This window comes from Zalophus californianus, chromosome 1 (assembly GCF_009762305.2).
Source record: "Zalophus californianus isolate mZalCal1 chromosome 1, mZalCal1.pri.v2, whole genome shotgun sequence".
Classification (NCBI taxonomy): domain Eukaryota; kingdom Metazoa; phylum Chordata; class Mammalia; order Carnivora; family Otariidae; genus Zalophus; species Zalophus californianus.
Window position 1 is genome coordinate 132,828,651 of NC_045595.1, and position 144,179 is coordinate 132,972,829.

At 40.0% G+C, this 144,179-nt stretch overlaps 2 long non-coding RNA genes and 1 pseudogene across 4 annotated transcripts; 2 read left to right on the forward strand and 1 right to left on the reverse strand.

Annotated features, from left to right (window-relative positions):
- The first annotated feature begins 23,065 nt into the window (after window positions 1–23,065).
- LOC118357320 lies at window positions 23,066–85,524 on the forward strand. 3 transcript variants are annotated; one of them, XR_004820275.1, is made up of 6 exons: window positions 23,066–23,147; window positions 23,876–24,087; window positions 24,691–24,877; window positions 25,153–25,226; window positions 42,107–42,247; window positions 85,188–85,524. It is a non-coding gene; the product is annotated as an uncharacterized LOC118357320 (long non-coding RNA). The 3 variants fall into 3 exon arrangements; XR_004820273.1 differs by lacking the exon at window positions 24,691–24,877; XR_004820274.1 differs by lacking the exon at window positions 24,691–24,877 and having other exon boundaries at window positions 23,082–23,147; window positions 23,961–24,087.
- LOC118357321 lies at window positions 70,219–74,064 on the forward strand. Its single transcript, XR_004820276.1, has 3 exons — window positions 70,219–70,419; window positions 71,820–72,017; window positions 73,937–74,064. It is a non-coding gene; the product is annotated as an uncharacterized LOC118357321 (long non-coding RNA).
- LOC113915934 lies at window positions 71,747–72,964 on the reverse strand (annotated as a pseudogene).
- Window positions 85,525–144,179: the final 58,655 nt, after the last annotated feature.

Consider the following 144,179-nt stretch of genomic DNA (forward strand, 5'->3'; position numbering starts at 1 on the left):
TTAATTAAGTTTGGGACATCCTAGGTAAAGAAGCTGGTGAAAGAATTTTTTTCTGTTTAAAACAGACATCTTTTTCCTATAGGAAAGCTTTCATATTCTAAGTCATTTATGTAATAAAACCGCTTATTTACAACTTCACTGTTAGACATTGACAGGGTAGTAAAGGAGACAAAATAAAACATTATCAAATAAAAGCACATGGTGACTCTTAAATACTGTGTAGGAATTTTGGAAGTTTAATCTTTCTGAGAAGGGAGTCTTTTAGCTACTTTGCAGAAACCACTCTCATTTGTAAATTAACTACTTAATACATTTTGTCTTTGCAGTGTGATTTACTAGTTCCTTTCTTGATCAACCGCCCTTGAACATCACTGGGAGTTATGTCTAAATAACTCCTTTGGAACTGGGCCCGACCCAGATCCTGGGTGGGCAAATTCTAGAGAATGTGTGAAATGTTGGTGTCTGTGTGTCAGGTCGGGGTGGGAGAAGTGAAACCTCCTCGCTTCAGATACTCATACACATTTTATTTCTGTCTCCCATTCAGTGGGACTTCCACAGAATACAAGGGAACCATTCTGCGGACACAGGGAGAAGAAGTGAGACTTTGACATTTGTGAAACCCTGAGAATTATCCTGAAAATCTCTTTTCAGAAAAAACAACCCTCATTCAACTGCCCTTCCCATACAGGTGGTCTCCCAGACAGCTTTTTCTGTGTGAACAAATGAATAAGTGGAGGAATCCGACTGTTCCATTAGTGAAGAAGCTGCTTTTGCGGAAAAATGCCAACTGGATTAAGGCCGGATTTTCTAAGAAAGAGGATAGGATCTCAGACCTGGAGACTGGTATTTGCTTTTGACGTACACAATACCCTTTTAGCGATTGGTTCAATGGCTGGCAGTAGATCTGGAAAGGAAGTATAGCCAACTCTCATCCACTTGAGAGGAGAAACTTGGGCCATGGGAGCCAGGATAGGCTGGAGGGGCAAGGGGTGGGCAGGGCTAGCCCAGGGCAAAGTTGTGAAGAAGGGAAAGCTTGATTTGCGGATGCATTCCCACTCCCAACTCAGGCATCCAGTAAATTCCAAAGCGGGGGCCCTAACTGTCATTTCCTACCTAAGCCTAGATTGTTTGGTTGGGATCCAGATTGCAAAAGAAGCAAGAAAATAATAAAACCAAAACAAAAGCCAACAATGTATGCAGTTGTGGTTACAAAGAGTGTAGATACTAATTGCAGAAAACCTGGAATATTCAGTAAAGAATAAAGACAATGATTACTCTCCACCCATTCCTCAGAGGTAATTGACATTAGCTTTTCTGATTATTCTATTATACGTCATACACATTTTCAGTAGGAGTGAGGGTATCACAGTTGACCCTTAAGATTATTTTTTACCCTTCTTTCCACCAAGATTCATATATTCTGTTAACTCCTTTTAAGATCCTGCTGAATGCTAGAGGTACAGTCAGTTCTGTTGTAACGTGATATTGCACTTCTGAGAATATACATGTTCCACAAAACTGCACAATAGAAACCATAGTCCTTATGAGAAAATGAGATTGACGGGACAACACTCAAGAACTTTGTTGGCGACACATAGACAGAAGCCTAGTAGAGTGGCAGCGCAGTTGTACCCGTGCCAAGTGGTTATGAAATATACAAATACTACAATACATAAGGTGTTGTGTCTGAGAAAAGAGCTGACGTTTACATGGAGAAGTATGCCTTGGGAGGGTTGGCTCTTGTGAGTTATTTTGAAGTGCTGCAAGAAAGGTTGTCTGAAATTTTTTTTGGTAACTCAGCTTAGGTAAAACTTGCTCCAGTTGAGGTTCATTTGTCACCACTTGGTTTGGACTGACGTGAGGCTCTTGATTTCACATAGTGTGAATATTTATACACTTTGCTGTGAAAATACTTTTGCATTTGATAATTAGATGGCATCTCTGACCCTGCTGGAGGCTTAAACAATATATGGTATAAGCAACCTTCTAATATCCCCCAAATTATGAATTCTGAAACACATATGGCCCCGAGGGTTTTAGATAAGAGACTGGATCTGTAAGGGCCAAAAATGGGTGACTCATTTTGGGTAACGATACATTTCCATTTTGACAGGGGCCTTCGGTGCTGTAACATTTAGGGGTGACCACCTTGGGAAGGCTAGTGGAGCGAATGATGTGGCTGACTGCTCTTCCCTTGTGGAAGCTGTCTTCTTTGTCACCAGCACCCCATACTCTAGTTGTACTCTTTCTACTCTAGCTGCTCTTTCTTAGATTACATTGTGTTTCTTTTCCCCTGCCCATCTGCAACATAAGTGTTTCTAAAGGTGTGGTCCACATCAGAAGTATCAAGCAAAAGGCAAACTCTCAGGTCTCAGGGCAGAAACTCATAGAATGGAGCCCTGTATTTTTAACAATTTGCCCCATGATTCAGATGCACATTAGAAGTTGGAGTCTACTACATTAAATAATAGTATACGTCAATATCCTTCCTTATGTTGGCTTCCTAGTTTTACTTTGGTCTCACTTGATCAATGACTGACTACTTTATCGGTTATGGCACGTCAGCATGTAGCATCTTTATCTTTACTCCTGGGCTTCAGACTCCTATGAACAACTGCTAACTTGGATGTCCCACAGGCATTGCAAGTTTAGCATATTCAAACTGGCCTCATCTTCTTTTTACATCTCGATGAATGGAGCCACAATCATCGCATTGTCCCCAGCCAAAACTCTCGGCTCATCTTTGTTCTCTCTCTCTCTCTCTCTCTCTCTCTCTCGACTTCCATACACTTCTCCCACTTTCCAAATATATCTCTAATCTTTCCACTTTTCTCCTTCCCCTAACCTAGGCCACCACTATCTCTTGCCTCAACTACTGCAGCAGCACGATTTTCTCCTTCCGGACTGTTCTTGTCCAATCCATTCTCTATTCTCCATAATGGAGCCCGATTGATCTTTTAAAAATGTGAGTTAGAACATGTCACTCTCCAGCTTAAAAACTTTTAAGAGCATACAAAGCACTACCGATCGTCACTTACAAGAGTCCAAACTCTTTATCAAGACGTGAAGGCCCTGGTTGGCCCTCCAGCCTCATCTCTGTGGGCCCCGTACCCTGTGACACGCTGCCACCAGAAGATGCCATGCCCACCGCCCACTTTATTTAGGTCTCCCTGCCGTGTGTTCCTGTGGCCCCTTGTGCTTCCCTCGCACAACACTCATTGAACTGTACGTAATTGCTTGCTTAATTATCCATTTCCTCCATCACCAGACTCCAAGCTCCATGATAGCAGGACCCTGTCTGTCTTGCTTATTATCGAATATTCCAATGGTAAGCAGTCAATTAATATCTGATGAACAAATGAATAAATGAATTATTTTGGCATGTGTGGATGTGAGGGCAGGGGTGGGGCCTTTTATGCTTCTTAAGCAATACAAGTGAGGATGGCTGGCCAATTCAATTTAGTTCAAGACAACTCAATTTAACAAACAGTTATTATTGAGTATTTATTATGCTCTATTGGGCATGTCACAAAGTTGGAGAAGACAAGGCCTCTGCCCTCAAAGACTACTGCCTTAACCTGACTTGTCACTTGCTGGCATCCCGCTGTTTATGGACAGATGGCTCAGAATCACAATGCCACCGATGCCCTGACTTCAGGAACTGCTTGATGCCTCTAATCCCCCACTTGGGGTCCTGCCTGCCCCCACTTCAGGTGTCTGCCCAAACTGTGCCCGAATTTGCCATTCATTTTACCATGGGAAAAGCACTGTGTAATGACTGAATTCTCTCGAGGACGTTCCCACCGGCTCCTCACTGCTATGTGCCCTTGGCCTTTGGGAGATAAGAGATTTCCATATAAGATTACCTTTATAGCAGAAGTGACAGCAGAAGCAGGAGTGAGGCAGAAATCTCAATTCCATCTTTTAGTAGCTGGTTGGCCTTGGGCAAGTCTTGATTTTCCCATGTATAAATAGAGATAGTAATAGCCAACTCATGGAGTTTTGTGGCTCTTAATGCTATTAACCAAAAATAATAATGGCAAAGATTTCTAGAGGGCTTATTACATGCTGGGCATTGCCCTAAGGGCTTACTTTAGTTAATCTTCCACAGTCTTAAGCGGTAGATACCAATATAATATTCATGTTACAGGTGAGGATGGTGAGGCTTAAGTAACTTTCCCATGCTAATAGTGAGCAAGCGGAAGGGTTAGAATTTCTTCCAGGCAGCTTAGCACCAGAGTCCATGTCCTCCATCACTATGCTGTTTCCTTGGCGTAAGGTTAATTGAAGATATGGATAAAATTTCTATTCTAGGGGTGCCCGGGTGGTTCAATTTGTTAAGCATCTAACTTTCGCTCAGGTCATGATCCCAGGGTCCTGGGATGGAGCCCTGCGCATTGGGCTCCCTGCTCCATGGGGAGCCTGCTTCTCCCTCTCCCTTTGCTCCCCCAACCCACTCATTTTCTCTCTCTCAAATAAATAAATAAAATCTTAAAAAAACCACAAAACTTCTATTCTGGGATTGGGGAAAATTAGCAAAACATTTCTAAAGAGATTTATTCCATTTTACATGAATTCTCTTGTTTCCAGGGTCTAGAGAGAATGTGCTGTGAAGTTTTCTTATTCTACAGAATAAATGGGCGCTATTAAAAATATTAAAAATGTTATTTTTTACTTAGCATTTTCCCCCTGTATTACTGATATGTTATCTCTTAGGTGTAGTTAGATCACATGTGGCCTGGTCTTAGAGATGTTCAGCCCCTTGGAAGTTGAATGGATAACTGAGCATACTGGAAGGAGTAGGGGAAGAACATACATCTTTTAGTTATTTATTAAAGGAGCTGGCCAGCTTAGCAATCGAGATAATTCTTGAGTCTAGTGGCTGTCTTCAGTCCAGATTTTTGCTTTGTTTAATATATTATCTTGATTACATGATATAACTGAAGCAATTTTATATCATGATAAGAGTTTTTGTTTAAGTGCTTGCAGGCAAATAGTGACTATAAAGCAACATTATAGTTTACAATATGGTAAAAGGGGAATTAGACTAGTGTTTTTTAAATTTATTGTTTATTTATTTATTTATTAAAAGATTTTATTTATTTGAGAGAGAGCAAGAGGAAGCGCACAAGCAGGAGGAGCACCAGGCAGAGGGAGAGGGATGAAGCAGACTCTCCACTGAGCAGGGAGCCCGACACAGGGTTCCATCCCAGGACCCTGAGATCATGGCCTGAGCTGAAGGCAGATGCTTAATGACTGAGCCACCCAGGCGCCCCACTAGTGTTTTTTTTAAACCACTTTATTCATTCACAAACTTACAAGTATCTACTATGTGCTAACGATTTCTAGATTCTAAGAATTTTAGGACACAGAAGGTATATTAATGACTGAATGTGGCTAACATCCTTTACCCTAAGATATTCCTATAGTCTTACTTCTATGGGCTTTGAGCCTTTTTTGGGGTATAATGTAGTGTTTTATTGTGATGCTGCACATTTAAAGGAGATAAATAGTTGGGTTGAAAGTCCAGTCCATGGCATATAATTGATCTCACTGGGAGTTCAGTTACCAAATTTCCTTGGTGACATCTGGCTCAGGATAACAAAAGCCATCTACCTACATATTCATATTGAATTCTTTCTAAGAAAGATTGGGTATAGTGGCAGGAATAAAAATAAATATGCTGTAATTTCATAAATTTGTGTATGTTGACATATTTATGTTCATTAAAGTTCAGAGTAAAATCTGAGTTAACTCAGTAAATAGATCCATCAACAAAGGGTACCTTTTATGAGATAGCTGCAGCATTTAAAGAGGTTAAATATATTTAGGCTTCTATCCATTTGAAGGCAGCTTCTAAAGTATTGATATAAGGCCCTAAAAAAAGATCTGAAAAGACATGTGCACTAAATAAATAAGATCGCAGATTTAGTGAGATTTAACACAAGCATTTACAGAAACTGATACTGAAGGAGAAGAGGTGATCTATCACTGAGAATAGAGAGAGAAAGTCTCTTCAGTGGTATGATGGGCTGAACTGTGTTCCCCCCAAATTCATGTGTTGTAGCCCTAACCCCCAGAATGAGTGTATTTGAAGAGGTAAAATTTGAAAAGATAATTAAGTTAAAATGAGGTCATTGGGGGGGGGCTAATCCAATATGGCTGATGTCCTTATAAAAATAGGAGATTATGGTACAGATATGTACAAAGGGAAGACCATGTGAAGACAAAGAAAGAAGACCATCTCCATTTACAAGTCAAGGAGAAAGGCTTCCAAGGAAACCAGTCCAGCCAACACTTTGATCTCAGGCTTCTAGCCTCCCAGAATAGTGAGAAAATAATTTTCTGTTTTTTTTTTAAGAATTTATTTTGTTTTGTTTTTCAAGCTGTCCAGTCTGTAGCACTTCGTTATGGCAGCCCAAGGAAACTAATATAAGTGGTTTTATCACTTCCCACCCGTTGACCCTCTTGCCTTTGTTTTTGAAGACATAAGCATTGTTTCACTTCTTCTATTCGATTTGGCTCTGAATATGATGTGGCTCTCAGAATAGCTGACGAGTCACAAGAATTTCATTTCTGTATTGCAGTGTTAGCTGAGTCAAGTTTGATGCTGAGAGACCCTGTAAATATCTTCAAGTTTATCCTTGAATGGGAACAAAGAAAGGATACTTTTTATATTTGTAGATGACAAGAAACCAGAGGGCACAGACAACCCAAATCATCTTGATTGGTTGAGCAAGGAGCCGAACTGAAGTAGAGGAAAAGTCAAAAGAGATACATATAAGTTCTTGAACTTGGATTTAAAAATGTCGGTTGCATAAGTACAAGGTAGGAGAGAAATTGTTAAACAGAAGCATGTATTGAAAGCTTATTATGAGTCAACTGAATCATGAGAAGGCCTTCATATCCGGCGTTCTTATAAGCTATCATTTATGGATTCCATGTTTTCGGGGGTGCCTGGTAAGAAAATGAGCTGCCTTAGGAAGTAGGAATATGAATTTCACATGGCTGGAGGTGTCCAAGCAGTAACTGGGCAACCACAGGGACATGGCAGAGGATACCTAGTTAACTTGAAGACACACTGCTGGTTGAAGTTAAACTCACACTAATTGCTGCCTGAGGAATTCAAGACCACCTGCCCCCACATAATTTGGAGTTTTTGCTATTGCCATCTTTTAAATATTAGTACTTAGGGAAATGGGGGGAAGGAAATAGAAATAGATCTGAAAGCCAATGATACCAATGTTAATATATTTTATCTCCATTTATTTACATCTCCCTTTGACATAAATCATTTACTTAAATGGGGATTTGGAAACAGTGGTCTTTGGCTGTATTGAGGGTCTGTCCATCTGGACAACTCCAGATATTGGTTGAATTTGATTTATTCTGAGGTTAGTATCTTAAATGGTGATACGTTGATCTTGGTTTCACCTCTACCCTCTGCTGCTTTTAAGATAACCAGAAACAGATTGATCCATAAAACATGTGTTTACCTGTATACACTAGTGAAATCTTATGCTGGGAAAAGTCCCCATTTTAATAAGCTTTAAACAAAAAATTCTACCTTAGGTGCTAATTAGAATCTAAATTCAGGTGTTAACCTCTTTGACTGAAAGTGCATGTTGAGTAATTGCAGGAAAGGGGCCAATTTCAGGCACAGCAGTAATTACTGAATTAGTAGAAAAGTTCAAGTAGGGCTTCGGATTTCAGATCATTACTGAGTTTTCTGAGGAACAGCTAATCCTGGAGTGATTGGGCTTCTCACACCTGTGTGTGCGCGCTTGTTTGTGTGTGTGTGCGAGCGTGAGTGAGTGTGAAGGGAGCTCCACTTAAATTTCAAAGAAATAACCTTACAAATGACCACAGAATTGGATCCTAATATTTCCTATTATTTAAATAGATCATTTTAAAGACCTCTGGATTGACCTTTAATGCTTTTACCCTTTACTTCAAAAGTAGGGGAAAAAAGCAGAATCTGTCTTATCTGATAGATTGGTTTTATTCTTAAAATTTAGTCTGTTGCATTATTTACTTCCCTGATGTCCTGGGAATTAGCCTTTAATGTGCCAGGGAGTATCCACCTCTGATATAGGCTCCACATCCGGGGCTTCATTGAATTTGGTCGTTGTCGAGGCTCGACTAAGCCCTTAAGCTGACTGTAATGATGCTTTCCAATGATGTATAAGAGGAAAGCATGGGAGACTACAGTCACCTTGTTGTTGTTGGTACACAGTGTGCTGTTCAATCACGATGTTATCTTCCACCTTCAAACACAGTCTAATGGCCCTAAGGAGAAACAAGATCCATAGGGACAAAATCAACCCAAATCTTCAGGGCACAAAGTAGCTTATGCCCTCCTTCACTATGGTGACTGTTTCTTCACCTCTGAGTGTAATTTTAAGTGTTAGCCCAATTTATGAAGTGTTAAATGGTCTATAGTCTTGTAAAAAGCTCCTCGCTTACCCTAGGAACAATGGTGAATTATTAGCATCTATTCACTGACCTCAAAAGTAAAACTGTGGAAATTTGTCGTACCCAACTGGTTATGGGCATTTCTCAAGGAGCCTTTGCACACATTTGTTTCTAGTGCTTATAGTGTGTGATGCAGAGAGACATGACATAGGCTTCATGCCTGGATGAAGAGTTCATAATCAAATCAACTATAAATAGAGTTAGATAGTAATACCAAGTAGATAGAATAAAACTGGAATAAGGCTAGCTATTCATCAATGTGGAAATAGGTAAATAAATTATGGGACATCCTTATAATGACTGGGATGCTGTGGACACATTAAAAAAATTAGGTAGCTCTGCATGTATTGGTATATAAAGAACCTCAGGATATATTTTTGGGATTAAATAAAAGCAGAATAATAGATCTAGAATTAGCTTATTTGTGCTTTTTTTTTTAAAGAAAAGGATGTCTATAAATGTGTATGCTTAGATAAGCATACTTTTTCTTAATGTTCTATAAGAAATATGATGATAGTTACTTTTTGGGCAGTTGGGGATAATTATGGGAGGTTAGGAATGTATGAATAAGGAAAGAATTACTTTTATTTATACCTTTTGGCTTGTTTTGATTTTTTTTTACCATATGTATATATTGATTCTATTTTTAAAATATAAGTCATTTCTAAGAGGCTTGCAAAGTCAGACTATATTGAAAATAGAATAAGGTGGCATGTTATTCATTATCAAATGAGTGTTATAATCAATGGGCATTACAGAAGTTCAAGAGAGAGAGATATCAGTAAATGAGCTTCTGAGTAATTGCTCTAATAATTACTCCATTTATGGAACTGTGCTAATACCATATTTGACATATTTCCATCCATTGCAGTTATTATCTCTATTGATGCTCAAATGATCTCTTCTTCAGCTGGTGAAGTTGAGTTGGCTCCCATGTCCTTTCAATATAACCTCAGTAATCTTTGATAGTTTCTTTGTTTTCTGGTATCCAAGACGTTCTGGGATCATCTTGTACGTTTCCCACCCCACACCTGGAATTGGACGTCTCTCCAAAGAGCACTGGTCCATTTTATTGGGAAATGGTGTTTAGCGAGTATGTCTGGACACTCGTGGTGCTTATTGCTACAGGGTTGGTCGCTTTTTCTAGGCCTTTTCAACAAACAGATTCAGGAAATGTGTGTGTGTGTGTGTGTGTGTGAGCATGTGTATAAACATTTATTTACATGGTAAAATACACATGAGTTCATACTGATATTTTCTACCAATAATTACTTTAAACATGAATGGTCTAAATGCTCTAATCCAAAAACATAGGGCAGCAGAAAGGATAAAAAAACAAGACCCATTTATATGCTGCCCACAAGGGACTTACTTCAGACCGAAAGACACAGACAGAATGAAAGGGAAAAGATATTCCATGCAAATGGAAAAATGCACTGATATTTTCTTTTCTTTCTCTTTTTCTTTCTTTTCTTTCTTTCTTTCTTTCTTTCTTTCTTCTTTCTTTCTTTCTTTCTTTCTTTCTTTCTTTCTTTCTTTCTTTCTTTCTTTCTTTTTCTTTTTTTAGATATATTTATTTATTTTAGAGAGAGAGAGAGCGAGTGTGCGCGAGCACACATGAGTGGGGGAGGGGAGGGGCAGAGGGAGAGGGAAGGAGAGAATCTCCAGGAGACTCCCCGCTGAATGTGGAGCCTGAGGTGGGGGTCCATCCCAGGTCCCTGAGGTCACGACTTGAGCCAAAACCAAGAGTCAGCCCCTTAACTGTCTGAGCCACCCAGGCGCCCCAAAAAGCGCTAATCTTTTCAATTCATATTCAGAGGTTTTTCTGAACCTCATTGAGCTTATGTATTTATCTCTTTTTATTCACACTGAAAATTCCAGTTCTCAAATAGACCAACATAATTATATAACATTCTCAGAATACCAATACCAATACCATTACTACTAATATAATTACTGAAAACAGTTATAGTTAGAGAACACCGTTATCTTTAGAGTGTTTCCTACTAAGAACATATGGTCAAATGGCTGTTGTAAAAGTCATTTGGAACAGTTCCTCTCTGTCAGGTTATGCCATCAGGTGGCCACACAGTGAGGTTCATTTGTTTCACCTTACTTTTGATTTTTCAGGGATTGCATTTTAAAATTTCATTTTATTTAGTAATTATGTAAAATATTAACTGGGTTCCAAAGTCAAACCTATAAAACAATATATATTCAAAAATGTAGTTATTATGTCCCCTGCTCTATAGGTAACCCTTAAAAATTTTTTAATTTTATGATTCGTTTATCCCTTGTTTCATTTTTGATTTTTAAATTTTTGCTGCCCACCACCCACCTGCCCCTCCCCTTGTTTTATTTCTAGTATAATCAAATGAGTATTTTAGGAAAACAGAAGCATTTAACTTAACAACATAACATGGAGATCACACCACCCTAGGAGGTAAAGATATCCCTTATTTCTTTTTATAGCATCTTTCATAGCTTTTTGTTTTCTTTGAAGCTTTTAGTTCTCGTTATTTCATTTTCCTTTTGTTTTCTTTTTAATTTGCTTACCTTTTCTAGGTATTTAACACCAAGTGTTATTCACGCCCTCCCCATCTCAATCTTTTCTCAGTGTATTTAAGCACATCCAGTATTCCATCAAGTCCAGCTCTGACTCTTTCTTCCAGAGTCTGCTGCCTGCTGTCATCTGGACAGGTAAGTCCCCTGGCCTCCGGCCCAGCTGTCATCCCGCCCTTTACCACCTCCCTTCACCACAGTCCTGGGGATTTCCTCCTTTTTCGTGTGTGAAGTCACCTTCTTGTGGGTTCCCCTCTCACATTCCTTCTTGTTTTCCTCCCTCATTTTGATAAAACATAGTTAATGCCTTTGGCTTGATATTGTGATGAGGTTCGTAACTGCTGTTCGCTCTCCTTCATCCCCCATCACCCAAAAATCGAGATATCACTGGAGCATTATCCCAGTGAGTTGTCATTACTCTAAGGGTCCCATGATGTACTTTCATACAGCACTTAAATCATATAACGCGTAAATGTTTCACAAACTGATTCCGATTCTCCCCTTCCTCAAGAAGGCCATGACTCAAGGCGGTATCCAGGACAATTAATCGGGGAGTCATTTGCTCTAAGTCAGATAGCTCCTTTGCCTACTGCTGAGCAGTTTCTGAAAAAATTGACGCAAGCCTTGTAACAGACTGAAAAGACTTGAAAGTTGTTTTATGTACATGGTCGAAGTATGTGACACAGCCTAAACAAAGCGCTGAGTAAGTCCAAAGATCTCAGAGTGTGATTGTTTGCATCAGATTATCGATGCATTTGTGGGGATGATGAGAATCTATGACAGGTATGATATCTTCATGCCCATAGAGCATGATTCTCTCCTACAAGTACAATAAAATTCCCAGGTTGAGTTTAAAAAATAATGAGGGGTTTAAGCTACTTGTGTCTAAAGCAAGCAAGTAAGCAAACAAACAGACGAATAACACTGACACAATTATTTTAAAATGAGAGATGCATGCATGTATGGATGCAGCAGAAAAAAGAGAGAAAACATTCACCTGTTGGCTTTTGGTTATGTGTTTCAATAATGTACAGGGTTTGTGGTTTATAACATCATCAGAGTTGTACAATAGCATTATATCCCTGAGAGTTGTGCAGTTATCTCTCCCTTTCTCTTTCTTTTCTTTGTGTATAATGGGGGATCTAAGCCTGGATCCATGCCCTACCCAGGACATTTCCTCTTTGTGGCATGTGAGCCGTTACCAATGCTAAGATTTACTGCTTTGGGGATTGGTTCAGAACAAATGTTCCAAACAGCCGTCTGCCTCAGGCAAGGTAATTTTGGACAAATTCAACAAGACTTCAAAGGAAGCCACCTACTACAATGCCTAAGGAGGATAAAGACCTGATTTAAATGAATGTATTGCAATTAGTGGGTATTTACTTTATATGTTGCCAAGTTCTGATAGCTTTCTCTAACCCTCAGGGAAATAATATATATGTCTACTTCTGGTGAGCTGAAGAAACGGGATATGTGCTTCCCAGAGAGACAGGTGTTGTGAACATGCACAGATCTAAAGGAGAGAAAAGACAAAAAGTCCATGAAAGCTGGAGACAAAGAATAAATGCAATGTTTGTTTTGAACCGAAGAGGAAAAAAGGTGAGTGTAAGTGCCGTGCTGCCAACATGCCCCTCCCTGAGAAAGGGATAAGCCCCTCCTCTGCAAAATTCTGTCTCCTTTGAAAATAGCTTGTATTAACTAAAGAAAGTAAGGACGAGGCAACATTTAATATCGATACATCCATCAATTAAAGGAGACGGGGACCACCACGCTGACGTAGGTACATCCCCAAGTGCTAGAGTTTAATCCAGTCATTCAGCATGAAGCATTCCAGCAGTAGAGGAAATTAAGGATTAAACTGTGGTGGAAGAATGAGAAAGTAAGACATTGCATGTATAGGCTGAGTGGACTTTAATCAAATCAAGCCAGAAACAGACCGAAATGGAAATCTAATAGCCCAATGTTCTCAGATTCACATTCCCGGTTTCATTCCAGATCTTACACTTAAAAGGGAGGTTTAGTGTAGGAATTGTTACAGAAAAAGGCCAGCGTGTTCTCTTAGCATTTGTCACAGAAAGAACGTTCAGAGAGTTGGCCCCAAATTTTGTCAAGAGGGACCGTATAGAGATTTCCATTTGGGAGTGAGGGGAGAGCAGATGCCAACCAGTCCCCCAAATCTGACTTCTCTTTGCTCTGAAAAAATTCCCAAGAGAGGAAAAGCAAAATACACTCTGTCTCCTCTGTGCTCCTGTTTATTTCAGACAGTACACAATGGAGCAAATAATCTCTCACTGAGCAATCTAATCCAAGACACAGATTTAAAAGCAGGTCTAGAGTTAGAAGTCTGTTAATCAGTAAGGCTGCCTCACTCAGATTTTCAAACCTGATTTATCTAGATAATTGCCAATCTTCTCTTGCACTGGAGAGACATAGCCACATATCTCCATTGTGTATATCACTAACCTCTTCCTGAATTTTGGACTCAAACTCCTATTTCAATGTTTAGAACTTATCTGACAGATGAAAATGCTTTGTAAAACTAACCTCTACCAAAAACGGCTCAAACATCCTTCTGAAAGTGTTACTGTCTCTTGGTATCTGGAACACATTTCCTGATCTTTATCATTCGCGATTCTGTGAACCAACTGGATGTTTTTTGGTTGGTGGCGTATTTCCTCCTGGATGTCCTGCACTATTCCTAGTCTGGGAATTTTGCTGTGGCCCCTGAATTTTTGAGATCTCTGAGACTGTTGATGTCTGATTACTAGTGTTTTTGAGGAAGCGGAAAAGGAGAGAAACCCGTTTAGGAATGGGAGTGGGACTTCTGATGGCCCGGGACTATTTATTTCTGTCCATCTTCAACCATCTGACGTGTGTTCATGGTTGAAATGTAGGTGTCTTTTAGGTGTGTGGCCCGGTGTGGCTCTCGCCTCCTGTTTACCTTAGCAGCTTGTCTGTCTGAAAGTTATGATACTGCAAAGCCTCTTTAGGGTCTCAGAGCATGATGTGGCATGCTGACTCAGAGAAACAGCCCCCGGGGGGCTCGCTCTCTAAGGTGCTGCTGGTAAACTGCTGAGGTGTGGGCAGGTGAGTGTTCAAGGGAACAAGGAAAAGGAGTACAGGGGAACGTAGCCTGGCTTCACCTGGGTGTCCTGAGACAATTAGGCAACTTCCGTCCTGAAAGGCTCTCCTTTGGAAAGATGAAGGAAAATCTGTTCAGTGACTACTGTCGTGTTCTGAAATGCCATGTGATGCTAATTTTTCACTTCCTGGGCCTGCCATCCCACCCAAATCAGATTTTGCTCAGCACATTTGTTAACAAAGTCAGTCCCGTTGATTGGTGCCTTTTAAGTAAGGAAACTTTCTAATTTTTAAAAACACATTAGCAAAGGAATTTACTCTCAGATAAGGCAGAGTGAAGTGGCAGTGTAAACATAATGACCTGAAGGAAAGCAACCTTTAAACCACACACACACACACACACACACACACACACACACACACACACGCACACACACGGGGCGGGGGTTTGCTGGGGAGGAAAGAGAGAGGCGAATAAGAGATTTGAAATAATCAGTTTCTTTGATCTGGTGGCCAGACTTTGGCAAATATTTTTTTGCCTGCATCATTTCTAGAACAATTACTTCTAACAAAATTTAAATTTTTGATCTCCCCTTTGACAGTCTGGTTTTGTCTTTTTTATGATATAGGTAATACACAAATACAGTATTACTGTAAAAGAGTCGAGGAATACTTCTATCCCGACCCCTTCCAGCCCTCCCCTGCCAGGCACAGTCATGCACTGTCCTTCCCCTCTTAGAGGTTAAGTGACTACAGTCAGAAGTGCGCTCTGTATCTTTTGAATTTCCTTTCACCACTTTTACATACAAATGTAACTTATTTGGAGGTTTAAAAAATAAACATAAAAAGAAATAAGCCCACTTTTTTTGAAATTTGCTTTTTTTTTTTTTAACTTTAAACTATGTCTTGGAAGGGGCGTCTGGGTGGCTCAGTTGTTACGCGTCTGCCTTTGGCTCAGGTCATGATCCCAGGGTCCTGGGATCGAGCCCCGTTTCGGGCGCCCTGCTCAGCGGGAAGCCTGCTTCTCCCTTTCCCACTCCCCCTGCTTGTGTTCCCTCTCTTGCTGTGTCTTTCTCTGTCAAATAAATAAATTTAAAAAAATATGTCTTGGAGAGTTTTCCAAGGCAGTGTGTATTTGAGTGTCTGCATTTTTTAAATGGCTGTTTGGTGTGGAGTTACCATAACTCATTTACTCATTCCTTTGTTGATGCATGTTGAGGCTGTCTTTTTTCTATTATAGTGAAACTTTCAATTCCCCCCCTCATAAGTGTGAATGTATTCTTAGCTGAAATTTCTAAACAAATACAATTATTGGATTAAAGATGTCGATTTTGCTATCCTTTTCCAATAAAACTCATCTTTTAATTGATAAATCAATTACTAGCATATATTGTATATTTACTATGTGCATGGACCTTTAGGCAAGACATAAACATATATGTCTTAGCAGGGGATACGAATGACTCCCATATGAGACCAAGGCTTTTTCAGACAGAAATCATTTTTAAATTAATTTTGCTTTCTTTGGTCAAGACTGTCCTCTAATGTAATTAAAGCCTGTAGGCCTTTGTTGTACTGCAGACTGAGGCTGTTTTATTATAACATAACAGTTTTCGATTTAGGACCTTGCACTGCAAGTTTGTGATTGACGTTTGACTACAAGATTTCAAAGGCCTTGTGGCTGTTTTTGATTGGGGATTCCCAGGCTCTGAATATCTAACTATCCCTAATATATCTGGGCAATGCAATCCCTAAAATACCTTGTGACCTACAGCAGGGCTCGGGGACTAGACTCAGACAGCCCAGCCACAATATCCAGCAGATGCAGGTGGGGGTAGTAGGAATGAGTCTGATGGTGTTTCTCCAGGACAGCCTGATGAGGTGGGACACCAACTCTGGGCGAGGTAGTTTGCCTGTAGCTAGTAAATAGTAGAGCAGAGAATTGAATTCAGGTATTTTGGCACCAGAGCCTGAACATTTAACTACTAGTTTATTCTGCAATTATCAGTACCAAATGGAATTGCTATCAGTACAAAAAAGGTTCAGAGAAGGGAATGTTTGCTGTGGGCTAGGACTGCCGTAGGACTTTCAGGAAGGATCTGGAATTTGAATGGTTAGATTGAAGTTACGAGGAGGAAGAAGAGGAAGAAGATAAAAGGCAATTCGGAAAGGAACAAAGTACAACTAAAGATATGGGAGGAGAAAATAAAAAAACCAAAGGATTCACAATAATAACAACCATAATAGTAGCAATAGATTTAACATCACAGATCACTTTAATTTGGGGCTTTACTAAGTGCTCACTGGCAAGCATTTTATTTATCTCTTAATAGATTCTGATGAAATAATATTATTCTCCTTATATACATGTGGAAATGGAGCCTACTATTAAGTCAGCTGCCCAAAGCCATGGAGCCAACACAGACGTGTAGCCCAGTAAGTGGACGGGTTGAAGTGCAAGGCGCGCAGCGAGAGCAAGGGCATGGCGGGAAGGGTAGAGAGGAAGGAAACCTGGCACCCGTCATGCAGGGCCTTGAATGACCATGTCAGTAGGCAGTGGGGGAATGCTTGAAAAGTTTCTGAAACTGGAGTGACGTGATGACGCAATCCTATTGTTTTTGCTCCTAAGCTCTCCTCTACTCTCTAATGAGAGGTGGAGATCCACTGTCACTCTTGATTTGTAAACGTGCAGTGATGGCATGGAGGGATTGCAAAGATAAGCTGAAGATGAGAGAACCTCAACAGTGTGGCTGCATCCTTCTCTGCCTGCCTGGGGGGCTCCCCCTGTGCTAGACCGGAGGTTGTCTAGTCTACCTTGCACACGTAGCTGGGAAGAACAGTGCTCCCGCAAAAACGAGTCTGAATTTGAAGCCAGAAGGACCTGGATTCACAGTCTGGCTCTGCCACTTTCTAGCTGTGGCGAATTCCTGAATGACGAATCCCTGGTCCTTGGGATTCCGGTGGGGAGAGGCTGAGACCTGGTCACACTTGAATGCCTGGCTAATGGGCTTTGTAAGAATTTTTTGATTAACAAGCGAATGGAGCTTTCTGAGCCTTTATCTCTTCATCTGTAAAATGAGGATCATCAAACTTATTTCATGACATCCTGCCTCCCAGAAGCCAAGGGACTGTGGATATTCTAGGCCCACAATGGAGACAGAGGCCTGTATTTCTGCCGCCACAGTCTTCTGTTTTTTGTGTTTGGTGATTCAGAAAGAATGATAATTCCTGGCTGGTGGTTATTTCAAGAGGTGATTTTTCTTTTTTTTGTGATTATTAGAGCAATACACATTTTATAGAGAACTCAGAAAAACTCAGAGAAGTTAAAAATAGAAGATAGAAAATAAAAATGTCACTATAAGATAATAGATATTGGTGTTCTTGTTTTGGCCAATTTTCTTCCAATCTTTTATTTTTTCCCCCTCTCTGTATATATTTTATGTAATATAAATGAATGAATAAAGGAATATAATGAATAAAAAACTTTCTTGTTTTTTTTCCAAGTATCATTTCATTATGAGAATTCCCCCAGACTTTAAAGAGTAATTGAAAATAGGACTTTGAATGTCTGTGTAAATATTATTATATGAACTATCCTGACATCATTAAAACTTTTTCTTATTATTGAACCATTACTTAATTTACAGTTTTTCAGGATTGTAAAGAAATGGCAACAAACCGCCTCACTAGTGGTACTCTGAGGTTAGTTCCAAGCTGACAACTTTAGAATCACCTGGGTAACTTTTATTTATTTATTTTTGGTTAGTTTGTAATACAATTTTAATTTCGGAATCATGTCAGATTTGCACAGAAGTTGCAAAGATAGAACAGAGGGCTTTCATATACTATTCACTCAGTTTCCTCTAATATTAACATCTTAACTCACCACGTACATTTGACATAATGAAGAAATCAATGTTGGTATATTCCTGGTAACTCAGCTCCAGACTGTTTTTCCCACTAACATCCTTTTTCTGTCTCAGATTCAAATCCAGGATAGCACATTGCATTTAGTAGTTAGTTGATTTTAAAGAGTAGGAGTTAACTCAGTGATATTCCTCTTGATACAAGTTTTGCAAGAAGAGTTTAAACTTTTCAAGCTAGTCAACTGAACCGGTCTGAAAAGCTTAAACTCTGTATTTCTTTTATTACATTAGTGTGCAAATCAAACACACACACACACCCCTACATATACCCAAACGCATACATTCTAACTACGGTTTGTTCATAAAGCTTTAGGATAGAAATCATAAAATATGTTTATTATATTTGTCCGTTACAACAGCATGGTTGCTTCTCTATAAATTCTCCTTAGTACGGAAAATAAATCTGTTTGGAGCCAGTACATTTGGATCTGCTCACACGCCCCCTTAGGTTAAGCATGGGGAGAAAGTTTTGCATGTATGGCTGCCCACTGTGAAGCTAAGCTGGAGAAGGTAGAAACAAAGAGGTGATGTCATCTGTCTAGTCGGCAGTGTGCACTTCCTAATGATTTTTTTTACTTCTGTTTTTTTTTAATTATTTTTTTGAAGATTGACTTGTTTTGGGGGGAGGGGCAGAGGAAGAGCAAGAATTCTGAAGTAGACTGCCCTCTGGGCATGGAGCCCCATGTGGGGCTGGATCCCAGGACCTTAGGATTATGACCTGAGCTAAAACTGAGAGCCCACCACTTAACTGACTGAGCCACCCAGGTACCCCTGGATATTTCTACTTAAAAAAAAAAAAAGTCAATACAAGTTAAGCAAGAGTTAAATGCTCCCGTTTTGTCACCTGAGTATTTTTTAAACTGGAGGTTTTTGCCTTCCACCCTGGGGATCCTGAGCAGTAGGCTTACCTGCGGGGAGGGAGATGGCTTTTAAGGGGGTTAAAAAAAAAGGCTGGTCTCTCTAGGTCCTCCTGTTGGAGCTAAGGGATCACTGATGTTGAGCTTCCCACAGACTGGCCTTGTGCACTGTTGGAATCCCCATGCCCCATGCAGTACCTGGCACATAGTTGGTGTTCACTAAATCCATGTTGACCACATGTTTCTTTCTTTTTTCTTTTTCTTTCTTTCTTTCTTTCTTTCTTTCTTTCTTTCTTTCTTTCTTTCTTTCTAAGATTTTATTTATTTATCTGTCAGAGAGAGAACACAAGCAAGGGAATGGCAGGCAGAGGGAGAAGCAGGCTCCCCGCGGAGCAAGGAATCTGATGTGGGACTTGATCCCAGGACCCTGGGATCATGACCTGAGCCGGAGGCAGACGCTTAACGACTGAGCCACCCAAGCATCCCTTGACCATGTCTTTCAACAAGTTTTAATCTTGGTTCTATTTGCTTAGCACAGAGACTTGAAAGAGAAATTTGTCAGTTAAAATTTTAATTAAAAAAAATCTTGATATTTTATACTGCCTTCTTAAAAAATCAACACATACTTCTTTTTCTTTTAAAATAAATAATTTTAAGAGCAATATAGTTTCACCATAGAAAAATTATAAAATGCAGGTAAGTAAAAAGAAAAAAAACTTTTCCATAATTCTACCTCTTGGGATATATATATTCTCCATCCAATTCTTTTCCTCCATATATATGTGTGTAGAATATTACATGAAAAATACATATTAGACATATCTAAACATAGTGTTTTAAAGATTTTATTTTTATTTATTTGTCAGAGAGAGAGAGAGAGCACAAGTAGGGGGAGTAGCAGGCAGAGGGAGAAGCTGGCTCCCTTCTGAGCAAGGAGCCCTTTGTGGGACTCGATCCCAGGACCCTGGGATCATGACCTGAGCTGAAAGCAGACGCTTAATGACTGAGCCATCCAGGTGTCCCTAAACATAGTGTTTTATAATTTGCTTTGTTTTTCTTTTTTGCAGGTACTATACTCAGTGTTTAAAATCTTGGTTTGCACTTTTTCTTTCTAACCTGATAATAATTAATTCCTAGGCTATCATATCTGCATTCAACAAGGATCTACTTTCATGGTTGAATTTAAATATTTCCAAAAACAATTAGCAAACACATTCCAAAATAATCAGCAAAACGTTTTGTTTGGCACGGTATAGACTGAAAGTTCTCATACTTTTCCTATTTTTTGTACTTAAAGAACTGGTAAAATATCTTTTTGGGACCAGTATAGAATTGACATATGAGTAAAAGGCATTTAAGTAACCTAACTACTATCTACTACTGTATCACCAAGGGAGTGACATGTCAATGTAAAAAAAAAAAAAAAAATACATTTACTTTTATGAAAATTAAGACACACTCTCTAGTAAGTGTCACCCTCAAATTTCAGGCTTATGCAGTAAGAGGGCATGCAGCAATTGCAAAGGATGAGGTGAGAGGATGAAGGATAAAGTTGAGGTTTGCTTATTTTGCCCCAGGCCAGTAAAAACATCGCCATTAACCAGCGCTGGCCCCTCAGTATCGTCAAAGTAAACCCGTGTCTTACTTTTCAGCCATTTTATTTTTGTTCACTGATTGATGGGCTCCTAGAAGGGAAAGACCATATCGAATTCATCTTTTTCACCTCAGTGCTTAGGATCGTGCAGATGGAATAAATGAAACAGCGGCTGAGGGGATCTGCTAAATAGTGGATTCCAATGAGAAAACATCACTTGTTTCGGGAAGTGCTTTCTCTTCACCTTATTCACGTTTGCCAAAATTGCTCTTTAAATTGGTGTTCATGGTTTGAGCAAAAGACTTAGGAAGTAGAGTTGGGGAACAGGCAGTTTTGATACAGTACAAACTTGATTTTTAAGCCCTGGCTGAATCAGGGAAAGATGTTTAACATGTGTTAATTTTATAACAACTGAAACCATTAAAGAAAGGGACATCTTCGAGAAAGCACTGAACGCATTGCTGTTGGGCACGTTGGGTTGAAAGTGCTTTGCCAAGTTGGTCTCTGTTACTTACACACTTTCACATCTCGTTGCTATTTGGTTATGTTTCTTCTGTCAAAGGGTCCAGCCTTTACCTGCCAAACTTCCTCCTCTTTGAAAGTACAGCTCAAATGAACCTTCCTCCACGGAGCCTTTACCTCCCTGCCCTTCCATGTCTCCAAACTGGCCAGAATTATTCACTCTCGTCTTTGTGCTCCCACAATGCTTTGTTCATATTTCTGTTTTAACACATCATAGTGCTTTTTTGGTTAGGTGGATGTTTTAGTCTGTTTAAGCTGCTAGAACAAAATACCACAGACTGGGTGGCCTATAAACAGCAAACATTTATTTCTCACAGTTTTGGGAGCTGGAAGTTCAAGATCAGGTTGCCAGCATGGTCCAGGGAGGGTTGCAGACTTCTCATTGTATCCTCATAAGGTGGAAGGGTGCTCTCTGAGTCATCCCCTTTTTTTCTGTAAGTTTTTATTTTGATTCCTGCTAGTTAATATCCAGTGTTGTATTAGTTTCAGGTGTACAATATAGTGATTCAACACTTCCATCAATCACCCAGGGGCTCATCACAACAAGTGGACTCCTTAATTCTGGGGCTTCTTTTATAAGGGCACTAATCCCATTCATAAGGGTTCTGCCCTTACGACCTCATCAGCTTCCAAATATTCTACCTCTTAATACCATCACACTAGAGGTTGGGATTTAATATATGAATTTTGGAGGACGCAAACATTCAATCTCTAGCAGTGTATATGGGTCTATCTTTGCTGCAAGGTGGAATTCCCTGAGGGCTGGGAAGGTTATTATTTATCTTAGTGTCCTTGCTATCTGGTACAATACCTGATGTAGAGTAGGGACTCCTGAACTTTGACATTTTCAGGGCCCTTCTATTCAGCATCACCAGCTGTAAATACACTCGCTTTTTTTGTTCTCAGTGGCTGCTGAGCGGAATCTGTGATGATACACAGCAAACTCAGGATGTCCTTTGTGAATGGGTTATGTTGGCTGGGTGGCTTCCCAGTCATCTCCAGCCCATTGTTAAACCGCATGAGAAGGCACTGTGGGTGGGGTGGGATGAGACTCTTGAAGCAGATGCAATATTCAAAGTCTCTCTCTCCCCACACTGTTACCAAGCAGAGAGGCTTGCTTCTCACCCCACTGGTCTTCCAAACCCAAATGTGTTTAATCACCTACAAGTACCACTCATTAACTGCCCCTAAAAACAATAATTAGGTACCACTTTTTAATGTGAAGTGATCCATGTTACTATTGTTTCCTCCACATAGTGACTCTCCCACTGCTGGTATTGTGACAGCTAAATAAAAAGGCCAGTAATATGTGGGATTCTGTTTTTTGTTGTTGTTGTTTTCTTTTTACCTTGAGGAAACAAAGACTACCCTGACGTAATGAGATACTAGGAATCGCAAAAGAGCCAAACAGAACAATACAGATTCTTTTAAAAATGTTATTAGAAAGCCACCAAGAAGGAATTATTCAGCAATAATATATGGGAGACTGGTTATTGTTAGAACTTACAGTCCATGGGGAGAGGCAGGGTCTTAGGGAGAGAAACCAAGCTGTTCAAGACAACCTGTGAGGGGCGGGTGACCACATATGCACATATGTTGTTAGAGTTGACACTGTCTCCCAAGGACAGAAATTAAAAAGCAGCTAAAATGCTAATGGGAGTTGGCCAACGTACGTTTTCAACAAAGCTTTCTAGTACTAAACCGAAATTTTTAAAAGAAGCAAAACTTTTTATTAAAAAAGTGTTCTTCCAAGTGCTGCTCTGGACAACATGAGTTTCAGAGTCCTCACTGAAAAGCCTTACCCTAATTTCCCAGGAATTTCTCCATTTCTTGGCTGGAAGGTTTGGACTATGTCAGCACCAAGATTCTAACTCCTTGGCCTGAGGAGTACGCCCCTCCCCGCCCAAGGTTCCTCCCTGTGCTCTAGATGGAAACCCTCCTAACTGCCATAGAATGCTCAAGTGACAAAACTGACATCCCACCATCTGATTGGCCTGGTGCCCAGGAGCACCCTGGGAAAAAATTTGAACATTCTTGGCAGTTGAGATCCAGACCTTGACGGTTGTAACTGATAGACTGGGTTGGGCACTGCTGATGAAACTCACATTCCTGAGAGAAAAATCATCCAAAGTAAGGTGTATTACATGATAGACTAGACTCAGCAGTGGGGCTTTTCACTGGAAAGATGCGGTATTTCCAAGGACAAGCATTTGAACCCACCCGGACACCATACCCGAGCCTTGTGAATGAGAAGATTACGAAATAAAACCGAAAAACCAAACAAATGAATATCATTTGTGGTTCCAGCCACTTGAGAGGGTTGGGCATTAGGAAGGACGATGTTTCCATGTGGGATGGAGAGAGGTGTTGGGACTTGAGATTAGGAGGCAGGGATGAGGAAATACAGGCAGGGGTGAGAACAGAGAAGCAGGGTCATTGGAAGTGAGGAGTGGGTCAGTAGTCCCTCATGGGGCATTGAGTAGGTATCAAGCATCCCATTATCAGCCACTACTCTGAGGACCTGTGGGGATTTTTTGGAATTAAGAGAAAGTTCTTAATTTTAAAGGGGGAGAAAGACCTATGTGAAATGATGGGACATTAATGACCAGCATTACAGGGCAGTGACATTTTAAAATGGTACCAATAGTAAGAGCACTAATGGTCCAAAGGAAGAAGGGATTCCTGGGAAGATAATTAGAGGGGGATTAGAGAAACCTTAATAGAAAACCAGAGACAGCATTTAGGTAGTTGGAGGTAGAAACATTGGAAGCTGAGATGTACCTTGATTCAGTTAGCACTTTTTGGCACCTTCAATATCCCACCTATTATAACCATTGTGCTTATTTTGGGTTTTTTAGTGTCTTCCCCAGCTTTCTAGAAGTCACTATGAGGGGCCCCGACTAACTGAGGAGACTCATACAGAAACCCCTGTCCCCATCACAGCTACCTCATTACCGTGTTCCTCCAAGATGGTCACCTCTGAGGAGGACTATCAGAGAAGAAAGGAAACCAAAGGCCCATCAACAACAAATTGAAAATTGAAGTTGAAAGGCAAATCTAAAGATTTGGAGTAAGAGTTGTATCTAGTATGAAGTTACATCCTTAAAGGGAATAAACTATATCTGCGGTAGTAGGACACTGGTTAGTTAATGGGTTTTTGTCAATGTGGCTATTTGAATAATTCATGTGAGTGCACAGTCTACTACCTGAGATGAAAACCTTTACCTTAGTTTACTTTTGGTTCTATCTTAGTATGCAAGACTGCTATAAAATGGAAGATGTAAAAATAATTACAAGTTTAAGAGACTTTTCAAATAGGGGCTTATCCCTGCACTGACCCTACTGGAAAATGAGGATCAATACAACATGCATTAGAGAATTAATATGCTAGGAAGTCTGATTCTCATTTTTTTCTTAACCCTGGAGAAAAGAGAATAAAAGGGAAATAATAAAAATAATTTTCTCTTAATGCCATCATTGCACTTTGGGCAAATATAGTAAGCACTAAGTGAAGGAGTGAGATCTAAGGGGTCGGGTATATGGCTCGACAGTCTGTTCCCAGGCAGCCTGCATAGGTGGCCACACTGTCCTGCACTGGAAGTTTTTCTCCTTGAATTATCCAGGTTGTCTCTCAGTGCAACATGAACTCACTGATTCTTTGCCAACGCTTCAGTTCCCTTGAAGTGGCAGGTGCATAAAAGCCTACCTCCTACTGCAAACCTCTGAATTCCAACAACACCCCCTTCTTGGCTACGCGTCTCCATCTGGAGTTTTAGCAACCAAATATCAGAGCCTGGCAGATGGGTAGTTTTGAATTTTGACTTCATGTTTGGACCAAGATGTCATATTTGAAAGGAAAGGTGATTCTTTGGTATTATTATTTTTTTAAAATAAAAATAGCCCAACCACCATCCTAACTATATCATTCCTGACTAAAGATTAGTCCCAAACAGGTTTCTGAGGTTTCCACCCACAGGTTTATCAAAGATACTGCCAATATTAAACTTTAAATTACATTAATTTATTTCATATTCTGCTTTAAGATAGTTTAATCCTTCCTCCCTCCCCATCTCCCTCTCTCCCTCCCTTCCTTCTTTCCCTTATCTCTCTCTCTCTTTTTTTTTATAATCCACAGAAACCTCCCAACTACATTCTCCTGTGATCACCCAGCCTGAGGGGTGTGCCTTTATGAGGTCAAGGCTTTCAGAGGTACGTATGTATGGCCTGTCACCTGGACCACCAGGGAGTGTTGTTAAATAGGGCCCTGACTCATTTCAGAAGGAGTGGACAGAAGGTACTGGGAGGAGAATCTTTGCTTTTCTGTTCCAGCTGCTCCATGGACATAACTTCCCATCCCCACTTAACACCCATTGAGCCTTTTATGCCCATTGCCTGAAGTTCTGATGCAGAATCCCAGGGGTCTGAGAGGAATTAAGGACTTTTCCCCTCTTATGCCTCCCTCCCTCCCCTAGGGAGGTCATTAAGAGCTAAAGGAGAACTGTGTCTTGGGAATAACCTTGGACTCTGAAAAATCATGGGGTTCAAGTAATTTAAGAGGGGTGACTACTGATTTCTCTGGAATTCTTTTCCCTCAAAGCTTTTAGGAGACTGGCTGAGCAAAATGTGTATCTGCTGGTGCATGGAGCCTAGAGCCACAAGCTTCAAGCTTGGCCACTGGCCGGGGGGGCCGGTTGTTGTTAAAATGTTAAGTAAAATAGGCAGTTTGACATGCAATGATGAGTTCACTTACCTAAAGAGGAATATGTATAGATAAAAGATCTGAAGTAAACCGAGGTATTTACAGCTGCATGTGAGATTATAACGGATAGCTTCCTCCTTTGGTTTTTTGCTCTTCCCACCCCACAAAGAACATGTGTTATTTTTATCAATGGAGGGTTAAAAAAAAAACCTTTAAGAAAAATGTAGGGGGTAGGAACTGTACTTCTTTCATTTCATTGTTGCCGTTAATGACTTCTGCAGTGGCCACCTGCCCTAACACCTGGATGGTGATTCAGTAAGGAGGCAATCCGGGGTCTGCCCTAGCGCTCCGTGGGCTTCAGGAACAGTGGTGTCTCGGAGACCTGGAGATGGTCCCAGGATAAATCGCCGAAATGAATTCCTTACCTATGGAGTCCTGTGGGCTTGTCATGATAATCAAGTTATGCTGCCGGCTTGCTAATTGCAATCACAGAATCACAGAGTGTTAGACCTAGAGGGATCCTGAAGAATCATCTACTTTTTTTTCCTCATTTTTGTGGCAGAACCAGAATAAGACTTTGATAGTAATGTTACCTTTTAGTAAGGGCCACTATGTGCTGGGAATGGTACTAGGGACTTTATGTAGGTTACCTTTAATCATACCATAAACATAGGTATGTATTCTCCCTATCTTGATTTTATAGAGGAAGTTGAATGATTAAGGGTTCTCTGCCCCTCTACTTCTTCACCTATAAAATAGCTTCTTTCAAATCCTCCAGCTGGAGTCCAAGGTGGGCTACCTGTTTGTCTGGTTGCAAAATGGGCTCTTATTATATACACTTCTGCCTCTTTATTTTCAGCATGGGCTACTTGATCCCCAGTCTTAGAGCTTTATCTCTTGTTGCCACATTTAAATCCCAGGTCTGTTTTAACCTGTGTTAGCTGAGCAGATCAACCCCCAAATTACAGTCTCTTGTTGGGGTAGTCTGGCCTTGCCATGAAGACGCCTGCTTCCAAGTTCGAAGGCCCACATTTGCTCCTCAAAGCAATATGGCTACAGGGCTTCAGCCTGACCTCAGACATGCTTTCATTTACTCACCCACTTCCTTTTCATTGTGAGTGTTCCTATTTATAGGCTGTGGGAATGCCCAGCTAGAGTGAGGGTGTGGTGGCCAGGAGATTGTCACCAGAGCCCAGTTGTAGGAGGGGAGCTGGGAGGGGAGCCTCTAGGCCGTAGCACCCTGAGGCCTCTGCTGGTGGTGGCTCAGAGTGCCTCCTTCTGATCCTCTGCCCTCCCACTGTGGGAAGTTTAGGCTGAAGGCTTTCTGAGGTAAAGTTGGAGGGGAGGTAGGGCAGAGAGGTATCTTCTCTTTCAGAGGAAAGTTGAAGCTTAAATCATGAAGGGAATCAACTTGGAATACATTCTCCATGTTTCAGTCTTGCCAGAGGCATTTGGGTTAATCAACTATTCTGAACAAGGGTGATGGTGTGTGCTTTATGTGGCTGAATACTTTTCCAGGGATTATAACACAATAAAGTATGGGTAAAACCCAAACTACACTAAATATAATTAAACCTTTCTTTGATGATTCATAAGTCCTTTAGGATCCTGTAGTGCCTCAGGGTCACCATTATGTAGATCATCATCCTTGATGAGGCAGGCCGCTGAATAAAAACACGATTTTAAGTTATAGGCCTCACTCCTACTTTGCCTACCTGGGTGGTCTTCGGCAAGTGTCTTGACCTCTTGAGCATCCAAAATAGGGGTGGCGACATTACATCATAGGGCTGTCATTGTAGAAAACTATGTGCATCAAGACTATTGTAATCATTATACTATTAAGCTAACAGTATATCAAACTGCTGGCTGATAGAGAATTCTATTATATGTTGTTTTCCTAACACGATTCAAAGTAATTCACTCTTTTCTCCTTTTAAGGAAAACATGGCTTCCCCAGCAGCAGGTATTGCTGAGAAGTGATACTTAGTCAAGGGCCAGCAAAAGCATTTAAACAGTTTTTAAACCGTAAAAGTGGAGTACGGTTTTTGTGAAAAAATTTAGAATGTTACAGAAGAACATATTAAAAAAATAGTCCTCTTCTGCCCTCATCGTCTCAGTCTTCCCCAGAGGGAAGCTTTATGTAGTTTACTGTCTATGTGCATGTGTGTGTGTGTGTGTGTGTATCAGATATACATTATCCCGTTTATTATTGTCCTATGACTTTGCTTTTTTTTCCCCCCTTAATAGAATATCTTGGGGATCTTTTCATTCTTTTTTTTACAGCAGCATCTGCCTGGTCTTTCATAATATGGATGAGTTTTATCTCGTTTAACCATTGCTCTGTTGATAAACATTAGGTTATTTCTAGCTCTTCTATAGCAAACAATGCTGCAGTGAGCCCAGAATGATATTTATGTACCAACTCAGTCACAGCCACTCGGTAATTTATTACCACTTCAGGGCACCTCAAGCCGTAGGTCCTAAAATACATTCTTGGCGTATCTGCCTTCTGAAAGCGAGAGCATCAAATAGGAACAAAGCAGGTGACGTTAGCAGTCCGGGAATTTCTAATACATGGATCCACTCGTAAAGTTCTAGGGCATTTCCATTACCCTCCCAAGTTCCCTTTGTACCTCTTTGACTTTAATGACCACACCTACCCCAGCTCTAGGCAACCACTGATAATGATTTTTATCTCTCAAGTTTCGCCTTATCTAGAAATTTCATATAAATGGAACGACAATATGTAGTCTTTGGTGTCTTCTTATCCTTACCAGCATGTTTCTTGAGGTTCAGCCATGTTGTTGGGTGCATTAATTATTAATTATTGCTGAGTAGTACAGAGATCAACATTTTATTTATTCACTGGGATTGTTTCCAGCTCGGGGCTATTTTCAGTTTTTGCCTATGACGCAGAACGATACTATGAACATTTGGGTACAAGTTTTTGCGTGGACATATATTTTTATTTCTCATGGGTAAATACGTAGGAGTGGAATTCCTGGGTCTTATGATGAAGTGTATGTTTAACTTTTTTTAAAAAAAGGCCAAATTATTTTCTAAAGCGATCATTTCATTTTATATTCCTACAAGCGATGTGTGAAGTTTCCAGTTTGTTCACATCCTCGCTAACACTTTGTATTGCCAGTCATTTTTATTGTAGTTCTACTGGTCTGGTGGTGCTATCTCATTGTCACTTGAATGTGCATTTTCCTATTAATGATGATTTTGGGCACCTTTTCATGTGTTTATTAGCCATTCATGTATATTCTATGGCAAAGTGTTTCATCAAATCTTGTGTTCATTTTGGCCTGTTTGCCTTTTACTATTGCAAGAGTTCTTTATATATTCTGAATTCAAACCATATATATATATTTATACATATGATTTATATATAGATACATGATTTATAAATATTTTTTTCTTAATCTATGCCTTGTCTTTTCATTTCCTTAGTGGTGATTTTTGAAGAAATATTTAATTTGGATGAGTCTACATTTGTTAGTCTTTTCTATTATGGATGATGCTTTGGGTGTTGTACCTAAGAAATCTTTGCTTACCTCAAGATCACTAAGATTTTCTCTTATGTTTTCTTCTAGAAGTTTTATACAAAAAAGGTGATTGTATAAGTTATTTCAAAGTCTGGATGAAACTAATGTTTTCCATAGGTTTTCCATTCCCTTCCTTGACTGAAATCAATGGGTCCATGGAGTTAAATCTACAGAACAAGTCTTTCCTACTTTTTCACAGTAGTTTTTACAGTTTGGCTTGATTGTGTACCTACAGAATCACGACAGTGATCTTTGTTACTGACTCCTTAAAATTTTTTCCAAAGATAAAATGTAAGATCATATTGTTTTAGAAGGATCAGAAAAGGTTTCCTTTGAGGCAATCATATTGATTTCCTATACCATAAATAGAATATTCTCTGTGTTACATCATTTAGCAAATGTAGGGCACTATCTCCCAATACCAAAGCAGTAAAGTTATTTCCTATTACCAGCTGTTTTGATATGGCATATTTCTACTTGTTTCTTTTTATTCCTAGTAACTCATTTTATTTCTCTGGATAATGAGGCTATGATCTATTAGGTCTCAACAAGTTTCTGTGTGTGTGTGTGTGTGTGTGTGTGTGTGTGTTTCAAGAGCTATATTACTCTTAATTATTGGAGAGAGCTTCAATCTCATTTCTTTCAAAGTTTCACTGATCAGAGCGTATATAGGTCCTCATTCCTTATTTGAAACTCTTAGGGCCAGATATATTTTTAAAGGCATGTTCTTTAAAAAAAATTTTTTTTAGAAAGATAGTATATGGAATATTCTGAATGAATAAAATGTCTCCTGGGAGTCAGGATGATGACTACGTCATTATATGGATATACTAATATTTTTATTTTTATTTTTATTTATTTTATTTATTTTAAGATTTTATTTATTTATTTGAGAGAGAGAGCACATGAGAGGGGGGAGGGTCAGAGGGAGAAGCAGACTCCCCGCTGAGCAAGGAACCTGATGTGGGACTCGATCCCAGGACTCCAGGTTCATGACCTGAGCCGAAGGCACTCGCTTAACCAACTGAGCCACCCAGGCGCCCCCTAATATTTTTAAACATACTCAATATTTACAATATGTGACATAAAGACTATAAATAGCTTCTATCAGTTGGGATCAGGCTTTCTACCATTTGAATTCAGGTCTGGTTCATTTTGGGGGCAAATGAGTTATAAAAAAAGTTTCCATTTCAGAGCCTTTCTGGATTTCAAAATTGAGAGTAAAGACTAGTGGATTCGTATTGCCTGCGAACACACTACACCAGTGGTTTATGGTGCTGTGTCAGGTTCCTTAGTAGTTGACCACTGCTGGTTGTGCATTTGGAGCCATGGTAAGCAGGTGTCACATTTCTGGAGACATGGACAGACTTCTGCAGGCCTTGGCCAGGCTTTCAGCTCGAGTTTTCTGAATGAACATTGTAAAGAGAGAGAATTTCCACTGTGTACAATGCTATGGTTTAGATGATTTTCGAGAGGGAGGTATTTTGTCATTCAAAATCAATATATGCTTGAAAAAATACTTTCTCATCTCCCACTAATTCCAGTGCATTAATTCCATCTGCCTCATGGCACAGCTTCTCAGAGGCAGATGCCCAATAGAGATCTGTTACCTAGGGGGCCTGGATTCCTGGCTTGGGGTGAAATTATATCCTATAAAATGGAATTGAGTCAAGCTGTGATATATTTGAATCCCATTGAGAGCTAGATTATATGGTCAATGGCGGCTCAGAAGCATGTTTTAATCACCAAGCACTGTGATGCTGACCTGACGGCACTTGTAGAAATCTCTGGCCTATGTCCCTAGGGAAAACGGGAGCATCCTTGGTACCCACAACTTCTTTCCGTGTATATGAGGTGTCTTAGAGACTCCTCTAATGGCACTTTATTGAATAATTACAGAAGCAGTACCTACTTGTCATGAAAGATTTATACAAATATACAAAAGCTTACATAAATATATGGAGGTAAAGGGTAAAGGAAAAGCCCCTCCATGCCAATGTTCCACTCCATTCCTGCTACTCTCCTCAAGGAGGAGGGGTGAAACCTCTGGTAGTAATTTTGTGTGTGTCATGCTAGGCATGTGCACACACAAACACACACAGTCATACTTACAACCAAATGGGTCACCCTCTTTAGATTGTCCTGTCACTTGCTTTCCTTAACAATCTATCAGAGACATCTTTCTTGGACACTACTATCCTTTTGATGGCTGCAGAACATTGCTAAGAATGTATTTAATCAGTCCCTGAGTGAAAAACCTGTAGGTGATTTTGGGGTATCACAAGCTCGGCTTCAGTGACCTCCTTTATTCATTTATTTTGGGGCATATGGGTATTTTTATAAAGTAGACAGCAAAATTGTCATGGTTTTTGGTTTATCTCTAAGGTCTTACTCCCAACAATTGCTTTTAGTAAGTCTAAATGTCCACATTCTCCACTGTCCTTCTACTGTTTATGTAGAAAGCCATCTGGGGCATTGGTCATGCTTGCTGGACACACGGGTGTCTCTGGCTGTGAGGATGGGGACGGACAAAGAGGAGAGATGTTTGTGTTTATAACTTTGATACTTTTGATTTTGTCTGCTAGCTACTAACTTAATGTTGTGTTCTCTTATTTCCCCATATAGGACAGGTCAGATAAAATAAGAGCTTGCTTTCAGTTGTGTAAATCGTTACAACCTTTTTGGAGACCTCCCCACAATATCTCCTAACATTTAAAATGTTCATACCGTTGTGATTCTGCAGTTCTGCTGCTACATAGTACTATGGGAATCATGTTATTTTGAAACCTGAAAGATTTTGTTCAGGTATGACTCTCACAAGCTTTTAGGAATCTTTTTATTTACATAGTTCCTGCAATGGAGTGAATGTTTGTGTCCCCCCTAAGTTCATATGTTGAAATCCTAACACCCAATGCGATGGTATTGGAAGGTGGGGCCTTTGGGAGCTGATTAGATCATGAGGGTCAAACACCCATGAATGGTATTAGTGCCCTTTACAAAGCCACCCCAGAGAGCCGTGTCTCTCTTCTGCCGTGTGGGGACACAATGAGAAGTCAGCTGTCTGCAATGTGGAAGAGGGTCTACCCTGGAACTCACCGTGTCGGCACCTTGATCTTGGACTTCCAGCCTCTTAAACTATGAGAAAAAAAAAAAAAACTTGTTTATAAGCCACCCCATTTCTGTAACAGCAGCCTGAGATGACTAAGACAGTTCCTTTCACACAGATGCTGCAAGACCTTTATAGAAATCAATCTTTTAACGTACAGACTTATAAAGTTTCAGAGCTCTAGAGTTTAAAGCTGAAGACATTTGGACACTGTAAGATGAGAGAATTGGCTAAGATGAAGGCAAATTACCCATCTGTGATCCTCTGGTCTAGGCAAAGGCTGGTGGTAAAGGCAGGATGGCGGTGATGGGTGTAGTACTTACTAATGGGGGAATCTTTACATTTAGGACAGGACCCTTTGTTGCTTTCATTCCTATAGCAGACTTTTTCTCACTCTGTTCTTTACTACTGTATGGTCTTTGTGTATGTCAATATTCCCATTAGCTTTAAAAATCCTGTGATCTGGGCTTATTTTCATAATTTTTACTAATAAAAGTCAATTAATAGACATGTAACCAAACTAAGAAACAGGTTATCCTTTGGAATATGAAAAATGGCTGGTGTTAACTTTTAGGTGTAAATCTGTAGTATTTTCCCATGGAGTTGATGCTCCTGGATATTGTTTAAGACAATTCAGCACTTGAACACAGGCTTTATAGTGGGAACTATGGATCTGGAGAGAAATGAGATAGAATGCTTGTCCTCGAGGAGATTATATTTGAGTAGATCACATTTTGGCTATTTTAAAAAAAGTCCGGTAATGCTAGGGACAGATACAGGGTCAAAGGGTGAAACTCCATGGAGGAAGCTTTGAGCACAATTTATATCTCACCCAAATGGACCCAAACTCGGTCCACCTTTGAGTATAAATGAAGACTTATTAAGATTATGGACCAAATTGTGATGACCCCTTTGATGACTGCAGGACTCCAGCTCCCCTCAATATCTTCCAGTTTGCAGAATGGGAACCTGTTCATGCATATTTTCCTAGTCTGGCAACCTGTCATGTCACTTGTCCTTGGCCCAGCTGCAGGTCCCTGTGACAATAGGCTTCATTGGCAAAGGGCTCCTCCGATGAGATTTTAGAGTTCCACAGAGGCAGAGAGTCTGGGGCAGTGTTTCGGGGAGGAACCACGTTCTCCCCAGCTCTCTGAGCACTTTGTTCCCTGGGCCCCACAGGTGCCCTGCCTGTGCCTCGAGTGTTCCAATGAGTGACTCTCATGAGAAATGTTCTTCAAATTCTCACTCCAAAATTCACCTCATCATGATGGATCTCAACCAGTGCCTGTGTGTTGGGGGGATGGGGTAGGGTGGGGTAATGGACTGTAATCAAGCTGACTTTTCATGTCCTTGCCAGTCTTCCCCCATTTTTCCTCTCCAGTCCTTGGTAGTTACTACTACTCTCTCTTTCAGAGAAAAACACATTGTGTATGCACATCTCCTCAGGCAAATGGGTACCCAGGGATGTAACCAGTCTACCAGTTCCCCCAAACAACCTGACTCTGACATGGACCATGTCTTGTTTGACTTTGTATCTCTAGTGTCAGCCCAGTGCTAGCCACAAAAGTGGACCTTCAATCTTTGTGGAATTAATGAATCCATGTTAAAGGGGAGGATTTAAACATAACCTATGGATATCAAACAGAGGGTCCCTCAACTTCATGGTCATGCCCAGGGGAGAGGCTGGTATATGTTTGTTAACTAAGTGAACAATTGGTATCTCATGATTTGTGCTGCCCTGTTTCTATATTCTTACACTGCTAGCTTTGTGGCCAAAGAGGTCTATTTATAAGACATCTGGCCAGGATTAAAGGTATAGATTGTCTGGATCTGTAAAATGATTTAAGAAGATTAATAAGCATTTAGGAAGAAAAACGTGCAATTCAAATGCAAAACAACTCTTCTAGGCAGTAGGGACTTATCATATTATGGAAAGCAGCAGACACATGGGTGAAAGGAATCAGGGAGGCTGGGGGGAGGGGAGCAGGAAAGGAGGGAAGAAAGAGAGAGGGTGGGAGGCAGAGCCAATGGTGACCAAGGAATCATATTGGAACTCCTGGTCATCTAGGTTCCAAGTTCTAACACTAGCAAAGAGATGAGCATGTTCACTTTTATTTTTTATTTTTTAAAATGGATTTTTTTGAGGAATAAGTAATAGATTCATATGGTTTGATGATTAGAAGATCTCAAAGTAAAAAAAATCCACCCATTTTTCTCTAGTCACCTGGCTCTTAAAGGGACATTTTATCTCTCAATGCAAATTTACCTCAGATTGAAGTCAAAGAGAAGATATAGGGAAACTTAAAAAAATTTTTGGTCCCTTAGGCAAAGTCAGAGCTGACTGACTTGTTTAGGAAAAATCTGTGATCTTGGTCTCATTAGTTTTATGTTCTAACATACCAAGCTTATTAGCCTGGATGGGAGCCCCCGATTGTTCACAAACCAGCCAAACCTCAGAGGTCTTGCCCTCTGTTTTAAAATGTTTCAGCAACATTTGAATCTGGGTGTAGTGTTGGGAGGAGGCTGTGACGGTGATCCGGACTTCCCCAGAGTGGTCCTTCCCTGCTGCAGAGCCAAAGGCCGGGAGGGAGAGGGGAGACTCACTCACTTGAAGACCAAGCATAAGTTGTCTGTGCAGAGGGCCCCAGGCAGGTAAGTGGACAAATGTGCATGTCCAGAATCAGCTTAAAGGGTCAGAGGTCAGTGAGGAAAATATATGTCCAATATCCAACTCAGCCAGTGAAAGAGCTAAGAGAGCTTAAGTCACTGCTAAGCAATAGAGCACCTGGGTATTTTGGTGTGACCAAAAAAATCTTTTGAGCTTCAATAAACCTTTTAGCTAATTTTATGTAGTAATGTAGAAAAATGATTGATTAGAAGGATTGCCACCATTGGGCAAAAAGTGAGTGACAGTCATGATTTTCTTCTAGTGAATATTTTGTTTTATATCTTTCTATGTGACATATTTTATTAATTGTTGTTTGCCCTGGATTATTTTCTGAAATACAAATTTATTTCGACATATAGTAATAACCTGCTTACATTTTAATTTCTCAATTAAATGTTTAAAATTTTAAAGTTCCAATTCAATTAAAAAAAATCACTATGTTCCAGCCTTCAAGTAGCTTACAGGATTACCCTGTGCCTTCTCTTCCTGGCACTTACTGCATCTGTGAGTAGCTAATTTTTGGTTTCATTTGTATTTCCCTCACTGAGAGTATAAGCATCCTCAGGACAGAACCATATCGATCTTGCTCATTTAAAAAAAAAATTCTAGCACCTTGCACAATTTCTGACTCACAACAGACATTTAATATTTGCCAAAGGACAGAATGAAAGAGCTCGGATGAGGTAAAGTGGTTAAACCAATGAGGAACAGCTCATTAGAGGAGGCCCTGCTGTTACTGGTGTGCAGAACAGAGGCCGCTGACCCTGGCCGTCCGGGAGGCAAGCAGGGAAAAGTTCTGAGAGGGGCGGTGTCTGACCGAACCTTTGCGAGGTGAGGAAGAGCGTGCCAGCGTCCAAAGAAAAGAATGGGAACATTAGGTCTGCCGCTCCTTTGACACTGGCTGGAAGAGCGAAGCTCTGTGGTAAGCCGGGAGAGGCAGTGGGCACGGTGAGCAACGCTGTGGTGTGAAGGGACCTGTGTGTCAAGGAGCGTGGAGTTGGAGCCCAGAGAACACAGTGGCCACAGGAAGGTCAGCCCGAGGAGAGGGCGAGACTACAGGGACACTACTTAGGAAACCAGAGCCATACCTGACACCCTTTCTAACTTCTGAGTCTCTCCCTGTCACCTCCTTGCCTCTCACCAGCGCTTCTCAGCTGTCTCCACAATCTCTTTTCTCCTCCCATTCGCTCCTTCACCTGCTGCAGGGAGCTCCCTGTCCTCCCATTCCAGGCCCTGTGGCCCCTCTCTCCCCACAACGCCCCCCACTCTGCTGTCCTCACAGTCACCAGTGACCTCCTTATCCAGTTGTAGTCTTCAGTCTCTGTTTTGTGGGACTTCTTGACCACTGTCTTCCCCTTGAGGTATCTTTTGAATCAGTAATTGATTTATGCTTCAAACCCAGAAAGCATGAGTGAGCAGTGTCTTTCCCATCCTTGTCTTTCATCTCTCCACAGGCAGCCACTGCTCTTCGTTTCTTTACGTATCCTTCCATTTCTTTATGCGTATATTAGCAAATACAAATTTATTTGTATGTAGTGACAAATAAGAATATAAGTTCTTTTTTTTCCCCTTTCCTAACATAAACAGAATATAATGCATACTGTTTGGTTCTGTGTTTTTTTCATTTAACAAGTGAAAAAAATACACATGCATAGATGCTGGGTTTCTTATGGGCATCTGATGCTTACCTTGCTCCAACTACTCATTACTTCCCACACTTGCTTCTCCTCGTACGTTCTTTGACCCAGTTGGTGGTGGTGGCAGTAGGGAGGGGTTATGGCCCTTTAGTCACTGAAGCCAGAAACCTGAGAGTCAGCACTGACCACTCCCACAACATCATCCAAAATATCCACAGGCTCATCATTTCCTTTTCTTCATTCCTACCACCACTGTCACTAAACGGTGGGCCCTTGAGGGCAGAGATGTATTTAATTCAAGCTTTACCTATAGGAACATAACAGATGCTAAATGAACACATGAGAAAACAGGAGATGCCCAGAAAAAAGTTCACTTGGTGAACAGTTTAGTGACTGTTTATACATATTACAGCACTGAGGGAGACTGATGCATCTTCAAGGATCCCGGATCTTTGGATTGGATGCAATGAACAGAGACCCAGGTTCTAGGCAAAAGAGCAGGTTTTCATTTTTTGGATCTGGCAATTTGTGAGATACATATTCAACAGCTATATGTATGCACTTGTGGGCCATATACTCAGATATAGATCAGTTAAAGCTCAGAATAGTGTGGAGAAGTAAGTTCAGAGAGTTATAAGCACACAGAGTGGCTGAAGTCAGGGTGTGAGGACATGACCTAAAGGTAATCTATAGTGAGAAGATGGGTAAAGAGAGAATCTCGGATGACATGACCATCACCCGGAGCTTGAGAGAGAGGGAAAAAGAGCAAGTGGCAAGTGAAGGATAAAAGATCGAGGAGTGGTGTCCTGGACTCCCAAGAGAAAAGGGTTTCAAGCAGATGGGGCAGGGGCCGGCAGTGTTAATTGAGGCCAAAATTGTTCAGCAAGATGAAGACAGAAAAGTAACCATGGGATTGAACACCTCTGAGCTCTCTGATGATGAGAGCAATGCCAATTTTAGTGCAGTGGCAGGTCAAGAGGTGACTCTCAGGGGGAGCAAAGGAAGGCCTGGGATTTGGAGGATGTTTCTAAGAGGCGTGCTTGTAAGGAGAAGAGGCCCATAGCTACAGAGCGAGGTAGAGTCAATGCAGGGTTTTATTTTGAAACTTTCTTTCAAATTATAGGCAGAGTCCATGTTCTTTACTGAATATTAGGACAGTACACAAGGGTATTAAAAAGCCAGAAAGATCATCCATAATCTTACCACTCGCAACACTGCTGCTATTTTTAACCATTCCCTTCCAGTCTTTTCCATGCTTGTTAACCAAATTGAGAAGAGACCATGTTAGTGATTACACGTTCTGCTTTTGCACATAACAGAAGACTGGCTTTAGCATCTGTCCCTGCATTAATGACCGGGGTGGATTTGACAGATCTAATTGGTTAGACCCTTTTCCTCCCTCACTGCTCCCTGAGTATTTCTCCATATGGAGTTATTTAATTAGACAGAGATAAAACCTCTCATTCATTCAACAAATATTGGTTAGCGGTCCACCTTGTGCACTGCGTTAGTTGCTGAGGGATGGGGCAGTAAAGCAGACAGACACTTATCTCATGATGCTCCAATAGTGTCACTTGCAGAGGGATGATCTCTATTTCATCTATGGTATACATGTATTGCACTCCCTGGCTCGGTCTTACAAAGCGTCAATTTCATCTATATAACTTTCCCCCTTGATATTTCCCCTATCATTAGAAACTCTTCAGAAATCTTCCTCTTACTATTAAGTATTTAGTTTCTCTTTTCATACTTTTCTTCATAATGACACTGCCAGAAATATCTCTGAGATTAAGCTTGGTCCATATTTTCTAGAACTGATTTCTAGAAGAGGAATTTATCTGGTCAAAAGATCTGAAATTTTTAAGGCACTCGGATACCTATTGTCAGATTGCTCTCCAAAGAGGTTCTACTAATTTAAACTCTTAACAGTGGTGGACAAAGGTACCTTTTTCACCTCAGAGAGGGTTCATTTGTTTATATGTTAGGTTGACTCAACCAATATAAAGGGAAAGGTTGAAGATAAAGAAGATGGACCAAGCTCCCTGAGAAGTAGTATTGATGAGATCTGGAGAAGGTGCTAGGAGGTAGTTTTGTAAAAGAAAACTCTCCTGCGGAGACATGAGTTAAGGAGGGTGCTGCTACAGAGACTGTCCATATACGTGTTGAGAAATGGGGAGCTGAGGGAGTTTCTAGCTGATGGCCTCCATTTTCTTTGTATGCTAGGAACTAGCGAGAGCATCTGTGCAAGAAGCAGTAGGATAAGGGAATTAGGCTGTTAGCTGGGGAGAATAAAGATGATTTGGAAGGGCTCTGTAGAAAAGGGGACACCATCTAAAAGGTGCAGTTGCCCAGATAATGGCGCATTTTGTTTATAATTATAAGTGAAAACTTAATCATTGATGCTAGGACTCTGTTTACAGGGTATAGTGAAACTGAGAATTGGTGATTATTTGATTAATTTGATGAATGTTCCAAATTAGGAATACCAGGTCAGGGTATGTTTCCGACCTAAATTATACAATGCAGTTGTCTGCAGTGATCAAATTAACCAGCTGATTGCCAAATCTCTATTTCTCTCTGTCCCCTGTGGACATAGCCTAAAGGACTAATAAGTGAACTGGACTCTGCCCCAATCTATTTTGGGATAATTGATGTCTTTGTACTTGTATCCCGGCAGCTTGGTATTAAACACTGAAGCTTTGTGGAGAATATGTCAGTAGGCGATTTACTACCTCAAAAAGCAGTCTTTCTCTTACAAAGCTTATCAATCAGAACTTTGGAGGGAATTTTCCAAACTCCCTAAGGAAAATTATATTTACTGCTATGGAAAAATATTTGATTCCATGCATTTTGTTACACAAAATAAATTTGTTTCAGGTTCTGAATGCTAATTTATGATTTTTATTTCTGTCTTCACGAATCACTTCAAAGCAATTTGTTTTACATTTAAGTGGTTTTTATTCTTAAAAATATTTATATTCACTGAAAGTTGGACTTTTTTTTCACTAAATGAAAAGTATCAGGGATTTTAACCTCTTAAAGGATAAGAAAAATCAATTACTCTTTAAATATTTCTTTCCTAAATTGGTGGTTGATGTAACACAGGCTATGAAATGCATGGAGCCAGTTACTAAGGTAACTTGGCCTCTGAGACCCATTTTGTGAAATAGCAATGTAATTTGAATATTTTAGGAATTGACCTCAATATTTGAGTTTCCTTTGTATGTTCTTTTTTTTAAAAGATTTTATTTATTGATATGAGAGAGAGAGAAAGCGAGCAGGAGCAGGAGGAGGGGCAGAGGGAGAGGGACAAGCAGACTCCCCACTGAGCTGGGGGGTGGGGGGCTGACTCGGGGCCGTTGCTGGGCTTGAACCCAGAACCCTGAGATGATGACCCGAGACAAAGTCAGACGCTTAGCCGACAGAGCCACCCAGGTGCCCCCCTTTGTATGTTCTTAAACAATGTAGTGACATGCCTTTTACTTATGCGTGAAAGCCAAGGTAACAAGTAGTTACTCCAACTCTTCCCTTCAGAGCTACTCAGCCCACCTCCCCTTCTCCCAGGTATTCATCACCCCACAGGGCTGCAGTGGTGTGGGTGGATGGGGAGAGAGGGCCTGGTGGAAGATTTCCCTCCTCTCAAAGAACTTGCAACCTGTTGAGGTTTGCTAGCAGACTGAACTCTAACAAACAATAATTCTGCTTCAGTTTGAATGTTGTGCTGATTAAAATGGGGCCATCTATGCTGAGAACAGCTTTTGGCATTAGAGATTTGTCATGTGCTCTTACCAATTGTAAAATGGATAAATAAGCATAAACTCAAAATGGCAGAATTATATCCTTTTTCATCTGGATTCTACTCTTTTCCTGGTCCAGGTCTCAGGATTGTCAAGAATGACAAGTTGGGCCTGGCTTACTTATTTCTACAGGGAATGTGTGCAACTGAGGATACCTGGGGACACCTAGGCTCCCTCAGCTTTGGCCTCCCACCCAGAGGGGGGAGCCTCCAGGTCTGAAGATCCCACAACCCAGTTTTTTGTTTGCTTGTTTTTTGAGAAACTAGAAATCTAGACCTTTTATAGGAAATCTGTGATTTCTAAATATTGGTGTCTCATACATACATGTTGGCCTGTGGCACTGGGCCCAGTTCAGCCTGAAGGCATTGGTCTGTGACCTCCGACCAAATGGTCTCCAAACTCTAATTTTCTAGGTAAAAAGCCAGACTTCACCGTTCTTCTTAGAGGTCAGTCAATGCTTGTGTCACACAAGGTAGAACACGCTCCTTTTCATTATTTCATCTGCTCAGGCTTCTTTTTCAGTTTTGAAGAAATAAGAGGAGATCTGTACTTGATTAAAAAAAAAGGCATGACTAAAATTCAATGAGTTACACTGTTTTATTTCCATTTTTTTATGGTTAGATTATGCTGTCAGAAAACATTTACTACATAGTCTATGGCATTTTTTTTCAATGAACATATACTGTGATTTTTTATTTGCCAATTTGCCCGTCATTTTAGTTAAAAAGAAAGGAAATAACTTATTTTAGGTAGTAGCTATCTAGGGAGTAGTTAACTAAATAATAGTGAAATTTTACAAAGTGGGCTCTTCCTTTATCCTTCCTTTATTAAGGAGGGAAAGGCTCTTTGACTTAGGTGTTCAGTAAAGTGATTTTAACAGTAGGATCAAATCATGCTGGAATGGACTCCAAGGTGACTGTCCTCTTTGAACCAACTCAGTTCTATAACTGATCCTGTCAAGGACATAACAACAGTTGTATTTGTTTCAGGTGGTGAATACCTTAGAGTATTTGTTTCTCTCTTCATGCTTGTGAAGTAGTATAAAGCAGTTGTGGTGCATTAATAAACTTCCATTTATATTAAAATGATAGAAGATTAGATGTTCTGGTGAATGAAATCTGCTTTACTGACTTCATTTATAAAATAAATATTTATTGAGAACCTACTGTTATATTGAAGTGAAAAGATAAATCAACAAAATAGCTGATAGTTGTGCAATTTATAGCACATATGTGATAATTAAAATTGTATTTTCTTTCCTCTTTGCTCTTGCTGATAGCAAACTATATCTTTCAGTTGCATTATTTGGGAGTAAGAGAGATAAGATAAGCACTTTGTGGGAAGTTCTTCCCTTTAAGCCTCCTGAAGTCTGTAGTCTTCTACTGACAGTTGGAGACTCATTTATAGGCTTGCGAGGGTGTCCTGAGAAAGTCTTCATGAAAAGTTTGAGGAGTGTTATTGCAAGGTGTCAAATGAGTTCATTCTGGGTGCAGAAATTTATATGACATTAATAGCAGTGAAAAGAAAACCAGTGAATAAATTCTTATAATTAAAGGTAAAAAAATCTTAATGTTCTGTTGATTGAATTTAGAGTATTTGCCTAGAGTATTGTGTGCTTTTTGATTTCCCAGTTAGCATTTCAGTGGTGAATACAGAAGAAAAATCAGTGCAGATCAAGTAACATGGAAAGAAAAAAAGAGACAGCACTAGATACAGAAGCAGACAACAGGAAGAGAAAGCTCAAACCTTGGCCAAAACCACATTACCCAATGGTAAGTCTTGCCCATAATAGTCTGTAATAGTGAACTCTTATATGGCATTTAGTAGGTGCCAGGCAGTTCTAAAACTTTATATATGTCATGGATGGATGCATAAAAAAATAGATCTACAGATAGACAAGAGAACTTGAGGGTTTTTTTTTCTTTTTTTCCAATAAAGTCCATTTTAGCATCAAAGACTCCATCCAGATGTCATTGAGAACAGAAACCTCAGTTCTCGGGAACTAGTAGACATTTGGTCACCAAGCCAGCGCCCAGATGGAGTTAGACGGTAAGCATCCTTCAGGCAGGAACTGCCAAATTTCCCCTGGTTCAAATCCATTGGCCATTAAAACTGTTCAGAAGTGATTGGTTTTTGCTATAGCATAAAATACATTGTCTTGCAATGTCAAGGGTTGCCGATATGAATAATAATCACCACGGTGTTGTACCATAGAAAATAGTCATTTAAGTTTTTTAGACAATTGATACTAGGAAATGGTTTTTCAACTTCCCTTATTGGTTATCCAAGATGTGTGTGTATGTGTGTGTGTCTCTGTATGTGTATGTGTATGTGTATGTGTTAACATGTATACTCGTGCATATGCCCATGTGTACATGTTTACATGTAGTTGATGACTTTGCCCAAGAGATAAAGATGAGAGAATTGCTGTACGGACTTAAAAATCAATCAAAAACTTGCTGTTGGCTTGTAGACAGAGTGCTGATAAGAAAGCTGGAATTTCTTATGGCTAAGGTACCCAAAACAGGAGGAAGGAGGCAAGCTTACATGTGGGGATCAAAAGGTTCTAGGTAGGGTGGAAGGAGAAATGCAGAGACCAAAAGCCAAGCAAGGTGTGACATTTCAGGTGTAATAGTGAAAGACAGCAGTGAGTAGCAGGGGTGAGCAAGAGGTCTGAAAGGTGGAAGAATAACGGTGGGCAAAGAGGGAAATAGAAGCGATTGACCAGCCTAACCTTCCCATGCATCAGATTTGCTTTGTGTTCCTGGCTCTTTCCTCATTCTATTCTTGGTCCTGTCAGGGCTTGACTAGGTAGATCCTGGCCACTAGGTGATCCTGAGAACCCTCATGTGCAGATTTTGAAACCAAACATTATGAGGCAGATAACTTTATTACGTAGACATTCATTATACATTGAATTGGATATTTGGATCATATTTTGATGTGTATCCCCTTTTCCGTCTTTTCCTCTTTGTGCTTACACAAAACTACACAGAGGTAGGGATTGTATTTTTTTAAAAAGAGCGATAAATAAATTCTTCCAGATGTTAAAGCCTAGATGCTTCAAATAAAAAATACAAGTATACCAGGAAAATTTATACATTAAATCACTGGTTAAATAAATATTTTCTTAGACTTTGTGCTAAGCATAAGGGACATAGCTATGAAGAGGTTAAGGGCTTATCCTCCTGAGGTTTACAGTCTGGTGGGGAAGGGTTAACTCTCTATTTCTCTTCTTTCACTGGTTCATCATGTACTCTATTTGAACCAACCTTGCATGTTTCTGAATCACTCATCCAGTAGGAAAAATTCAGAAATTCATTTGGGAGCAGCAATATTAAAATGTGAATTTGTCTCTGGATCCAGTCAATCATAGAATTCCCAAATGTAGTGTCTCTTTTTGACAATGGGATACGTTTTCAGGACAAGACGTCAGTGTTGATTAGCCCATAGACAGTGACTCAAGACAGTGTCCTTCATATTTATGGGGAACATAAATGTTACTTTATTTCCCCATCTTTAACACACTCCACTGAATGAGGGGATACTTTAATAGCTAAAACATAAAATTATTTCCATACTTACCTCAACTTTCATAAAAAGTTTGGGTCATTTTTATCAAACAACTACATTTCTTTCTTTCTTTCTTTCTCTTTCTTTCTTTCTTTCTTTCTTTCTTTCTTTCTTTCTTTCTTTCTTTCTTTCTTTCATTCTTTCTTTCTTTCTTCTTTCTTCTTTCTCTTTCTTTTTCTTTCTTTCTTTCTTTCTTTCTTTCTTTCTTTCTTTCTTTCTTTCTTTCTTTCTTTCTTTCTTTTTTTCGAGATTTATGTATTTATTTGAGAGAGAAAGAGAGGGTGCAAGCAGGGCAGAGAGGAGCAGAGGCAAAGGGAGAGAATCCTCAAGCAGGCTCCCTGCTCAGCACAGAGCCCAACTGACATGGGCCTTGATCCCAGGACCCAAATCGTGACATGAACCCAACTCAAGAGTTGGAGGCTTAACCGACTGAGCCACCCAGGTGCCCCTCAAACAACTACATTTCTCAATAATGAAGGTGAAGTATAGAAAATTTAGTTTTGAGACAGGATAAGAAAGAAATATAATGCAGTTTTTGAAATCAAAGGAGATTTTCTTGTTTCAAAGGAGGTCTCTTGACCATGGTGTTCAATCCAAACTCTTTAAAAAATCTTAGAAGAAGACATGACCAGTTTTGTATGAATTAGTGAAAGACCATTTCCATCTCCAGTTAAAAATCTACATGTAATTATTAATAATGACTTATAACTCTAAAGCAGATTTTTCTGGTAGTACCCAAGGTGCTTTTAGGAGACAAAGAACATTCTAAAACCTGGGGAACCCCTTATTAGAAAGGATTATAGTTTAAGAGAGCAACCTGCCTTACCCTAGCTGCTCCATGTTTTCTCTTTATGTCCATGCCTCATTTTTAAGACATGATATATTTTCAAGGCCTCTCTAAACATAGAGACAACATACGTACATTATGATTATTCTTTCATCATCATTTGGGACAAATGACCCTTCTGTATTCATTGAACTAATAGTTAACTAATCTTTTGGCTTAAGAATTTCAATTAAAGTAGTTCTGAAGATAGAAGGAGATGTTACCTGGCATTTTTGTCAGATTTCCTCCATTTCAGTTAGAAGTGCTTTTTCAAGGAATGGCACCAGGAGTGTGGGGAAATGTAAAATGAGCATTAGCGGATGGAACCACTGCATGAGGGGTTGAGGGAGGCAGGCCCTGACTTGTCCTGCTTTGGCCACAACCTGGTCAGGCAGCCTTGGGTATACTTAACGCCCTTTTTTTCTAACAACTCTTTTGGTTTATCTTGTCGCTGTAGGTTTTTGACCTGGGGGCCATCTATGGCTGTTAGTTGTTTCAAGGATTGATTTTTGGGGGCTGGGTAAGTCCCCCATAATCTCCACAAATAGCATGAATAATTTTAAGGACATTATTTTTTTTCCCCTGGGTCCATAACTTTATTCAGAGTCTCCAAAGGATCTGAAATCTTTAAAAGAACATTTTCTAGAGGATCACTCAAGCCTTCTCAGTGGTAACATTCAATGGCCATTGGCTGTCTGTCTTTATGTGTATGCACATTTCCTTCTAGACCATAAAACTGTGTTTAGCATACTTGAAGGAAGGATTCTGATCAGGATACTTAAGAACACGGCTTAGAAATCCTTTTAGAAGGCAAAAAGCTCTAATGCTAAGGAGTCTTGGCTGGCAATCCCAGTTCTATCATACATAGCACATATAGGTATTTATATACACACATATATGTATACATGTATGTACACACATATGTAAAAATAGCACATATATTGCATTAAAGGAAGCTCTAATCAAGTTTTTAAAAGTGGTTACTTAGAATGTCAGTGTCTGACTTGGCAAAACTGTAGTAAATTCAGCCTCAGTATTAAGCAAGTATGTATTTAAAAATCCTTCCCAATATCAATTTGTTTTAGATGTGTCTCTTGCAAGTAGCATATAGCTGTATTTTTTCCCCAACTCAATAACCTCTGCGTTTTAATTGATGAATTTCATTTAATTACATTAATTACATTTATTTAGATTTATTTTTTATTGCTTGTATATCCTATTTACTATGCTTTGTATGCTTTTTTCTATTTTCTCATTTCTCGCCCTTTTTTGGGTCAATTACATTTTTAAAATTCTTCTTAACAGTGTTAAAAGTTTTAAAATCTCTTTCTAGAGTTTTAGTTATTACTCTTAAAATTTTAACACCAAGTTATACGCTTTTAGTTTACTTTTGGCATTCTACTTCTTTCATCTGTATTTTTTTTTATTTTAGCAGTTCTTTCAGATTCCTTTAGCATTTTTTTCAGTGATGATTTTTGCATATTATGATTTCTCTTATCCTTACTTGTCTTTCATTTTGAATGACAGTTTAGTTGGTTATAGGATTCTAGGTGGACAGTATTTTCTTTTTTTTAAAATATTTATTTATTTATTTGAGAGAGCGAGAATGAGAGAGAGAGAGTACTTGAGAGGGGGGAGGGTCAGAGGGAGAAGCAGGCTGCTTGCTGAGCAGGGAGCCTGATGTGGGACTCGATCCCCGGACTCCGGGATCATGACCTGAGCCGAAGGCAGTTGCTTAACCAACTGAGCCACCCAGGTGCCCGACAGTATTTTCTTTCAACACTTTGAAGATACTATTCAATGCTTTTCTGGTCTCTCTTGATATTGATGAGAAGTCCATATAGTCCTTAGTAGCTAAGATGTCTATTTTTCCTGATTGCTTTTGATAATTTGATCTCTTTCTTTGATATTCTACAGTTTCACTCTGAACTGTTCTGGGTGTGAATTTGATTATGTATTTATATTTTCAGTAAAATGCTATGCTATATTAACGGGTTTGACATCTCTCTACATCAACAAATATTGATACAGAATATCTTCCCATGTCCATTAATATTCATCTGCTTTGTCAATTTAAACTTTTGCATTTCTGTATAGTTGGAGATTAAAGTATTTCATCTCATTTTTTATTTGAACAAAATCATATATACACACATGCAAGAAAAAAGGGTCAAAACCTGGGATACCACTGATGTATTGAGTAGCTTACTAGTGCACTGAAGCCACTCACATCGTGTCAGGGATTGTGGATTGCGTGCATCTCTTCCCAACTCTACATTCAGTGATGTCACTTTGGTCATAATGGGAATATTTATATTATGAAAATCGACTAATGCTGTAAAGCAGGGATTTTTTTTTCTTCTGGCAAGTTGGTTCTTTTTTTTAAATTTAAATTTAATTAATTAACATATAATGTATTATTGGTTTCTGAGGTAGAGGTCAGTGATTCATCAGTCTTATATAATACCCAGTGTTCATTATGTCACATGCCCTCCTTAATGTCTAGCACCCGTTACCCCATCTCCTCCCCCCTCCACTCCAGGAACCGTCAGTTTGTTTCCTATGTTAGGAATCTCTTACGTTTGTCTCCCTTCTGATTATGTCTTGTTTTATTTTTCCCTTCCTTCCTCTATGCTCCTTTGTTTTGTTTCTTAAAATCCACATATGAATGAACTCATATGATAATTGTCTTTCTCTGATTGACTTATTTTGATTAACATAATACCCTCTAGTCCCATCCACGTTGTTGTAAATGGCAAGATTTTGGTTTTTTTTTTTTGATGGCTGAGTAATATTACATTGTATATACATATACCACATCTTTATCCATTCATCTGTCGATGGACACCTGGGCTCTTTCCATATTTTGGCTATTGTGGACATTGCAAATATAAACATTGGGGTGCAGGTGTCCCTTCGGATCACTACATCTGTATCTTTGCGGTAAATACCTAGTAGTGCAATTGCTGGGTCATAGGGTAGTTCTATTTTCAACTTTTTGAGTAATCTCCATACTGTTTTCCAGAGTGGCTGCACCAGCTTGCATTCCCACCAACAGTGTAGGACGGTTCCCCTTTCTCCACATCCTTGCCAACATCTGTTGTTTCCTGAGTTAATTTTACCATTCTGACTGGTGTGAGGTGATATCTCATTGTGGTTTTGATTTGTATTTCCCTGACGGCAAATTGGTTCTTAAACATTCACCAACACACCACTAGTTATCTTCTTTCTAGTAGACACTTGTTACCTTTTGCCAGCATCTATGATCCCATCTTCTGTAAACTCAGCTTTGCCGAGATCCAAAAACACTCCTGACTTTAGCAAGAAGTCTGTTCGCAGTCTCAAGTCTACAAAGTAGTGGGCCATAGAGTCACTCATTCTTTCATCTATTAGTACACTTATTTAATGAATATGTTTGAAGGCCTATTATGGGCCAAGCAGCATGTTGGGCAGTGAAAACACACAGATGACCAAGAACAGAACATCTACCAAACCAAAGGTCAGTTTTAATCCCCCATGTACCTTCTCCCTACCACTTAGCATGATCATTTGTTGGGCTGTATTCCTGAGGCCCATTGTGCCTCAGCTTAATCTTTCTGCATTATGACATCCATGTCAACTAAATGGAGAGAAGATGTGGCCAGAGGCATGGCATAGGTTGGTTGCTTTTGTTTATAAGAATGCACTTCTCATAGCAAATAATGTTTTAGTCTTCCAGAGTAAAGAGCATAGAACCCATTGTTTATCCATAGCTCTTATAACCTCATCAAGTGTTTCCAAGTAAGCAATTTTAATTAAGTTTTCATCTATAGAATTATACATTTTGAAATAAATGTTAGATGTTTGGGAGTTGACTCCTACTTACTATAATTCCAAGAAGTCTACTTAAAAATTTAAATTCTGGAGACATCAAATAGTTCTTTCAATGTTACATTTTGATGAGTTTAGGATAAATTAATAAAAAGCAGATGAATGAAGTTATTCTAGAGCTCACATGGGTTTAAAAATTAAACTAGATATATTGACAAAATATGCTTTGGCTTTTGCCAAGTTTCCAAATTTTTTAAGAAGTTTGAAACATTTTGTTGAGCTGAAAATGTGACTGAAACTACCAGTGTACTATTTAACTAGTGTAGTGTCCGTTAAAACAATATAAAAGTTTTAATTAAATTGATTACTCTAACTTTATATAAATATGATCAAGTTAGTATCTTAGTTTACTAATTTAAAAATAACCATGAGACACCTGGGTGGCTCATTTGGTTGAGCGTCCAACTCTTGGTTTCAGCTCAGGTCATGATCTCAGGGTCCTAGGATGGAGCCCCACATGGGGCTCCATGCTCTGCAGGGAGTCTGCTTGAGGGTTCTCTCCCTCTCTCTCTGCCCCTTCTCCTGCTCGTGCTCGCTCTCTCACACTCTCTGTCTCTAAAAATAAATAAATAAACCTTTAAAAAAAAACAACCACAAAGAATTATATATTTCGTAGATTAATTATAAGTGTCTCATAATTAAAGCAATGAGTTAGTAACATGAAAACATTAAAACTAAAATCCAAACTTAGTTATTGATGAGGCCTTGTAAGCTGTTCAAAATATTAAGCTGTTATGTAAATTACTGCATAAATTAAGAAAACATGCAAATTCCAAGATATCTGTTACAATATTTCCCAGACATCCGTAAACCTGTGAAGCAAATATATCTTTCATATTCAAAGTGGTCTAAGACAAAAACCACAAAAAATCTTGTTCAAAAATCTTAAAGAAGTCATTCAGAATATTAGGGGAGGTGTCAAAAGAGAGAAGTGTGATTGCCCAGGGAGCTCTTCAATGAGCTCAGATTGTAAGAAGCTATGGAAGAATGACCACATAAATGAGGATTAGTGCAAAAATGACAGTCTTGTTTAGAGGGTGTAGGAAGGGTTGATTTTAAAATGCATTGGGGCACCTGGGTGGCTCAGTCAGTTAAGTGTCTGATTCTTGATTTCTGCTCAAATCATGCTCTTATTAAGCTCATGAGATCAAGCCCTCTGTTGGGCTATGCACTGGACATGGAGCCTGCTTAGGATTCTCTCTTTCTCTCTCCCTCTGCTCCTCCCCACCCACTCATTCTTTCTCTCTCTCTCACTGAAAATAAAATAAAATAAAATAAAATAAAATAAAATAAAATAGGGGCTCCTGGGTGGCTCAGTCGGTTAAGTGTCTGCCTTCGGCTCAGGTTGTGATCCCAGGGTCCTGGGATCCAGCCCTGCAACGGGCTCCCTGCTCAGTGGGAAGCCTGCTTCTTCCTCTCACTCTGCCACTCCACCTGCTCATGCTCTCTCTCTTTCTCTGTCAAAATAAATAAATCTTAAAAATAAAATAAAATGTAGTAAGCCTCATGAAACACCAAAGACCACAAAAAGGACATTCAGAGCAAGAAGAAAAAGATGTGTAACTTGGAAATGACAGAATATGGTTGACCATTGAAGAACATGGGTTTGAACTATGCAGGTCCACTTATACACAGATTTTTTTTTTTTATAGTACAGTACTGTAAGAATATTTTTATCTTCCTTATGGTTTTCTTAGTAACAGTTTTTTCTCTAGCTTACATTATTGTAAGAATACGGTATATAATACATGTAACATACAAAATATTGGTTAATTGACTTTTTATGTTATTGGTGAGGTTTGTGGTCAATAGTAGCCTATTAATAGTTAAGGGAGTAAAATGTTATATGTGGACTTTTGGCTGTGTGGGGGTTGGGGTTGGTGTTGTTACCCCTAACCCATGTGTCGTTAAAAGTTCAATTGTAATATTAGTAGAAGGTGGAAAGAAGACAGATAAAATCAATGCCTTTCTTCCTTATTGAAGAACATAATGTCCAGATTCTAAAATGGGCAGGGTAAATATTCAAGACAGGACACATTTGACTAGGATAGAATAAAAAGTTAAGTAAGTCCATGCCTTTAAATAGATTCATGCCTCAATTTTTGAGTGACATATACAGGACGATTACTAAATCTGTAGATGTGACTTCCAATCCACTGCTGACAAAACTTAAGAAGATGTTGCCAACAACATGAGTGGGGCCAGGAGACAGGAAATGAGCACATTCTATTGCTATTAACGAAAGGAGAAACTGTTGGACTACGAAATTATAATGCTGATCCTGGGTAATAATTGAAAACAAATTACAAATCTAATGATTTCTAAGTACCTAAAAGAAAAGCAGAGTTATTAATTGTCAGAACCAAATGCAGAAGAACCAAATGCATTGACAAGCTGTTATCTTATTCTCAGCAAGATGATACAGTCTCTCATTAAAAACCTGGATGGCGGAAGAGTTGGTTGGATTAACAGCATGCCTCTGCGATCATGGAGAGAGATTCTTTAGAAGAGGAAAGGGTCTTAACCTTGATCTTGTTCTGTTCAGTGTCTATTAATGACTTAAATGAGGGCATATATAATATTCATCACATTTGCAGAGAAGTCCAGATTGTGAGGGAAAGTTCATAGAACAGATGACAAGTGTAAAAAGATAACCAATTCCTGGAATAATGGGTTTAAACTAACATGATGAAAATTAACAGAGTTTACTATAGAGTTCTGGATTTAGGTTAAAAAAAATCAAAGCCTACGGGAGGGGTTGGGAGTCTGGCATGGCAACAGTTTGTGTGAAAGTTTGATGGACCATCTCAGCTGCTGTTTCCTATCTCATAAGAAGTAAGATCATCCCACTTTATGATGGTCAGCAGGCACATTTTGATTAGCCTCTTCACTTTTGGGAGGAAAGTAGTGAGGATGGTGACGATTGTTGCAGTTAACTAAAACTGGTGGCTGGTCAAATGGTTGGACCTACACTCAATAGGCCAGCTACTTGTTCAAAGGCTTTTGAACAAGTATCGTTCAGGAGCAAATCCTGGCTACACTGTTAGGAGTCTGTGTGGTTTTGGAGAGGTCCCATAACTTCTGTTAGCCTGAGTTTCCTTGGCTGAAAAGTGAAGATAAAAATACCTACTTTGCAGAATTGCCATGAGGATTATAGATGAGTAAGAGACCTCTCCCAGGGTCTGCCTCTATGTGCTTGGTAAATGCTAACTTATTAGTAGAGTAATTATCATTTTACCAGGTCTTGGAGATAGAAGCATATGTGGACTTCACAGATTAGGATTCTTTCATGGCTCACTGGTCCCCAGGAATAGGGTACTTCTAAACAATATTTAGAAGAGTGTGAGCATACCATCTTTATGAAGATTGCACTAAGGATCACATTTTTAAATTATGATGAAAGTGGTCTGTATTGGAAGCAAATATTATTTGATACATACATCTTAAGGGAAGAGGACCCCCAAGCTCTGGGGTTTAAGGTTGCAAATGTTGGAGACTGATATGAGGTGAGGTGCTAATGCTAATAGAGATTTAACTGCTAAGGATTTTTTAAAGGACTGTTAATGTTTTTTAGTGCTCTGTTACAAAGCTCTGCAGTTCCTTCAGAGTCTGCCTAACATTATTTTCCCTGTAAATTCTGTTATTTTTCATGTGCACTTTTGCAGAAGACAAGGGTTTTTTGTTGTTGTTGTTGTTGTTTTTTCAGGTACACATATAGTGTATTAGAGCAGAAATGCTGTAGATGGAACATAGGAATGTAAATGAAACCTCATATTTACTTGATACCTTACTCTTAAAATAATTCCACAACAACACATAGCTAGGAATAAGCACAGAAAGTACACTGAGAGAGAGCCTTGGTTTAGACCTTTGAGTTGCTAGGTTCTAATCTGAGCACTTCACTCATTGGCTGTGTGGCATAGGCTGAACTCTATAGCCTAAAATTGTAGTGCTAATCCTGAGTACCTGCTAGTGTGACTGAATTTGGAGATAGGGCCTTTAAACAGGTATTTAAGGTTAAATTAGGTCATTAGGGTGGGCCCTGATCCAATATGACAGATGTCTCTAGAAGAGATTAGCACACCTATAGGCACAGAGAGAAGACCCCGTGAAGACACAGGGGAGGAAGGCCATCTAGAAGCCAGGGAGAGAGGCCTCAGAAGAAACCAACCCTGAAACACCTTGATCTCAGACTTCTAGCCTCCAGAACTGTGAAATAATAAATTTCTGTTGTTTAAACCACCCAGCCTTTGGTGCTTTCTGATGGCAGCCCTAGCAAACTAATATACTGTGTAACCCTGGATATTTAATCTCTTTGAATTATCATTTCCTTACTTTAAAGTAGAAATTATGACATAAAAATAGGTGGTATTTTATTCTTTTGAGGATTTATTTATTTATAATTTGAGAGAGAGAGAGCACACGCATGTGTGTGAGCCCACAGGGGAGAGGCAGAGGGAGAGGGAGAATCTCAAGCAGACTCCTCGCTGAGTGCAGAGCCTGACGCAGGGCTCGATTCCACGACCCTGAGATCATGACCTGAGCCGAAAACAAGAGTTGGATGCTTAACCCACTGAGCCACCCAGATGCCCCTTAGGTGGTATTTTAAAATAAACAAGTAAAATAAATTATTTCATATTGGGGGAAAAGATGCCAAAGAAAAAAAGTCTTGAATCATGGTAGCTTTTAAATGTTATTTCTCTAAAAGCCTGAGAGAGAAAATATACATATATTCTGACTTGAAAAGACCGAAAATGCTATGTTAAAACTAACTAAATAATTGAATGGTAATTATTTACAAAAAAAATTTCCAGTGGCATTATGCCATCAATTAAAGAGTGCTCCAATGGAATTTCAATTATAATTTGAACCTCTCTCCCCAAAAATGTCAATTTGCATAAATCAACTCTTTAGAGACATACCTATTGCATAAATTAGGACACACCCGCCCTTGTTCAATACTTAAGGTTTGATTTAATCAAAAATTTCAGGATGCTGAGAGCAGCCTAGGCCTGCCGTTATGGTAATGCATGCATAGGCTGCAGTTGATAATCAGAGCTGTGTTGGGCATTCCACTTTGCACCTCCTAGGGCACCAATTTTCAGAGACTGTTAGAACCCAATAGAAAAATCTCACCTAAGATTCATCTGTGAGCTAAATTACAGGGGAAGCCATTATGATTCATTTTACATGCACTATTGTTCTGGGTTGTCAGACGAGCTCCTCTGGATCCGAGGGAAGAATTTTGCTAGCTTTGAGAATCCTGAGAATGGAAATGGTCAACTGAGGTATGTCATTGTTCTTCCGATCAAGAAATATTCTTACCTGAACCAAAAGGATATATTGAGTCTCCACTAGATGCCTAGCCCTGGACGCCTGAGTTCTGGAGTGGGGATGGAGGAGCAGATATTTAAAATCTGGTCGGAAGAGACCAAACAGACACGAAACAATTAGAAATCAGTGAAATGTTAAGTTATATGGAATTAAGAGAAAAAAGATTTCAGAGAAGGGCAAGAACAGTGTAAATTTGAGGAAGTGAATGAGGCTGAGGGAGGAGGAAGGAAGGATTTAGATATGGAAATTTAAAGTAGAGGATACTGCGGAGGTTATTTTGGATGGGTGCAATTTGAGGGGAAGGGTGTGCTTGTGTGTTGCGCATATGTGATCAGGCACCACTTTCCCGGGCAGGGGAGTGTTGAGAGAGAGCCGGAGCAAAGGTGTGTAAGTGAAAGAACCTAGATTCTGTGCATAACGAACAAAGAAAAATCTGGCTGTGAGGAAAAAGATGTGCAGTTCCATCCCATTTACTGTCAGGATTAGGAATGTGTTCTTTCTAAATCCCGAGAATAACCTATAATATTAAGCATTACCAGCTTCATTTTGCAGATAAAGGAACTGAGTCTTAGAGAAATTAAGTGACTCGCCTTCAGTCACACGTATTAAATGCGCAAGCCTCCAAAGCCTTCCTGAGGTCGCCCAGGGGTGCTGGAGCGTGCCTGGGTCCGCGTGGGAATCACAGATCCATGGATGCTTCTGGCGCCCACAGTAGCATCCACTTAGCCAGCTGCATCCCTCAGCTGCATTCATTCCCCGGGAGGATCACCCCTCCAGACCTTGGCTAACGACCATCATGCGTGGGGTACAAAAGGCCAGCCCCCTTGCTCAAGCTGGAACCCACTTTGGGATGTGCTTTGTGCTCCGGAGCTTCTCCATGGGATCTGAAGCTGAGAACCCATTCTTGCTTCGCTTCTCCTCCCTCCTCTGCATACACTCCAGCCTTCATCTTTTACTTCCTTTCTCTGACAGCTCTCCCTGGATAAATCACATCTGACCAAGACACATTTATCTACCAGATATCCCTCAAAACTGTGTTCAGTGTGTGCAGTGTATCACTGCTGCGAGTGCAGACACTGTGTTGTGGAACTATTAGGCAGCACGGAGCTGAGCCGGCCGTGGGAGCGCTGGTGATGACCTTCACCATCAGCCCCCAGGTCGATGGGAGGCACTTCACCTGCATCTTCTCACCCAAAGCTTATGACTCACCCTCGAGGTTAGGTTCTGTGATTATGCCTATATTCATAGATGAGGAAATTCGGGTCCGGAGAGGATACATTATCTGCTCGTGGTCACACAGTTTGTAAGTTGCACCCTCAGGATTCCAACACACTTGTGTTTAACTTCACAGCTAGCTGCAAAAAAAAAAAAAAAAAAAAACAGTTTGTGCATACTGGAACATGTACCTTACTAAATGTATAACTTACTGAAATGTTTAAGAACCATGGCTCAGCACCATCAGGGCAGTAAATAGTTCTACTCGGTGTTGAAGGGAGACCAAGTTACAAAGGTGGATCCAATCTGATCCTTTAGACGGGTCACTCTCAACACAAAATGATTTGAAAGCGACAGAGCATAAAAGAAGATGGTAAAGTGGGCAGAGGAGTATGAAACAGTAAAAGATACAGTGACCATATCACTGATTATTCAAATTGGAACACTACTGAGGGTGGTAGGAGATGCCATTAGTAATTACATGAGGACAACAAGTGTAAGCCAGGACTCTCCACCAAACAAGGATGTATGATCACCACAGTAATAAGAGGAAACGGGGAGCTATAGTAGGTTCTTGAGCAGGGGTGTGAAATAATTCTTCTGTCACTCGTATGCAACATGATTTAGAAGAAACGTTGGAAACTGAGAAAACAGCAGACAGTAGATTGTTCCAGAGCTACAGTGTGTGATCCATCTGGGGTTTCTGCCTGGCTTCTCATTTTTTCTCTAGTTCACTGTGTTGGAAATGGTCTTCTTTTCTGGACCTCAGCATGCTTACCAGAGGTTATCAGCCAATCCTCTTGTCCTTGAGGATAGAACTCTGTCAGGTACTCCTGACCACTGGTTAGACCCTTTGTTTAATTCAGATGGACTCTACCTTAGAACCCAAATACCCTCCTTCTGCTGGCTCTGTTCCCTAGAACATCTACATTCCCATGGGCTGTCCCCTGCCCTGCAGGACCCTGTGATTGTCCTCATGGAGACACTTCTGCCTGAACAAGAAGGTGGGGAGGTACGTCTGCCATGAGACACTCAGGCTTTCTGCCTAGATAGATTTGTCCTAAAGGTCATTTCCCTCTGGACTAAAGCAAGAAAGTAAATGGAAAGTGTGTGTATGAAAGATCCAGTGTTTTTGGCCTATGCTCGGAGTTTGTAGCAATCCTGGCTTAAATGATGAGGCTTTCTACCCTCATGGAAGGCCTCACTATAGCTCCCCACTGCCTCCTATTACTCACTGTATCTTTTACCTGCTTCACACTCTTCTGCCCACCCTACCGTCTTCTTTTATGCTCCATCGCTTTCAGATCATTTTGTGTAGAGGGTGACCCATCTAAGGGATCAGATTGGATCCACCTTTGTAACTTGGTCTCCCTTCAACACCGAGTAGAGCTATTTACTGCCCTGACGGTGCTGACCCATGGTTCTTAAACATTTCAGTAAGTTACACATTTAGTAAGGTACGTGTTCCAGTTGCACAAACTGTTTTTGGAGCTAACTGGTGTCTTGTCTCCAGGTTTTAAACACATTGCATACCTTTACAGAGTTAGGATTAAGGTCACTACTGTCTCTTGGTCTGCTGTGGGAGAGAGTCAAGAAGACAAGGAAACTGAGGAATCGGTGAAGCAAATCTAGGGATGAGCCCTTCCAGTGTGAATGCGGGCCTTTGTTTCTGAATGCAAGTCGCTCGTCCAGGCATAAAGAACTCGAGCTTCTGAGATGGGCATACAGTGTATATTTGTGATTTACAGACCTTGGAATCATACAGACTAAGGTTCAAATCCTAAAGCTATGATTTAACGATCATGGGACTTTGGATAAGCTCCCTAACCTCTGAGCTCTATCTTCTGCGGCGACAAAATGTCAGGGGGAAAACAGTGCCTCGTCAGGTAGTCATGCGGTGTAAATGAAGTACTGTTTGTCAAGTCTCAAGTGTGGAGCCTGGCGCTCAGTGAAGGGCAGTTCTTGCTCAAACAAGGCACTCATGGGCTGATTTCTGCCTCCTCTGTGCTCCTGTACCACTCTGCACAGCCCACTCTCGAGGCACATATCACAGCATCAAGGCACATATCACACCATTGCACACTTAGTTGTCTGCGTCTCCACCATCCTATCACTTGCTTCGCCTTATATTCCACAACCTGGCATACAGGTGCTCAGAACATAAATATAGATATAGATATAGATGATATAGATGTAGATACATATATATTTTTAAATAATAGCTTCAAGATAATATTCTCTTTAAAATCTTAAATCAACAAAGTTTCGTTCCTTCTTTTAAGAAGAGGCTGTCTAAAACTATAATTGCATTTATAAGTTTTTTTTTTAAGATACACACTTCCAACTTCATTTCCCCATAAAGCTAGGAGACATCCACAGAACCCCTTTTTCATGGGGTCTCCTGTGAGGAGTAAATGACTCAGGGAGTGTAGAGGGCTTGGGACAAGCCTCGTCCTGAGGAGGTGCTTAGTCAGCCCTTGCGATGATTTATGTCCAACTTGCTATGTATTTGCTATGACAGAGACACAGCATTTGAGGTCATTTGATGTGTAATTTTTGTTTTTTTGAAGCTATGTTTATGTTGAAAAACTTAATTACATGCTCACTACTGTTTATTTGGAAAATTCTATAGAAAATACCAACTCCTTAGCTTAAAGACTTAGCTTTTTGAGGCTCTTGTGGATGGAGTTTGATGAGCGACACTTCTCTTAAAAGACCTGAGAGAGGGTGCCTGGGTGGCTCAGTCTTTAAGCGTCTGCCTTCGGCTCAGGTCATGGTCCCAGGGTCCTGGGATCGAGCCCCGCGTCGGTTTCCCTGCTCAGCGGGAAGCCTGCTTCTCTCTCTCTCTCTCTCTCCCACTCCCCCCTGCTTGTGTTCCCTCTCTCGCTGTGTCTCTCTCTGTCAAATAAATAAATAAAATCTTTAAGAAAACAAAAAAAGACACAAGAGACTCAGAGACCAGGACTGGGATCCCTAGACAGACCTGTAGACGTAGAAATCTTCCGGCCCAGGGTCTTGGTCTGGGCTTGGAGCACATTTTGTGCTGGGGTTCCTGAGTAGCTTTGGAGAACATTATCAGTGATGAGTCCAGCTACATGCTATCTTTCATTCCAGTCTGTGTTTCTGAAGTTGTCTTCATGGAACCAGAGTGTTGCTCTGGCACCTCTGGCACAGGCCTGATCGTCCTGCCACTGCTAGAGTCCACATCTGGACTCAGACTGCCTTGGCTGCTGTCCAGCCTTCTGCTGCCTGACCCCTGGTTTGGGTGAGGTTCATCGAATGTTGATTTATAAAAGCTGCTAGGGTCAATTAGGCTATGCCCACATTGGTGACCACACTGTTGTCTCATCAGCTCCTTTAAATACATTCTCTCATTTGAAACCTCTCAACCAAATGGAGACCCTGCCCTCCCTCCCACTCATCAAACTGACCCTTTAGTAGTGGATCCAGTGACTGCATATGGAAATGGCCCATATTAGCTGTGTGGCTTCAACAAATGCTCACTATCTTCCCATTCTTTCCACAAATGAGGAGCATCACCAAGGATACGCCAACAATCACATTCTTGATTCAGTCTCGGAAAGAGCTTCCAGATCGGCCCTTCCTGTCCATCCTCATTGTCTAGCCTTCTTGAAGCCCTAAAACTATGTTCCTGCCATCTTACAAAGTGCTGTCAACCTTGTCCCAATTCACACTTCCAGTGTCACTTCCTGGAAGGAGATGTGGCCAATATCCTGCTGCCCCAGATGCACCGCTGCCCAGAGTTGTCCATAAAGGTCATGTCTTTCCAAAGCTCTTCTCTTTGCCTAGGATACTCGTCCATTTTGGAAAAGTCCCGCTCATCCTTTTTGCCTAATTCGAATGTCATAGCCATGACACTCTTTGTTGACTCTGGAAAAATAGACAGTTATCCCTTTTCAGTGCTCTCAGAGCTCTCTGTTTTGTCTTTGTTATGGCCCTTGTGGTGTGCTGAATTATCTATTTACACGTGTCTCCTCTCACTGTGCTGAGGGATTGAGGACGGCAGAGATAGCTCTGCTATCTATTTTGTGGCGCATCTCTAGAGCCTAACACATAGTAGGTACAATGTTGGAAGAACGACCAGTGACTGGGTAGAAGGTCCTTCTGCTTGTGTAAAATGGGCTCGAGGCTGCTGTGCTTTTGTGATTTGATGTAAAATGATAAAGTTTAAAGGGGGAAAAACTTCCCTGACCTGTTGCGACGTACAGCAAGAGATTTTATTGCTTATTTCTGTTCTCATGTGCCATATGGCTTTCCATTCACAAACTGCTCTAGTGAGAATTACTTTTGCAGGTAATTTTCTAATGATTGTCTTGGGATAAACAAATTTATCAGACTGGTTTGGCTAATGTATTCAAGGAGGTTCACAGGGGAAAAGATTAATCATCTAAGAAGCAAGCCTGTGTCTGTCATTAGGCGGAAGGGTCCAGAGATGATCAGAGCTGAGCGGGTGGTTGCTATGACTGCAGATACTTTTCTCTCCCTTTGTGAGGTCAACGGCAGCTCCCAAGCTGATTGGCTAAAATTAGATTATCCTGCTGACCAACCATAGGGAGTTAATTTCATCAGAAAAAGAAAAATGGTGGGAAATCCTGCCATGATGCTACAAAGGAATTTTTTTTAGAAACCCACAGAGTCCAAGTTTGCTTCCATTATAATTAATATGTTCTTTCTAATAAAATAATTTCAGGAAGGCAGACAACAGTATTCATCTATTATTTTGTATATCCATCGAAGCTTTAATCTGGTTTGTCCTCAGACCTAACTCTCAAAGTTGAAGGAACCTTTGTTTTCCTGTTTCACCTCCATAACCAAAGACTGTCATCATGTGTGTGTGTGTGTGTGTGTGTGTGTGTGTGTGTGTGTGTGTTTATATGATTGGAGATAAGCTAATTGTGGAAAACAAAAAAGGAGCTGGCACAGTTAAAGGTATTTGCTTGCAGGGCTCCTGCCCTAGTGAAATAACAGGCCCCCAAAACTAAGCAGAAAGACTTACCTTTGGATGGGGAGCATCCTTGAAATTGTTGAGGGGAATCCTGCCTCCCAAAGGGTTCTTCCCAGGAAGTCATAGATGGCCTACCCTCTGGCTTTGCAATGGGTACATCCTTTTTTTCTCGGAATTAAATACCACTGGCCTCGACTATTATACTTATTTCTGTGTGGGAAAGGTACAAAATTAGTTAATCTCAGAGACAAGATGAACTTCAGGTTCTGCTGAGTTGTGAAACCAGGTGGATGTGAAATACAAATCAAGGAAAACTGTCCTAGGATTTATTTGTTTCTTTAGCGCCTATGCCACTCTGGAGAAATAAAATACGATTAAGGAAGAAATGGAAAAAGAGCTGATGTTGAAATTATGGACAGTCTGCATGCTTCTATTGGTACAATAGCCAAATCAACATATTTTAAAAATCAAATTAACTTGTTGTGGCACATTTGGGTCTGTGCCAAAGAGTCCATGAGGAGGGCCCCCAAATGCCCTGTTCCTGAAAGCCATGTCTGGGGGAGTTGGGGATCATTCTGTCCAAATGAAACGTAATGATGAACTCCAGGCAACAAAGGAGCACTGCTTAAGGACTAGTCTCAAGCAGGAAGCACCATAGGAATTTCTAGGGAGAAGAGGACAAAAGCACCATGGCTGAAGTCACCCACACCCAGGCGTTTCCCCCAGAGGAGAGAGGAGAAAGATAAAGAGATCACCAGGCTGATGTGTATACTACTAGCACGTCCCTGAGGATTTAGGAAACAAAGACAGAGCAGCCCAGTTCCATCACCCTTATAGTCATCATTACAGTAAGCGTATCTGTTCACTGCTTATCCCGTCAGCCACAGCACTCCGAAGACAGCACTTACTTCGTTATTACTATCTTTATCATCGCATTATAATTAACGTGAGGAAATTGGGCCACAGAGATTAACCCACCTAAACTTACACCATTTATAAATGGGGAAGCTAGAATTCAACTCTAGTTCCCCTTGTTAGCACTTTTCTGCATGTGTCTCGGAATATTTGACATAGGTAGTCATCACAATGTGCTTGTGCTGTTACCTTTTTTCACCTGTTATTATGTAAACTTAATAATCACTTTTTTTTCTAAGATTTTATTTATTTGACACAGAGACACAGCAAGAGAGGGAACACAAGCAGGGGGAGTGGGAGTGGGAGAAGCAGGCTCCCCGCAGAGCAGGGAGCCCCATGGGGGGCTCGATCCCAGGACCCTTGGGACTACGACCTGAGCCGAAGGCAGACACTCAACGACTGAGCCACCCTGGCGCCCAAATAATCACTTTTGATAACTACAAACTACTTCATTGAGTGGCTGTGCCACCGTGACTGCACATTTCAGTATTGCTGGACTCCATGTATTTTCCAATTCGGGAGACATTGTCTACAGAAAGCTCTTTTCTCTGTCCAACATTTAGGCTATTTTCTTAAGGTAAATTAAGAATGAATTATTAGGAATGAAAGGGTATGAAGACTTTTTGAAAAACTGTGTTGTCAAGTTCTCTCGTCAAGAATATAAGGATGCTCAATTTACCACATTCTTGCCGGCCCTGGGAAGAATCATTAATACACAAAACCAAAAAATGTAGATTGATGGGTAACAATAAGCTTCCTGTTTTAATTAGCTTTTCTTGACCACTAATTAATTCCTTTATTTGTTAAAAACACATTTCTTGAACACCTATTGGTCTTGGGATATTTTTATTGGAAATACCACTATGGCAGCATGTGGAAGGCAGACCAATGGGGCGGGGGAGGAATTGAGGAGGGGAGGACAGGTTCAGATACTATCTTAATAGAATGAATAAGATAAATAGCAACTGAGTCATTTAAATAAGTGGACAATGAGGTGCATAGAACATATAGTATCACAAGCTCCATGAGTTATTTAGATCTTTAGTTCTGGTGGAATTTCCTTAGGAAGAAGATATTATCAAAGTCCCCAACCCAGGCAGTTATATTTGGTAAGAACTTTGTAGGTAGAAGCAAAAGATTTTCAAAGCTCATCTTCACAATCATTTCTCTTTCAAACTCTTAAGACTGAGGCCATTGGTTGTCATGTTGTATCGCTGCAGACTGAGGTAGCATTTCAAGCAAGAGTGATGTGGTTCTGGCAAAAGATGTTGAAATCTGAGTCTGGGTAGCACAAGAATAAGACTGAGATAGCTCTGTCTCATGGCTCCCCCGGGGTGGGAGGGGTGGTCATCCATCCTCCCATTTCTGGCTGCAGTGCAAACATCATACAGCCAGATGGTTTGTTCTAGAGTGTGGCTGTCACACAATTCAGGGCTACTTGAAAGCAGTCCTATGGTAACACAATCGACTATTGTCATCATAGAGAGTGGTGAAACCAATCATAGTCTGTTTCCAGGGACCATTCATGTTTTGAGACAAAAATAGTTTGCCAAACAGAAGATATTTTTATTCCGAGATCATGCTTGCTGGGTGTGTGTGTGTGTGTGTGTGTGTGTGTGTGTGTGTGTGTGTGTATAGCTCAATTCTTGGTAAAAAGTAAATGCTCAATAAATATTCACCACTTTTGTGATATACATTATGACTGTTTTATTATGAAATTTGCCGAAGTGAGATTTCCCCTTCATATTCTAAAGACACCTAGAAATGAAAGGAAAAAAGGAAGAGCACCCCAGATGAAAGAGCAGGCAGGATGAAGGCGGAGTGGGGGGAGCTATTTTTAGGATGGGGCTGCTGCTGGGAAGCTCAGAAGAAGGAGCAGGAAGAATAAAGAGGCTGATGAGGAGGGCAGAGGGGAGATCAACGGTTAACTGTGTGGAGTTTGGGGAGCAACGAAAGGTCCTGGACAGGAAGAGCAGTACTGTGGAAAAACGAAAGACATGTTAGTAAGTTGGGGCTCTGAAATCCCTAAGGACTCCAGCTGCCTCAGGCTAAGCCCTAGTCTATTCCTGAAGCCACAAGGTGCCGAACCATGCTCACCGCTGCATGCCAGGGTGCGTGCGGATTTGCAAATGACAACAGATCACTCTATTGCTATCCAGACATTAGAGGCTGAAGTGTGGGGATGACAGGCTGATGGACCATTATTTTGTCTCATTTAAGGCAAGATTAGTAACTTAATGTTGAGATTTCAGTTCGTTAACTGCACAGAGGATCACATTCTCTTCTTCATGAAAACCAAACTACAAGTTCCAAGATCTGGGTGCCGGTCTCACGAGGTGGCCGGGACCAAGTGAGCTCGGGGACTGATGAGCACTCCTTGGGAGAGGATGACTTCTGTCTTCCTTGGACAAGTTTGCTCACTTGCCACAGCTGAGGAGAGAGGAGGCAGCATCTAACTGGCTGGTGGGCACACAGGTTATTCAGTGTCTCCAAAGAGGACCGGTGGGTGGAATCTCCACAGATCAAATTGTGTCTCGGCTGGTCCTGAGTGCTGCCAAAGCCATTGGCTTTGTGGTAGCGTCAGCGTCTGCCAGAAGGGACGCCATGGCAGGTTCCCTTAGGACTGCCAACCACCCACATGGCTTGAAGTGAGCCCCTTTCACCCTGCTGTACTTCAGTTTCTACATCTGCAAAGTTGAGGGGACCCAGGACGGAGCCCCCTGGGTGTTCGGTCATGAACTAACTATGCCTGTAGGATGTGGGCCTGGAGAATAGTCCAGAAATGTTCAATAGAAACGGTGGCTGAAATAGGAGGAATACAATCTTTTCCAACTGTATTTTCTCTGGCTCAGGACCAAGTATTTGTTTAACTCCTTTCCTACCTTCATGTTATAGCCTATTAGATATTTTAAACGAGCTCTTCCCCGTTGTCCATGTGTTTATCTGTTTGCGCTGTGAGCTATTCAAGGACAGGGACAGTTTTGAATAGGTAATAGATTTACGTTATTCAAAAGGAACAAAAGAGAATATAGTGAGGCCTGCTTTTCCCAGCCACCCACTTCCCCTTCCCACTGGCAACCAAATACTATTGTTTTCTTGTGTCTCCCGCCAGAATTGCTTTATGCATGCACTAACAAACACATACGTGTTTTCCCTCCCGCGGCTCTCAGTATCTTTTATGGAAAAATGGTGGTGTAGTACATGCATTGTTCTGCATTTTCCACTCAATACTGTATCTTGAAGCTCTTTTTACATAGTATATAATGAATTTCCTTGGTCTTTTTTATAGCTTCATGGTATTCCATTTTATGTATATGCCATAATTTATTTGAACAGTCCCAAATTGATATTTAGGTTTTTAATCTTGTGATATTATAAATAATACTGTAATGAATAATCTGATGTATACATGATATTGCGGGTGTGTGTACGGTGTGTGTGTGTGTGAAATTGTGAGTTAATGAAAGAAATGGTAGATATTGTTTAGTGTGATTTGGGAAATGCCAAGGGGGTATCTCCCACCCAGACACTTATCCTACTGATTTCACTTGATTTTTCCAAATTCTACATTTGTAGTCATTCGTTTGCTAAAGATTTTGTCTCTTATCAAAACACTAACCAATTAAGCCTCAACAGTCATTTGAACTCTATTATGAATTATTAGTCCCGTGAGCAGTTTTGCTGTGATGATCCCACGCTCTGGCTTCATACATTTGTGTGGCTTTGGCCACCTTCAGTGGGACACAGATTGATTTTTTTGCCCCTTTGTGGTCATCTAGGGAATGAGAAAAGACAGAGGGCAGACATGAGCTGGCCTCATATGGCATGACAGAAACATAGCTGAATGAGTCACTCTGGGGGCCATCCTGTCTGTCCCAGAATATTTGGCTTTGAAATGTGGGTTTGAATTGGGGGAGTTTGTTTTTATAGACCTAGGCCTTGAAGATACAAAGCACAAATAGGAGTCCCTAGGTCACTTATTGTAGTAAGATTTGCCATATGCATGTGCTGAGGGTTGGGATGCATTTCTGCTCTGGATATGAGAGCTGTGTAAGTTTCAATAACAGAGCATCACTTCCAAGTAGGCCCATGGGATCAGCCCATGTCACAGTTCTTAAGCCATGTTTTCCTAGATATTATTTCCTTGATTATTTGAAAGTTGATGGATAGTTCCTCAGACTTATGTACAACTTACTTAGCTTTCAGTTAAAACTAGGCAAGCTAATGGAGCACCTGGGTGGTTCAGTCGTTAAGCGGCTGCCTTCGGCTCGGGTCATGGTCCTGGGGTCCTGGGATCGAGCCCCGCATCGGGCTCCCTGCCCAGCGGGAAGCCTGCTTCTCCCTCTCCCACTCCCCCTGCTTGTGTTCCCTCTCTCGCTATCTCTCTGTCAAATAAATAAAATCTTAAAAAAAACAACAACTAAGCAAGCTAAGGCCTCATACATCTTTAACTTGCAATATCATGGCTTATATAAGCCCCACAAGACCTCATATCATGTTGGTACTAGGATAAAGTATTCCTTAATCTCATAAAATATTAGCGAAATTTTCTTGCACTGCAGTGTGTGTAGGTGTATGTACATGCATGTGATACATGTAACCTGAGTGGTGGCCAGAATACCTGCTGGGTTAGGTTGGATGGATATATAGTCCAGAGTGCCTGACTCTCTGTCCTGGCTTCATATTGGCATTAGGATCCTTAGCAAATTATTGAATATTTCTGTCACTTGTGTTGTCATCTGTAGAATGGGTTGATGATAATAATACCTTCCTGAGACATTCTGAAGATGAAATGAGTTATTATATGTAAAGTGCTTTGATTGGTGCTTGGCACACAGTAAATGTTCAATACATGATAGTGATTATTATCATCGAGCTGCTCTATGTGATATTGAGCATGCTTAGTGGAGGAGAAACAGTGGTGTGTATAAATACTGGGTGGGGATTTGGTGTTGAGAAAATGCACCAGTTCTCGCCTCTCTCTTACCTCCTCACCTCTTCAGGGGAGGCTGGAGATGGAATAGCTAGATCAGGGTGACTTGGATGTCTGTTGGACAGGAGCAGGCCCTGGGGAAAGAACCCAAGATGTGGAAGGAAGCTTGGCCAGGCAGCGAGTAGGTTTCAGGAAGAGTCCAGGTGCGGATGAGTCAACATGGATCCACGTGGGACCGGTCAGGCTGCTGGCGCCATGCTGCCCATGGCGGGGCTGGGTTTCTCAGTGGAAACTGACAAGAGGAGGCAGACTGGTGGGCCCGGAGAAACTGTACAACCCAAGTCGCAGACAAAGGGCTAGCTTCTGCACCTTCTAAAGAACGCTGCAAGCCAATTAAAAAAGTCCCAAACCCCATAAAAAGTGGCAAAGGATATGGACAGTTTTCAGAAAATGAAAGAGAAATGGCTCTTAAGGACCTGAAAAGCTGCTCGGCCCAACCCAGAAGAAGAAAAATGTAAATTATGATGACAGTGAGATTTCATTTTTCATCTGTCAGGTTGGCAAACGTAAAAGAGTTTGATAATTCTAAGAAATGGCTTTCTGCCAACTGGTAAAACTTCCATAGAAAGAAATTTGTTAATATCTGTCAAAATGTAAATGCAAATGCCTTTGACCTAGCAGTCCTACTTGTGGCAATGCATCCCACATACATATTCTCAAATGTGTGAAGTGATCCATGTAAAAGATTATTAATTGAGGCATTGTTTGTAGTAGCAAAGTTTTCAGGACATTCTGAAAGTCCACTAATAGGACTGGTTAAATAAATAATGATGCATCAATTTAATGAAGTACTAACAGCTGTCGACAAGAATGAGGGAGTACTTTGTTTATAGATACGACCTTCAAGATTTCTTGTTTAATGAAAAAGAGTAATGTGCAGAAAAGCATGTCTAGTGGGCTACTATTCTCTTAAAGAAGAAAACAAAGACTATATATGTACTTCCCCTGTCATATGTGTATATGCATATGCATAAAATAGGTAATAATTTGCCTATTGAGAAGGGAATTGGGAATTGGGGCTCGGGGATAAGTGAGAGAGAAACTTTCCACTTCATACTATTTATAGTGTTTGAATTTGAATCATATTAATTCATTACCTATTCAATCTTTTTAAAAAACAGGAATATTGCATCCTGCTCTCTAATACACCCATTGAATTTAATTTGAAAAACTGTGTTATAAAATATTGATTAATGCAATTACTTAATCCCACACCACCCTACTCGTCCTGTTCCATTTGATACTCACTGATATTTGAATAAATTTGATGTCCCAGGAAGATGCTACAGGTTTATCTTATAGCTCCCTACATCCCTGGAGTCCATACTCAAGTACTGCTAGACATGCACCACCCCAGGATGAAGTTGTAGTGGCACGAGCAAGGCTTTAGGAAAGACAGAGCTGAGTTTGAATCCTGCCTGTATTACTCATTGGCTATGTCTTGGTGAGTTGCCTTACCTCTCTAAACCTCAGCTTTTGATCTGTAAAAAACAAAACAAAACAAAACCTGTTAACTACTGCATCATGAAGTTGATCTTGGCTATAGAATTTCAAGTATTTAAGAATCAAATTCATTAATAACAACAGCTTTATTGTGGTCCACTGCATCCATGTCCCGACAGGCCTCTGTCAGAGTCACAGTGGAGCTGGCCAAACTCAGCTGGGCGCCTGGTTTCCCTGAAGCACTTAGACATGACCTGGAGCCACGATTCTTTGGTCTCTGCTATCCTGCTGGAGTTGGTCTCTGTCCTTCCCAGCTCAGCTGGTTCTCCCTTTCAGGTACCCTCGGCTTGACCCTAAGAATGCTCCTCTTTTGTGTCCAAAGTCTCTGGCAGCTTTTGGACAGACTTCGTTATTTTCTCATGGCTGAGAGAAAGGGAGTTCCTTTAGCATGGGGGTAAGGGAGCCAGGGTGTGGTGTCCAGAGCACCGGGGACCTGGTGACGATCACACTTCTCTTGTGCGGATTTGTGCTTGGTGCACAAGGATAGGCATTTCTCTCTCCTCTCTCTCTTCTTCCAACTCCCACTTAGCGGGGGTGAATTTCAGACCCCTCTGCTAACTCTTCAGCATGGTGTGATTTGACTTGATGTGATTTACAATCAAATGTACGTAAAATGTATCTGTGTCTTGCCAACTGTTTATTTAAGCAACAACTACGGGGGGGGGGGGGGACGTGTTACCAAGTGATATCAAACAGCTCTGAGGTCGCTGTTTTATAGTCAGTCTGAGCAACGGTAGAAGGTTCCGGTTTATATGTGTCCATATACTTGAATGGGAGAAAAATTCATATACGGTCAATAGCTTAGTTGCTATGGTGAGATAGAATGCTTTTTGAAAAAGTTTCTCTTTAAAGTCGAAGCTTAATCACTTTTAAGGCAGAGGAAAAACAGAAGGAGGAAAAAAAAAAAGCTCCAGACTGTGGTAGGCTAGATTTCCCCCAGATATTATTGCTGCTTCTGTTTCTGCAGTGGAACATAACAGCTGGTGAGTAGAGAGAAACTGGAGAAAGATCTTTTTTGCCTTTAATCCAGTATGCTGTTTTCCTGTGCCCCGTTTTACTGTAATTCTCAGCGGCCATGGGACAAAAGCTGTTGACTGATACATGCAATTACCTCCTCTAATATTGCTCTCAACTGTCGGCCCTGACTGACGAAAGTGGATGAGGTTTAGTTAAGGTCTGGGAAAACACTCTTTTAATAAAAGCCATTCCCATCTCTATGATCACCTCCCTCCCTCAGACCTTTTCATCTCTTTTCTGGAAAGATAAGGCCTGGTGATGGAAAGTTAAAAAGTGGTGCTGAACTTGGACGTTCACGACGCCACCATTTACCCCATAAAAACTCTCTCACAGCGTGTGTGTGCCTGTGTGTGCGTGCGAGTGTGTGCAATTTGCATTTGAAATCCGGAGAATCCGTCTGGGTCGCTGGGCGGGTCTTTCCCAGGAAGAATAAGGGGGTGATTTGAGGAAGTTAAACCAGACCCTCATTGGGTTCAGACCTCATTTGGTTTTCGTAGGCAAAAGAAAGCCCTGCGCAGGTATTCCCCTCAGGGTCGTCTTGCAGAATGCTTGACATGCTGCTCTAGCTCCTAATGGAGGACGTGCCCTGCCGAACTGGGTTTAATGAACTGTGGATGGAAACCTTCTTCCCACTGACGCAGGGCTGCGTGTAGCCTCCTCACAGAGCGCCACCATCAGAAGACGGAGTTAAGATCCTCCTGGGGAGCCCCTGGGCAGCCACCCCCCCCCCCCGGGGCGGGGGGGGAGGAGAGGGGCGGAGCTAGTGAGATGAGAAGAATTCCTAGTTCACACAGCAGGGAGGGTAAGACACAAAGTGAGGACGACGCCCTGTTTACAAGGGTGGTTTGGAAGCCTGAGGTGGAAACTATGGGAAGCTGTCCTTATAAAAACTGAGAACTGTGTGGATTGGACTGGGTTCCTGTCATTTTGAAAGGCCTGCTGGTTGTTTTGAAGGCAAACTGCTGGCCACGGAGCCGCAGCTCGTCGCCAGTTCTATTTAGGAGGCCTGGTGGCACCTTGCAGAAGGGCCTCACGGATCCCTTTGACTGGGGCGCGCAGGCCCAGGGGGTGGGGGCTGAGGAGGCTGCCGTTTGTTCGCAGGCCCAGAAGGGAGCCAGCGCAGGTCCGAAGGAAGTCCGCTCCCTTATCAGAGAATGAGGTAGCTCTGTCCTATCAGTTTTCCCTGGTGTTGGCACTCAATTTTCATAATACAATTTGTAATGTGATAAGGTCTACACATTATTAATAGTAGCAATAGCGTGGCAAGGTTATTCCTATGCAGTTTTAAGAAAGAACAAAGGGCCGTGCTGCCGATGAAGTAAAATTATCTAGGATTTTGGAACCAGGGCACGCCCCGTTCCTCTTTTTCAAGTATGTGCAGACTGTTTACTAAAAAAAAAAAAAAAAAAAAAAAAAAATGCTTCTCTTAGAGATAAACCCACTTCTGCCTCCACCCCACCGCACCCGCATTGATACAGAGACGCTACAGCCGGTTCACACCTTGTTTGCCTCCGGTAGGCGTAGCGGAGAATGTCAGCAGGGTCAGAGGAGAGCAGCAATCTGACTCAACAGACATTTATTGCTCTCCTGTTGTGTGCCAAGAAATGCACGGAGATCTGGACGTGTGTATGTAACACGGGAGAAGAAAAGGCTCATGCTCCAGGAGCCCTCGCCTGCTGGGAGAGATGGAATTTCAGCCTCAGGTGGTGGACTGTTGACCAGCTACCAGGAGGTGAGTCCACAGAGGAAGAGGAGAAGATAGTTAAATGTGGCTAGGTCAAGGATGGCTTCCTGGAAGAAAGAGATGCTCCAGCTTTGTGACTAAGTGACTCCTTCCTTGGCACGCTTTACAGTTTCTCAGAGGCCACTGCTATCTGTGCAAGGGATGACACAAATCCCACAGGAAGTTGCGTCTCTCATAGGGCACTAACACCCCAGTCATGCAGACAGGCATGCACACAGATCATGGCATCATGGTGTGATGGTACCGGGACAGCAATGTGGCTCTGCAGGGGCACAGAGGAAGAGGGGGATGATCTGCTTCAGCTTTCCTGGTAATGAGGGGCTCCCCTGCTTTCCCGTGCTGATAGCCGGGGATTACACTGTGCTTTTCCTCTACCGGGCCTGACTCTAAGTACTCTGGACATAGCAGCACACACCATCTTCACACCACCCTAATGAGGACACGAAGGCAGAGAAAAGTGTCTGGAAGCACAGTTAGGGCCAGGACCAGAACCTGGGCTGCCTGGCTCCCGAGTCCGTACTTGTCACCCTTCACTACTCACCCTCCAATGGGGAACAAGCTTCATTCTGACCTTTCCCTAGGCGCCAGAGACTGAGCCCACTGTCTGATCTGGCTTCTGGGGAGAAGGCTAAGGAACTTCTATGCAAGGAATATTGGAGAGGGGAAATTTTTTTTTTTTTAAGTTGTGGAATCCTGCTCCCAACCCCCACCCTCCCACACACAATCACATGTAGGTATGTGCATTCATACCTACACAACTCGAATATACCCTTTTTCTCCTCCATGGGCCCCAACTCTGCCTTTGCATCAAAATCACCCAAAGCTTTAAATAAAATACAGCTGCTGAGGCCCCTTCCTGGATATTCTAAATAATCATATCTGGGAGCAGACCTTGAGCATCTGTTTTTTCCATGTTTTTAGAAAATTAAATGACATGCATGCCCAAAGTAAAAATTCACAGTACAGAAAGAAAGTCTGTACCCCTTCTATCCAGCCCTCAGTCCTTCCTTTCAAAGGTGAACACTTCCAACAGTGACTTGTGATCTGTTTTCTTCCAGAAAGCAATGATCACACATACCCATCTGTTATTTTTCCTTTTTTTTTTTTGGCTGGGTACAGTGTCCTTTATGGATAGTACATGACAAGGCAGGTCTCCCCAAACTCCTCCCCTTCTTCAGGGGGTCTGGAATGGAAACCGTGTAGAGGTCAGGAGATTCTCAGTGTGTTGGGGGAGAAGTTGGGGCAAGGACTCGCTAGCAGCCGAAGGCCCCTCTCTTCCTCTTGCTCTTGCTGGGGCTGGTGGTCCAGGGGGCTCTTACTCTTTGGAGGCCACATCAACCACAAAATCTACCACTCAGTCGCTGTAACCAAATTCATTGTTGTGCTAGGAAATGAGCTTGACAAAAATGGTCATTGAGGGCAACGCAGCCCCAGCATCGAAGGTGGAAGAGAGGGTGTCACCGTTGAAGTTACAGGAGACAAGCTGATCCTCAGTGTTGCCCGGGATGCCCTGGAGGGGACACTTCGATGCCTGCCTCACCACCTTCTTGATGTCATCGTATTTGGCAGCTTTCTCCAGGTGGCAGGTCAGATCCACGACTGACATGTTGGGGGTGGGGACGTGAAAGGCCATGCCAGTGAGCTTCCTGTTCAGTACAAAGATGACCTTGCCTACAGCCCTGGCAGCACCAGTAGAAGCAGGGATGATGTTCTGGGTGGTCCCTTGGCCACCACACCACAGCTTCCCAGAGGGGCCATCGACAGTCTTCAGGGTGGCAGTGATGGCATGGACTGTGGTCATGAGTCCCTCCACTATGCCAAAGTTGTTATGGATGTCCCCTGCCAGAGGGGTCAAGCATTTGGTGGTATAGGGGGCATTGCTGACAATCTTGAGAAAGTTGTCATATTTCTCATGGTTCACACCCATCACAAATATGGGGGCAGGATGGGCAGAGTTGATGACCCTCTTAGGTCTACCCTTGAAATGAGTCCCAGCCTTCTTCATGGTGGTGAAGACCCCAGTGGACTCCACAAGGTACTCAGCACCAGCATCACCCCATGACGTTGGCGGGAACTTTCTCTTAGAAGATGGAAATGGGCTTTCTTTTCTTTCTTTCCTTTTTTTTTTTTTTTTTAAGATTTTATTTATTTGAGAGAAAGAGAGAGAGAGAGCACAAGCAGGGTAAGTGGGAGAAGGAGAAGTGGCTCCTTGCTGAGCAGGGAGCCCAATGTGGGGCTCGATCCTTGGACCCTGGGATCATGACCTCAGCTGAAGGCAGGGGCTTAACCGACTGCACCTCCCAGGTGCCCCAGAGATGGGCTTTCTCTTGATGACAAGTTTCCTATTCTCAGCCTTGACTGTGCCATTGACTTTGTCATGGGTGGAATCATACTTGGAACATGTAGACCATGTATTTGAAGTCAATGAGAAGGGGTCATTGGTGGTGACAATATCCACTTTTCCAGAGTTAAAAGCAGCCCTGGTGACCAGGTGCCCAATATGGCCAAATCCATTTACTCTGACCTTCACCATCATGTCTTGGGGATGCAGCTGGCACAGCACAAGACGATGCTGCTGTCCGTTGAATGGGGAGGAGCAGGGAGCCCCCATCTGTTATTTTCCAACCTCTAGATGATTGTGATGAATAGTCGGGTGAGAATCTCTGACCTGGGCCCTGCTCTGTCCACCTCAGAGATGCTTCCTCTGTGGGAAAGGAGGTCAGGAAGAGGGAGGCTTAGGAAGTGGGGAGTTTTCTGAGTAGATGAAGGAGAAGGAGAGCCAAAGGGCAGAGCCCAGAGAGAGCCTCCTCAGGGCAGCACACTGCTGCAGAGTGAAAGAGATGGTAATTCCTCTAACACACATTGAGTACTAATTGCTAAGAGAGGCACAGTGGCAAGACATAGTCAGAAGTGAGTGGGAATCAATAAGGAAATGTCTTCTGGAGGAGACCTGAGAAGTGTCAAAAATGAAAGGAAAGGGTATTAGGGGTGGAGAGAATGGCATGGGATGTGAATGCTCATTTGACCACGTATTCCAGGTATTTTTGTCTTCAGTTCTTCGGGATGCAGTGGGTGTAAGTACAAGACTAGGACACACTTTGGTGTCAGGCTGCCTTGGATCACAGGGGTTGAATATGTAGTAGGCGTGGCGAGTGGTACAAGAGGCACTGGGGAGAGAAACACAAAGGAGACATGTCCGTATGTTCAGTCTCTGGGGAAGACAGACACCCAGAAACCCAACTGCAGTGTGACAAATGTTTTCCTAATGGTGGGTAAGTGCAAGGTGTGTAGAAGGGCGGAATAGGACTGAAAACTCCTGGGACTTCTTTTAAGAACTGAAACAGGACCTTGCTGGCCCGAGTCTTGAAATAGGTCATATGTTTTTGGTCACCAGATTCTGGAAGGGGTAGAAACTGATCTGCCACAGACAAATTTGGGGACATCTAAAGTTTGGTTGACTTTGGTAAGCACTTGGTCATAGTTTTGTGGTCTGTTTGCTTTCCAGAATCTCCATGAGTCACACGAAGACACGAGTGGTGTGCCTGCATACCTGTTTGATAGCCCTTCCTCTTCGAAGTGCAGGCTAAGCCTGAGTTAGAAATCAAAGGCTTAACTGAGTTTTATTGTTTTCAGGACTTTTACAATTGCTTTTCTATCTTCCTAATGATACATTTTCATATTCTGAAGACAATGTGTATCTGGAAAGGATCATTATGTCCTCAAATCATAATTTTTTTTATGGATAAGAAGGAAATTTTCATGTTGTACCCCAAACTAGCCCAGATTGGGTTCCAGATCTTTTTCTGAATAAGAAAAGACTGTAATAGGAAGCACTGTGAATCTTTTTTTTCTTTTTCTTTTTTTTTTAAGCTGGAAGGACTTTTAACAGTTACCATTTTCCTCTTTCTTTTCCTTTTTAAATTCCTATCGTGTGCCAAACCTGGTTGTCTGTGCTGTGTCTTTGCAGCAGCACTGTAAAGGAAGTATTTTGCTCTTGCCATCATTTTACAGATGAGGGAAATGAAAACATCAAAAAATTCAGTATCTTACCTAAGGTCTTGTTCTGATAAGTGACCAGGCTGGTATTTGAACTTTGGGTAACCCCACACAAAAGTCCAGCTTCTCATTTTGCAGATGAGCCAACTGAAGTCCCAAGGTCATTTCCTTCATTGGTTGCAGATCTTGGAATTCAGGGCTTCTGAATTTGTGACTTTTTTATGACAAGAGGGTCATCCTTGTGGAGGGACCTGTGTCTTGAGTCCCTTCCCTTCCCAATGCATCCGGTACACAGTCAGCCTACATCTTGCTCCCACCTTCCCCACCCCCACAAATCTATGCCTGTGGTTTCCCCAAAACTGCAGATGATGGTCTCAGACTCTGTCTATCTTGACCTCTAAACATCTCTGGCATGGACCCCACCATCCAGCCAAACAGAAACGCTACAGTCCCCTACAAGAACTCTGGATACATAGTTCCCTGTCTCTGTCTTCATTCACCATTTCTCACTTGCTGGTATACCCTCTTCTTGTCAGATCCATAGATGCAAAGACTACTTGTCTTTTAGATCATCAAAATGCCATCGCCTCTATGTAGCTGGGAGGTCTTACAGCAGTATAGGATAGGTCACTCTTGCTGAAGAATAAGGAACAGGGTGGAGAAGGGAAGGGAGAAAACTGGTGGAACTCAGGATAGTAGATATGAAGCTTAGAGATGGTTGCAATGATGGATGACCCCAAGGCTAATCAACGGCCACAAGGGTTGCAGCTTGTTGAAGGCTTACCGCGTCTTGGAGCAGTTAAACGCTGTCATCTCCTTAAATTCACAGCAAGTCATCAGGTTGTTGCGGCTGGGATACAGGTCTAGCTCTGCCTGAAGTCAAAGCTTGTGTTCTCCCTTCTGTCATATTGTCTCCTGACAACTGGTTATGGGGCAAGAAGAGACTAGAGCAATCTTCGAAATGGAGGATTAAAGGGACGAAACAAGATTGGGGTTATGGATTGAGACAATGCAGTGAAAGATGCTGGATTTGGAAGGGTTGAGTGAGGGCCATGGACAGAGTGGAGCTGGCTTAGGGATGTGGCCTTCGGTCCCTGCACCCTTTGTTATAACGAGGCAGCTCAGCCTGCAGTGATCATCTGGGCACTGGGGATTGTATTCATGGCTTGTGAGTCTTGCTCTGTGTTTCAGGGCTTTAGGTTCCCGAGCTCTCCTCTGAAGGCAGGGACTGTGTCCGTGCTCTTTTTGAAGTAGAAGTATAGTCGGTCCTAGCAAGTGGCCAAATGGGGGAGGCAGAGGGGCAAGCACCTTCATCTGCCCAGGGATGTAGGGAGGCTTCACACAGAGATGAAATGTCCAGGCAGAGAAGGGGAACATGGGAAAGAACAGGTGAGGGAAACTCAAGGCAGAGAAAGGGTGCGTGTTCAAGGAGGAAAGCACAGGAAGGCCTGGGAGTGGTGTTTAGGGATGTGCCCAGAGTGTGAGTCAAGATCAACAAGTGGGAGGAAATAAGGCTGGAGAGGCAGTTGGAGGTTGGGCCTGGATGTAAAAGTGGCCCTTCTCGCCTCCCCCCATCCTGTATGTATCCAACACCTCCCCCCACCCCAAGACTACTCTCAGCTCCCTATCATTTGACACGTCACCTTGTTTCTGCGTCTTGTGTAAGCCCAGGAGACCCTTCCTACTCCTCTAGGGAATTCTACTCATCTTTCAACGCATTTTAGACATGTGTCCTGTGAGGCCTGGACAGGCACTCTCAGAATTCAACTGTCTTCTTGCAAGTGTCTTTTCTACCTCTCTGTTCTAGCACTGGTCACGCTGTTTTGTCTGTCTTCCCTACTATTGTGAGAGCTACTTTGGGGGGAGGAATTTTGTCTTCTCTTTGCATCCCTGATGCTAGCACATAGTAGGTGCTTGGCACATTTTGATGACGGAATGACTCTGGACTAGCATTTGTATTTTTCAGGTAGACAGTGTAAGTGGTCAGTGGGGCCCCCCACCTCCAGGAAGAGTAGAGGGAAATTTCCTTATTTGCCCTGTGAAGGTTAAGTGGGGGGCTACTCATTGTTAAGGCAGGCCAGCGTCCTGCTCACCCTGACCCCCTTTGGCCTCTGGGACCTACCTACCGGCCAGGTAATTTCTCTGCATTTTTCTTCTTCCCCCTTTCCTGCTATGAGTGTAGCAGCCCCTCAGGAGTTCAATTATATTGCAACATGAATAAGATATTTGAATTATGCTATTTAAATGAGTCATCCCACCCCTAGTGTAATTGTTCACCCCCGTCACACTAAACGTGATGTACATTTCCAAGAGAGTGCTTGGGGCCTGAATAGGGAATTGCTGAAATTGTGGGTTCCAGTTCCCAGTGGTTTATCTTGTGCATGGCAGGTTGTGTCTTTTGTTTCACATCTGGGCAGATGTGGACTCAGCAGAGCTCCCAGTACAAGTTGCATTTATTTACAGAAAGAAGTTGAATGGAATTTCCAGATGTCTGTCTGTGTGTGGCGTGTGTGGAGGGGACAGAGAATGGCAGGGTGCAGGCTGGTGTGAAAGATGGTATCTGATCTTGGCAAAGCAGTTTCCCAACATATAGGAAAGCTTAAGCTGAATGGATTTAGATTCGGGACTTGTGGTCTGAAATCTCCTTGTTCCACATTTCCTTTGATAAGAGTTTTGGTCACTCTAAAAAATTAGCCTACATTGATGTTTTCAAGATGGATGGATCACTGAGGTGGCCCTATTATGTGTTAGTAGTTCTTCATCTTGGAGCTGAGCTATAGGATAGGATTTGTACACTTTCCAAATGGAGTGGGCACATTTCCCTCCACTGTTCATTTCTTTTAATGAAGAGAACATGATTGATAGGCTGTCAAACGTAAAGAACTCCAAAGCCACCTCTCAAAGTTTGTGAAGGTCTCAGGAGCTGGTGGTTATGTTGTCTCAGACATTTCAATTACTCAGAACTGTGAATTTGAGTCCTAGCCCATCGGACAAGGCCCACATTAAGATAAAAAGGAATTAAACTTCCAAATTAAGAGCGAACAGTTTTCCTAAAATGATAGATAAAGTCAGGTGTTACATTCGTTCAGCAGATATTGACTATGGGCCCATGAATCGGAAATATGCACAGGGGCTGGTAGTACAAGAGAAACAGGCTCTTGAGGCTCTTGCCCTCAAGAAGTTCACAGTCTAGTGTGGTTGATGGGCATGCAAATGGTAGCAACATAATGGAGGCATGTACGAAATGCTGCTGGAAATTAGGACTGCAGAGTCTGCCCGAGGAGGCTAGGGAAAGTTTTAAAAAGGATGATATACTTTTGTTGGAACTTGAAGGATAAGTTAGTGGTGTTTAGTGGGGTGGACAATTTGGAGGGGGGTATTCTAGGCAATGTATGGGGTGGCTAAAGCCTTGTGTACAATGACAGAAATGGGGTGATTGGAACATAAAGGGCCTTGTATGCCAAAAAATAGATACTAGTTTTCCACTGTAGATGTATTAGCAGGTGTTCATCTGCAAGAACAGAAACCTCCAACCCTATTGGCTTAAGCGCTAAAGAAAATTTATTAGCATATATAATATGCTCAAAGGCGGGAGTTTCCAAGATGGCTGAATTCAGTGGCTCAACTCTGTCATTAAGGACCTAGGCTCTTTCCACTTTTCTGCTCTACCATTCTTGGTATGTTTTATCCTCAGACTGGCTCTTCTTCTGATCACAAGGTGACCAAAAAGGAAGAGAGGTTTATTTGTTGTCTGACTTGGTGTGTGTCTTTTTAACCAGGAAGGAAAACCTTTCTTTAGAAGCATCTTCCCCCACCCCATCAGATTTATTCCTCATGCCTCAGTGGCCAAAATCACATCACATGCCCAACCCTAAACCGTTCACTGGCAAGGGGAATGCAACCACCATGACTGGCTCAGATGAATCTGGACTCACCCCCTGGAGGGGACAGACCCATTTCTTCTAAAGTACATGGCCAGATAGAGGACACTGGAACAAAATTGGGCTTCTGATATAAAGTAGAGGAAACAGGACAAATGGTTGCTGAGTTGGCAACCAGCAGTGTTTGCTACAGTAGGTGATGAGAGACTGTTTTAGATGACTGAGCAGGAGTTGGCATGGTCAGCTTTTCACATTTAAAAGGATCACCCTGACATTAGTGTAGAGTTTAGTTTCAGAGATAGAAAACTGTGAAGAAATGGAACAGTCTTATGAGATATCAAGTCATTGATAAACATTGGTATGGAACTGAAGCTACAGTTTTCCTTAAGCCATGCTCTCTACCTCAAGAGTGGGAGGGGGTTAAGGGATAGGGAGGTGATTAGTTCAGAGAAGAGTCTTTCCATTCTGGATTTGCCAAGAAATCCTTTATGATACCATGGCAAGCATGTGATCTCTTTTAAGTCCAGATGATAATGTGGTCCACTCAGAAAGGCCACTGTAATCCTAGAACCCTGGCATGTTGGAGCTGGAAGTGACCTCGAAGTGATCTAATTCAAGACCTTCACTTTACAAATGAAGAAACTGGGACCTAGACAGTGAAGTGACTTGTTCAGTTTCTGTCTGCTGCACAGCTGAGCTGGAACCACACCTGCAGATTTTCTGAACTCCAGTGCTGTACTCTTTGTAGAGAAGAGGCTCTTAGGGGCATCTCTTATGGAGGCTTATGTGTGCATTCAGGAGTGTTGGAAAGGCTCTGCAGGCCTTCTTTCCTATGTATTTTTTTATCCTTGACAACTACCCTATTGGATTTTTCTTTTTTAAATAATACTTTTGTTTTTATAAAAATGCAAACAATACTCTAGGTATGTTGAAGTTCTCTTATTATTCATTTATGATATGATCTTAGTGTGAATGTGTCCCTCTGGTTTTTTCCTTTTTTAAAAAAATTTATTTAAATTCAATTAACATACAGTGTTTTATTAGTTTCAGAGGTAGAGTTCAGTGATTCATTAGTTGCATATAACACCCAGTGCTCATTATATCACATGCCCTCCTTAATGCCCATCATCCAGTTGCCCCCATCCCCCCAGTCCCTTCCCTCCAGCAACCCTCAATTTGTTTCCTATGGTTAAGAGTCTCTTATGGTTTGTCTCCCTCTCTGATTTCATCTTATTTTATTTTTCCTTCCCTTCCTCTATGCTCCTCTGTTTTGTTTCTTAAATTCCACATACGAGTGAAATCATATGATAACTGTCTTTCTCTGGTTGACTTATTTTGCTTAGCATAATACCCTTTAGTTCCATCCACCCAGTTTTTTCTTTGAAGCAGTTTTAATGGGGAATGATAATGACACCTTCCAGGCACTGGGAACCTGAGAGAGGGAAGAAGGCACTAAGTAGAAGCATGACGGGGTGCCTGGGTGGCTCAGTCATTAAGCGTCTGCCTTTGGCTTGGGTCATGATCCCAGGGTCCTGGGATTGAGCCCCATATCAGGCTCCCTGCTCAGTGGGAAGCCTGCTTCTTTCTCCCTCTCCCACTCCTCCTGCTTGTGTTCCCTTTCTTGCTGTGTCTCTCTCTGTCAAATAAATAAATAAAATCTTAGAAAAAAAAAAAAGAAGCAGCAGCAGCCTGAAGATTTGAAGTGGGGGACTTGAGGGCTCATTACTTTGTCAGGGCTTTTCCTGTGATACTAAGCCAAATAAGGCACTAAGATCCTTGGTGGCTGAGCGGCTGAGACATTAATGAGTGTCATTGGTGTGCTAGTGGAAGGTGGAGTCTCTGGCCCATTTCTCTTGGCAACTCAATCATCCATTTACGGTGCCTGATGACACTCTGCCTCCACTCTTTCCTTTGACCTTCAGCGTGTATGTGCCCATTTCCCCTAGAATATACATATGTCTTGGCTACAATTTTTACCCAGAAACCTCTGAAAACTCACCCTTGTAGACAGAGCGGTACTTTGAACAACAGGTACCAAGAAGAAAAGAAAAAAAGTAAAAACTAGAAATAGTTTTGGAATCAAGGTTTACCGACAAAGTGCTATGTGCAAATCACCAAGCTTAACTAAAGACTGATGAATCCCTTTGTTTCAACTTAGCTTTTGAAAATAATTCTAAAGTGTATTGGTTTATCTTTCTGGTAGTATGTCAAACACAAAACTGTTAGTGTTAGATGAAGAAGTTGGATAAAGATTGGGCTGAAGCTGTGTAGACCAGGGCTTTGGATATTGTGTAAGGTGATCCCATTTCTGTAAAACAAATGATGAAAAGAAAAAGAAAATGTGTGTGTGTGTGTGTGTGTGTGTGTGTGTGTGTAAAAACTGATTTAAGCCTGGGGGAATATATGGAAGAATATATGAAGTTGTTAACCTGGGTTACAAAATGTAAGAGAAAAAAGGGACTGTAAAGGCATGTGTATGGTGATATTTATATCAATTTATCTTTATGTGTAGATAAATATACAAAAAATTGAGTAAAATGCTTTGAAAAAGTGGCCTGGGTAATCAGAAACCAAGTGACTCTAATCTTCATGTGCATGTAAAATGAATAACATGCTTCAGGTGTTTGGCTGGCTTGCATGATCGTTAAGGGGGCCTCAAACTTGAAATTTTATAATTCTCTAAATCAAAGGTGCTAAAATGTGGCTGGGAATGATGTTCCACTTTGCTTTACATTTTGTTCTACTTTCACCTACCAGTTTTTCATCTCGTTTTATTTTTGCCATCTTTGTATCAGTAAAGGCTGAATTATAATAAAAATATGAATTATATATAACTGTATACACAGTTCTAACAAAGTTTATGTAAAAATTGTGTACAGTTTGTTCTACAGTGTGAATTTGGTCCATTATAAAAAATCCTCTAGTATTTTTATAATGTCCTGATTGAAAGGAACCCCTCAAAGTATTATGGAGAGAACCCTGAACAAGCTGGTATCATCTGATATTTTTAATTGAGTTCTCGTGAACCCCTTTCAAAACGTGTGCCTAGTGAACTGTAACTGCTTTGGGGTCACCCAGGACATTCATTTGGTGCTTTAATTGTGGAAAGGCTAGAGGCAATCCTCCCCTTCGCCCCCAGCCATGACCTCCACCCCGTCCCACCACACACAGGAAGGCCAACAGCATTTATTAAGCATTTATGTGTCAGGTACTTTCTTCACAGTAAACCTGTAAAGGCAGATATTTTATGCCCATTTAATAGATCAGGAAGCTGAGGCCCAGAGGGGCTTAGTGATTTATTCAGGGATGAATGAACTAAGCCAGTTTTTAAATCCTGGGCTCTTGAATTGTATAGGACAGTTTTGTTGTTTTCTTTTTCTCATACCTATACCAGCTCAGCCACATCAGAAGGAAAGTTGGAAGGGTTTGTCTACTCTGAAGACTTCCCCTTTTTCTGAGTTTTTTTTTTTTTTTTTTAACCCAGTCACAGCTTTCAAGATATGGCAGAGGAAATGGAAGAGAAAGACCAGGTGGGGGAAAATGGGGACAATGTCTACCCATTGGAATACTAGGCTTTCCTAGGAGAAATGACGGTTCTAGAATAGCTCAAAACTTGGGGTAACTTCCCTCTAAGTACCTCATCCATGCATTCCTAGAACTAATGCCTAGTATCACTTCCTTGGCTTCCAGAGTATTCTGATCTTTTTTTTTTTTTTTTTAGGGGGGATGGCAGAGGGAGAGGGTGTGGGCAGAGCCTTATGCAGGGCTCTATCTCACGATCCTGAGATCATGACCCTGAGATCATGACCTGAGCTGAAATCAAGAGTCAGACACTTAACCAACAGAGCCACCCAGGCGCCCCAAGAGTATTCTGATCTTCTTAAAGCCATTTCATTCTTACCATGTTTGGACAAGGAGTAGAGCTTGCAAGTGTTCAAAGACACAAAAATGAGAATAAAACAAGGGGAGGAGGTCTTGATGTGAGCAGACAAACCTTTCCCAAATCTTGGCTCCCTAAGGGTAAGCTTCCTTTTGTTAAGCAGCAAGAGTTGAAAGAAACTTCCTGTAAAAGGAACACTCACTATAATCTCCTATAGCCTACAATAAAGTGGAAACAAGGCAATGTGGGTATTTTTCTCTACCAGTTTGGGCCCTCTACTAACTCTCAGATTCAATTGAGTACAGATATATTTGTTGCATTTATTCCCTTCTGATACATGCACTTTAAAATTAAACTACTCTGAGTTCATTAAGGGGGAAAAATCCAGGGTGCCTTTTTGACATTTTAAGTCATTAATTATTGTGTAGTTCTTATCAATTGTTTTAGCAGAAGGCTTTTGTTTGCTTCCCACATATATGATTTTTTTAAAAATCTTTAAGTGGGACAAAAGAGCAGAAGACTAATTTTTATTTCCTATTGGCTCAAGCAGGAAACCCAAGGCAGACTTTGATTCCTCCGTGTTTGACTGATAACTTTGAGAGTCTCTGGCCAGGTATTCTGAGTGCCATTAACCAAGTAACAGCTGGAAAATGTGCAGCAAAAGGAACCACACAACAAGGAGCCAAATCACATTTTTCATTTATTACCAAAGAATTTTAGGATAAATTGATGCCTTAACACATTGCAATCCGATGTTTGACACAGGGTATAATACATGTTACTGTGTGTATAGTCACACAATTGCATTCTGCATGTGATTGTTCACACAATCTATTACAAATTTGGAATAGATATAATTAAAATGAATCTCTTTTGAAGTTTTAGCAGAAAAAATATATTTAACACAGGCTAATACCAATTAAATATAAAATTAGACTATGTGTAGTCCTTTTGAGTATATGATACTAAGGGTTCTGCACCCAGTTCCAGTGTGTGGGTTTCCCCCATGCCAAGCAATGTTCCAATACCGGTTGGATGTCCTACAATTCAACTCCATGGGTTTCTAGTGCTATCTATTCAGAGATAGTCCCACAAGACTGTCCTCCATTCGGAGAGCTGTTGGCAAGTCCATGTGGCTACTTTTGCTTTTGACTGACTGGCTATAACTCAGAGGCTCCCATGACCCCCATCCTGGGTTTTGATTAACTTGCTAGAGTGGCTCACAGACCTCAGAAACATTTTACTTACTAGGTTACCACTTTATCATGAAAAGCTGTAACTCAGGAATAGCCAGATGGGAAAGACATATAGGGCAAGGTATGGAAAAAAGGGCTCAGAGTTTCCATGCCCTTTCAGAGGAAGTCACTCACCCCAAATTACCATGCGTTTACCAGCCTAGAAGCTCTCTGAACCCAGTCATTTTGGGGTTTTATGGAGGCCTCATTACATTGGCATGAGTCAGTCATTGGCCATTGGTGATTGAACTCAATCTCCAGACCCTCTCCCCTCACTGGAGGTTAGGGGGTTGGGACTGAAAGTTCCAGTCCTCTAATCACATGGTTGGTTCCACTGGCAGCCAGCCCCTATCCATAGTGCAGTCCAAAAGTCACCTCATTAACGTAACAAAAGACACCTTTGTCACTCTCATCACTTAATGAAATTCCACGGGTTTTAGGAGCTCTGTGCCAGAAATAAGAATAAAGACCAAATACGTATGTCTTACTAAAAAGTCCACTCTCTGACCATTTCATACTGAAATAACTAAATTCTGCAGTAATTATTTGTTCAGACATTCTGAAGAACAAGAGAAAGATAACCTAAGATATTTTAAAGGGCCACATCAGAAAAAAACAAACAAGAGTAACTATAAAGTAGAAAGAGACAGTTAAATTGGTGGTGTTCCAACCTTCAATTGCCTTCTTTTGCCTTCAGATTGGTTAAGGGACCCTATAAAGGCATCTCTGTTGTCTTTACTCAAGGAATGATCAGTTTTCATTTGAGTAATATTGAGGTGTTGTGATCTGTTGCCCTCTACTATAATATGTTCTCAACAGCTCCTAAGACACTGTTCAGCATTTAAACAGACCCAGGCTAATTGAAAACAGTGATCTTTATACTCTTTAAATTAAGGAAACTAATTAATAGCTAATTTGGGGTAGGAAAGAATAACAAGACATGTTTACATTTTCTTCTTGATGATAGGGACAACAGGTACCAAAGTTTATTCAATCTCCTAATTTCTGAATTTGGGGCTCAGTCACATGCAGAAGGAAAATATTAGAGCTTTTGAATAAATTCCTTATTTAATCTTGCCTTAGAACTTGCTTAATTGGAATGGATTCTAAATTAATAAGCCACAGAAAAGAACACACTTCTCATTTTTTTATTTAGATGTGATTCATATATAAAATTCAACCTTTTAAAATGCACAGTTCAGTGGTTTCAAGTATATTTACAAAGTTTACAACCACTATCTAATTTTATAATATTTCCATGCCCCAAAAGAAACCCCATACCTGTTAGCGGTTACTTCCCATCTCCCCACCCCTACCCCAGTCCCTGGCAACCACTAATTTACAGTCTGTCTTTATGGATTTGTCTATTCTGGACACTCTTACCTTTTCCGATAAACTAAGTCATGTTGATTATTCGTGTCTCACTTCTGTCAAGGGTCCTTTGCGCTCTCCTAGCATGTTCTATTTCTACATCAAAAGCGTTCCATGTGCAAATATCTATATGAAGAACTTATGATTTTATTCTTCTGTCTTTTCGTCAAATACAGGTTATTAGTTCCAGGAGATCAGGGAAAATATCTTAAGATTTAGCATTTATTGGGGACTTCCTGTATTCGCAGGACTTAACAGAGGTCACATGTGTATTGGGCACCTATTGCACGTTAGGAACCGTGCTGTGCGCTTGGGATACAATCTGTACCTCAGAGTTAGTTAATCCTCACCACAACCTTGGATGCTTTTTATTGTTCATACCATCTTCTACAGAATGAATTTGAAGTCCGGGTTTTCCCAACAAGTAAGTGAAGAAGAAGGATGTGAACCCAAGTTTGGACAGCCTTTCCAACTCACGCTCATTATGGTCCCCTTTGTAATCTTCACATGGAGACTTGCCACATGGACCTAACTGAGTACTTAACACTGTGTGCTGATCCATGTTTAGTGTTGGTATTGATGCTCTTTATATACCCCTATGGTAGATAATTTAAGAAGTAATAAACATGTTTTAAAAAGTAGAAGAAAAATGTTTAACCTCACAAGTTGTTAGAGAAATGCAAAGATAAAGAAGAAGGAGGCACTGTTTTACATGTGCTAATAAACATTTTTAAAGAAACACTCAAGTGTTTGCAAAGTTTTGGTAAAGTTTGAAGTTGGTATATCCTTACATTTGATGGAAGTGTGAATTCTTAAAGTCCTTTGGAATGCAATAGCTGTCGAAAAGGAAAAAAAGTTCAGTCCCCTGACTTGTTAAAGGAATTTAATATAGAGAAATAAGCCAAAGGATACAAAGAGTTTTGTGTATGAAGATGGTCACTGCAGCATTACTTCCAGTGCTTATGTATTATTTAAACGTCCAAGAATAATTTAATGAGTGGTATAGTGTGACAAGTACATTTTTTAAAGGTTTATTTATTTTAGAGAGAGCAAGAGGGAGAGAGAGAGAATGGGGGGAGGGGAAGAAGGAGAGGAGAGAGAGAAACTCGAGCAGACTCCCCGCTGAGCTCAGAACCTCTCAGAAGCCTGAGATCATGACCTGAGCCGAAATCAAGGGTCTGCTGCTTAACCTACTGTGCCACCCAGGCATCCCAGACAGAGATTTTTAATGGAACTATATTATGCAGCCACCAGAAGTGAAAATTATGAAGACCTGAAAAATGTTTTAAAAATGAAAAAAAAAGGAATGTGCTTATATTTAAGCGTTGAATACAACTATGCAACAAGTGCATGTACAAACAAGTTTTAAAAACTGAGAACAATATCTGGCACATAGTAAGTATTGGTTGAATGAATGGGTGACTGAACAGAAATAGAGAAATATTCTGCCTGGTATATAATGTCATCTTCACAAGTTACAAGATTTAAATAGTATATTATGGTGGAAGAACGATTTTTAATAAGACTAAAGGTTATGTATTGGCTCAGGAAATGTTAATTGTTATAAAATATCATTGCAGGTCTAGAAAAAATCTAATATTGTTAATGATACATGCAAGCAAATGATTTATAACAAATAAAACTTTAGGACATTTAGAGAATGGTAATGATTATATCAATAATCATAACAGCTTTATTAAGTTTGTATAATAGTGTCTTTGTATTTTTTAAATAATTTACTTACTTCCAAAAATAATACAGATTGGCCATTCATAATGATAACTAAAAATTTAAAGCCAGCTATTTTTGGAGAAAGGAACCATACAGGAGAAAGGAACAGAGACTGGTGCAGGCTCTGAAATTGAACTGGTTACTACACTTGACAATGGCAGTCAGAGGGGAGAGAGACCTATGGTGGGTTTTATAACAATCCCTACCATTTATTAGATGATGACTCTGCCTGGTCTATGCTAGAAACATTTTATATGTTCTCTCTTATCCTTACAGTAGAGTCTATACGGAGGCTGCCTCCAGAGACAAACTGCTGGGGTTCATACCAATGGCACCACTTACTGTATGACCTTGAATAAGTTCCTTAACTTCATCTGTAAAATGGGAATAATAGTATCTATTGCACAGGTTGTTGTAAAGCCCAATGCTTGGCAGACAATAAAGTGGTCAACTTTAGCTATTCTCGTCATAATTCAGAAAGATATTTTTTATTCCTTTCTTACAGAAGAGTTAACTGAGGTTTGTGAATATTAACAAGGGAAAATTCAGGGCGCCTGGGTGGCTCAGTTGGTTGGGCGACTGTCTTCAGCTCAGGTCATGATCCTGGAGTCCCGGGATCAAGTCCAGCATCGGGCTCCCTGCTCAGCAGGGAGTCTGCTTCTCCCTCTGATCCTCCTCCCTCTTATGCTCTCTATCATTCTCTCTCTCTCTCAATAAATAAAAAAAAAATTAAAAAGGAAAATTCAAACCCAAACCCATCTGCCTTCAGAGCCCGAATTTTCCACCATACCCTATCAAGTGTACTGCTGACAGAAGGGAATGTTCATTTCGATGAGACGTCAAAGGAAAGCAAATCCTCTGTTCACAATTCTACACATCTGACGATTGGAAAATTTTCCACAGACCACCTTCCAGCTTCACAAATTTGCAACTCTGTTCCTTCTCCATTGCCCATATGCCTCTGGTGCCTGCTTCCATAGGACACATTCATATCACAACATCTGCTCTTGCAACTTTCGTTCGTGATACTGGGCGAGTAATGGCACAGTAATGGCAGGCATCGACCAGGAAGGCCCTCTTTATACCATGATGGCTAGCAAAGCATATAAATATATCCCATTAAAATGAAACTAAGTATTTCCCCAGATTAACTTCCTCTTAACTGGGTCTCTAAGGCTCACTGAAACAAGGAGAAGCATGACAGAAAGGAGGTCAGAGTGGAAGGAGACCAGAGTGTTAACTGATCAAGGTTGGAATTTCTTTTTCAAAATTGCCCAAAGCATATGACCCTGTGAACACATTGTCAGGGCTGCTCCCAGAGCCTGAGAAGGGGCCTGGGCAAGTGAGGAGTCCTGGAGCTTAAGCTTCATTAGCGTCCTGATACATGAGTCTTTGACTCTCACTTCCCCAATGAAAAGGTTAACAATGAGTTTTCACTTTCCATTTCATTGTGCGGTCAGTGCTTAAATGGAATGGTTCTAGTACAGTGTAAAAGGGCTTATATATATTTACATGTGAATTATACATAAGACATATATAGAAATAAAACTTGTGTCTAATAAAAAATTTTTTCAAAATACTTGTATTTTGAATGGTATAATCTAAAAACATTTTGTTGTATATAAAGAAAGACATGCACGTAGAATGCACATTCCACAAAAACGTGCCCTATTTCCAGGCTGCTAGAAAGGTGATAGCACATTAACTAGCTCTGGCAGGGAGGGGAAGCTTATTGGTCATCACAGCCTCGGGTTCCTCTTTTATCCTCTATCTTGGATGTCCACTCCCGAGCCTCTCCTCACTCTCACCAATGGGCCACAAGTCTCCACATCTCTTCAGTTCTCCCGTTGCCATTGCTGGGATGCTCATGATCCAGGGATGCCTCAGTCACTAGACACAGCCAGGAAGAGACTCTGCGTCTTTTTGCTACTGCACTTTTACCTACCCAGTCTATCTCAATCCAGAGCTTTGCTTTAGCTTCTTTGCTTCTGACTTTTTTTCAGAGTAGAAATTAACTCAAGTTGTTAGAGGGGGAAGAACTGTAAATTGTAGCACAAAAATAGTCTTGTCAAATCAAAGGAAAGGAAGCTGTTCTAATTTTGGGCACTGCAAATACATTAAACCACTTATTGAAGTTTTCTTGGTGCCTTAATATTACATGACCTCATGGCCTTCATTCCAGGCACCCGAGATTAATCAGCTCTCTAAGGAAGGTAGACAGTGTCAAAAAACTAAACGGGAAATAGGGCACCCCAAATCTGGGGACAGTCACTGTGAGACTAGAACATAACAGCACATCTGAATTTTGTAAGGTCACAGAATAGACATTTCTATTCAGGAATCCTTTAGTAACAAAAGAAGGCTGTGCATGGACAGTGGATGAGGAGGATAAAGTGGAGAAGACTCTTCGCCTACATTAATTGGCAAGATATATGGACTCTGGGACTAAGGTATGTCTACAGTAGCTTTTTGAGGAGAATAGCTACCTCTCTAAAGTTATGGCTTTGGGAAGAAATCAGTAGGAAGTTATGGTGACCAAGTGGCAGTTAATTATGACATTTCTTACATCTAAAGTTGTTTTAAAGCCTGAACATTATTTGTACTTATTTTATTTTTTAAAAGATTTTATTTGACAGAGAGAGAGACAGCAAGAGCAGGAACACAAGCAGGAGGAATGGGAGAGGGAGAAGCAGGCTTCCTGCTGAGCAGGGAGCCCGATGCTTGATCCCAGGACCCTGGGATCATGACCTGAGCTGAGGGCAGACCCAGGTGCCCCTGTACTTATTTTAAAATGCAAAGCAACTTCAGCTTTTACTGGAATGTTACAACGGGGACCTTAATCAACTGCAGGTATTTCACTTTTTAAATACTGTCTGATAACATACTATTAAAACAAAAACTCTCTGGCTCCAGCTCAGCTGGGTTAGCAGGGGAGAGACTTTCAGTAACTTCTGGTTTCTGGCTGGATAATCACATACACCTTTAGATCCCCACCTCCCTCTCTTCACCCCAGAGGAAAGATTTACCTAGATTTTCCTATTGGGTTTGATATGTGGGTATGTAGCATCACAGGCCTAGGGGCCTGTGGTTTGCTTGGTTCCTAGGAGAGCACAACAGCCATTCCACTTGGGCTTCAACATCAAGCTTTGGGAGGATGAGCATGTCTCCTCCATTGAAGGCAAGTACTTAGCTCCTCTGGACTTCATTCCACAGTGTGTATATCACTCTCCTATTCATCTTGCCCAGCTTCTTCTGCCCACCATATAAAACTAAGCACATTTCCAACTGGGTGTCAAACACACATTTGTCTGCAGCTATTTCAGCATCATTGATGGCTGAATTAAAAGTGACACTAGCACTCTCTACCAGCTGTATCCAGAGAGGAGTAGGGTGGCACTCACTGGGCCCTGCAGTGGGATTTGTCCTTCATGTCAGATCCATTCCTGTTAATCCCAAGTCCAGAAGGAATGTCTAACCTGGTGGTAGCTGGTCTAGAGCACACTGTGTATTGGGGTGGTTTCTTTATGAGTGTCTTCCACCTTATAGATAGTTCTTTTTGTCAGTTACAATTCTCCCGGCAGAGGATTAAACTTAAGCCCCAGATCATGACCTGATCCAGCAGAATTTGCTTTTTCTGAATTGGTGCATTTTTCTATTGAGGCAGCAGAAGGAAGTCAGCCAGGATAAAAAAGGTGAAGAAATTAGCCTTTCCCTGTGTGAAGGGGACTTGGTCATGGGCCTTGGTATCAGAACCACAAACTGGACTATGAATTGTTATCTTTGAACTCGGGACATCATTTGGTGGTTTCAAAGAAGATCAGATCTATGAGTTTAGGGAAAGGTAAAATGGTCAATTGGAAAGACAATGACTCATGGGGAAATGGAGATGATGATGGAAATTTTGAAACAAAAGGTGAAGTGGACTTATGGTACTCTTTATTTTTCACCCTGAAACTTTACACAAAATTCTAGTTCCTCCTGTTCAAGGCATATTCTTCTTTTGTAAGCTAAATTGCCAAGCTGTTCTCCAGAGTCTTCTAAACACTAGCATCGGGATCTAGTAAGGGAAGGCCACTGCAGCTGTTATGCATGAAGAGAGAAGCCAGCTCCCACTGTATGTCAACCCAGCAAAGAGCAATGGTGTCCAGAAGATGAAGTGTGTGTTAGCGGAGGCATCATTTTCAATGAAAGAGAAGAGACCAAATGATGATTCAAGGAACAGGACTTTTGTCCATGTTATTATCCTCTCAGAAGGAAGAGAACAAAGTTGTATCCCATGCTGTCATTTACTAATACCCCTCTTTCTTTTTGAAATCACACTGTCTGATCTGCATTCTCTTACTTCAGGATAGAGATGGCAGATGTGGATTGAGTCTACCTGTCCACAGTGCCTGGAGGTATTCTTCGTCTCTACCTCCATACCTACCACCTGTCCTCGACATAGCAAAGTTGAGAGGGAGAGACCTAGCCCAATTTATAAATTTGCAATCTTGTGTCCTTTTCAATGTGGGAGGAGGGAGGACAAATTATATAGCAATCACTTCGTTTTTAATGTAAATCACATTTTAAAGTTCTGTGAAAATGTCACTTATCAAAATGAGTTTTTCTCATCACAGTCTAATGTTTTATCCTGGCTCTCACCACTCCCAGGATTTTACTACTCTATGAAAACCCTGGATTTGGGAAAAGAAAATGGAAGATTCTTGTAGCAGAGCTAAGGCAGGGGTTGGTGCATTGACAAAGCAGAAACCATGTTTGCAAGTATGGAGAGGAACCCAATATGTCAAACACTGGGGCATGGCACGCAGTTCTTGTCTGCGACTGAATTGATAGCATGCCCAGTGGAAAGCATACAGGCTTTTAAATCAGACTAAATCTTGGTTTCATTACTTAAATAAAAGCTGGATAGCTTTGGGCAAGTTGATTTATCCACCTGTTCTCAAACTTTAGCATGCATTAGAATCTCCTAGAGAGGGCTATATGTACACGGATTACAGGGCCCTGCCCCAAAGTTTCTGATTTAGTAAGTGGTGGGTGGGGCTCAAGAATTTGCATTTTTAACAAGTTCCTAAGGACCAGATTTTGAAAACTATCAGAGTAACACAAGTTTCGTCTCAATCTTTTCATTTACAAAATGGTGCTGAGGTTTAAAATAACATCTAACTTGAGCACTTACCATATGCCAGCCAAATACTATACTAAGAAAGTTACAGGTTTCTATCATTTCATTCTCCTAGAAACCTCACAAGAGTTGGTTTACTACCACAGAGGTCATAACTGAGACATGGAGAGTTTGCTTAGCGTCCAACACCTAAGAAACAGTTGAGGCAGGATTTGAAGCCAGGCAGTATTGGGACCAGAGCCTATGCTCTTAACCATGCCTCCATGCCAATTTCTGAAATTAAATGAGATCATATTTAAAGTATCTGTTACGGTGTCTGGCTTGCTTCACACATGTAGCGACTGGTGGTAATTTTGAGTTGTTCTTTCTTGAACTAACCCCGGGGGGTAAAAAATAATACTAAGGAACAGAGTACGGGAAGGTGAAGTGCCTGTGTTCTCAGCGGCTCCTTCTATCATATGGTGCCAGGGTGGTGGTTTGGCTCTCTGAGCCTCTTTGCTTCCTTTGCTTTAATAGAAGCAGGTATGTCAGAGAGAGACCCGGGAGACTCCATTTTCAGAGGTTTCATGCAACCATTTTGTCTGGTGTGATCTGCCACGGCTAAAGCCCTAGATTTTATTCTCTCAGGTTGAGACAAACCCACAACCCCAAAGCAGTTTTTGCACATCATCCGGTTTGGCTCAGGGCTTGGCCAGAAGGGAGTGTGTTATCTAGAGCCAAGCTTTAGCATTCTCACTGCAACTTGAAACGCTCAAGTTTCTGGCTAATGTAATGACAACACTTAACAAATATCACAAGATAGGGCATATAACTGCTCTGAGGAGAAAAACGGACAAAGGGCAGGAGAAGATCCCGGTTATTTGTTGCATCATTTTACCTTTAATTAAAGTCAGTGGAATGGTTTTGGGGGGAGTGGAAGTCATTTCCAGGACAGCTGCAAGTTGTCACTAACTTTTCTGAAGAAGTCAGAACCTTTATGTTTAGAAGCTTGTAGACCTCAACAAACACCAAACTAAACTTTGAATTAAAAAAAAAAATTCCCCTGATTCAATGTTTTAATATGTGTCATCAGTAGCAGGAACAGTGATGATATTATGGGAGATACAGTGATGGATATCTGCTATCTTTGGCTCTATTTGGGAAAGAATGCCTTTAAACTCAAACAAGGCCTAACACTTTGCCTCTCTGATGTTTCTTCATTTGCCTCCTAAAAAAGGTTATTCATACAGTGCAAACAAATTCAGTGAAACTTATATGGCAAAAATCTGACACATATAAAAAAAAGGAAATAAACCCAAATCCAACTATTTGTGGTTGTAATTGGAACTATTCCAGTTACTCAAGATTGAACTCCTATTCCCTTGAGAAGGCAATACGGATTACCAAAGACAAGAACATGATGAATGGGGACATGGCTTTTATTTCTGTGACCGTGACTATTAAGAAAACAAACATAAATATACACACATTCATACATACGTGCACTTCTGTATATCTACATCATAGTTATTATATAATGAAAACTAAGAGGGGAAATTCAGAATGGAGAATGTAATTGACAAAATTGGACCCTTTTCATCAAGAAGAACAAATGCATCTTTCTGGCCCTGCTACAAGGCTCTGAGCAAGTTGTCCTAGCCCTGCACAGACTGCGTTTTCCCACCAACACCCCTGACCTGCAGAAGGGGACCTGATGAGGATTAGCAGGACAATGTTAGCAAATGTACATAGAGCTCACTGGTAGGAGGCAGCACTGGTAATCAAAGCACCATTATGTCTGGCACTTTTGATAATCTAAGGTCTACCTAACTTCTCTGACTAAAGCTTCCTATACATAAAAACATAAATATCAGATCTTAGTGTCTGTAAAAATTCCATTGCCAGTTACTGCTCTGTATTCATTAGCTGGAGACCTTTGATGTTTTCAATCTCCAAAGTTTCTAATCTTTCTGAGAAGTAAACGGAGCACTCATTCCTCTACCGTTTACATTTGGTGCTTTAATTTTGTAATTCCACCTTCCCCTTCCCCCTTCCTTCCCACTTTGCAGATCTCACAGGTGTCTGGTCAGACCTGTCAGGTGGGTCTCTGTTTGCCTGTCATTTGGGAAGCTGATGGTCTTACCTGGGCATGGCTGATTGCACAAAGCGGAACAGGGGTTAGTTTGAATTGCAGGTGTGAGCAATCAGTGTAGATCAGCACTAATCCTTCAGATATTAGAACCGCCGAGCTGCTGCAGACACTGCAGAAAGAGCCAAATGCTGAGTGTGACTGTCTGTGTCTGTGTGTGTAGCCAATGGTTTCCAATGTTGAGGGATTTTGTGTTTGCAGAACGTGGTCCTTCTGACTCCTGCAATGACATTTCCGAGGCCCCAATTCCATTCATGGCTCTATTAAAAATCATGGTGACAGGAGGCAAGAAACGGATCATATCTTTGGGTCTTTTCTAACCCAGGAGAGAGACAGCGATACACAGCCTTACAGTAAGGGCTCAGGCTACAGAATTCTGGGTTCAAATACCCATTATGTCCTTTATTGTCTGTTTGACCTTGGGTAAGTTTCTTGTTCTCACTGAGCTTCATTTCCTCATGTACAAAATAGGGGTAATACCTACTTGGAAGAGTTGTTGTCTCTGGCACATAGTAGGTGCCAAATGCATGCTAATTGTTGTTATTGGTATCTTTTACTATTATCATTAGAATGTGGTAAAAACAAAAACAAAAACAAAACAAAACAAAACCCCTGAGTGGTACATGTGGAGTGAGAACAGGAAGACACCTCTCCCAGTCTGGGAGGCCAAGGAAGCTTTCAGGAGGGGTGGGATGTGAGGAACCTGAGTCTTGAAGATTCAGAAGATCACAAGGAACGGCATTAACAAAGGCTGGTGGTGTGTGGGTTCTGGGACCAGCACCAAGTTCATTTGGATCAGTGTGACAGAAATAAAAGTCCAAAGGGTCCAGGTTGTCAAGGACTGGGCTCTTAAGGGGTTTGTCCTTTCAAAACAAATTCTGAGATATGAGACCTTCAGCAGCCATTTGTCAAAAGGTTTTGCTGTAAATACAGTCACTGTGATCCACCTGTTGTGCAGAGAGCCAGGACTCACAGGAGGCATGTTTTACCCTCTCGCCAGTGACTCTGACTGCATGTGCATTCCACAGCCAAAGGATGTATTAGAAGTATAAAGAAGATGTGGTCCATATATACAATGGAATATTACTCAGCCATCAGAAAGGATGAATACCCAACTTTTACATCAACATGGATGGGACTGGAGGAGATTATGCTAAGTGAAATAAGTCAAGCAGAGAAAGTCAATTATCCTATGGTTTCACTTATTTGTGGAACATAAGGAACAGCATGGAGGACATTAGGAGAAGGAAGGGAAAAAATGAAGGGAGGGAAATCGGAGGGAGAGATGAACCATGAGAGACTATGGACTCTGAGAAACAAACAGGGTTTTAGAGGGGAGGGGGGTGGGGGGATGGGTTAGCCCGGTGATGGGTATTAAGGAGGGCATGTACTGCATGAAGCACTGGGTGTTATATGAAAACAATGGATCATGGATCACTACATCAAAAACCAATGATGTATGGGTGACTAAATAACATAATAAAATTAAAAAAGAAAAAGAAGTACCTGCTACATCTGGAAGCATTTACCTTTGATAATTTTAATATTCTGAACATGGTGGGGGGAGGTGGAGTTTGCCCTTGGGATGCTTTAGTGCATTTATGCTTCAAGTAAAAATATAGGGCCATAAACCCGTGAGGTCCAGGAAGCCAAAGGCAGCTTAAGACTGAGATACACATTATGAGGTGATGTTAACCCAACTCATCGTGGTGATCATTTCACAGTATTCGTAAGTGAAGTCATTGTGACACCCACATTAAACTTCTACAGTGCTGTATGTTAATTATGTCTCAACAGAACCAGAAAAGAAATTTTTAAATAAAGACTGAGATATGCAGAAAGTGACTTGTGAGCAGAATGATTGGTCACGGTGTCAGGCTGAAAGTAATGGATGAAGTCAGGAAATCTCTGTCACTTATTAATGGGGAGACTCTGGGGCAAGTCAACTCATCTTTCAGGGCTTCCATTGCCCACATAAAATTAGAGCGTCACACTGATCATCAGTGGAAAGAAAAATTTTATTCTAGATCTTTCTTAGGTAGCAGCAAAAGCCCTTTTAAACCAATAAATCCAACGCAGAATAGCAATATGTAAGTGCTATAAAAGCAGAGCAGCTCTGGCTGGTGGGTGCAGGGCCCTTAGGGTATTATCCCTTAGAGTCGGGCGATGAAGGACCCCTAGGTCTCTGTGGGGCATGGTGTACAAGCTGATGGACTGTGGGATCACTGAGACTCATTCTTTCAGTGTGTTACCAACCTCCCATCATTTAAATGAACATGGCAGCGGAAGGTTTGAAGTTTTCAACTTTTCCACTAACTTGACTGAAAAGTTGTAGAAAATAAACTCATAATAAGCCTCCCTTTTAGCAGATTTTTGAATAGTATTTACCTGTACAATGGTTTTCATTCACAAGACGTATTTTGTTTTATTAATGAATGCCAGATCCCCAACGCCAAGTGCCCTGCTAAGAAGGGCATTGAGGAATTACGTCTCCTTGCGAACTAGAGATATTCTCATTCCGATGGGAAGTTTGTCTTTGTTAGGAAGGCTACCCAAGTGTTTGTAGGGCAAATCTTACCTGGCATTGAAATAGAGGTGAGGAAACTTAAAGGAAGAGATTTTTCTCAGCCGCAGAAGAGGCTTTCCCTGGAGTTGGCTGATGCTTGCCTACTGTTTACTCACCAAGCAAGAGTAGCATGGTCATACAGAAGGGCAAATGCTCTGTGCCCTGGCCAAAAAGGCAAGTGGCTGAAAGATGCTGACAGCTTAAGCCTTCAAAAGTTTCCCAGTCCAGTCCTGCCCCTGTTAGAGCAGTCAATACTCAGCTGGAGAAAATGATGACTTAAACCCTGGGCTTTGTGTACCTCCTAGCACTATTATGCCCTAGCAGCAGAGCTTCAGTAGAGAAGAAAGTTGTAGAGTGTATTGATAGTGTCTCTAATGCTACAAAAACTTGGTCGACACCATAAGCAGGATGATTATGCACACACCTGAGAATTAATGCATCATAGAGAGAAATCACATCTGAAACTCAGTCACCAACTGCTATCATAGAATACCCGTGATCAGTTGGCATGCTCCATCTCAGAGAAGCCCCTATATAGACCAGAGGATTCCTATGACCTTCCCGAGACACTTAAACATTTTTGCAGCTGGGGAGCTTCTGTGGCTAGAAAAAGGGTGTCACATTCCCCTCTGTGCCTCATTTCCGTCATGTAGTCAATGAGTAGGTTTTATCCTAGAAGCTTTTATCTTAAGAAAGTTCCAGGTTCATCAATAATTCCTTGAGAGGTATGCTTGAAATTCTATGCTAATTTCAAATCCTATACTAATATTGAATTACTATGCTAATTTTTTCATGCATCTAAGTGCACACGATCACACACATTATAAAAGGAAAACAAAGAAGCAAGCCCCACCAAAGAGAAAAGGCAATAGCAAGCTTAATTCTGTGTGTTGGCTCCACACCAGAAGGGCTAGCTGTATAGCTATATTAGTCCTGCTGTGTAAGGATATTCTAATTCAAGCCTTACCACTTTGGAAAGGCCCTTAACCTCTCCAATCCTCAATTTCTTCTTCTGTAAAATCAGTTTAATAAAACCTACCTTGCACAGTGGTTATGAGAAAAAGAAAATATATTTTTTACCTTCCTAGCATAGTGCCTGGCCCATAGGAAGTGATAAATGGTAATTTTATTATTGTCATTTTTAGTCTCTATTTGCTAATTGATTGATCCTGTTGATGATTGTGTCTGAACCATGAACTCATTAAATACAGGCTACTTATCTGAAATTCTCTAAAAGATTGATTTTGTCTAGGACAGGGTATTAGATAGCTGTGTCCATACCAAAAGCACACATGAGAGGTGGCCCCCAGTCAACCATCTGTAATGATACATCAACATTCTGTAATTCAAATTCTATAATGAATTCATTATAAATTTTAAACAAATACTAAATGCATTACTATAATAAACCGTTTAAGATGCTCCTGAGGCATGGTTAAGTCTTTTTGGAGGCAATTCCAATACCATTTGGTTCAGACCAATTCTTAAAACACATGGGATTAATATTAAATAAACACATTGGCAAAGTGATCGGAGTTAAGTCACTTTCCAGCCTTGTTAGCTTAGCGCTAATGTGGACAAAGCTTAAATGGCTAATTCTACCTAGAAAGGAAAGTTTGAAGGGCTATCTCCTTTCTATTCTTTTGACCTCTTTACTAGTTAGGGTGTTTTTCTTAGCTTGTGTGGAAAAAAAATAACCCCCAAAAGATTGCTAGGTTATTTCTTTCCTTCGGTTTACTGTTTCAGCCAAAGTATAAGACCTTACTTAGATGACTAGCAATTAAGGAATTTTTGTGGTTTATTTCCTGATCTAACTGCTTACTTCTGAAGACAGCAATTCTGACAAGTTTGTGTTAACCTGGATCTGACCAAAACTGTAGAGCCAACAACATTTTTGAAAGATTTAGATAGAAAAGTCAGGCTGGAATTTTAACAGTAACATCCTTCTTAATCTTGCTTTTTCTAGATCACATTGACTTAATTTTTTCTCCCTGGATACTGATTTGGTAGAAAAGAAACCATTTCCTTTGCATTAACTTAATATTTTAATAACATCGGCGACCTGCAGCTGAACTAGACGTAAGGTGACCAATAAATCAATGGTGGTAATTCTACTTACAAGAATACTTTGAGTTAATAAAACCCTTCACTTATAAACATCTCAACACTGTTTTTATAAATTTGATCTCATTGCTTTGTAAACAGTAGTTGAATATGGATTTAAGTTTTAATTCTTTTTCAAAGCATTATTATAAGAAAGAAAAAAGTTTTTAAAAATCCATTTTCTAGGAGGAGAAACTCAGAGATGTCACATTCAGTGTCAAGATGCAGAGCTGCATCTTCCTGATAGCTGGTCATGCCGGGGGGTTGCAGTGTCAGGTGAGGCACAAATCAGCTCATAAATACCCCAAGGACCGGATATTTCCATGTCTCTGTTTGATGTAGGTACGTTGGCTTCATCCCAGGAGGCCTTACTTACAGTTGCAAGATGACTGCTGGCAACTCCTCGGGTTGTTGCTTCCTGGTTGACAACAGCAGACGAATGGCCATTTTTGCTTCCGTATTCCCAGCAGGGATTCTGAGGTCGCTCTTACTGGACTGGCTTGGTCACGGCTTAGGGAGGCTCATGCACCATGGCCATTGGCTAGGAGAATGCAGGCTGCTCATTGGCCTAGTTAGAATCACAGGTTTTATGTCTGGGGCCCTGGGGCAGAGTCAGCATCACGGAGAGCACATGGTCCAAGATCGGCGGTGGTAGGGGTGGGGAGTGGAAGAGAAGTTCCCTGGAGCAAATGTCCATGAGATTAATTACCAAGTCACATTGCCAGGGTTTGAGAAACACTGTTGAAGGTGAAATAGGGTGGGAGAGTGAAGGTACTGGGGGCTTTGGAGCGGGAATGTGACTAAGTCAAAAAGGCAATTTGGGCATTTAATAATTCTGATGATAATGATAATATCTTGCGTGATTGGTGCTTTATATTTTTTAAAGTGCTTTCACTTACCCGATTCAGGTCTCAACGTTTGGCATACTTTCTTTTTACCGTATTATCATTTACAACGTAAGTTATTACTACGTCGGTAAACGTCATCGAAGAAGATTACTCATTTTGAAGGTGTTCCTAATTCGTTCACAGAATATTGATTGAATGCCTGCTATGTGCCAGGCATCACGTTAGATGTTAGCATTCAGAGAATGTATTAAGAGGTAATAACAAACAAGCCACTATTTCATTAGCTAAATGAGAGCCCAGGGTGGCACAACAGTAATCTAGTCTTGAAAGAGATAGAGGAGCTGTCAAGAGAAGACTCAGGGAGTAGATAATATCTCAACTGAAATCTTAAAGACAAGCAAGGGTAGGCCAGATGAAAGGATGGAAGGCCAAGAGTTGGGAGAGAGAGAGTAAAACTTTCCAACAGAGGGAACAGTATGTACAAAGGTCCTAGGGTGAGAGCATGGCACATAGAAAAACTGCACAGAGTTGAATATGGCTGGAGCACCAGAAGGTTCAGTGGTGGAGATGAAGGAGGCTGGAGAGATTGGCTGTGGGCACACCATGAAGTGTCTGAATGTTTTGAGCTTTATCCAAGGGAATACGGGGACATGGAAAGGTTTTAGAAAGGTCATTCAGCTTATAGAATGGAAAATGGATGGGAGCAGGAGGGAACAGGGAAAGAAATGGGAGAGAGAGCCCATTATGGCTGTTCTAGTCCCTGAGGAGCGAAGTGATGATGGCTTGAATTAAGCCAGTATCAGAGGAAGGAATGTAAATATTTTGATTTGTGTGATATTAAATTGCACACTTACAAAACATTATTTTATTTTATTTTTAAAAAGATTTTATTTATTTGAGAGAGAGAGAGAGAGAGAGAGCATGAGCAGGGGTGGCGGTTACGGGCAGAAGGAGAGGGGAAGCAGACTCCCCACTGAGCAGGGAGCCAGATGCGGGGCTCGATCCCAGGATCCTGAGATCATGACCTGAGCCGAAGGCAGATGCTTCACTGACTGAGCCACCTGGGCACCCCTACAAAACACTATTTTACTTCAAGAAATAATAAATGGTCAGATCAGAGCTTTTAATTTTATCTCTTCATTCAAGCTTCTCTTAAAACAAATTCCAGGGGACCTCCTTCATTCAGCAAGCATTTATTGAGCACCTGCTACAAGCCAGATATTCTAACTTTCCAGATGTTGGCATTTTCGTCAGTTTAAGTTGTTTAAAATACGTACATTTGCATCTTTTAGATATATCACAAAGTTAGTTTCTGTCCTGCTTTACTTCATTTCAGATTGTTCTGAATTCATATTTTTAGTGTAAGAGAAAGGATTTTCAAAGAGAGCTGTAGGTTAACCTGGTTTTTAGCACCTTTTCCTAAGCTAACATATCTTCTTTATTTTTCTGATGGTATCTGGGAAAAAGGTAAAGTATATTGAACAGATTACTTAACCACTTTATAAAACAAATCGCTACAGAAAAATCACTACAGAAATCACTCCCAATGCATTTTGGGGGCTTGCTCGAATTTCAAAATTAGGACAATTCTGTATTTCAACAGATGCACATGAAGAAAGGTATTTAGCTCCGGCAGGGAATAAAAGGATTTAGGCAAACATGCAGGATGTGTTTACTAATTAATTCAGCTAAATTTTGATGATGTCCGATGCTTAAAAACATTCTATTTACTTACGGAATTAAAAGTCTCTACACTCCTTCATTATCAGCAGCCCGGTATATTCCTCACCCACGTATCAGCCCCTCTAGTAATCTCTAGGCTGTTGCAATGCTTTACAACTTGGGCTGATAAAGGCAATTCTAATTTAGTGCTCACGTTCATTATCAGTAATATTAAATGAATATATTGGAACTATTTACATGTGTCATTCGTAGTTGCTGTATTCTAAGGAAAATGATTATTATTGTTCTTATTAGTTATCATATTTCATGCTTCTGCAGTGAAATTCTTCTTTTCTTTTTTCTTTTTTTGGTTTTGTATTGGGAATATCTTAATGAGGAAAAGGGCTTACAATATTTTGAAATGTTCACAAGGCACCAAATAGCACTTTCTAATTCATTAGTCATATTTTATTGGAAAATTCCTTTGTGTTATTTTATTTGTTTCTGAGCTCATGTAAACCAGATTAAAAAGGAAAAACGGGACAGCCAGTCAATCTTCTTTAACTGATAACTGGCAAAGAGATTAGAATACAGAGTGAAAAACAGAATACCTCTGAGATTTGAAAGTTTACATTTCTCTGCGTTTTGCTCTTAGTTTTGTCAGAAATTGAAATATGAAAACACGAAGCACATCTTTTGTTGCCTAAATATTACCCAATTAGAATCCTGACTCATAGTAAACCTGAGGATAACTTGTTTTGATAGTACCTTTTCCCTAAGCCAAAGCACTTCACTCTACCTTCTATTGAATAAAAACTCATAATTTCTAGTTATGTGATTACCTGCCTGGTATAGATATCTGATTAAATTTCAAAGTTGATTCAATATTCTGAACTTTGCTATGATAATAAAAGTTGCCAGATGTTCACTTGAATTGACTTATATAGAATAAAATCTGTTATTTAGTGCAATTGGGGGAATGAGGTTTCAAAAAATGGATTGTTTCCAAATAGTTGAAGTTCAAATCTTTAAATCGTTTTTCACCCTCAGCACTCCTGTTTATCATTCAAGGCTCAACTCAACATTGCCTTTTCCGGAAAGCTTTCCCTCATCTCTCTGCCAGCCACAGTCAGAGTTTATGCTCCGTTTTTGTTTTTTTTTTTTTGTATCGGAGACACTCCATTTGGTATTGTAAGCATCTGTTTTACTCATCTGTCCTTATCAGCCTCCTTTCTCTTCCCCCTCCGTTGACTGTAAATTCACGGTGAGTTGGGACTCAGTCCTGCTCATCTTTGTACTTCCAACGCCTTATGCCATGTCTCATACGTAGGAGCAGGTAGATTCTTACCATGCAATGGGAGCCATTTGAGAATAGACCATACATTTCCCTACCTTCTTAAATAAAATGTATAAAAAAATAAAATAAAATTTGTGGTTACTTAGACTTATCACTACAGGCCAAAAATATTTGTAAAGCCTCTAAATATGTGTCTGTCAGTCTGTACACGGCCAAGCTGCCTAGGGCTTGTGTGCCTTTTACAAGCTCCTGGGATGAAGTGGGCTCTCGGTGCCAGATCTCTAGAATTATTGCAGAATCCTTTGGGGTCTTCTCTGAGCCGACTCCTAACAGCAGGGTATCTGCTCCTCAATGCTTTAATTGACCTTCATCTCTGTGTTGTGTTGGTCTCAGCCCTTTGATGGTGATGCTATGGCTAGAAATGCCGGAGGCACTTGCCAGGCCTGGGTTACTGGCAGTGAGCCCCCACAGACGTGTTTCTCACAGGTCCTTGTGTTTGCAGGATGCATTTCAGGAAAAACCAGCAGGGAACTTTGAGGAATAAGATTCATTATTCACAGGTCCTGGAAGGTTTAAGGCACACCCAAAGGCCACAAGTAAAGTCTGGGGTAGAGAAAGAGAGGAAGCTTGGCCCCAGGGCTCTGCCTTTATCAGAGCCGCAGGGTAGCGGTCTAGGGTCTCACAGGTACAAACTATTGGCTAGTTCAAAGCGTAAGAGTGGGAACTAGGGCACTGGAAGGGAGAAGCAGGGTCACACAAGTGGTCAGTTATCTAGGTTACCCAGGGCTTTCTGAAGGAGAGAACTTCACAGGTGGGGGCAGGATCATTCCTTATCTGGTTGTTTTGCTAGTAGCTTTGTGAAACAGCTAGCGATACGTTTATTCAACATGGAGGTTATTTGAATTGGATGCCTCACCAATCAAAAGCTTAACGTCTGGTACTTACACTACATTCTGCCACTTCTAATGGTCCCTTTGTGTCTCTCTTCTCTTTAGTTTAAGCAGTTGTTGGCTCTTGAGCCAACTGTCCTGGTTTTCAGAGCAATCATTATCCTTTCCTCACAACGTGTAAGCCAAGGCTCCGGTTCCATCTTATGGCATCTTTTTAGCTAGTTCCGTTGCTATTTGTATTTCAAATTTTCAATTACTTCTTTCCTTTTCTTCTCTCCTGACAGAAAAACCCTAATTAAAAAGCAAACAAATAAAAAAACCAAAGAAACAACCAAAAACTCCAGACACAATTTCATTCTGAATGCTTCAGCTAAATGTTTAATGTTTATAGAAAACTGCTTTCTAGATGAGAGTGTGACTATAATTGATTCCCATCTCAAATGATTCCTTAAAATTTAATTTAATATCGAACAGAAAAATAAATGCAATCAACTTGGCAAATGAAAAATAGAATATTGTAAAGGTACCATATTCATTTCAAGTAATTCTATAAACTTTTCGCTTGGATGACAACTTTGTGCATTTCCTTTAAATTCTTTTAAGACTCAATTGTCTCTATTTTAGTATCTCATAACTTTTACACTAGAACATGTTTTGGATAGTTAACCCAAATATTTCTTAAGTGATTTTGCCTTTTCTTTACTGCATGATTCTCAGTGAAAACACAGATTTTTCGTTTACTACAAATCTAGTTAGTGCATCCCTTCAAAAACTTAATGACTCCTCTACTCTATAATTGTTTGAGCCAAAAAACTCAGTAGTTTTTTCGCACTTACTGTCAGGACTTTTAGGACTTACATACAAACCTGCTAATTTTTCCTCTTGTCACTCCTTTCCAGGATGCATGTTAGAGTAGCATTTCTTCAAATAAGACCCTTGGACCACTTGCATCAGAATCAGACTTATTCAATAGTATTTATTGTAAAAGAAAAGTACCCCAAAATTGCTCTCCCCATACCCATTTACCCAGTATCTTACTTTGTATAAAAGTAAAAGTAACAGCAAGGTGAGTATTCTATTAGTACCTGCATTTAGATTGTGGTCTACTCTGAACCCCTGATTTTTTCCCCCTTACCTGTTCAAAGCCATCCTGTTTCATTATGACTTATGTTGAAAAGATCCCATAGAGGTCAAGTAATCCTTGTCAGTTACTTTTGAGGAATTCTCCTGCTTTTTTAATCTCAGTTTTGATTCTCTTTTCTATCCATACTCTCTCTGGTTAGGTGCATCCAGTCTCATGGCTTTTAATAATATCTATAAGCTGATGGCTTCCAAATTTATAACTCTGGCCCAACCTTTCCTCTGGATTCAGGACCACATATTCAATTATCTCTTTGTCATCTCCATTTGGACACCTAATGGGCATCTCACTTTTAACATGACTGAAGTTTAATTTTTGATCCCCATCTCAATATCCAGAACCCATACTTTTTCAAGTCTTCCCCATTCCAATGAATGGCATTGCATTCATTCATTTTCTCAGCCAGAAACCTAGGAATCCTTACAGATTATTCTCTTTATCTCATCCCTTACATCTAGTTTTAGAAAGCCCTGTTGGTACAATATCCAACATATATTCTGAAACTGACCACTTCTCTCCCCCTTTGCTACTACAGGCTGGTCTATGATGCCATTATCCCTTGGCAAGTTCTACAGTAGCCTCCTCACTGTTCTGGCTTTCACTCTCACTCTCTACCCAGTTGCAGAATCACCTTTCTGTAGCTTTAGTTAAATTGCATTATTCCAATGCTCAAAACCCTCCATGGGCTTCCAGCCACACTTAGAACAAAACCTAAAGTCCCTACCATGGCCCACAAGGCCTACGTGATGCACGCCGCCTACCTCTTCCACCTTATCTCCTGCTACTCTATCTTAACACGTTTCTATGTCTGGGTTGTTGCACTTACTATTTCTTCTGTCTGGAATGCCCTTGCCCACATGTGCACCTGACTTCCTCCACCACTTCTTTCAAGTCTCTGCCCACATATCACCTTATTTGAGGGGGCACTCCTATCTAAAGTGCCATCCTTCCATCACCCTTTATTTCCTTGCCTTGCTTGACTTTTCTTTAAGACATATAAACTAAGTGTCATTATAGTACAGACTTATTTTTTTATATGTCTGTTGTCTGTATTATTCCTGTCTGTGTTACTCTACTGGAAGCACCACTTCTTGTTCACTACTGTCCAGGGCCTAGAGAAGGACAAGCCCATATCTCTTGAATGTATGAATTTAATCCAGGTCCCTTCTTTATACAGCACTTTAGTTAAACTGAGGCTGAGAGTTTGAAAGAAACCATTTTGTAAACGTTCCATGATCTAAAATGACAATGAGATGACTTAGCTTTGGACAGTCATTTAAAATAGCATGTTAACCTTTCCTTTCTTGTTTGAAAGTATTTCCTTAAGTCTGATCAGCTTTGTTCTCTTATTGAGACTCCTGTCTTTACATTAGCTGAGTCTCTTAGCTAGGCCTTCTGCCAATCTAGCTCCAAATCTAAATTCTAGCACAGTCATAATTGTTTTTATTATGTGATCTCACTGTGAATCTGTGGATATAGGTTACCCACAGAATTCCCTCTAACACATTTCTTGATCTTGTTTTCTAATTTTATAGGTGACATGTATTTTGGACATGCATAGTCATATTTTTACTCCCCAAGTAGCAAGGAAATATATTAAATTGGTATTAAGGATATTAAAAGCTCTTTTTTCTTAGTTTGGCATTATTAGCCATGCTTATGTAGGTAGTTGAATAATTATGCCCAGAATTTAGTATATGCATTAAATATGATAGAGTTCACCAGGAAATGTAAAAATAGAATAAAATACAACACTTTACTTGCAGATTGGAGGTGAGGTGATTGGTATGTTAATTAAAGGTGACCTCAGCACTCTTAATATTAACCTCCTGATTTTCTCCAGTGTTTCAGGTAGAAAAAAAAATTATTCTTCAATATTCCTAAGAATAAGATTGGATAAAGGACACAAATGAAGTCCAGACCAAGTACAAAAACATGAGCTCCTTCTTCTGGCTGCTCAACTAATGCAGACTTAGTCTGGGGATGAGATAACTATCTCAACAGCCATTCCATCGCTCAGACTTCAAATTATAGTAATTATGACAATTTGTGCCAATAGCCATGAGGTGGGATTTTTGATGTGGTTAAAAATAACATCTGTAAAACCCAATAAAAATTACATTTTGCTAATTTTCTGATAAGATACTGTTTTAACTATACTGTGTCTTCTGCCGCTGCCAGTTTTCAATTAGAGCATTCCTTTAAAAAATTTTTTTTAACCCATTTTGTCTCCTGGATCCAATTCCATCCTCAGAAATGCATTTGTTTTAATGCTCTTAATTAATTGTTTTGTATGAATTTTGCCTTTCAAACTGATACTAATCTTTGAGAGTTTATTAACTTGCTGATTGCTAAATCTTGATACAAAAGGACCAAGAGCAGGATTCAGCTTGTTCTTTCCTGCTTAGACAACAGAATTCCCACAGAGGACTGCTCAGCCAAGTCAGTGCCGAAAAGGCCAATGATACAGTGGGTAATGGGCCTACTATGACAGCTTGGGTCTGCAGTTCTGTCCCGATGTTGGAAATTACTATCTTACCCAAGGGACATAGTCATTGGTGAGAGCTTACAAGGAGTTCCTCTCAAGTGTGTTGTAACAGTGCTTTGTGTGTCTTCCCTATGCTGTGTTTCCTTAAATCCCTTTCCTCTTGGTCAACTTTTGAGAAACCAGTTATATATTTTCTCATCTTCTTATTGCATAGAAACAAGATTGAGGTTCTGAGAGCTCAAGTGGCCTGGCCAAGCTCACTCATTTGGGACTGAATACCAAAGGCAGGGCCAGCCCAGGGGCCTTTAGATTCTCCTTCCACTGGTCTTTCAATCAAATTGTGTGGTTTCTAAGCCAGTATAAATGTGTGTGGGTAGGATGTACCCCTGGCTCCCCAGAAATCATTCCCTTTTATCTTTGCCCTTATGTCTACTCTTTTTCTACGCAAACAAATGAAACTCTTCCTTGACCCAGCACCTCCTCCAGCCACCACATCAGCCCTTCCCTTTTCTTTCCTTCCCTTTCCTTTCTTTTCCTCCACATCTATACTTTTTAAAAGGATCAGCTACTCTCGTTGACTCCGTGTTCTCACACTCACTCAACCACATACTACTCAATTGAGCTAGTTGGTGACAATATTTCTTAATTCCAATCTTTCTTCTCCATTTCTATCTTAATTGCTCAGTTTCTGGCTCTTATCATCTCTCTTCTGATCAAGTGGGAATTGGGTAAGACAGGAAATGGGAGTTTGTTCATTCACCCTTTCCTCAACTGCTGAGGCCATTACAGTTAGCAAGACAAACATGGTTCATGTCTTCACTGAGCTTATAATTATCTTGGGTCTGTCCTCTCTGAGATGAGTGATTAAATTTCCTTCTCACCTCCTTTGATTTTCTCTGTCTCTCTTCCTCAAGTATGTGCATATAATCCTCTCACTCAAAAAGAAAATTTCATTTTACTATAAAGACCATAGGTCAATAATTGTATTCTTTTATATTTATTAACTTCTGAAATATAACAGCTAAAATAGTAGCCTAGTTAAGTATCAAAACACAAGTCATATTCTCCAGCAGTATCTTTGGCCTCCAAGATTGGGGAGTGTGTGTGTGTATATGTGCACACATGTGTTCATGGTCAGACTTTACATGTAATATTTCATGGGATATTTCTCTAGTTGATATTTATCTATGAAGACATTTTCTTACTTTGCTGTTATTAACTACTCTCAAACACTCAAGGGCGTATTTTTAAAAAATCAATATTGAGGGATTCACCTTTCCATTCACTTTCCCCCACTTGCAATAGGTAATCTCTTGCTGACTGGGAAAAACATAGATTTTTAATACATTGCATTATCACCTAATTCCTCAGCAATCCTTTTCTGTTAACTAATCCATTCCTTTTGTTATTTTAAACTTTCTCATTGGCAACGACTAGACATTTAGAGTTTATGTTAGTTTAAGTCCAAAATACAAATATTTTCTTTAGAGTGACCCAATATTTTGTTATTGTTTTATTGCATTTATGTTTTTGCTCACTCTTTTTAGAGCTTGAAGATTCAGATATGCCAAGAAGTTAGCCCTTTCTGAAGGTATAAATGGCTTCTTAGGAAACCTGTCTCTGTCTGTGTCTGGCAGATGAATGACTATGACATGAACAGTTCTAGTTATCTTAGGAACCACCAGAGCCCTAACAGATCCTTCCATATCAGTCATAAAGATATCTAGAAAGAAATAGCCCTCTTTAGTTATTGTCTCACCAACCTGACACACAGAGATTTGATTTCTTTTTTTTTAAAGATTTTATTTATTTATTTGCGAGAGAGAGAATGAGAGATAGAGAGCACGAGACGGAAGAGGGTCAGAGGGAGAAGCAGACCCCCCGTTGAGCAGGGAGCCCTATGTGGGACTCGATCCCGGGACTCCAGGACCATGACCTGAGCCGAAGGCAGTCGCTTAACCCACTGAGCCACCCAGGCGCCCAGAGATTTGATTTCTGGTGGGAGTGAGCATGAGCCATCATTTTTCAATCTCATTCAAGTCCTGGCTCACCTGAAATCTTTCAGGAGTAGAGTTTAGGGGATGGAAGGAGTCAGTGAAGAACAGTGGGAAGAGAGTGCTTAGACATTCATTCTATTTCCCAAAAAATCTATCCAGGGGATCCAGACTTAAGGGCAGCTAGGCCACAGAGCTGCCAGTGTAGGGGCCAGGTCTGTTTTCTTTACTGTCACATCCTTTCACTTGATGAACATTTACCAATGAGAGTGGTTTCAGGTTAACATTTTTGCTGCATTGCTTTGTGTTGCAAAGTCAATGGGAAATGAAAATGAGGATGATCATGATCTATTCTTTCATGAAGTTTGGTTGAGTAAGGATGAGATGGTGGCTAGAGAAGCTGTGGAATCAGATGAAGTATTTTTTGGTGGTGTGGGGGCTTGGAAGCATCCTAAACATGTTTGTAAGAGTAGCAAAGAAGTAGAAGAGAGGCTGAAGATAAGGAGGGAATACTGACATATCTAGGAGGAACAACGTAGGACATGGTCACACACACTTTTCCACACACCTTAAAAAATATGAGTCTCTTTCCCATAGAGTGTAAGAGCATCAGACTTTGGAATCCTTTGACTGTCATAGGAAAGTCTTTTCTCTTGCTTTTGTTTCTCAAAACTTCCTGGTGTAAAATTCCTAATTCTGGAAAAATGAAAGTAATGGAAAAGAGAATTCCACCAAAAGCACATATAACCTATATTAATTATATATGAATATGTAGTATATATAAATTATATATGTGTGAATTGCATAGACATTTATATTATACATAAAATATGCATCTATTAACATGAGTATCTACAGGCAGAGATACATACTGAAATATGATATGATGTCTGTATTTTGTTTAAAATAATCTAGGTTGGGAGAGAGCAGAAGAGGCATAGACAAAATAAGATCGATTATGAGAACTCTCCATGTTTGTATATATTTGACACTTTAGGTAATCAAACATTTTTTATAAAGCACTAAAGGGTTGCAAAAGTCAAATGTCCATTATTCACTCACTCCTTGAGTTTTATTTTTAAGATACCCATATTTTCCTGAAGAAAGTAAAGTGTGTTAGCTTGTAAGATCTTGGCTAGTCTATAAAGATAGTTAATTGGATGTTTTGATATCTTTGGCAAAAATTGTACCAAGGGACTTAAAAAACTCTCAATCCCTTTAATTTGGTGATCTCATAGGCAACAGATAAGTTAATTAATTGTTTTAATCATTTAATTATTAGTGATATTGAACATCTCTCTTATGCCTGTTGGCTATTTGTCACTTCTTCTGTAGTTGGCCCTTTTATATTCTTTGCCAATCATGTTAGTTTCCTGTGGCTGCTCTAACAAATGACCACAAATCCGGTGGCTTAAAACAACAGAAATTTATTTTCTCACAGTTCTGGAGGCCAGAAGTTAAAATCAGTATCACCGGACAGAAATCAAGGTGTCAGCGGGGCTGCACTCCTCTGGAGACTCTCAGGGCAAATGCGGTCCTCACCTCTTCCAACTTCTGATGGTTGCTAGTCTTCCTTGGCTTGTGGCTGTATCACTTCAGTCTTCAGGGTCAGCATCTTCAAATTTCTCTCTGCTCTGTCTTCACGTAATATTCTCCTCTGTGTCTATAAAATTCCTCTGCCTCCTTCTTATAAGAATACATTTGATCAAATTTAGGGTCTACACAGATAACCCAGAATAATCTTATTTCAAGATCCTTAACTTAATCATACTTTCTGTGAGCTCCTCCCACTTCCCCCTAGAGATTAGGCCATGAATATCCTTAGGGGGATATTTTTCAGTCTACCACACTCGTTTTTATATTGTCTTTTTTTAAAATAAGTTTTTTTTATTTTAGAATAATTTTAGATTTAGAGAAATGTTGAAAACATAGTAGAGAATGTCCCCATATATCTTTACCCCAGCTTCCCCGGGATGGTTTTTTGAATGTTTTCTTTCTTAAACATTTTGCTTTTTGCATTTTAGGTGCTCATAAGACTGGGTATAGTGTTTGTTTGTAGAATAACATGTGTTGAATAAAGCCTATGTGGTACTTTTCTTGTTTAAAATGAGGTCCCCATTATCCATATCCTACTTTTCCAAAGGAGGGAGAAGAAGACCATGATTCTGGCTAACAAATGAACTGATTAATACAAGCATGGGTTGGGGCACCCAGGTGATTTGGTCAGTTGAGCATCCCACTCTTGGTTTTGGCTCAGGTCATGATCTCAGGGTCATGAGACTGAATCCCGTGTTGGGCTCCATGCTCAGCACGGGGTCAGCTTAAGATTATCTTCCTCTCCCTCTGCCCCTCCCCTCATGCTCTCTCTTTCTCAAATAAATGAATAAATAAATCTTAAGAAAAAAATACAAGCATGGGTTCACATAGTTCCAGTTAAAGCAATAATTGGAAAGAGTCATGATTGTCAAATACGGGTGAGACTTCTAGTAATTTTAACATGGTATGCCCAAAATTTATTTTTTACCTTGTTAATAAATTTTCATATATATTCTGGTTCATGTATATGCTCGAGAACAGCTTGGGATATTTCAAGATTTTTTTTTTTATTACAAGAGGAAATTAAAAAGAAATCCATTTTGTGAGTGTACACTGAGAAAAAAGTACATCTTAGGTGTCCCATTTACTAGTCCAACGCTAGTAAATTAAATTATACAGTGAATTATACATTGAACATACTCAATTAAGCATATATTGTTAATTGGAAATTATCCAGTGTGATTTGATCTAAACTTTAAACAATGTCAGTACATCTAGGGAGTTTAGCTAAGTCTGTCTAAATTTTATTCAATGTCAGTCCTTTGGTGGTATGGGAAATCAAGCCATTGGTTTCATGTTGTTCATTTTCATTTGATTTCTGAGACCAGGTGTTTATCACCATATATATTTGACCATAGAGATCTGGGGACTGATTTGATAGGATCAGGTAAACAGAAGGTAAAATGCAGTCTGAAGACTGGGATTTGGTGATGATAATATTTTTAACTTCTTTATGACCAGTTAGTTGATACCATGGAGAATCAAGCTGATGCTCTTAATGTAGGTAGTGAAACACCCCATTTTTCACTGGAGAGAGCTTGAATGGCATTTTATACGAGGTACAAGAAGACTAATGAGAAAGCAAACACTTTATTAAAGTTTGAGATCTCAGGGCTCCTCAAGCCACCACCGTCTTCAGACACTGTTTTCTTAATGGCTTTGGGCCAATTACTTAGCCTCTTTACCTCAGCTTCTCAGTTGGTAAAATGGGAACTGTTATAGTGTGATTAATTTATCACCTAAGGGGGTTGTTTATATTAATTAACTGCTGTTAAGAGCTCTGAAGATGAAAAGTGCTAACTGCTTATGCTATGATTAGCTATGGAATAGTGGAATATGATAACTGCTTCACTAGATAAATGACTAAACCTGATACACACAAGCTGTGAAATCTGTGGGAGGAGTTAAGACCCTGGGCAACAAAACAGCTGAGGAACCAACCTCATCAGGGAATATATTAGTTACACTTGAGCCCTGGTTTAAACGGTTTAAACCCACTTTTGAAACATATGTTTAAAATGTCATAACACTGGCACCACATTTTGCTTTCTGAGTGCCTGTTAATGACATTTCTTTCCTGGATATATTTTCTTCACAAACCCAACTGAATCTACCCTGACTTATATTCTAAAAAGTATCGATTTGTTTCAAATACTCTTCACTTCTGCACTCACCTACACCCACAGACAACCTGTGAATTCTGTGGTTGACAGGGTAGAACATTCTGCTTTTTATTTGTATTATTCAAACCAAACCAAACACGTTAGTGGAACATAAACTGCCATTGCTTTGAGCCAATGAATATTTAAGGATATTAATTTACTTCCTTTAATAGTCTTTAAGAAATTTAAAAAATAAACATATGGAACAAAGGAACAAAATGTCACTTTAAGCTTGAGGTCTCACTGAGGACTGTGTGTTTTGCCGTTGACCGTATCATTACCTACCTATTTATGAGGTCATACCTTTGCACAGTTCATTAGAATTTTTCTTTGATTTCATGGCAATCCATAAATGCAAAGCCAGGATGTTTCGGTCAATGTTTATTGCTTTGGTATATTTATCTCAAAGGCATATATTGGAGAAAACTAAAGAGACAGCGTCTCTCCAAAGTTTTTTGGATTAGGATTCTTGGTAATACTTTAAAATGATATTTCATTTAGGGTATCATTTTGGGAACCTCCTCTAGCATTCTAATGATTCACAGATGATATGTAATCCCATTTTCTTTTAAGACAATTTATAAATTTTAATTGATTAGAAAATGTATTTCTTTGCTTATTTATGCATATGCCACTTTATTTGAAAAGGGGATTTTAAGAAGTGTGCTTTATTAGGGAAAACACATTTTCTATATTGTCATTTAATCCTTAAAGGTTATGTCTGGAGTAGGATCTGGGAAAGTGCAAATTCAAATTTATTCTCATTTTAAAAGTAACCATTAGAATACTTAGTATTTATGTCCAAGGGATGTCACAGTGGAGTGAAAAGAACACCAAATTTTGAGTCAGAAAACTGAATTTTACATCTTCACCCCAGCACTTTCTGAACACTGCAAACTTTTGACAAATCATCTGCCCTCAGTATTCCTAACCATAAACTGAAAATAATAGTACCTTCATCATAGATTTACCCTATGGATGGAATGACCAACGTTTATGAGAGAGTATCTGGTATCTGGTAGGGACTTTATAACATTTTATTTATCCTTTTTCGCCAGTAGAATTCAGTAGAGAGCTCTGCCAAAGAGCCATTATAGATTTTTATCTAAAAGCTCATGTTTGCATCATTTCTGTTTCTGAGAATAGTTTATTCTTGAAAAATTTCCACAACTATAATGTGGCTAGAGCTTTCTTTTGCTGAGTCATAATATTCATATTAAAAGCTAATTTGCTTTTAAATAATTTAATCTTAAGGGAAAAACAAAACAGATGTATCCCAAATGATTCTTCAAGGGAGAAACCAAGGATGTAAAATCTCATAGAGCATTTTGTTATTATTAAAAGAAAAAAGTTGTTTTCAGAATGGTCAGTTAAAGATTTGACTACACGACTTGGATTTGTCTAACAATTTAAATTTTTACAACTTTATGTGTCCCTGAATTCACCATTTTCAGGCTCCAGCTCATATTTCAATAAATAAAACCTCAGTCCCTTAGGACAAATGACAAGGAAATCCTCATATAACCTTAAACAGAAGTAGAAGGGAATGGGGAAGTGCTTAAACCTAACAGAGGAAGAAGCCCTTTCGGAATACAAGCCCAAATAAATATTTGAACAGGAATGGTATCTTCATCTGTGTGGTGAAAAACAGCCCGTTTCAGGCTGCAGAGTTTGGCAGGCAGGCATGTTGACTTTATCACCTCGGGATCACTGGGCTTTCGGACGCCTTCCCGCAGGCATCATCCGAGCATGCGCACACCCCTGCTCCAGGGCCTGAGGCTGCAGGCTCAGGCCTGCGAGGCACTCCCAGGAACTGCTCCTGGCCCAACCCTCCGGTGCCCCGGGAACTTTCTTTATCCCGCCGTCGACTCCACGAGCAGTTTAGAATCCCTCTCTAAGGAATGCCATTTTAGTTAGGTCTACTTCAATCCCTGGAAGTCAGAACTCTCCGCACAACAGGTAGAAGTGACAGTATTTCTATCCCAGGTTTCGTTCTGCTTCTCTCATTTCAGTTTTATGGTAAAAACTCCACACATTTGGATTGAGAGGAAAGGCAAGAGGCAATTAAAATTTTTGAAAGTTTGGATGGCAGACTTTACTAGAAAGAAGCATAGGCCATAGCAACCTGGTAAGTAAGGATCTTTGACAAATTCTGTTTGTTTACGTAATGCAGTGGGCAGGTTCAAATGCCATTTCGGAGGTAACTTAACAGTAACAAGTGTGGACACTGCCCAGGTTGTTCTCCTTATTAGTTGGCGTTTAAGAAGGAGGTGGGTTCAAGAGATTATTTCTGAGGGTAGAGGACTCTACTTGGCATACAGTATTGAGATGCCCACCCTGAGTGGTCCCAGTCCAATGACCTGATGTGACAAAACGTCCAAAAGTTAGTTTGAAAAATGTTATTGAAATAAAAATGCCAGAAATAAAGTACTGTCCAAATGAAAACCATCTGTTGCTTATAAGTATTTTTAGGTATTTGCAATGTTTTCAGAAAATAGTTTGCTTTTCGAAAGTCATTCCATGATGAAATGGCTATGTCATATGTTCTTAGCTCAACTCAGCCATTCATTTTTAGAGATTAATAATTCCAATTATTATGATTACTATTTTAAAATGATGTAACAAGTCATTGTGTATCATTAGTACTTTGATCTGCTTGCCTTCTTCAGCTGAATGTCTTTACTCGCCATATACTTTGTTCTTCCATCCTGACTTTTCAATAGTCAGAGGATTGTCAAGAAAGTGAATATGATATTCACACCAGTACCTAGTTTATTACTCAGAGTAGAGGCTGGAATAAGTAACTGACTTCAAAATAAGAAGAGTAGTTTAAAAAAAAGATTCTTCAGTACAGCAAACAAAACTGATGGTTGCCAGAGGGGAGGTAGTTGGGGAGATGGATGAAATAGATAAAGGGCATTAAGAGGTACAGAATTCTAGTTATAAAATAAATAAGTCACAGGGATGAAATGTACAGCACAGGGAATATAGTCAATAATCTTGTAACAACATTGTTTGGTGACAGACATGACTACATTTATTGTGATGAGCACTGAGTAATGCATGGAATTGTTGAATCAGTAGGTTGTACACCTGAAACTAATATAACACTGTGTGTTAATTATGCTTCAATAAAAATAAAAAATTAAAAAAAAAAAGAGTGGTTTAATTCTTGCAAAGTATTCACCCAGATTTGCAAAGCTAGGGTCTAATGAACCTTTCCTTGACTTCATGGACAAATTGGGAAGTATTTTTCAACCAGGTTGATAGATATAAATGAGATAAGGTCAATAAAGTGCTGGGCACAGAGTCTGGCATATATGAAGCAGTAAATAAATAAAAGCAGTTATAATACTGTTAAGAAAAACCTCCAGATTTCATTCAAATCAGAGAGAGAAGTAGAAGACCATGTCAACCATTGCTGACATAGCTCTCTGTTGTGCTGCAGTGTGTGTGTGTGTGATACATAATGCACTCTGGAACTTCTTGGGTCACTAGGAAAAGATTTCCCTTCTTTCTTTTTTTTTTTAATTTAATTTTATTATGTTATCTTAATCACCATACATTACATCATTAGTTTTTGATATAGTGTTCCATGATTCATTGTTTGTGTATAACACCCAGTGCTCCATGCAATACGTGCCCTCCTTAATACCCATCACCAGGCTAACCCATCCCCCCACCCTCTCCCCTAACCCTCAGTTTGTTTCTCAGAGTCCATAGTCTCTCATGGTTTGTTTCCCCCTCCGAGTCCCCCCCGCCTTCATTTTTCTCTTCCTACTATCTTCTTTTTTTTTTTTTTAACATATAATGTATTATGCAGCCATCAAAAAAACCGAAATCTTGCCATTTGCAACGACATGGATAAACTAGAGGATATTATGCTAAGCGAAATAAGTCAATCAGAGAAAGACAAGTATCATATGATCTCACTGATATGAGGAATTCTTAATCTCAGGAAACAAACTGAGGGTTGCTGGAGTGGTGGGGGGGTGTAGGAGGGATGGGGTGGCTGGGTGATGGACATTGGGGAGGGTGTGGGCTATGGTGAGCGCTGTGAATTGTGTAGGACTGTTGATTCCCTTCTTTCTACTCAGATTTACTCTGGAGAGACTATTCCAGCACAGCACTTCTCAAACGGCATTGACTTGCCCTGTTCTGGCACCAACTATTTGTCAGTAAGAATAGTGGAAGTTTAACTCACAGAAGGGTAAAGTTCTGGGGACACGTCATCATTTGGGTCATTAAAAAGTCAACATCAGTTTCAGTTGGCAGCTTCCCTCCAAGCTTAAGGACACACTCTGGGTTTTCCAGGATTTTGTCATCAGTTCACAACTTAACTTCGTTGCCCTGACACTATCCTTGACCAACCTGCTATGTAGGAACTATGGCTTCCAGTAGCTGCCCAAGACTTGGCAGATGGGCTGAACTCTGGAAATGGTATTTTACAAGAGGGCAGCTCTTGCTGGCTGGATTTGTATGCAGAAGATTCACTGGGGAGGCAAATTGTTCAAACATGTGTGTGTATATGTGTGTGTAGAGGAATGGAGGCACGAATTAGGGCTGCCCAGCCTGAAACTAGCCCATAACCCAGAGTGCCATTAAGTTTTCCAAAAGTGAACTCCAATTCAATGACCAACAACCTCAAACTGACATTTAGGACATGACAGCAATGTCAAAGCCCTAGGTCCCACCAGGACCTGAAACATCTCCAGAGGCATTTGGCCTGCAAACTTAGTGAGCAGCCATCCATTCCACTTTGGGAGCTATTTTGATTTCAGGAAGCGGAAAACCCTGAAATCCCAGGACTTGTGTGCCAAGGTCTTAGAAAGCCAGATGCTTCCAGTAGTTTTGTTTTGTTTTGTTTTGTTTTCTTCAGAGAACAGTAGCAAGAGAGTTATCTCTAATCACTTGTGCCTTCTGGTTTTCTGTCTTCGTGGGTGGTGTAGAGCAGTAGTAGGTGAATATGTGGAAGGGGGTGGGAATAGAGAGTGGGGGAAAGCAGAGATTAGCTAGGGAGAAGATGGGCTTAAATGGAGAGTATGGATTTCATGAGCCTATACCAGGGCAGGTGGGGCAATGAGGCTAACCTAGAGGAACTGAAATTGTTGCCTTCCCAACATGGAATTCAGCATGCTGGTCAGGGCTGAGGCCAGCTCAAGGGCAATTTGACAGGGGTAGCTCTCCCACCCCTTTCCCTGAAACTGAATCCTTTTCCTCCTCCCTGACTTCCTTCACTTCCACCATTCTCTTTATATATATTTTTTCTGGCCTTTTAAAAACACTAAAAAGGTATGTATCAGCCTGTTAATACTAACTAATCTTGGAGGTGAGATGGATGATATTCGCTTTAAAAACTATATACTTTTGGATTATAGTAATTGTTGCCTTAACATTTATTATTTTTGAAATTAAAAAAAAGTTGATAAGCACATTTTCCTTCCTCTATTGTTCCCCTCCCCCAAGTCTTCTAGCTCAAAGTCATTCTTGCTTCCATCCCAGCTTAATAAAAATTCTTATATCCCTAATACTGTCTTCAGTTAGATAGTGATCAAACTATTTGGTTAAAGTAATTCTACTAATATGTGTGTGTGAGAGGTGCTGTTGGGTGACATTGATGTTGACGATTACCCAACAAGTGGGTGGAGGGCATCTGAAGAGTGGTCAGCCTGGGTAGTAATCCCACCACCACCACTAGCTTCATTCAGGACTTTGAGCACATCATTTCAAATGCCTGTAACCTTGGCCTAATATTTTACCTTACATGCAAAACGATAAAAGTAATACTATCACTCTTGCTAACCCCACAGTACTCTGAAAATCTGCAATAACATTTTGTGCTTAGTCTGTGATTTTTCAGTGCACTGTCTCCTAGGTCCGTGGCAATGGTGGTGGTGGAGATGGAGAGAAGGAAATACCATTTTTCTTTACAAAGGAAAAAAAGTATGCCCCTATTGACCTAGATGTCATGAGTCTTTTTTTCTCAAAGGCATATGCAGGTTCGAGGAGTACCTTGTAGTTAGGAACCACTAAAACTTAAAACACAAACCACTTTGCTTTGTACTCTTTATAGGCTGATATGACCTAAAAATGGTTCCCGTACTGTCGTTGCACTTGCCATAGGGTACCATGATGGAGAACCAGCCTCCTCAAGGACATGCTTTCCTTTGCCACACTGAGTACCTGCCTTGCACTTAGATTGTGTTCTTATACTGGGCTCTGTGTACAAAAGAGAATTTCTTAAGATGAGAAAAATTAAATGCTCGTGTAAGCAGTGAAGTAAGAATGAAATTTCAGTTGCAAGCAAAGCCTGTATTATTTTAAAAAGCGATGAATAAAATGAGGGAAATGAAACCATAACCCTTACCTGAACCAGTTCCTTCTCCTCCTTTTTTTTTAAACTTTATTTCTCTAGTAGGAAAATAATTCATCCGGCCTGGCTGTATTTGTCACAACATGGCTGGTGTGGTTGCCTCATGCAAGCACCAAGAAGATAGGAAGCTAAATCAACAGACCCTGGTTTGTTGGCTCAACCAAGTATAAACTAGCCACTGAAAAATCAAGTTGAAAACATAGGACAAATATATGAAAGAGACAAGCCACAGCTTGCAGGGAAGAAAATGTTTGCTGAAAACTCCAGCATTACAGGTTTATCTAAGGTGTGGTCTCAGGTAAGCCCCAGTAATTACCCAGGACACCACAGCTAGTGGCTGAAAAAGTGAAGTGCTTCCCAGACTTAACCCTTTCACTGCTCCCCCAGACAATCTCTTGGAGGAAGTGGCACAATAACCGGCTTAGATTAAACTAGAAGAATTTGTGATTGAAATTGTTTTTAACCATTCCTACTACAGTCTGCCAAAGATATTTCTTAACTGTGGCCTTTAGCTTACTCTTTCTCTAATTAGCTTTATGGATATACAGGACTTCATTTTATGATGCATCATAGTTGAAGAGCTCACAGCACTTGAGGGCTTTGGGTTTAAGGATGATATGGTTGGGGAAGCAAAAATAGTTAAAAATTGCATTCTGGTCTGGTCTCTGGCAAGTCCCTTTACACCTTGGATCTTAGTTTCCTCATCCTAGACCTGGAATGACTTCATAGGGTCCCCAAAGACCCTTCTAGCTCTAATCCTCCATTTTTCTATTTTGTATAAGTGTGGCATCAAGAAGCAGTTCTTTCCAGTTGTATCCATGAAACACATCTAACTTCTTGATTAATTATAGCATCTGAATTCAGAAAAGCCATAATATATTGAGGTTGCTTTATTTTTGTTAAATAATGAGAAAAATTTTAAAAGCACCTGGTTTAGTTTGAATTGTATACAATCAAAAAATCTTCCACCTACTTTCTTCCCTTGAAAGTGACCTGATTATATTTGTTTTACTAAGTGTTTTGGATTTTCACATCATATTAGCACTCTTAATTTCCCCCAAATGTATTTTCATGCTTTTTTTTCCAAATGGTTTTATCTCTGCATCAAATTTAGAATTTGAGAGAGAAGATGCCTATACCTGCACCTATATTCCTTATAGACTCTATACTTCATTTTGCCTTCACTGTAAGTAACACCTTCCCAACAGAACCTATGCAAATACCTATAGCTAGTGGTCCATCAAATCCTATAGCTGGAAGAAAAATTAGGCATAATTTTATCCAGCCCCTCACTCTATTTGTGATAATAATGGTATTATAATAATGAATAGCTCTCATTTTTTGAGTACTTACTATAAATATAAAGCCAGATACTGTGCTGTGCTTGTTATGTTCATTACTCATTCAGTTCTTGAAACAGCCTGTGAGACCAGAGTTATTATCCCCATTTTGCATATTAGAAAGCCAGAGCAAACAGTTTCAGTGACTTGCTCCCAAGTCTGTACACCTAGTAACTATTGGAACTGAGACTCGAACTCCAGCCTGTCAGACATGAAAGTCCTTTGATCCTCACCCCTGGAATAGAAGGAGGACATCGAGGCCAGCTGGAGACATTAAATATAGCTCAGGGTAAGGAAACTTTGCACCTGTTGCTCCCTTTATATGGAGTGCTTTTCTGCCCTGCTCTCCATTCCCTTCTTCAAGCTCCAACACCCCTTTGGGGAGACCGGCCTTTCTCAGAGTTGCTATCCCCTCCTAACAGATGGCATCGGTCTCCCTACCACCATTTCATTGTCTCAGGGCCTCTTCACTTTTCCTCCATGGCACTTACCACAGTGTGCGGGGAAACATTTTTGTGACTGTTTGATTAGTGTCAAGTTCGTAGCACTTCTCACCATGTAACATATTATATAGTTATGTATTTAGTTTGTTATCTGTATCTCCTATTAGAATGAAAGTGAGCCATCTCTTGAGGATACTGGATACTGAATCTATCTATCTATCGATCTGTCATCTATCCTGAAGTCTCCTTCAAAGATGGATGGGTAGTTCTAAAGAGTCATACTTGGTGTACGTTAGGACAACAATGATTATTGCAATAGAGTTGACCATTTATTCACTAATACATCTTGCTAAGAACTTCTTTGAGATGCTCAACTGCTACAAAATATTTCTTACATTTATTTCTCATTTAAAAAATTCTTTCGTATAAATAATCTTATTTAATCTCCCCAAGACCCTGTGAGGTAGGCAGGATAAAATGCCCATAGATAAGAAGTTGAGGTTCAGAGAAATTAAATAATGTGTCTGGTCTATCAGGGGTAGAGTTGGGATTTTTCTCTTAGCCACTGTATCTCCCTGGAGTGTGGACAAAAGGCATCTGGAAATTCATGGGAGTGGGGGTGAGTGAAGTTAGACATGGCAGCCAGCCCCTCAACAGAGACACCAACACACACACACACACACACACACACACACACACACACACTCACCTGGGGGAATCCCTGCTCCTACGACAGAATGAGAATGACTTTGTAAAGAATAAATTCATGTCTTTGATACAATTCACCTCTCATCAGTGGCAAGTATGGCTGTGATAGGGAGAGACCGTGGAAAAAATCCCATGCCTCTTAGCCATCACCACTGGGGAATCACTCTGGACCAATTCTTCATAAGCCCACACAATTTGGCTGCCTTCTCTTTCAGGCAAATGAGCAGGTACAAGCTGGATCCAGATAACCACGGGAGGGGCTGTCATAAGGGAATTCATGCAGGGAGAGGGGCATGGAGAGAAGGAAAGGGGGGAAGATCAAGTGATGTTAGGGGGCTTTACTTTTAAGGACTGTTATGGGAGCTCTTCTCTGTGTGTTGGAGAACAGGGTGAGGTAGTAAGTGGTGGGGTCATTTAACCAGCAGTATGTACTCAAAGATGCATAATGATAGATTATCTTGTCTGTTATAAGGCAAATTTAGATTTAATGTTGTAAAACATGTTAACTAATAAATATGACTTTGTTCAGACTTCCATTATGTAAATATTTAAATGATATTTGAATCAGCTCAACGAGATTATGAGTTGCCCTTAAAAGCCCAGAGAGCAAATTAAAACTATACACCCCCAACTACCACAACACCTCTCACCCTCCTACCATTAATGCTTGAAATAAGTTTATAGCTATCTTATTTTGAAACATTTTGGAGGATTCCAGGGACATCTTGGCTTGGCCCAGGAGGCTGCTGTTGTCTTGACAAAGTTTAGACAGCTAACTTTGACAACATTAAGCTACCTAATTTCTTAAGTAGCTTCCTTTAGTTTTTTTCTCTTCAAGATGATGTGAATGGTAATGATTTGCCCAGGAGAGGCTGTAGTGAGAGAAAACTGCGATAATATTGAGCACACATTACACATTGTATTCCAATCTATATTTACTACACACATACCCCAAGTTTCTTTGGCAGAAGCAGGAGGGATAGGAGAGGTGATAAAGAAGGGAAAGATGAGAAAGAAGATTAAGAATTGGCATTTCTGAGTCTTGGAGTGTTAGTTATCTATCATTGCAGAACAAATTGCCAAACTTAGCATCCTAAAACCATAAACATGTATTATCTCAGGGTCTGTAAGTCAAGAATTCAGGAGCTTATCTGGGTGGTCGTTGCTTTCTTACAAGGCAGTAACCAAGATGTTTGCCAGGACTAGGGTCATCTGAAAGTTTGATTGGGGCTGGAGAATCTGAGATTATTCACTTACATGTTGGTCTGGGCTGCTGGTAGTCAGCCAATTATGAAATTGGGTTGTTTCTATGGAAGAGGAAACAGCATTCTCCAATGGAGAAGAATTGGGCACCAAAGCTAATGGGGGACTATGGAATGCTCCCTTAGGATTTGACTTTTCAGGTGAGATTGGAGGGATAAGATGGACAAAGTCAAACAGTGAGAGCTCAGATGTCCCTGGAATAGGACTCGCTAGCTGAACAGATTTGTAGAGCTCCCAGGGTGAATCTCAGAAAACACCAAACTATGGAAAAGTCCAAAGGAGCATGACTTGCCCATAATGCCAGGTGTTAGTCATTATCTCAAACGCTAGGATTATAAAATGTGCTCATTGTGCTTCCCATTCAGGGAAACCTGTCTATTGCCCTATCAACTAGAGAGGTAGTACCTAAAAGAAACAGCCTAAGGGATGGTATTCACATGGCTTAAGAAACATCTGAGCATCAGGATGCACAACCCGTCACCTCATCCCTGCCCCACTGCAATGTTGCCAGCCTTCGAGTTTGTGAAAATAGATCACAACACAATAAAACACAATAAGGTTGGTTTCTGGCTTACTTTCTAGCTAATTTTTAAAAACCATGCTCTTGCTTTAATTGTTTTGTTATTTTTGGATCAGAGCAATAGAAGTAATTCTTCTAATTCTCAACCTCACCAGGTAAGCACAGACCTGAGAGGAGAGAAATAGGCCCCCGTTAGTTTGGGGGGAGAATAAAAGATAAAATGAAGTATTTCTATCAAGTTTTGGCTCTGCATTGTTCTGACAGAAATCTCACAGAAGTGTCCTTTGCATAAGAAGATTTCACAAGCGGATCACTAAAAGCAGAAAACCTTTTGGGCTCCCTTGTGAGTATTTGTCCCATCCCATCCACCCCACCTGGATCAGAACAATCTAAATGATAATATAATACAACACCTGAGTAGCAGGTAAAAAGGTAGGCTTTGGGCCCACAGAGGCTTTAAGAAGAAACCCAAAAGCTCACAAACTTCCCCGAACAATTTTGTTTTAAATATGTTTTTCATATTAATCTGTCACGAACGATGATCCACAGCAAAGGAACACACTATAGAAAATTGCTGTGAAGCACAATGTGACAAGGTGCTGCTTGGCCAAGAAACTTATGGGACGGATCGTTTCAGGATCATGCTGGAGGAAGCCTCGTTGTGGTTATTAGACATACAACTTAGGGCCATGTTTCACTTTTTGTCTAACCTACTGCTGTCACTGTTTGCAAACAGAAGCCTGGGTTACTGCCACACAGATCCCAGAGCTCACACTCATAGAAGCCTGGTGGCCTGGCGTTGTGGCTCTGGGCATGGACATTGATGTCAAATGGGCTTGAATCTCAGCTTTGTTGCTTCCTATCTTTGGAATTTTGGGCAACTGAAATGTCTCTGAGACTCACTTCCCAAGGGGAACAAATATATACTGCCCAAGCATGTTGAAGATTCAGTAAGATAATAATGTCGATAAAACATCTTTCATAGTAAGTGCTCAATTAATATTAATTATTTTTATTATTTATTATGTAATATTTATCATGTATTATCATTAATATCACATATTTATTATGTGTTTCTGTTCACCATCCTACATTTCAAGGGGCCAATTATGGCCTCTGTGCAGGTGGATTCTACATCTGTTATCATTTGCATCTCTAACACTCCTTTTCCATGTGGGTTTCATTGTTTTCTCTTTAGAGTTGATAATAAGAAATCTAGCCAGCAGGAGACGGTAGTATTGTCTCAAACCCATAGTCTATAGATCCTAGTGCTGGGATTATACCTCTATTGTGTATTTGGACAACCTCAATAAAACCGTTAATGCATGAACATAGACCCGTGCTGAAGTTAAGTGCTAAGAATGCCATTTAAGTGGAATGTTTTTCAGGCCGCTAGTGTACAATTTGGGGGTCATTTCAGCCATGTGACACTCTTCCTATGAGCCATTTTATTAGAATAGGCATCCTTTTTAGAGACATTAGCTAAAGGTTTTGTATTATTTAAAATTCACCTTAGAATATCTGGGAATAGTTGAGCTGATTGGAAAGGCAGTGGGCACTTCAAGTTCAATGTAAATTAGCAATGTGGTTTAGACAAATTAAAGACCTCTTTAACTTCCCAGTGCTTAATATGAAAAGCATCCAGACTAATACAATAGGTCACACTTAAATGATTCTCTCCTTAAGAATTAAACTGTCTTGGCACCATGCATTAGTGGCAGAAGATAATAAGATGCGGCTCCCCTAACTGAATCTTTCTTAAAGGAACTGACCAGGTAAAAGAATGGAGTTACTGGGCATGAAAAAAGAAAAATACAAAAATAATTTGACCTGCTAAAAGAATCAATTTTTCTGTGTACTGGAGCAAGACGCTAACAAGCATGACAGTAGCCCTTTGGCTATTGAAACACTCTAAAGGCTTTGCTTCAGCACGGAAGGCATCCATGGACCAGATTTCAATGTGGGTGCTTCTAGCTGCCTAGGTCTGAATTCATAAAGAGTTTTAGATAGAATATGTCTGTAACTACCGGGGGTTGGGATTAGTTACAAGATTTTATGTGGTGGGGTTGGGGCAATTATAGGATATTGAGGATTTAACCCCTTAGAGAAGCAGAATATTACTTATATTGGAGACTGCCAACCACTACTGAACATTTAAAAAATGTTTTTAAAAAGCGGACACGCTTGTCAGCATTAACATAGAAAGAGCAGAGTACTAAATGGGGTTAAAAGATTTAATTTCCTCTGAATCAGGTGGTATTTCACTTGAATCAGGTGATAGTGGGTGGAGACCGAGTTGGGAAGGGACTCCATTTTTGTAATGGAATTGCAGAAAGCTGTCTGAAAAACTCTTACCATATTCTTTGGCGAATAGACCTTTTAAGTTCCTCACAAATTTGAAATTCTTTCATTCCAGCAAATAAATTACAGCTATAGGTTTGCACTGACTGTGTGAGAGACACTGTTGTTTTATCCATGTTCTTACTCAATGCCCATAATAACCCCTTATTAAGGCAGGAGTAGGTATTCCCAATTAATAGATCAATACAGTCTCAGAGAGTAAGTAACAAGGTCAAGTTCACACAACAGTAAGTGGAAAAGTAGACATTTGAACCCAGGTCTTCCTGTTCTAAGATGCTTTTATGATGCTCCTCATGACGATGTAATCCTCTCGATTCCTTCTGATCCTATGTGCCCCATGGTGAACTGCAAGACCCCAGCAGTTGTTTCTCAAGGGGGAGGATTTCCTTCACGTTATGGCATTATTCAATTTAAAGAGCTGAAGTGTGTCTAGTTTTTGTGTGTTTTGAAATGTTAATCATAGATGTGCTTATGGAGACTCAGAATTGCAGTGAGCCAACAATACTGAACGCCTGGGCACCCTAATTTTAAGACATAGAACACAAGGCACAGTGCATGGTGCTGCAGTTCTGGGACCACAGCAGCCCGGGTGGGATGGGTGTTTGAGGACACATTGAATAGTAGATGAATCTCTTTTCTTTAATATGATAAGCGCCCCTCAAAATTCTAGGATGGGAACAAGTGACCCTGAGCTTTAGGAAGGCGCATCTACCCTGGAAGACATTTAGGCAGAGTCAGAAGTCCCCCTGGCTTCTTGATATGTGCTGGGATTGACTTTAATGACAGTGTGTGAGTGAAACCAGACAATGTGAAAATGCCAACAGAGAAACTGCCGAATCCACAAAGTCACAGAAGCAACTGGAAGGCACCTGTGCTCGGCCTCCTGTGTTTAACCCCTCCCTCTACATCATTACCCGAGGCCTCCCCCGCACCCCGCCCCCGCCTAGTTTTCCTCCTTTCCTGTCCTCTCTGAATGAAACGTCTGCCATTTAGTTAGCTAAGACTCCGTCTGAAAAATAAATTCATATATTCCTAGCAACAATATTTTAAATCCAACAGGTTCCCATGAACCTAAATTCTCCCTGTCCCCTTCCCAAAAGTATAAAAAGCACATGTTTATTTAAAATATTTCACTTAAGGGCTCAGTGGCAAAAGGTACAGAAAGCAGGGGCCAAAATGAATACTATCGGGCCCAGTATCTTAACAGAACATTTTTTTGGAAAAGTGCAGACTATTAGGACAAATGTCTAGACAGTGATAATAACCTTTTACTAAGGGTCATTAAAAAGTAAATGAAAAAGAGAGGAGAAGGAAGGAGAGGAAGGAGAGGAAGGAAGGAAGAAAGGAAGGGGTGGGGAGGGACAGAAGAAGGGAGGAAGAAAAGGCCGTGGTGCTGCATGAACCATGTACTTGCAGCAAGCTTGTATACAATATGCATTGCGTTCAATCTAGGTTGGCAGCTAAAGATGTAGAATTGGCCATACACTCAAATGCCTTCAGAATTTGTGAGCTTCATGGCAGAATCTTGGGGCGGGGGGAGAAGGAAATTAACCAAAGTTGTTATTGTTATTTATAAGTTTGATGTCAGAGACCAGCACAAATCTCTGAAAATAGACTGGATTTGCTTAAAAGCAAATGGTTTTTGTTAGGGGTTATTTTTCTCATGTCAAAAATAAGAAATCACACTGTAAAAGGAAGTGGTAAAACCTACATCACTCAAAGCCTTGAGGATGTATCCACGTGTTCCCACACGCTCAACAGTTATTGAAAGTGTGAGTCTCATTTTACCTGTTAATCCAGTACTTGGAAGTATTCAACAAGGAGCTTAGCCTTCTCCTCAGTTCTGATTTCTGAGCAAAGAACACATTTCGCTGCAAAAAAACTCTCAAATGTTTACAATTCCGGAATTCGTTTTATGGCCAACAATGTTTTACATGGTTCATCCATTGTGAGAATGAAGCACCAATTTCCAGTTAATATACAGTGTCTGACTTAAGGTTTCTTTGATAGGAATTCAGGAAATACCCAATGAATTTATACATTTATCTATATACATCTTTTTGAGAGCCTCTGTGATATATGACAGTAATGAAAACAGGTTTTTCTAGATGAAATAAATAAGGGGAAGAGTTGTGAGAAGTAAGAGAGAAGCAATTCTGGCCTGAATTTCTCAAAAGAACTGACTCAATCTGTCCTTCTTTTGCTGTGATCTCACACAGCTTTAAATTTGAGCTCTTGAATGAAGGATGGGGAGAAACATGCACAGTTTCATCACATCATAGGAGATCTCAAAATAGAAGTTGATCTTTAATTTTTTATTGGTACTCTTTTAAATGTATTGGTATTTAAAAATATTTAAATATAAAATACGATATTAACTACTTCTGCTGTATAAGAAGAGTAGGAACGTTAAGTCACTTTTTACAAAGCCACATTTAACATTGTGTGTGTATGCATACATATATATACCTATATACATATATATTGTTTTTAAGGCAGTATCAGGGAGCAGTTAATATCCTCTGAAATTTCTATATAGGCAAAACTTATTGACGTCAAATGTCATAGCTGTCCCTTACTTGTTGATTTCCTGGGTTTCGGATTTCAGGGCTAAGTGGAGCTTGGAGAAATGGGAGTACCAGTAAGACAGGGCTGACCTGGCTCTCACATGACTCTTCTACTGATTTGAAGGGGAACTTCAACGTCTGTTGAAAGATACCAATGATATTAGTAATAATAAAAGGCATTAATTATGCTTTACATGGATGGAGTACTCAGAATTTCTGTGGGCTTGCATTTGTGTTACCTAATTTCTGAATGAAGGTTGTGGTGCACCTTAAATTGTCTACATAGCTGCAAGCCTAAACAAAAGGAAAAAAAAATCTGTCAATTGTCTTGAACCAAACAACCTAAAGATGAATTTTCGTTTTCTTCTAGTACTCTGAAGCACTGTTGAATGGATCATGCTTTTTGCATATCGTTTCCCTAAGAGATAAAATTAAGATGGTTATTTCTGCTTATTTGGGGTTTTGTCATGGAAACATGCTATAAAAATAGGCCCTGACCACTTGGGACCAATCTTCCCAAATGGATATACTGAGCACACTGTTGATTCAGGCTGAAGCATTCACTCAGCTTAGTGATTATCTGGCATTATCGCAGCGGATAATGATTTTAATACTTCATAACACTCATTATGGCATTAGTGGTTTCATATTAATAAGATATTAGTTTTGTTATTCAAGGAATCTAATACATGAAAGTAAAAAAAAAAAAAAACAATAATCACCTTAAGGCCTTTGTTACCCAATAGGATTTTTATTTGTTCGTTAATATCAAAATGCCTTTCCTTATTGAAACAATTATTTGAGATTTCCATAATTCTATCCCATGATTCTTAGTGTTAATATATTTTGTCCTTTGACAATTTGACCCTTGTGACTGCCACACTTTGCATTTGGCTGTAGTTGATTTGCGGGGGAAATGTTTGGATGAGCTCATCTTAACTTTTTACTGAGTTTTTTTTTTTTTAATGCAACATGACTTGATCTTAATGCTTATCTTTCAACTGTGCAGATGAATTATAAAATGTAATGTAGATCAAAAAGTAACATTTTAGTGATAATATCATTATATTTGGGACCCAGTAGCTTTCAAAAGTTATGAATTAACAGAAAGTCTTTTAATACAAAGTCACCCATCTTGTTCTCATGACGAAGCATGAAAATTGACACCGAAGAGTGCCATGTCAGGGTTTATAAAAGGTCTGGTGATGTGGATGAGGACTTTTACTGTAAAGACTTGGGAAAATTGCCTGAGGAGAAGTCTTCCTTTAAAATCATAATGTTTTCCAAGGATTTTTAGAGTTTTGAATTTAATCCCAAATCAAGAAAATGTGAAATCTGTGTAAAATCTTGGAGGAAAAACATAAATATATGTAGCTCAAGTAAGAGGTTAGCTGTAAGAATTAGGTTAAGACATCTAATACACAGTTATAAAAAAAAAACAAGACTGATTCATTCAACAAATATCTCTTGAGGGCTTGCTACCTGCCTGGTACTGGGCTAAAAGTTAGGGATAGGAATACAAATTCACAGTTCCTGCCCTGAGGAGATGTTTATTGGTATAGTTGTTTGTCAGATGTCACAGGTGTAGACCTAATTTTTCAGTATACATGGTAATTGCAGATTCTGTCTGCATTCCTGATACATCATTATCCCACAATGAGCACAATATAAAGAATTTGGGTGGAAGAAAGTCTGACATAGAAAACAATAGTGTTAATAACACCTTCAAATTATGAAGGCATGTGAAGGATATACTAGTTCTACTATTTCTCATACAGTTGGAAAGTAAAGCACTGATGTTTGCAATATTTTTGGAAATGCAGTCTAAAAAAATTATGGTTTCGTAAAACTAATTTCAGTGATTTTGATTTCCCCCTCCAATTTCTTATTTTACCCATTTCTCCCAATAACAATGGAGAAAAAAACACTCAGGGCAATTTGATCCTGTTTCAAGTGACTCATGATGGAGCCTAAGGGGACTTATAAAAAGGATTTATTTTTTCAATGCATTTTTTGGGCAACTAAACCAAAAGCTTTGAAAATGCAGAGTGAGCAACAAATTTAAAACTATGAGAGCTGAAGGGAATGCCACCAACTCAGAAATTATGGTTTTCAAATTCTCGCATTTGGGGAAATACAGATTTTTAGGAGACTTTAATGTGTGTAAATGACCAAACCATTGTTAATGGTGATGTTTTTACTAAAAAACACAAAATAGATATTTTAAATCTTGAACTTCGTGGAAAGTAATGACTTAAAATATTAAGTGTAGGATGTGTGGAAATAAAGGATGGGACTCAGAAGAATCTGGTGAGAAGAACCCCTGTCATGGAAGCTCTAAAAAGAGGTTGAAGATTCTAAATGTATCAGGTAACTTTTGCTATTATATTAAATGCACTTTGAAGAACATACTATCGCACACTAAATAAAGTGAAAAGGTGGGTATTAAATGTTTTCTGTAGCATTTTTGCTGTTTTTCTCAGTCTAGTCACTAAAGACATAATAAAGATCATACTGATTCAAGAGGGTCTGAGAGCATTTATATACCCCAAGGTGAGCCCCCGAATGAATACAATTCACTTCTTTTGCAAGTTTAAAGTTACATATATCAGACGTTGACTTCTAGACCTTTTGCCACTAGACACAAGTGATCTTTGAGATGAACTGATGCCACTCAGTACTTCAAAGAATGTTGGACAGTTTCTCAGAATTCTCGAACAAAGCCAGCCCAGTAACACCAACAAAAGTGCACCATGTTCTTCCGTGTCTAGTAGACCAAACAACAAGATTTGACAATTCTGTGTGAGTAGTGGAGATCACAACTCAGTTTCATTTCTATTTGTAACTTAACCTCTAATTTTAAGTTTATTTTTTTCAAGATTGTAATGTGAATCTGTTGGCAGAGAAGAGATGAATACATATTTCAGCAATGTTAACTCTTTTTTTTTTTTTAATTTTTTTGAGAGACAGCACGGGAACAAGCTGAGAAGAGGGTGAGAGAGAGCGGGAAGCAGACCGCCCAGCAGGGAGCCCAATGCAGGGAGCCTGATGGGGGGTTCGATTCCAGGACCCTGAGATCACAACCCGAGCCCAAGGCAGACGCTCAACTGACTGAGCCAGCCAGGCGCTCCTCAGCAATATTAATTCTTTCAGTGATCTCAAAACTTTTCTGAATGCACACACACACACACACACACACACGTCTCACAATTCCTGCCACCTGTAAGTCTCCCAAAACATCTCAACACCAAAGTAAATGAAGTTTGAAGAATAACACCTTTATACTACAGATATGATGAAAACCATCTTTGCAAATATTATAACATGCTTTTATCTCTGGCACTTAATAAAGTTTTCTGCATATCACACGATGATGTAGGTGTATATTAAAACTCCACATTAGTACCATATCATTCCTTTGCCTAAAGTTATCTGCCAAAGCCTCAGAATTAAATACGTGGAGATTCATATAGTTTTCCATTTTTGGAAGAAGCAAAAATATCTTAAAGGGCAATTTGGGTGGTACATGCATGAACAAATATTCTCTTGTTTTCTTGTAGTTATTTTTCAAATAAGTCTTCCATATTTGGTATAATAAACATACATAAGTGAGCCCCGAAATCTAAAAATTAGGTTGCCCTTTGCTATTGGAAATCAGTGATGATAATGTGGGAATTATACCACAGGAAGGTATGGTTCCAGTGAGCAACCCTGGTTGTTGAATTCTGATCTAGTTGCAACCTGAGCTCAATGGCTTGGAAAATAGCAAACCAGTAATTGCGTGAATCCAATCAGGGAACAAAATCACAGAATATTTCAGTAAGTAAGAAAATGGAGTTGTAAATATCAGTCTTGTTTATTTCCCATTACCGCAGCTGGAAGCAAGAAAAGAACATGGTTTAATAGAATACAGTCAGGTAGGAATTATCACATACAATGGAGTTGAAAATTCTAGAGAAATATTGGAAAAAGAAAGCAGAGCCCCTTCGTGAAACCTAGTTGGGTGTGGCTACCCTGTCCCATTGCCCCATTTAAAAATCACATTTGGTTTCAGACAAAATTATTTCGAAGTTTATAGCAGTAGCAAACCTGCCCCTTTTTACCAAGAGTAAATTATCAGAACATTTCTGTGAGCCAATATTTTTTTTTTTAAAGAAGGGTATCTTTTTCACACTATATGCCTTGATGATGGTTTTTGCAGAACACTGGTGGCTGGTTTGTTATGAACAAACAGCACTGGCCTTTCAGAAGGGTACTTTTATGTTATTCTGCAAATATCTTGGGATTGAATTTGTGTAACAGCCCCTAAAAATATGCTCCATATAGATCTCTATACTTGCTAAGAGTGGGATGTATTACTCAAGGTTCTGCAGAGAAACAGAACCAATAGGATGTGCTCATATCTATTATGTATTTATTTTAAGGAAGTGGCTAACATGACTATGGAGGCCGGCAAGTCCAAAGCTTTCAGGGCGGGCCAGCAGGAAAACCTGCAGCATCAGGTACAGTTCCAATAGCAGAAAGCTGAAGCATTTTTGCTGTTTTTTTCGGTCTAGTCACTAAAGACATTATAAAGATCATACTGACTCAAGAGGGTATGAGAGCATTTACATACCCCAAGGTGAGCCAGAATGAATGCAATTCACTTTGAAGGAAGGCGAGTCCAGTAGCCTTCCTTCATTTGGTCCCATCTCTACACCCTTGAGTACAAGCTGACTGTTTCTGCTGGCATATCCCATCCCTGTTCCTGGCAGCTGGTGGCTGATTGTATCCATGCATCATGCCCCTATCTCCTTATGGAGTCTACTAACACCCCCACACTTGTCTTTTTTTAATATAGAAAGGTGAGTTTTCCAAATCTTCAAGTTCTGGTCCCTCTTTACTTCACAGTTCCTTCAATCTGTCTCTCTCCTTTTGCACTTTACTATAGGTAGTAAGGAGGACCCAGGATATATCTTCAATCCCTCACGTAGAAATCTCCTCAGCTATATATTCAGGTTCATCACTCACAAATCCTACCTTTCAGGACACATGAGAGAACAATTCAGCCAAGTTCTTTGACACTTTATAACATGGATCACTTTTCCTCTGGTGCCCAGTGACATGTTCCTCATTTCTGTCTCTGAGACCTCACCGCAATCACCTTTAATGCCCATATATCCGGTCATAATCTCTTCAAGACCACCTTGGCTTTTTCTAACATGCATCTCAAAATTCTTTCAACTCCTGCACGTTATCCAGTTCCAAAGCCACTTCCACATTTTTGGGTGTTTGTTACCAGCAGTGCCCCACTTCTTGGAACCAAGATTTGTATTAATTTGCTAGAACTGCTATCACAAAATGCCCTACACTGGGTGCCTTCAACAACAGAAATTTATTCTCTTAACAGTTCTAGAGGCTGGAAGTATAAGATCGAGATATCACACCAGCAAGGTTGGTCACCTCTGAGGCCACTCTCTGTAGTTTGCAGATGGCACTTTCTTGCTGCCTCGTCACATGGTCTTTTCTCTGGGCGCGTGCATCCCTGGTGTCTCTCTATACGTCCTGCTCACCTCTTCTTGTAAGGGCCCCCGTCAGATTGGATTAAGGCCAGTCTTATTGGCCTTATTTTAATTTAATTATCTCTTTAGAAGCCCTACCTCCAAACATAGTCACATTCTGAAGTACTGGGGTTTAGGCCTCAACATATGAATTTGGGGGGAACACAATTCAGTTCATAATGTGGGGGTTGGGAGAAAATTTGGTCTGTTTCCTTCCCACTAAAATGAATAGGAAAAGCTCATCAATTGCACAATTCATGTGTCCATGAGACAAAACTAGAACAATTTCTGAGGAGACCACAACCCTTCCCGATTTTAAGATTTGGCAGTCTTAAAGTCTTGACAGCAAGCAATCGGAAGGGCTGCCTTAGTGGACAGGATATGGGAGCAAACTGGGGTAATTTTACTAAGGAACAAACTCTAAAAATCACTGTGGTATCTGGGTGTGTTCAGGAAACTCGAGGCAGAGAAAAGTGGAATTTTAATTAGATGCAGATGTGCTAATATTCTAGCTAATGTCCTCTGAGAAGAAATAATGGGTTAGAGACCAGCAAAGAAATGGGTCTCTGTGAGAAAAGGGGACAGAGGAGACCTCCCTGCAGGAACAGAACCTCTCTCTCTAGGAGAGGAGTCAGATTTCAAAGACAGGGCTTTTGAAGGATGCATGGAGAACCTCAAAGACCAGAGAGAGGGTGAGCTCAGGGGGCTGAGATTTGCAAGATGGAAATTTTGTAGCTGAAGTCTGGATCCGGCAGTCGAGAAGGTCGTTCAGGAGATGAGAGGACAAATAAGTGTGACCTGAAGCTGAAGATAAAGTCCTTTAGGTCAGAAAAAAGTACTCTTTTTTTTTTTTTCTCTCTTCAGGGAAATGGTATGTGTGTGTATGTGTGTGTGTGTGTGTGTGTGTGTGTGTGTCTGTATGTGACAGAGAGAGAGAAAGAGAAAGGGGGTGGGTGAGAGACTGATTGGTTAGGTCTGGAATCATCCTTCAAATAGCAGAGTCCAGAATATTGGATGGCAGGTGACTGGGAGATTGATTAGTACTTCAATTTGGAATTTCTAGACAAAACCGCAGAAACCACGATAACAATACTTTGGGTTTAACAATTTTGAGCATGCAGCATGCACATTAGCTCACTTGAATCATGCCAGAATTTTTTGAGGTCTGATGGGCAGAAACTATTCTCTTCAATTTACATGTGAGGTGGGACTCAGAGGAGTTAAATGACTTCCCAAGATCATAAAGGTGATGGTGGAATGGGCCTCTGTGCAGCCTAGGGCTCCCAGGGCCGTACTGGGTCCTCATTCTTACGTTCTCTGCAATGGCTCTCCTGAGCGGAGGGTCGGCTGGAGTGTGACATATTGAGGGAGCATTCTAGGGAGAGAGTGGGTGTATCTTTTGGAAGAGAACTAGCTCTTTCACCATCTATCCCTAGCCCCCCTTCTATGCATATGTGCTTTTTTGATACTTGGTGGCAGCGGAAAATAACCCAGAGTGAGTGGCATTTGGAGAATGGCTGGAGGGTGACTGTCTGAGGACTCCTTGCTTCATCACAGTGACCACACTGGAAAATAAATGAAACTAATCAAATAATTTTTTTTTTTTTGCCTGAAGAAAGGCAGAAGTAAGGAGAAGCTGATTCAACTGTTTAATAGTGATTTACAGTAGATGCATTTAAGAGTAAATTCCCCTCTTGCCTTAACAATAACAATAAAGTAGAAATGAATATCCCCAGGGATATTTTAAATTCTGTGCTCTATTTTCAAATGGAACTCTTCTTTTCTCCAGGCCCAAGGCTCAGCCCACCATGACAAAATTCCTGTGTCAAGCAATAAGGAGACCACATTCAAAGTGCAGAGGTTTTTTATGTTTTTTTTTTCTTAAATTATTAGAACTTACTTATTTAAACCCACAATCAGAATTGTATTGTGTCTTTGGAGAAGAGAAAAAAGGCAGACTTCAAAACTATTAATTAATTTAGTTCAGACTCAGATAAAGTTATTCTTATTTAAAAGATATATAGAGGTAAGAAGTAGTAAAATCATCTAGAGTATCAGACATAGAGCATAGATTAGATTAATTTCATGCAATTAACCCCAGGTTCTGCTGTTCGTCTTAAAGGGTGGGTCTTTGTATGTTCAATGGAGATTTAATCTAGGAATGAAACCAAATATCTGGATGTGGAATACACCATCCTCAGTTTGTCCATTCTTATTGACATGAATGAAATTACTACACTGTTATAAACAAAATCCTAATGGCATTAAAAAAATTAGAAACGTGTATGCGTCATCTCCAGTATACTCATATTTTCCGTCACATTCTGTGACAAAATCATGGCAGGTTAAGTAAGTCAGGGGACTCAAGATCACGTCCAAGCTGGTTTTAGGGGCACTTCACTTCTCCAGAGTTCTCTTGCCTGGTTTATCAGTGAGTGTCCCAAGAGGAAACAGACGTCTCACCCAACCCAGGTAACTAAGGAGAATGTAATGAAGGGAATATTGACAAAGGCGTGGACAGGGCATAGGGAGACCATCAAAGTATAGTGAAGAATTCCGGGGTTAGCATCAGTGGGGAGCTCTTATCACCACCCCTAGCATGAAGAGGCAAGCAGAGAGAGGAATTTCAGGATTCCAGAGAAAGTTGTGGCAGTATCAGTAACCTGTACACATAACTCAGGCAGCCTTGGCAATAGGAAACACGCCACTTCCATACTTGATGTGTTCTCTAAAATATGCATACAAGTTAAGTGTATAAAATCCAAACAATATATATGTTTGGATTTTATACACTTTTTTATACCACTTTTTATACACATTTATAACTTATAAATGTTATAAGAGAGTTCCATTCTCAGAGAGCGAAAAAATAAACGTGGACACAAATTGTTAAGTATAATTTCTGGCATTTCACATATAGTTTTAATTTTGTTCATTTCCTTCACAGTTGAGTACCTTAACTCCTTCAGTATTCAGCTGAAGCCAAGGATTCCCTCTCTTTGACATGCCTAATGATTTCCCTTTTTTTATCATTTGAATTGCACTCATGAAATCTACGCATCTTATCACTAGCATCATCACTTTTACTTTTTCCGTTTTCAGATATCTAAATGAAATCATAAGTGCCAAACACAATAAAATATTCAAATAATTGAATAAACCCTACCATACAAAGATGTCACAGCTGCAGGAACTCCGTTCTTTCTTAATAGGTAATATTACCACACAGAAATAGTCATGCACTACCTGAAGTACAAAAGTCCAGATTAAGCATGTGGCTGGTGTATATTGATGGAAGATAGCAATTGTAGAAATGTCAAATATAATAAAACTTGAGGACCACCAGTATTTGCTACTCAAGTTCACAGCAGATTAAAAATAGGAAGTGAAAGCTGACAGACAGCCTAAAATCAGGGGCTGAAAGAGAGAAGCTACAAAAATCAAACACACAAAAAAGCAAAGATCCTATCAGTCTAGACAAATTCTCCTACAGATCTGAGTCATCCCTGAGGGCAGCTCTAATAGTCACTCTTTATAAAAATAGTTCTGTTATATCAAAGCAGTGTTAATTTTTGTTTCTTTAGCCTAAAATAGAACAGTATGTTGAGGAAATTCCTGTTTAATACTCTCTGTTTAAAATGCCTTTAGAAAGATGTCTACCAAAAAAATAAATTAATGAGATTGATCACTTAAAAAGGTAAACTCCAGTTACTAAGAAAATTCATGTAGACAGGAGGATAAAGAGGAGGATAAGAAATAATTTCTAGAACTCCTCATTATACCTTCTGCATACAGATGGTACTCTAACAAATTGACTTCTTCCACTTCAAATGTCCCAGAAATACAGGGATATAGGGAGTCTAGTAAGAAAACATTAGTTTAGAGGGCATGGGGGTGGCTCAGTTGGTTAAGTGTCTGACTCTTGGTTTCAGCTCAGGTCATGATATCATGGGTTGTGGGATTGAGCCCCCAACATACAGCTTCTCTCTCAGTGGGAATCTCTGCTTGAAAGATTCTCTCCTTCTGCGCCTCCCCCAACTTGTGCACATACTCTCTTTCTCTCTCTCTCTCAAAATAAATAAAAGAATCTTAAAAAAAAAGAAAACGTTAGTTTGGGACCACTCACTTAGGGTTATGACAGCTGATTTTGTCAATCATGATTTTGCCCATCACAGAAATTAGCAAATACTGCAAATCAGTCTGTAAAATGAGTCAGTTAAAAATTTACCAATACATTGCTGATTGGGATTTCTTTGTATTTTCTCCTGATTTCTGATCATCTAATAACTTTATTAAAAGAATTGTTTTGATTTTGGAAAATTTCAAACATATATGGGAAAACTGGCAAAAAAATGCAATAAAATCCAGGTATCCATCAACCAAATTTTAATCATTATTAATTCAAAAACAATATTCTTTCATTTTAGCCCCACCTACTTCTCCCTCCCTCAAATTATTTTGAAACAAATCCCAAATATCGTATCATTTCAGCTATGAATATATCAGCATATCTCTAAAATATAGAAAACTTTTATTTTAAATTTTAATTTTTTTCCAGCTTTATTGAAATAAAAACTGACATACAACATTGTGTAAGTATAAGGGCAATAATATGTTGACCTGATGCATTTATATATAGTGAAATGATTACCACAGTAGGGTTAGTTAGCGCCTCTGCCACCTCATATAATTACCTTTTTATTTTTTTATTTTTGTGGTGTGGTTAAAAACATTTAAGATCTACTCTCTTAGAAACTTTCAAGTGTATAATATAGTATTGCTAACTAAAATCACCATGCTGTACATTAGATCTCTAGAACTTATTCGTCTTATACCTGGAAGTTTATACCCTTTGACCAGCATCTCCCTATTTCTGTCACTCCCTAGCTTCTGGCAACTACCATTCTACTCTGTTTCTATAAATTTGGTTTTTTTAGAATCTACATGTAAATGATATCATACAGTTTTTGTCTTTCTCAGTCTGACATTTTACTTAACATAAGCCCTTAATGTTCATTTATTTTGATGCAAAAGGCAGAATTTCCTTCTTTCTCATGGCTGAAAAATGCACCCTTGTGTATTTTATATATTCATCCATTAGTGGACACTCAGGTTGTTTCCATATTGTGGCTATTGTGAATAGTGCTGCAGTGAACATGGGGGGGGTGCATATATCTCTGAGATCCTGATTTCATTTCATTTGGATGTATAACTAGAAGAGGATTTTTTGATTATATAGTTGTTCTATTTTTAATTTTTGAGAAACCTTCATATTGTTTTCCATAGTGACTGCACCAATTACATTCCCACTAACACGGCACAAGTGTTCCTTATTCTCCACATCTTTACCAATACTTGTTATTTTTTGTCTTTTTCAATGATAGTCATTCTAACAGGCGTGAGGTGATATCTCACTGTGGTTTTGATTTGCATTTCCCTGATGATTAGTAATGTCGAACACCTTTTCATGCACCTGTTGGCCATTTGTAATCTTTGAAAAAAATGTTCAGTTCTGCTCATTTCATTTTTTTTAAGATTTCATTCATTCATTTATTTATTTATTTGAGAGTGAGCACAAGTGGGGGATGGAAAGGCACAAGCAGACTCTGCACTGAGCAAGGAGCCCAGTGCAGGTCTCTATTCCAGGACCCTGAGATCATGACTTGAGCCAAAATCAAGAGTTGGATGCTTAACCTACTGAGCCACCTAGGCCCCACTATTCTGCCCATTTCTTAATAGTATTTGTTTTTGTTTGTTTTTTTGTTGTTGTTGTTGTTGGATAGTAAGCCCTTATTTGGTATATGATTTGCAAATATTTTCTCCCATTTGATAGATTGCCTTTTCATTTTGTTCATTATTTCTTTTTCTGTGCAGAAGCTTTTTAATTTGATGTAGTCTCACTCATTGATTTTTTGCTTTTGTTGCTTGTGTTTTTGGTGTCATATCAAAAAAAAAATCATTGCGAAGATTAATGTCAAGGAGTTTCTTCCATATATTTTCTTCTAGGAATTTTATAAGTATCAGATCTTATGTTTAAGTTTTTAATCCATTTTGAGTTAACCTTTGTAAATGATGTAAGATAGGGGTCCAATTTCATTCTTGTACATGTGTTTTCCTAGTTTTCTCAATATCATTTATTGAAGAGACTATCCTTTACCCACTGAGTGTTCTTGGCTCCCTTGACCATATATGCAAGGGTTTATTTCTGGGCTCTCAATTATATACCAATGGTCTATTTGTCTATTTTTTTTATACCAGTTCTACACTGTTTTGATGACTATAGATTTGTAGTAAGTTTGAAATCAGGAAATGTGATGCCTCCAGCTTTATTCTTTGTTAAGACTGCTTTGGCTTTTTAGAGTCTTTTGTGGTTCCATACAAATTTAAGGATTGTTTGTTCTATATCCGTGAAAAATGCCATTGGATTTTGACAAGAATTGCATTGAATCTGTAGATGGTTTTGGATAATATGGACATTTTATCAATATTGATTCTTCCAATGCATGAGCATTGAATATCTTTCCATTTATTTGTGTCTTCTTCAATTTCTCTCATCAAAGCCTTGGACCCTTTAATGTACAGATCTTTTACCTCTTTGGTTAAATTTATTTCCAAGTAAGTTATTGTTTTTGATACTATTGTGAATAGAATCATTTTCTTTATTTCTCTTTCAGATATTTCATTGATAGTGTATAGAAATGCAACTGATTTCTGTATGTTGATTTTGTAGCCTGCAACTTTACTGAATTTAATATCTAGTTCTAACAGTTTTTTCCCATGGCATCTTTAGGATATAATACATATAAGATCATATGTATATTCATATATATTCTATATAAAAGATCATATCATCTGCAAACACCATTTTACTTCTTCCTTTCTGATTTGTGTATCTTTTATTTATTTTTCTTGTTCGATTGCTGTGGCTAGGACTTTCAGTACTATGTTGAATAGGAGTGGTGGGAGTGGGCACCCTTGTCTTGTTTCTGATCTTAGAGGAAAAGCTTTCAACCTTTTACCATACCACTGAGTATGATATTAACTGTGGGCATTTTATATATGGCCTTTAATGTGTTGAGATATTTTCCTTCTATACCCAATTTGTTGAGAGTTGTTATCATTAAAGGATGTTGTAATTTGTCAAATGTTTCTTCTATCTATTTAGATGATCATGATTTTTATCTTTCATACTATTAATGTGGTATATTCCATTTATTGATTTGCATGTATTGAACCATCCTTGCATCCCAGGGATAAATCCCACTTTATCATGGTGTATGATTATTTTAATGTGCTATTGAATTCAGTTTACTAATATTTTGTCAATGATTTTTACATCTATATTCCTCTGAGGTATTGGCCTGCAGTTTTCTTTGTTTTGTTTTTTGTTTGGTTTGGTTTGTTTTTTTTCTTGTAGTGTCCTTATCTGGCTTTGATATTAGGTTAATATTGGCCTTATAAAATTAATTTGGGAGTGGTCCTTACTCTTCAAATGTTTGGAAGAGCATGAGAAGGATTGGAGTTATTTCTTCTTTAAATAGTTGGTAGAATTCACCAAGGAAACCACCTAGTCTGGGGCTTTTCCTTTGGGAGATTTTTGATTACTGATACAATCTCCTAACATATTACTGGTCTTTTCAGATTTTCTATTTCTTTGTCATTCAGTCTTGATAGATAGTCTGTTTCTAGGAATTTATCTGTTTCTTTTGGATTATCCAATTTATTAGCATCTCTTTGTAGTAGTCTCTTATGATCCTTTGTAGTCTCATAGTATCAGTTATAATGTCTCCTCTTCCATTTCTGATTTTATTTCTTTGCATCTCCTCTCTTTTTTCTTAGTGCAGTTAAAGATTTATCCATTGTTGTTTTTTTACCTTAAAAAAAAAAAACAACAGCCCTTGGTTTTGTTGCTTTTTTGGCCTCTGTTTAATTGATTTCTGCTCTGATGTTTGTCATTTGCTCCCTTTTATTAATTTGGGGTTTAGTTTGTTCTTCTTCTTCTAGTTCTTTGTGGTGTAAAGCTATTTAAGATCTTTCTTTTTTTTCTTAATGTAGGTGTTTATTGCTACGAAATTCCCTCTTAGAACTGCTTTTGCTGTATCTCATAAGTTGATATATTGTTTTTCCATCTTTGTTTACGATATTTTTTGATTTCCTTTTTGATTTCTTCTTTGATCCATGGTGTTCAGAAAGTATGTTGTTTAATTTGCACATATTTGTGAATTTTCCAATTTTCCTCCTGTTATTGACTTTTATTTTCATACCATTATGGTTAAGAAGCTACTTAGTATGATTTCAATCTTCTTAAATTTGCTAAGACTTGTTTTATGACTTATCATATGATCTATCCTGGAAAATGTTTTTTGTGTGCTTGAGAAGAATGTGTATTCTGCTGCTATTGGATGCAATGTTTTGTGTATGTCTGTTAGGTCCATTTGGTGTAAAGTTTAGTTCAAGCCAAATGTTTCCTTATTGATTTTCTGTCTGGATGATCTATCCATTGTTGTAAGTGGAGTATTTAACATCACCTACTATTATTGTATTCTTGTCTATCTCCTCCCTTCAGAACTCTTAGTATTTGCTTATTATATTTTGGTGCTCTTATATTGGGTGCATATGTATTTATGATTGTTATATCCTCTTGATTAATTAATCTTGTTTTATTATCTAATGTTCTTCTTTGCTTCTTATTACTGCTTTTGGCTTGAAGTCTATTTTGCCTCATATAAGTATAGCTACCCATGCTTCCTTTCTGTTTCCATTGGCACAGAACATCATTTTCTGTATCTGCGCTTGGAACCTTTGTGTGTCCTTAAAGCTGAAGTGCCTCTTGTAGGCAGCATACATTGGATCTTGTTTTTTTCTTGTTCATCCAGTCACTGTATACATTTTGATTGGAGAATTTAATCTATTTACATTAAGAGTAATTATTGATAGGTAAGGACTTACTAATGCCATCTTATTAATTGTATTCTGGCTGTCTTATAGTTCACTTGTTCCTTTGTCCCTCTGTTGTTGCCTTCATTTGTGAATTGATAATTTTCCATAGTGGTATGCTTTGATTCTCTTCTCTTCATTTTTTTTTGTGTATTTACTGTAGGCTTTTGCTTTGTGGTTACCATAAGACTTATACAAAACATCTTACAGATATAATGGTTTATTTTACACTAACAAATTAACTTCACTTGTATACAAACACTCATCCTCTTACTCCCCTCCTTGTATGTTTTTGGTGTCATAATTTAGTTCTTTTTTTTTTTTTATGGTGTATCCATTAAGAAATTATTACAGCTATAGTTATTTTTAATACTTTTGTCCTTTAACCTTTATAGTAAAGTGGTTAACATATCACCATATTACAGTATTACAGTAATCTGAATTTGACTATATACTTACCTTTACCAGCGTGTTTTTTTTTTCATGTTTTCATGTTACTAGTAGTGTCCTTTCATTTCAACTTGAACTCCTTTCAGCATTTCTTATAAGGCAGGTCTAGGTGTAATGAACTCCCTCAGCTTTTGTTTGTCAAGGAAAGTCTTTATCCTTCCCTATTTCTGAAGGACAACTTGGTCAGATAGAGTATTCTTAGTTGTTGTAGTTTTTTTTTTTTTAGCACTTTGAATATATCATCCTACTCTCTCCTAGCCTATAAGGTTTCTGCTGAGAAAGCCACTTAATAGCCCTACAGGGGTTCCCATGTAAGTTATAAGCTTGTTTTCTCTTGCTGATTTTTTTTCTTTTTTTTTTTTTAGTGAGAGAGAGCAGCGGTGGGGGAATGGGCAGAGGGAGAGAGAGAATCTTAAGCAGACTCCATGCCCAGTGCAGAGCCCAATGTGGGGCTTGATCTCACAATCCCAAGATCATGATCTGAGGAGAAATCAAGAGTTGGATGCTTAACCAACTGAGCCACCCAGGCACCCCTTTCTTGCTGATTTTAATATTCTCTTTATCTTTGATTTTTGACAGGTTTATTAATAATTTGTCTTGGAGAAAATCTCTTTAAGTTAACTTTGGTGACCTATAAGCTTTGTGAACTTAGGTATCCAAATTTCTCCCCAGATTTGAGAAGTTCTCAGCCATTTTTTCTTTATATAAGCTTTCTGCCCTTGTCATCCTCTCTTCTCCTTCTGGAACTCCAGTAATTCACGAAGTGTTCCTTTCATGGTGTCCTGTAGATCACATAGTCTTTCTTCACACTTGTTCATTCTTTTTTTCTTTGTTTTCCTCTGACTGCATAATTTCAAAGTTTCTGTCTTCTAACTCACAAATTCTTTCTTCTACTTGATTCATTCTAATGTGGATGCTCTCTATTGAATTTTTTATTTTATTCACTTTTATTCACTGTATTCTTCAGCTCCAGAATTTCTATTTGTTTCTTTCATTATGATTTCTATCTCTTTTATACTTCTCATTTCATTCTTTATTGTTTTCCTGATTTCACAAAATTTTCTTTTTGTGTTTTCTTGTAGCTCTTTGAGCCTCTTTAAAACAGCTATTTTGATTTCTTTATTGGGTAAATCACAGATCTCCATGTTTTTGTGA